This window comes from Bufo bufo, chromosome 5 (genome assembly GCF_905171765.1).
Source record: "Bufo bufo chromosome 5, aBufBuf1.1, whole genome shotgun sequence".
Classification (NCBI taxonomy): domain Eukaryota; kingdom Metazoa; phylum Chordata; class Amphibia; order Anura; family Bufonidae; genus Bufo; species Bufo bufo.
In genome coordinates, this window is record NC_053393.1 from 68,177,543 (window position 1) to 68,321,721 (window position 144,179).

At 44.4% G+C, this 144,179-nt stretch overlaps 2 protein-coding genes across 2 annotated transcripts; both read right to left on the reverse strand.

Annotated features, from left to right (window-relative positions):
- Window positions 1-13,744: 13,744 nt before the first annotated feature.
- CDH17 (cadherin 17) lies at window positions 13,745-117,200 on the reverse strand. Its single transcript, XM_040432017.1, has 18 exons — window positions 117,169-117,200; window positions 93,000-93,065; window positions 78,505-78,588; window positions 63,405-63,542; window positions 62,031-62,169; window positions 59,531-59,689; window positions 55,968-56,155; window positions 45,868-45,999; window positions 41,318-41,468; window positions 32,601-32,819; window positions 29,748-29,824; window positions 25,822-26,013; window positions 25,498-25,742; window positions 25,243-25,373; window positions 21,177-21,413; window positions 18,267-18,383; window positions 14,935-15,051; window positions 13,745-14,175 (listed from the first exon to the last, which is right to left on the reverse strand). The coding sequence occupies exons 2-18, from the start codon at window positions 93,042-93,044 to the stop codon at window positions 14,072-14,074; spliced, it is 2,475 nt and encodes an 824-aa protein (XP_040287951.1). The 5' UTR covers window positions 93,045-93,065; window positions 117,169-117,200; the 3' UTR covers window positions 13,745-14,071.
- Window positions 117,201-125,581: 8,381 nt separating this feature from the next.
- GEM (GTP binding protein overexpressed in skeletal muscle) lies at window positions 125,582-135,822 on the reverse strand. The gene is made up of 5 exons (XM_040432018.1): window positions 135,683-135,822; window positions 134,143-134,479; window positions 130,309-130,385; window positions 128,571-128,775; window positions 125,582-127,222 (listed from the first exon to the last, which is right to left on the reverse strand). Exons 2-5 carry the CDS (start codon window positions 134,468-134,470, stop codon window positions 126,945-126,947), a joined length of 888 nt encoding a protein of 295 aa, XP_040287952.1. The 5' UTR covers window positions 134,471-134,479; window positions 135,683-135,822; the 3' UTR covers window positions 125,582-126,944.
- Between the last annotated feature and the right edge of the window lie 8,357 nt (window positions 135,823-144,179).

Genomic DNA, 144,179 nt, shown 5'->3' on the forward strand with positions numbered 1-144,179 from the left:
CCCCAGGACCCGATCTGTGCCCCCAGGACCCGATCTGTGCCCCCAGGACCCCCCATTAGGTACATAGGGACAGCACAGGGAAAGTTTGGTTTAGGCAGGGGAAAAAAAGGGAAAGTTAGTTTCTGAACTTTTCTAAACTTTGATTGCATCACCCTAAGTTAGGGTGTCTGGGGTCCACAGCACAGCTGTGTGACCCTAGACCCCCCAGGGGTGCTGCCACTTGCCCCCCCCCACCTTTTTTGGGGTGCATTTTTTTTTTTGTGTACGCTGACTGTGGCCGGCACTTAGTGTCCGGCCACTGTTAGCGCATCGCACACCCCACCGCTGATCAACTTCGGACGGTTGATCAGCGGTTTTGAATTTTTTTCCCCACTTTTTTTGCCCTTTTTTTAGTTAGTTTATTTATTTTTTTTCTGTTAGTTTTAGGGTTAAGTCCGCGAACACCCGTGCCCCCACACACACGCACACAAAATGAAGAGTTACACACACGCACATATACACGCAGACACACACTCCCCTATGGCCCGCCGGACGTTCTCGGCCGAGGAGGCATACGCCCAGCTTGCCTCAGACTCCGAGAGTCCCAGTGAGGATGAGGATGACCCCACATTCCTGTTGTCATCCGCATCCTCCTCATCATCTAGCGATGATGATGAGCCCCCAAGGCTGCGGAGACGCCGCCAGGCAGAGCAAGGGGACCGCCATGTTAGGGACCCTGTGGCGCACACTAGTACGAGCAGCTCTGGGGCTCGTACTGGTTTCCCGGCCCACCAGTTAAATCCACCGGAGCCCCCTGCCGGTGAACTTGTCTGGTGTAGCCCAGAGCGATACGAGCCCGTGATTCCTGATTTTGTAGGCCAATCAGGAATCCAGATTTCCACAGTGGGCTACACTGAATATGACTTTTTTTGTCATTTTTTCAGTGACCCACTGGTAAATCTGATGGTGGAGCAGACGAATCTGTACGCCCAACAGTTCGTCGCTCAACACCCGGGCTCCTTTTTGGCCAGGCCCGGTGGCTGGACGCCGGTCAGTGCAGCCGAAATGAGGATATTTTGGGGCCTCGTGCTGCATATGGGCCTGGTCAAAAAACCCAGTGTCAGGCTGTACTGGAGTGGGGACGTCCTATACCAGGCCCCACTTTACAGTACAGCCATGACACGCTCCCGGTTTGAGGCCATCCGGAAATGTCTGCATTATTCCGATAATGCAGCATGTCCCCCCCGAGGTGATCCTGCCCATGACCGTCTGTATAAGATACGGCCGGTCATCGATCACTTTGGGGCCAAATTCATGGAGGCCTATGTACCTGGAAGGGAGGTCGCGGTTGATGAGTCTCTCATTGCGTTCAAGGGGAAACTCTATTTCCTGCCAGTATGTGCCCTCCAAGCGGGCGAGGTATGGCGTGAAGCTATACAAAATTTGTGAGAGTACCTCAGGGTACACTTACAAATTTTGTGTGTACGAGGGGCGAGATTCCCGGATTCAACCCCCAGAATGTCCCCCCACTCTGAGTGTTACCGGGAAACCTGTGTGGGACCTTATGTACCCACTGCTGGATAAGGGTTACCACCTTTACGTGGATAACTTTTATACCAGTATCCCCTTGTTCCAGTCCCTTGCCGCCAGATCCACGTCCGCTTGTGGGACCGTGCAGAAAAATCAACGCGGCCTCCCTGCCCACCCCCTCCAGGTACCTATCCCCAGGGGTGAGACCCGTGCCCTTACCACTGGAAACCTGTTGCTGGTCAGGTATAAGGACAAGAGGGATGTCCTTATGCTGTCCACAATTCATGGTAACGGCATCACCCCTGTCCCTGTGCGAGGTACCGCGGCAACGGTCCTCAAGCCCGATTGTATCGTCGCCTACAATCGGTATATGGGAGGAGTTGATCTCTCGGATCAAGTCCTCAAGCCATATAATGCCATGCGCAAAACCCGGGCATGGTACAAAAAAGTTGCGGTCTACTTGGTGCAGGTTGCCATGTACAACTCTTTTGTACTATCCCGAAGCGCTGGCAGCACAGGGACATTCCTCCAGTTCTATGAGGCAGTCCTCAAGGCCCTGATCTTTTCGGACCGGGAAAGAGCAGGCCGGAGTACCTCGGGAACTGTAGGCGCCCGGATCGTCCCTGGCCAACACTTTCCAGGTGTGGTCCCCCATACTGGAAAGAAGGGACGAACCCAAAAAAAGTGCAGAGTGTGTCGCAGGAGGGGGATACGGAAGGACACGACTACTCAGTGCGACACGTGCCCCGATCATCCGGGCCTCTGCATTGACGGTTGCTTCAGGGAGTATCACACTTCCATGGAGTACTAAATTTATATCCCAATTTAGCACTGACATCGGATAAAAAAAAATGGTTCTCAGACTTGAGACTCCCAAAAAAAAAAAAAAAATTTATTAAAAGTAGACATATTAGGTATCACCGCGTCGGTAATAATCTCCTCTATAAAACTACCCCATGACCTAACCCCCCAGATTAACACGGTCAAGGAAAAAAAAAAGGTGCAAAAAAGGTGCAAAAAAGGTTTCTTTTTTTGTCACCTTACATAATAAAAAGTTTAATAGCAAGCGATCAAAAAGTCATATAGCCCCCAAAATAGTGCCAATAAAACCGTCCGCTCATCTCGCAAAAAATGAGCCCCCACATGAGATAATTGGATAAAAAATTTTTTCAAAAAATGACCCTTAGACTTTAGAGATACCCAAAAAATAATTTGTATCAAAAAAGATAATATAGTCTAAAACCTAAATAATTGTAAAAAAAAAAGTAGACTTATTAGGTATTGCCGCGTCCGTAAGAATCTCCTCTATAAAAATATCCCATTACCTAACCCCCCAGATTAACACGGTTAAAAAAAAAAACGGTGCCAAAACCGCTATTTTTGGCACTTTTCCATTTCAATCCGTTTTTTACGGTAACAAAACAAGGGTTAACAACCAAACAAAACTTAATATTTATTACCCTAATACTGCAGTTTACAGAAACACCACATTTGTGGTCGTAAACTGCTGTATCAGTAAAAGGGAGGCCGCAAAAGGAAAGGACCGACATGGTTTCTGGAAGGCCGATTTTGATGGCCTTTTTTATTGACACCATGTCCCTTTTGAAGCCCCCCTGATGCACTCTAGAGTAAAAACTCCCCAAAACTGACCCCATCTAAGAAACTACACCCCTCAAGGTATTCAAAACTGATTATACAAACTTTATTAACCCTTTAGGTGTTCCTCAACAGTTAATGGCAAATGGAGATGAAATTTCAGAATTTCAATTTTTGGTAACCTTGCCTCACAAAAATGTAATATAGAGCAACCAAAAATCATATTTGCCCTAAAAATAGTCCCCAAAAAAATGCCACCTTATCCCGTAGTTTCCAAAATGGGGTCACTTTTAGGGAGTTTCTACTCCAGGGGTGCATCAGAGGGGTTGAAACAGGACACGGTGTAAATAAACCGGTCCATAAAAATCAGCCTTCCAAAAACCAAACGGCGCACCTTTCACTCTACGCCCCGCTGTGTGGCCGTACAGTAGTTTACGACCACATATGGGGTGTTTCTGTAAACGGCAGAGTCAGGGCAATAAAGATACAGTCTTGTTTGGCTGTTAACCCTTGCTTTGTTAGTGGAAAAAATGGGTTAAAATGGAAAATAAGGCAAAAAAATGACATTTTCAAATTTCATCCCCATTTGCCAATAACTCTTGTGCAACACCTAAAGGGTTAACGACGTATGTAAAATCAGTTTTGAATACCTTGAGGGGTGTAGTTACTTAGATGGGGTCACTTTTAGGGAGTTTCTACTCTAGGGGTGCATCAGGGGGCTTCAAATGGGACATGGTGTAAATAAACCAGTCCATAAAAATCAGCCCTCCAAAAAACCAAACGGCGCACCTTTCACTCTACGCCCCGCTGTGTGGCCGTACAGTAGTTTACGGCCACATATTGGGTGTTTCTGTAAACAGCAGAGTCAGGGCAATAAAGATACAGTCTTGTTTGGCTGTTAACCCTTGCTTTGTTAGTGGAAAAAATGGGTTAAAATGGAAAATTAGACAAAAAAATGAAATTCTCAATTTTCATCGCCATTTGCCAATAACTCTTGTGCAACACCTAAAGGGTTAACGACGTATGTAAAATCAGTTTTGAATACCTTGAGGGGTGTAGTTTCTTAGATGGGGTCACTTTTAGGGAGTTTCTCCTCTAGGGGTGCATCAGGGGGCTTCAAATGGGACATGGTGTAAATAAACCAGTCCATAAAAATCAGCCTTCCAAAAACCATACGGCGCACCTTTCACTCTACGCCCCGCTGTGTGGCCGTACAGTAGTTTACGGCCACATATTGGGTGTTTCTGTAAACGGCAGAGTCAGGGCAATAAAGATACAGTCTTGTTTGGCTGTTAACCCTTGCTTTGTTAGTGGAAAAAATGGGTTAAAATGAAAAATTAGACAAAAAAATGAAATTCTCAAATTTCCTCCCCATTTGCCAATAACTCTTGTGCAACACCTAAAGGGTTAACAACGTATGCAAAATCAGTTTTGAATACCTTGAGGGGTGTAGTTTCTTAGATGGGGTAATTTTTGGGTAGTTTCTATTATGTAAGCCTCGCAAAGTGACTTGAGACCTGAACTGGTCCCTAAAAATTGAGTTTTTGTAAATTTCTGAAAAATTTCAAGATTTGCTTCTAAACTTCTAAGCCTTATAACATCCCCAAAAAATAAAATATCATTCCCAAAACAATTCAAACATGAAGTAGACATATGGGGAATGTAAAGTCATCACAATTTTTGGGGGTATTACTATGTATTACAGAAGTAGAGAAACTGAAACTTTGAAATTTTCAAATTTTTCCAAATTTTTGTTAAATTAGGTATTTTTTGGTGCAAAAAATAATAATTTTTTGACTTCATTTTACCAGTGTCATGAAGTACAATATGTGACGAAAAAACAATCTCAGAACGGCCTGGATAAGTCAAAGCGTTTTAAAGTTATCAGCACTTAAAGGGACCAGAAGAAGACGCTGAGACTCTGCCATAGACCCTGGATCACCAGCTTTTGTCCAGTGTACCAGCCTTCTGAGAGAGAGAGAGGGAGAGCTGCTCAGGCCTTTCCTCAGCATCAAACCCTTATATTGACCAGGAGGAGACTGGAGAAGCCAACCCAGTGCCTTGCCTGCATTGTTTTGCACTTGGGTTCCACCAGTAAAGAAGCATACTGATTTACTGCAGACCCTAACTCTCTGGACTTAATTCTTATTTGAGTGCAGTAACACGCGGTGACACCTCAACGCTGTCCGGGGAACCCAGCATAGCGTTGGGGCCACCTCAAACCCGGACACTTCTGTACCGCCTCACGCATCCTCCTCAGTAAAGAGACTGCTGTTTAACAACATTGGCCTAGCTTTTTCCTCGCTCCACTATTGCTCAGCACTACTGTATCACTGCACTGTCAGCACCTCGAGGGAGCCTTGCCTTCTGGTTCTTCACCTCACAACATCAAGGACATCCCAACTAACATCAGGCAAGTACCCTAAACATCAAGAAGTAACCCGAATGGAAAAAGGGTTGCACCCTTCATTTACTGCTGCACAGTCCCAGGGAGCGCCAGAGTGACAACAGCCACTGTGAGCTGCTACTATGCCTATCATGCCACAACTACCTCTCCCACCCTACTTAACAGCACTCCTCCTGTGGGTCACTGCATGGGCATAGTAGAGAATTTTATTTAGGTAAAAAAAATTAAATTACATTAAAAAAACGCCTAAAATGGTGGACAGGGCCTCATTTTGTAAAATATTGGACTTGGATGTGGTCTTGTCTTCTTGTTGCTCAGTGCAATAACACTTTAGTGCTGAGAATTCAATATCGTGAGCTGTGTACAGTACACCTTCATGATAATATCATTGCACTTACAAAAAAAAAACAGGAACTTCTTAAGATTGAAATATTTCTTAAAGGAAATGGAAAATATTTCAGTAAAGTCCGGTTTAAACATCCCAAGGTTATCCAAAGGGCTGGATAATTTCCAAAACAATTCCGTCTTTTTTCCATCTGTAAGAGGGAAGTAAGTTTACTTTACAGAATGGGGATAGCTATATAATCATTATCCATTTCCTTCGTTCTCTATATAAATTACCTTCATATATTATCCTTCATTAAAGGGGTGTCATAAAACACTTTTATGGGAAACCCCTTTAAAGAATACTTTTTCCTACAGCAATATTTAAAGTATTTGACTTTTTTGTGGTAGACAAAGCGCCACTCTTGCTCATAGGCGGTGTCTAGTATTGTAGCTTAGACCCTTTCAAGTAAATGCAATACCAGACATAGACAATGGACAACAGTGGTGCTGTTTCTGGAAAAATAAGCTCTTAGAACTTTATGGGATTCATTATAGTATTATCAGTTGTATGAAAGTGCAACTGAAATAATAGGAGGGATGCAAATGAGCTCTTAACAAGCTTTGCCTCTAATGCCACCAGATGTAAGGCAGCTATCCTATAAGTCAATGTTCAGCTCTTAAAATAAGCCTTGAGACATGACTTGGATATTAAATAAGCCAGCACCTCATCTGCAGACAGCTGTTTCAGGGCCTCTCACCCAGTTAAGCCAGTACTCTCTGCTCTACACTGATGAGGGGAAATCACCCCGAAACAGCTGTCTGCAGATGAGGTGCTGGCTTATTTAATATCCAAGTCATGTCTCAAGGCTTATTTTAAGAGCTGAACATTGACTTATAGGAGAGCTGCCTTACATCTGGTGGCATTAAAGGCAAAGCTTGTTAAGAGCTCATTTGCATCCCTTCCTGTAACGGATCTCCTGGCACCCCGACCGGGTACCTCCGTTGATAGATGCTCCTAGTGCTTTCCGAGGACTCCAAGCACTCCACTTGACACCGTACGCACTGCAGACCCCACAAACCGCCGAAGCTTGGTTGAGGTCTCACCGTCTCCTACCCACCCTGGACCTACGACAAGGCTCCAGGCTCCAGTGGGTGAACCTCTCCTAAAACCAGAGAGCAGGAACAGCTCTTACAAGAGCTAGTAGTAAAGCCAGGGGAGTATAGCAAATCTTGAGCGTATAGCAATCCCCCAGTGTTGATCAGTTACCCAAACACCAGCCTCAACATGATGAAGGATAAAACAGGCATACTTTATTGAGGACTACCCGCCTGTATTTATGCAGGTCCCCATCTGGTGGACACGCCCCTAGGGGACCAGAAGGAAGACTGTGACACAGGACAGATATGCAGCAATTCAGGATACACAGACACAATACATCCCCACAATGCATCATGGTTTCCTCCTCTCTGCCCTGGAGACACCCGAGGAGTAATTCAATTATCTCTCAAGACAAAGGGAAATCGCCAATACACATGTGGGGACAACAGGACAGAAATCACCATTTAAACATGCAATGTCACAACCCTTACAGTAAACACGGACATTTAACACATCCCCAGATAGCTCAAGTCTGAGTGCATATTATTAGGTGAATGGCACTCAGACAACACAAATACAATAAAATTAGCTATCTGGGTACCCTCACATAACATAAAATACAATTCCAAAGACAGATTTAAGCTGTGCGGCCGGTCTGTCTTCTCCTTTAAAGTTAGTATGGGCCATAATCCTGAGGCAAGAGGCTGGTAGCCAGGCCCCTCCGAAACCCAGTGGCGAGGTTGGTTTCGCCACACTTCCCGCCGAATTCCAGAGGAGCATGTATGGCCTATAAGTCTCCTCAAACTGCTTTAGGTGCTCTCTCCCTAAGGAGAGGTAGTTCCCCCCTGACTCAAATAATAAACACTGTGCGGGTGCTATCTGCATTGTTTTGTGGACTCATTGACTTTAATGGGTCTGTAGACTGCATTTTACAGGCCAATACACAATAGGAAATGTTCTATAATTTGCGGAATGGACATATGGATGTGGAAAACACGCAGACAGTATCCATATTTTTCAGATCCATGGTTTGTGGACTGCAAAAGAGATACAGTCATGCATGAGGCCTTATAGTCAGTGCAGTCCATCAGGGGATGTTCATTTCCATCATTTAATGGAGACAGCACTTCCATTATTTTAATTGTTCTCCTTCTATAATGTCCTGGTATATATATATATATACACCCTGTACAGAATTATTAGGCAAATAAGTATTTTGACCACATCATCCTCTTTATGCATGTTGTCTTACTCCAAGCTGTATAGGCTCGAAAGCCTACTACCAATTAAGCATATTAGGTGATGTGCATCTCTGTAATGAGAAGGGGTGTGGTCTAATGACATCAACACCCTATATCAGGTGTGCATAATTATTAGGCAACATCCTTTCCTTTGGCAAAATGGGTCAAAAGAAGGACTTGACAGGCTCAGAAAAGTCCAAAATAGTGAGATATCTTGCAGAGGGATGCAGCACTCTTAAAATTGCAAAGCTTCTGAAGCGTGATCATCGAACAATCAAGCGTTTCATTCAAAATAGTCAACAGGGTCGCAAGAAGCGTGTGGAAAAACCAAGGCGCAAAATAACTGCCCATGAACTGAGAAAAGTCAAGCGTGCAGCTGCCAAGATGCCACTTGCCACCAGTTTGGCCATATTTCAGAGCTGCAACATCACTGGAGTGCCCAAAAGCACAAGGTGTGCAATACTCAGAGACATGGCCAAGGTAAGAAAGGCTGAAAGACGACCACCACTGAACAAGACACACAAGCTGAAACGTCAAGACTGGGCCAAGAAATATCTCAAGACTGATTTTTCTAAGGTTTTATGGACTGATGAAATGAGAATGAGTCTTGATGGGCCAGATGGATGGGCCCGTGGCTGGATTGGTAAAGGGCAGAGAGCTCCAGTCCGACTCAGACACCAGCAAGGTGGAGGTGGAGTACTGGTTTGGGCTGGTATCATCAAAGATGAGCTTGTGGGGCCTTTTCGGGTTGAGGATGGAGTCAAGCTCAACTCCCAGTCCTACTGCCAGTTTCTGGAAGACACCTTCTTCAAGCAGTGGTACAGGAAGAAGTCTGCATCCTTCAAGAAAAACATGATTTTCATGCAGGACAATGCTCCATCACACGCGTCCAAGTACTCCACAGCGTGGCTGGCAAGAAAGGGTATAAAAGAAGAAAATCTAATGACATGGCCTCCTTGTTCACCTGATCTGAACCCCATTGAGAACCTGTGGTCAATCATCAAATGTGAGATTTACAAGGAGGGAAAACAGTACACCTCTCTGAACAGTGTCTGGGAGGCTGTGGTTGCTGCTGCACGCAATGTTGATGGTGAACAGATCAAAACACTGACAGAATCCATGGATGGCAGGCTTTTGAGTGTCCTTGCAAAGAAAAGTGGCTATATTGGTCACTGATTTGTTTTTGTTTTGTTTTTGAATGTCAGAAATGTATATTTGTGAATGTTGAGACGTTATATTGGTTTCACTGGTAAAAATAAATAATTGAAATGGGTATATATTTGTTTTTTGTTAAGTTGCCTAATAATTATGCACAGTAATAGTCACCTGCACACACAGATATCCCCCTAAAATAGCTAAAACTAAAAACAAACTAAAAACTACTTCCAAAAATATTCAGCTTTGATATTAATGAGATGTTTGGGTTCATTGAGAACATGGTTGTTGTTCAATAATAAAATTAATCCTCAAAAATACAACTTGCCTAATAATTCTGCACTCCCTGTATATATATATATATATATATATATATATATATATATATATATATATTTGTAGATTCCAGTACATTGTACTTCTGAATACATAATACATGGGAAAAATACTACTGAGATTTTTAGCCATAGAAAATCTTTCATTTACTAGCATTGAGCTCTATAGCTCAGTGGTTAGTGCCTTTGCTTTCCAGTTAGAAGGTTGTTGGTTTGGGAGCTAGCAGAAATAATAAAAAAATAGAGACTGAATAAAAGTTAAAGGGGATTTCCCAGACTTTTTTTTTACTGATGACCTATCCTCTGGGGTTGTCTGAAGGTTTAATACTGATGACTGACCTGCTGCGCTTTAGTGACATCACATTCCTCGGTCACATGGCCTAAGCGCAACTCAGTTCCATTAAAGTGAATGGGGCTGAGCTGCAATACCAAGCACAGCCGCTATACAAAGGTTGGCACTGTGCTTGGTAAGCTGCAGAGAGCCATGACCTCTGAACAGTTTAATAGCAGGGGTGTTGGGTGTCTGACCCCCAACGATCAGATACTGATGACCTATCTTGAGGATAGGTCCTCAGTATTAAAAACTTGGACATCCTCTTTAATGCTTTATCAAAGTTAATGTTATTTCTAACCTATGATAATCAAAATTTACTTACCCATAAAAAATATACTTTTTTGTAGCAGTTTTTTTTAGCTGGATCCAGTAGGAAGGAGAAATTTAAGTCTTTCCTTTAGGTTTTTTAATTCTATTTTGGTTGTGGCAAAAAAAAGGCTGCCACAAAAACATAAATGTGAACCCACCTTCTAGTGCACTAGCCAAGTTACTAGAAATGCATCCATAATCTAAAACCTTCTACACTTATTTCTCTTGTCTTTTGTACAAGTATATAGAAAATAGGAACTGAATTTCAGAATGTGAGAAAGGTCACAAATGCAATCTTCATACTTTCCATGGGCCTCATAATTTTAGCAGTTTGGCAGCATGTTTCTTGGCAGGCGTCCTCCAAGCAATAATTTGTGCAGCTAAAGAAAACTATCAGAGGTGTTTGAAAAGATACAGTTTCACATCCAGCTAATGAGCTGTAGCTCTGGTGGGAACTTTTTTCCACAACACATAGATAATGTGGTTTACTCTTGTCGTGTCGGGCAATGTGTACGTGTGGGTGTGACTTTCCCGTAGTCATTATCTGGAAACTAGAAATCCACATGGGCAGCGCACTGCTACTGCTCTGAGCTAAGCAAAAAAAGAGGTAAGAGGGCACAAACTACAGCAAAAAAATAAATTAAAAATCTGGGAAGCTGGTAATAAAAATCTCAATATTCTTTTTTTTGCAACAGGCAATGTTATTCACACATTCGTGCCCGAAACAGGGTGCATGAAAGGTTCTTCCACTAACAACGGTCAGTGGAAAGACAAGAATATATGATTAAACACATTAATATCAATGGATATGTGTGCTGTCCATGACAAACTCAGACAGCACTCAGGATTCACTGATGTGTTAACTTTTGTAACTATAATACAGTGACAGAGAGACCAAATATGTATATCATTTTGTTTTGTGACATTTATTTAATAATAATAATCGTTTCTTTAAAAACAAATTGTGTTAATTGTTTTTTTAAAGCATACCTGATTTTTCAAAAAAGTTTGCCTAACGGCTGTGCTTCTATGTACAGACATAACTGTGAAGGAACAGTTATGTTTGGGCTTTCCTAATTTTTTCTTCAACCATATTATTCCCTGTTTCAGCTGCACAGCTAGGTACATTTCACTCAGAAGCAGAGGGTGTCTCCCTTCAGCTAGCATTGTACTGCTGTGACATCCTTTACCTTATTTCCCATTATGTTTCTTTTCAGTTCTGGAGCTCACAGAACAAATAAGGAGGGATAAATGACAATTCCAGACACATAGGAGGCTCCTGTCATATTCAGAAGTTGTGTAGAAGCAGTTGTATAATCAGCTTCAGGATCTGAGTTAGGTCTGACAGGCCCCCACTTCCCCTCTGCCATCTTCTGAGTCTCTGTCACCAGGGATGGATCTTGCCAGACAACAGACAGTGCACTGAAACTTAGGTGGAAGTGAGACCCCTAGTGGCCATGACTTTACAGCTTTTGTTTCAGGTGGATGTAGGCAGATTTAAATAAAGTGATTTAGAAATTTGCTAGTTACAATATTCTCTATGAAATGAAATGAAATTACGTGAAAGTACAGTGATTCTTTAAGTTAAAGTGTAGTTGTCTGTTTGGTTTATTTTTAATATAGTGTATGAAAAGGGATGTCAAACATTTTTGTTATATACTTTATTAGGGAAAGGTGTTTTTTTGTCCTAGAAAACAAGGTATTAACGTGTGCTGTCCACATCCATGTGTCCATTCCGTGGCGCCACAAAAAAGAACATGTCCTATTCTTGCCCTTATTTGTGGACAAGAATAGGCATTTCTATCATGGAGGAGGATGTTAATGTTCCGCAAAACGCGGAAAACACACGGCCGGTATGTTTTGTGGATCTGCAATTTGCAGTCCACAAAAACCGATATGGCTGTGTGATTGAGCTCTAAAGTTGTCATGTCATTTGTAGCATGCAAAATTCCCCCCCCCCATTTTTCTACACAACATATGGTAAATTAAATATAAAAATACAAATATCCTTATATAGCAATGTGAATGTAAAATGTAAAAAGTTGTGGCTCTAGGAAGGCAGTGAGGAAAAAACAAAAACCCCAAAACAAAAATTGTCCTGGTCCTTAAGGGGTTAAGACTCACCAAAAGATAGTTTTCCTATATATAATACTTCATATTTTCCTCCACCTAAACCTCTTCACATATGTTCCCAATGTCGTTACCATGTACCTGGACTAGTTCAGTTCACTCACCTGGCCAGTCTGTTGCATCAATCTTTCTTTTATTATCATAGATACATGGAACAAAAATCTACGAAACAGAAATCCCCACCCACAGAAACCAACCCCCCTACTGTGAAGATACAGCTGCGGTCAACTCTGTATACTCAAGCACCATGAAATACCCTGAAATGCATCGGTCAGCAAGCCCACGGAGAGTTTAACAGTGGCTTTTTAGTCTATAATATAGTTATGCTGAGTTCCTAAGATGGCAGATCCCATACATACTGAAGATATGCACACTGCAAGTACAGCAACCCATCAGCCCTTTCTGCGCACAGAAGACCCCCCTCGTATTCCCATGTGTAAAAGTCTCCCAACTACCGAACTTAAAGAATGCAACCAGGTATTAAGTAATGATTAGGAACATACAGCTGGCGCTTTCCCCACCCCTACCATAAGACCCTAGGTGTGGACCAACTTTTTCTTTTCACATATATTCCCCTCTTAAAGAGGACCTTTCACCGCTCCTGATCTGCCTGTTTTAATAGCTTCATGCATTTCCCATGTAATGACAATTCTGGAGCATCTATTCTTATGTCTGTATGTTGTGTCGTTCCTTTATTATTTCTACTAGAATTTATGGATAAATTGCTAGCAGTCTGCAGTAAGGGTACAGAGGGGAGGTAACCAGTTGGGGGTGTGTACCTGCACAGACTGACTCTTTCCAATGAGTGCTGCCATTTTCAGACTGTGCAGGTCCACACCTCCAACTTGTCACCTCCCCTCTGTACCCTTACTGCAAACTGCTAGCAATTCATTCATAACTTCTAGTAGAAATAATAAAGGAATGGCACAACATAGAGCCATAATAATAGATGCTCCAGAATTGTTTGTACGTGGGGAATGCATGAAGCTATTAAAACAGGCAGATCAGGAGCGGTGACAGGTCCGCTTTAAGTCTAATTATAACATTCATTTTATTAATGAAGTCTTGTTTAATGGGAGGGTTTAGTTGGATCCAGTGTCAAGCAATTAAGTTACATGCCTGGAAAGCGTTCTTTGAATACCTAGCGTGAGCTGCGCATACCCCACCTGAGTGTCCAAAATCCCCAAGATGCAAACTCTGGGATCCAGAGGGATAGATATTATGTAATAAAAAACCATCATCCGTGCCACATCTGGGACACCTCGTGTCACTCTTGACCACGATTTGATGTAAGAATACAGGAGTAGCTGTGACAATTGATCTTTCTATGTGAATCCATAAATTGTCCCTGCAATGGCACCTTATGCAGCTGCCTACTCTGCCTGCCTCTTTTTCTGGCCCTATTGTTCTTCCTCTCACATCTGAATGTACTCAACAATTAACAATTCAACACGGTGAAAAACTCAATATGTTCTAATTTTCCTCCAAAACAATATTCCATTTTATTGAAACACTTTAATCTCTAATAAGTAAAAACATCCACAGTAACAAGCTGTCTTGTAGCACACAGTTTAGGTTTTGGGAATTGAGGATGGAACTTTGGAATCTTCAAAAAATTCTAACATCTTCTCAGGTCCTCAGGTTTACAGTCTCTGCAGCATTGATCGCGTCGCCACCACTTGTCTTCTTCTTCTTCTGGTTGATTGATATGAAAACAACCGCAATTATTATACCTGAAAAAACATAACTAGTTGAATACTGTCCTGGATCTCTTGATCTACACAGTGCCACACCATAATTAATTAATTGTGCGCACCTCCGATGTTCCGTAAGCTATAGTCTGAGATTTACGCCAGCTAGGAGCTGGTATAGGATATCTGTGCAGGTCCTGTTCCTTTTTACCCCACTGCTTTTTACCAAAGTGGCAAGCATGGTGTAAAGGAGGAAAAGTGGCAAATGTTTTCGCCTGAGTTTGCAAAATATCAACCTCCTTTTTCCCATGAATGTCTAAAGTGAGATTATAAATACAAGTGTGATGGACATGGACGAGTGAGCTGGTGGCTGCTGCTGGAGACAGATACAGTGTTAAACACCTTTAAAGGGTTTATTCCGTTTTTTGTTTTTTTCATTTAACATACATGTTTTTTTTTATTAAATTGATATCCATAAGATAGCATAGGCCATCCAAATTAAATGTATGTGTTTCCAACTCCTGTCACCCCCATAAATCAACTGAAGGGGCGGCCATGCTGAACTGCTGAAGCCTCATTAATGTTTTGAGGTTTACAATGGTTCTGCTAAGGATAAGCCATTAATGTAAGGCCTCAAATACATGATTATACAGTATTTTGGATCCATGTGAAATGTCTATCTGCTGTGGGCCTATCCTATACTTCGATGTGCCTCTGAATTTACACACCCAAACATTCTTTCCATGAGAAAAACAATTTCGATATGCTCCAATGTATGACAAATTATGGAGGGAGACCAACCTATTACTGCCAGAGTTCCAAATAAAATTCCAAGAGCCATTCCAATAGATGTAAACCCAACATGGTCTAGTGCCTCCTCCTCACACTTGCCCTTAGAGTTACAAGTGCATATCCGAACTGCAAAATAAAACATGTTATCAATACAAGGTATTCATCTAAACAGATAGATAACCACCCCAATGCCTCATCTTGTATTAGACGCTTGATTCTAAACTGTATCCGAAGGAGCCAGTAAATTGCAGGTGGGTAGACATCTCTGACTTGGCAACCAATTCTTGTTTGTTGTGCCAGTTAGAGATGAGAGAATCGATTCTAAATTAATCAAATTCAATCCCAATTATTTTTTTTTTACTTTCAAGTTGCATCCAAAAGAGAGAGAGAACATAAAAAATAAAATAAAAAAATGTTTGAAAAAGTGTTAGACAAGAGAGACCTCAGAGTGTTATACACACATCTTCAGGCTAATTGGGGCACTTTCGATTCTGGTAGAATCGATTTGGAATCAAGTCGGTCCCCTGGTTCGGCTGAATCGAACCTGAATTGAATTTTAAGCGATTTGCTCACCTCTAGTTCTATATCCGAAATGAAAAATGAAACCCATTTACAATTAGCCTTGATATCAAAAATGTCCTTCTGTTTTGTGTTTAAAGTTCCTATGTACCGGTAGGTCAATGTGTCTCCATGATAACAGACTACTAACTGTATAATCTGATCCTGTAGTCATAATCTATCCCTTTTAGCCCTACTTCTTTCTAAGGTACATCTGGTAGGTTATCGAAAAGTAGTGGACCAATGACTGCAGAATGAGATTGTATGCAAAATGATTGGAGATTTTAAATCAAGACTATTTGCAAAATTTCTTTAGGTGCATTGGGACAAATAAAGATCTGACTACCCAAAATTTACCGGGCATCCACACAGTACAGTGGGGGCCCTTACATATCTAAGCCTGTCCCCACAAACAGGTTTATTTAGGATTCTAATGGTTTATATTTAGCAAGGTCTCTGCCCTTTCGTTCACAGTTAGCATTATCATATAAGGTCATGTTCACATGATGCGTAAAAATCCATTTCCTTGCATTGTACTGAACCTTGTCACAGATTTACATGAAATATTCACCTCAAATATGCAACAATAAACCACATGTGAACATACTGTTGCAACAGAGGATGGATGCTACATTTTTGTATCTACGTGTGTGGGTTTATGTTTTTCTTTTGGGTCCAGGCAGTATAGGGAACCCCGGAAAGAACAGTATGTAGGTCCCCTGCACTCAAATGGCCACCATCCCCTGACTCCCGTGTGATCCATGAAACGCATTAGCCCTTGCATGCAATATAACAGTAGGAAGCTGCTTTTAAGGTGACAGTGGGCCGCGTTACCCACTGTACCCATAGGCAACAGCACAGGTTAGGCAACTTTCACACCTGCGTTTTACTTTCCAGTATTGAGATACATCATAGAATCTCAAAACCGGAGGAAAACGCTCCAGTTTTGTCTACATTCATTGTCAATGGGGACAAAACTGAATGGAACAGAGTGCACCAGAATGTATTCAGTTTCGTTGTGTTCCCATGCCGCAGAATTTTTGTGTGCATGAAACACAATGTTAGGCTATTTTCACATTAGTGGCAGGGGAGTCCGGCAGGCTGTTCCAGCGGGTGAACAGCCTGTCAGATCCGTCCTGCCGCTAGTTCGCATGTGCCCCCGGACTGCCGCTCTGTCCCCATTGACTATAATGGGGGCTTGGTGGAGTTCCGGCGGCAGCACGGCAGCGCACGGCAAGAAGAAGCCGGACTAGAAGTACTGCATGTCGTAGTTTTAGTCCGGCTGCCTCTCGTTGTGCGCTGCCGTGCTGCCGCCAGAACTCTGCGCCGTCCCCATTATAGTCAATGGGGATGGAGAGGCAGTCCGGGAGCACACGTGAACTAGCGGCAGGACGGATCCGACAGGCTGTTCACCCGCCGGAACAGCCTGTCGGACTCACCTGCCGCTAATGTGAAAGTAGCCTAAGTCAATGGTGCAGGATCCGTTTTCTTTCGTGTCTTGGTCATTTTAGAGATAATACAACCAGATCTGTTCAGAATGGAAGCAACTGGTTGTATTATCATAACGGAAGCATTTTTGCTGATCCCTGCCGGATTCGGCAAAAATGCTTCTGTGAAAGTAGCCTTACACATATGGTATTTTTGAATAAGCTGGTGTCAATAGGTGACACTTACCTGGATGACATATTCTGTTACATACTATGGCACAGTGGAAAGGATACTTTAGGATGGGGTAGTTCTGAGTCAGGGAGCTTCTCTGTTCATCATTCTCTCTGATACGCTAACAAAGAGTGTCTTTCACTCTGAAAGACCATGTATTACAGAGGCAAGCTACTCATTATAATGGGAACTGTGTAATGCTTCATTTTTCCTGTGGTGGTGCTGCTGGGAAACACTTGTGGTGGTGCTGCTGGGAAATTGAACACTTCCAGCTTACGTTCCACCACAAAGTGCAACTGATTGCTGAGAGTCCCAGCAGCAGGAGACCTACTGATCAGCTTTCTGTTGTTGTACTCCCCCAACGGGAAAAGGGAAGGACCAACGTGTAAATTCAACAATAAGAACAGGACTCTACCTAGAATCGTTAATTACATAATATAGATATTTAGATCTTTGCCATCTGCTGCAAGAATGGTAGGAGTTTGCTGGAAGAGAGGTCACCCCAAAAATCTATTAATATAATACCATACAGAGGCTGATTGAGAACTTAAAAAGGCCCTGGAAAAAATAACTAAAAGTGGCCCCATGTTGTAGGTGGGTTCAAACTGACAGAAGACAGGCCAAAACAAGTAGGTGGGGACAACCGAAGTAGGCAGGGCCTGCAATACTGTAGTGCAGCACAAAATACCACCCCTGCAGAACCAAATACTACAGAACAGCACAAAATACTGCCTCCCTCATCACAGTATTCAACTGTATCACCATCATGAGGACAGTAATACAGTTGAATTCAGGAAAGCACCTGTGGCCGTTAAGCATCAGATCACTCCTGCGGCCATAAAGAGGGCTTGGATGGCCCACTGGGCATCAGCCCACTGGGAAATTTCCCTGTAGGGTCTATATCCAATCCGCCCCGATACCATAGCACCAATAGAAGCCCTGCCTATAATCACAACTCTACCGGTATGGTACTGGAGACCCCTAGCGCTTTCTCTGTCCTTAGCGCTCTACTCTCTATACGATATTTCATTGCTGACTGAGCTGACACAATAATATTATAAAAAATATTTTTTTTCTTAGACAAGTCATTAAATATAATTTACATTTTTTTACATTTATCATACCTGGTACAGAAACATTTGATTCCAATGGTGGACGTCCAGCATCTCTAATAATGACTGGAACATAGATAGTTGCCTTTGGAAAACCGTAATGCTGCATAGTCAGACGAGCAGAAGAAGCTGTGAGAAATGTATAAATGAACCTTTAGTCTCGTATATGTATTAGCCTGCAATATATTGCATATAGGGTTTTTCAGGTCTGGTCAGAGTCATACAATAATGAGTGGGACCCATAACTACCATATCTTCTTCGGAAGTTCTCCACATGTCAACTTTCCCTCTAAACCTACTATGTATGCCTACACACCACCAACCCATGATTTGCCTTCCTGTCTGTCTTGATGCTTCTGTCAATTTGGTTTCTTTACTTTGTTTTATAATATATATATATATATATATATACAGTACAGACCAAAAGTTTGGACACACCTTCTCATTCAAAGAGTTTTCTTTATTTTCATGACTATGAAAATTGTAGATTCACACTGAAGGCATCAAAACTATGAATTAACACATGTGGAATTATATACATATCAAACAAGTGTGAAACAACTGAAAATATGTCATATTCTAGGTTCTTCAAAGTAGCCACCTTTTGCTTTGAACACTGCTTTGCACACTCTTGGCATTCTCTTGATGAGCTTCAAGAGGTAGTCCCCTGAAATGGTTTTCACTTCACAGGTGTGCCCTGTCAGGTTTAATAAGTGGGATTTCTTGCCTTATAAATGGGGTTGGGACCATCAGTGGCGTTGAGGAGAAGTCAGGTGGATACACAGCTGATAGTCCTACTGAATAGACTGTTAGAATTTGTATTATGGCAAGAAAAAAGCAGCTAAGTAAAGAAAATTGAGTGGCCATCATTACTTTAAGAAATGAAGGTCAGTCAGTCGAAAAATTGGGAAAACTTTGAAAGTAAGGGCTATTTGACCATGAAGGAGAGTGATGGGGTGCTGCGCCAGATGACCTGGCCTCCACAGTCACCGGACCTGAACCCAATCGAGATGGTTTGGGGTGAGCTGGACTGCAGAGTGAAGGCAAAAGGGCCAACAAGTGCTAAGCATCTCTGGGAAATCCTTCAAGACTGTTGGAAGACCATTTCAGGGGACTACCTCTTGAAGCTCATCAAGAGAATGCCAAGAGTGTGCAAAGCAGTAATCAAAGCAAAAGGTGGCTACTTTGAAGAACCTAGAATATGACATATTTTCAGTTGTTTCACACTTGTTTGTTATGTATATAATTCCACTAGTTTTGATGCCTTCATAGTCATGAAAATAAAGAAAACTCTTTGAATGAGAAGGTGTGTCCAAACTTTTGGTCTGTACTGTATATTTATATTCAAGTTCTTGCCAAGCCAATGGGTTTTTTCGGCCCATTAGGAGCCATGGGGTGTGTGTATATATAATGGATATAAAAAAGTCTACACACCCCTGTTAAAATGTCAGGTTTCTGTGATGTAAAAATATGAGACATTTCAGAACTTTTGTGGGGTGATCTGAAGAGGGCTGTGCACAGGAGATGCCCTCGCAATCTGACAGATTTGGAGTGTTTTTTGCAAAGAAGAGTGGGCACATCTTGCCAAGTCTAAATGTGCCATGCTGATAGACTCTTACCCAAAAAGACTGAGTGCTGTAATAAAATCAAAAGGTGCTTCAACAAAGTAGTAGTTTAAGAGTTTGCACACATACAACCATATTTTTATTTTTTTTGTTTTCTTCCCTCTACCTAAAAGATTTCAGTTTGTTTTTCAATTGAGTGGTACAGTTTATAGGTCAAAGGTGGAAAAAGTTCTGAAATGATTTATTTTTGTCTCATATTTTTACATCACAGAAATCTGACATTTTAACAGGGGTGTGTAGACTTTTTATATCCACTGTATAGTTATATTATAAAGCCTCTGACCCAGAAAAGTCATTCCAGATCCTCAAAATAGCCAAAGAAAGAAAAATCAGGAGCTCCATAAGAGCAATGATCATCCATTAGGCATAAAAAGATCATTCAGCAAGGTTAGGCTACTTTCACACTTGCGTTTGGTGCGGATCCGTCATGGATCTGCACAAACGCATCCATTCAGATAATAAAACCGCATGCATCCGTTCGGAACAGATACGTTTGTATTATCTTTAACATAGTCAAAACGGATCCGTCTTGAACACCATTGAAAGTCAATGAGGGACGGATCAGTTTTCTATTGTGCCATATTGTGCCAGTAAAAACAGATTCATCCCCATTGACTTACATTGTGTGTCAGGACGGATCAGTTTGGCTCAGTTTTGTCAGACGGACACCAAAACGCTGCAAGCAGCATTTTGGTGTCCGCCTCCAAAGCGGGATGGAGACGGAACGGAGGCAAACTGATGGATTCTGAGCGGATCCTTATCCATTCAGAATGCATTAAAGGCAAAACTGATCTGTATTGGATCGCTTGTGAGAGCCCTGAACAAACAGAGACCAAAACGCCAGTGTGACAGTAGCCTAAGCCTAGCAACCAAAGAATCTAAAGTCAACTTTATCTAGAAGGGGATCTGCTCATAAGAGAATACTCACATAAAATAGAAGTGGGACCCACGCAATATACGTATAGGCAAGTCTAAAAAGTCATTTGGCAAAGCATTTCCAAAAATGTTACAACTACACACCAGCAGGTCAAATAGGCCCAAGCCATATGTGTATACAGTATACAGTAGTATTGTTCCTTAGGTTCAACAACAGACAACTGTATTTGGAGGTAACTTTGGAGACAAAAACTTGCTACTAGGGTGTAGATTTTATGGTTAATTTGTCCTGTGTGAATAACAACAACAACGTTTTCGATGGACCTGTTCTGTATAGATGGATGGTACACCCTCAGAATAATTCCTTCTAATGGGCCCAAGATCCCTCAGTCCAAAAGTAATCTGGTTTCTTGACACTTACCATTCACATACTGAATGATCCAATCCTTTGCTGTTGTTACATTACCACCCAGACGAAATTTCAGTGGCATTCTAGGCTGATCATCGTCTATACCACTGAATTCAAAGGACTCCGTTTTTGTCAATGGATAACAGAAAAAGATATCGTTATAATAGTCCTGGGCTAACCGGGGATAGTTGTCATTGACATCATCCAGAAACAATTGGAAATAAACAGATGAACTCATTGTAGGATTTTCTGTAAAAACATAAAAGTGGTGAACACATTTGCAAGGTGAAGATTTAGTTTATAGTACACTGCTCAAAAAAATAAAGGGAACACAAAAATAATACATCCTAGATCTGAATTAATTAAATATTCTTCTGAAATACTTTGTTCTTTATAGTTGAATGTGCTGACAACAGTTGAATGTGCTGACAACAAAATCACACAAAAATAAAAAAATGGAAATCAAATTTTTCAACCCATGGAGGTCTGGATTTGGAGTCACCCTCAAAATTAAAGTGGAAAAACACACTACAGGCTGATCCAACTTTGATGTAATGTCCTTAAAACAAGTCAAAATGAGGCTCAGTAGTGTGTGTGGCCTCCACGTGCCTGTATGACCTCCCTACAACGCCTGTGCATGCTCCTGATGAGGTGGCGGACGGTCTCCTGAGGGATCTCTTCCCAGACCTGGACTAAAGCATCTGCCAACTCCTGGACAGTCTGTGGTGCAACGTGACGTTGGTGGATAGAGCGAGACATGATGTCCCAGATGTGCTCAATTGGATTCAGGTCTGGGGAACGGGCGGGCCAGTCCATAGCATCAATGCCTTCGTCTTGCAGGAACTGCTGACAAACTCCAGCCACATGAGGTCTAGCATTGTCTTGCATTAGGAGGAACCCAGGGCCAACCGCACCAGCATATGGTCTCACAAGGGGTCTGAGGATCTCATCTCGGTAATTAATGGCAGTCAGGCTACCTCTGGCGAGCACATGGAGGGCTGTGCGGCCCTCCAAAGAAATGCTACCCCACAGCATTACTGACCCAATGCCAAACCGGTCATGCTGGAGGATGTTGCAGGCAGCAGAACGTTCTCCACGGCGTCTCAAGACTCTGTCACATCTGTCACATGTGCTCAGTGTGAACCTGCTTTCATCTGTGAAGAGCACAGGGCGCCAGTGGCGAATTTGCCAATATTGGTGTTCTCTGGAAAATGCCAAACGTCCTGCACGGTGTTAGGCTGTAAGCACAACCCCCACCTGTGGACGTCGGGCCCTCATATCACCCTCATGGAGTCTGTTTCTGACCGTTTGAGCAGACACATGCACATTTGTGGCCTGCTGGAGGTCATTTTGCAGGGCTCTGGCAGTGCTCCTCCTGTTCCTCCTTGCACAAAGGCGGAGGTAGCGGTCCTGCTGCTGGGTTGTTGCCCTCCTACGGCCTCCTCCACGTCTCCTGATGTACTGGCCTGTCTCCTGGTAGCGCCTCCATGCTCTGGACACTACGCTGACAGACACAGCAAACCTTCTTGCCACAGCTCGCATTGATGTGCCATCCTGGATAAGCTGCACTACCTGAGCCACTTGTGTGGGTTGTAGACTCCGTCTCATACTACCACTAGAGTGAAAGCACCGCCAGCATTCAAAAGTGACCAAAACATCAGCCAGGAAGCATAGGAACTGAGAAGTGATCTGTGGTCACCACCTGCAGAACCACTCCTTTATTGGGGGTGTCTTGCTAATTGCCTATAATTTCCACATGTTGTCTATCCCATTTGCACAACAGCATGTGAAATTGATTGTCACTCAGTGTTGCTTCCTAAGTGGACAGTTTGATTTCACAGAAGTGTGATTGACTTGGAGTTACATTGTGTTGTTTAAGTGTTCCCTTTATTTTTTTTGAGCAGTGTATGTAAAGAGATTTGTGGCATATCCACAGAATACACTATAAATGGCCAATAGCTGCACTGGCAGTACTGCATTCAGAAGCCCAGCTACTTCGGGTTTATGACATGGGTAGTCTCATTTATATTAACTTCCCTGTGGCCCTTCGGCTCAATATTGGTTGGGGGAGGGGCCCTCTCCCGGCACACAGACTTTTACTAAAACAACTAAGTTACAGGCCTTTATTTGGATGTGGACCCCAGACCCTCTGTATGGCAGAAGATTAACCATTACACTATAGACCTGCCCTATTGGAGGGACTGGAAAGTTATTTTCTTAATAGGCATGATATTAAATAAATAGTATATAACTGAAATGAAGGGAATTGAATTTGCGCCATTTTTATTCATCATGCTCTTTTATCATGAATAATAACTACCGTATATTGTACAGATTATAATAATCACAGGATACCAAATAATGTTGTGTGATATTTAATAGTTAGTATGTTACAAAAACAGATTTATTGTAATGATTTTTGCTTAGTTAATGTTTTATTAGTAACAATCATTTTGCAGAAAAATATTAATTTTACCATAAAAGAAAACCTGGAAAGTAAAAGTTATATTTTTTTCTGCCATAACTTTTACAAAAAAAATTATTTGACAGATCTTAGCTGGGAGTTGAACCCTAGCCCTTTTAGTATTGCAAGCAGCAACCTTCCCTACTACACTAACCAAATCTCTACTATAAGGCCCCATTCACACAACCGTATTTTTGATCCACATCCAATCCGCATTATTTTTGAATTGCACATGGCCCCATTCATTTCTATGGGTCAGCAAAAAAACTTGACAGCACACCGTTTGCTGTCCGCATCCGAATTTCTATTCCGCAGTCCTGCAAAAAAGATAGAACATGTCCTTTTCTTGTCCATTTTGCGGATAAGGCTAGGAGTTGTTCCAATGGGTCCGCAAAAAAAAACTAAAAACCATATAACACGACATAAGACGGATTAAATCCGTTTTTTTTTTTGCGGATCTGTGTTTTGCGGACCGCGAAATTCATACGGTCATGTGAATGCAAAGGCTGGATGGCTAAAAAGCTTCTTATAGTATTACTCTTTTCTTCACAATATTAAATAAATAGTAACACTGTAGCCTTTTAAGCACACAAAATCCTGCCTTTATAACAGAGCAGTCCTATAGAGTAGTGGTGAGTATTTTGCCTACTATACTAAAGGTCTGAGGTTCAGTTCACAGCATAATTATAGCAAGTCATTTTCTTAGTAAAGATTTTGGCAGAAAAATTGAACTTTTATTTTCCCGCTTTTATTTTCTGGTAAAAGATAATTTTTTCTGAAAAGTTGATGTTACTAAAAAAATTATTGAGCAAAAACCATTATCATAAATGTGTTTTTGTAACAATTATTAAATATCTATCACAAAACAGTGAACGCATTACGGTGCAATTTTATTTCTCTTCATTTAACCCTTAAGAAAAGTTTATAGAAATTTAAAATCTTACTTATGTGTTTGGTAAAATGGCCTGATGGAAAGAAAAGTTATGGATGTTATGGCTATGAATGTGAGAAGGCCTGGGGGATGGGGGAGCATATAATTTGCCTGTATGGGGCCTGGAAATTCTTGATAACAGCCTTGTCCTTACCTATTGGCTTAGTCAGCTCTTTCAATAATTCCCAAAAACGTAATTGAAGAAGGCACAGCCATCTCTCCATGGAGAATGCGACTGGCATGAAGAGGTGAAGAACGGTTTAGAAACCTACAAATCTATTAGACATTCTTGGCATACACGGCAATGCATCCATTAATGCATAAGATAGGTTACCCCATGAAAATTGTTTTTCACCTAACCACAGGATAGGTCTGAAATATCGGATCATGGGGATTCTAACTGCTGGGACCCTGCGATCTTGAGTCCCCTCTCTGAGTGGACCAGTAGTGCACATGTTGGTCTGCTTCTCCATTCACTTCTATCGGGCTGACATAGACAGTGCTTCTTCAGTCCCATAGAAGTGAATAGAAGAAGCTTGTGGCACATATGATTAGTTGAGGACTTAGTCAGGGGCATTCCTCTCCAAAAACCTCATGAGCTGCTGGAATTACATATATACAGTAACTAGAATTTTGTTAATATTCTATTTACGAGGATATTGAGGATGTATGTGGGTACTTACTTGACTCTGCAGCAACTACTTCCACTTCGTAAAATGTTTTCCGTTCACGGTCCAGATTGGCTTTGCTGAAGATTTCCCCAGTGTCTTCATTAATTTTGAGCCAATTAAACACATCTCCTCTCAATGAAAACCTGAGGAGAAATATTGAAGAAATGGTCAAATCTAGTGAGAGTTTACTGAATGTCTATAGGATATCTAAAAATACTAAAACGTAATATTGTAATACAAGTCTAGTGTGACTAGCAAGCTACTTACTGTATTGTATCACCTTCTGGATCTGAGGCATTTATTTTTATCAACTTGGTTCCAATAGGAACATCTTCAGGGACCTGTGCATGGTATATCGTATTCCCAAAGATTGGCCTCTCATCCACATCAGTGACTATAATCTTTAAATATGTGGTGGAACTGTCATTATAACTGATTCCTGTAACCAGGGGCTCGGGATTTCTCGCCTCTATCTTTAGTTTATGCTCCTTGTAGGTTTCATAGTCCAGTGGCTGCAGGACAGAGAAGGAAGGTAAGGTCAGCTTGACATGAGCAAATCCAGCAAGAGGTCATCAGAAATCCGTCACTTACAGCGGCCACTCTGACGTATCCACGATTATTTTCCAGATTGGTTTCAATTATGAACCTTTTATCTGGATCTCCTTCGACTATATTGTAAAGAATAAAAGAACTCCCTGTACGAGGGTCGTCATTGTCTGTGGCCTCTATTTCTTTCACCAGTGTTCTCAAAGGAGCATCTTCCCGCAAGGTTACATTCCCATACTGGAAATATAAGAAGAGGTTTAAATGTTATAAAGCTCCTGGGTCTTGATTTCAAATTTATACAAGATACCATAGCTAGCTAAAAAGATACTAGATAGACAGAAAGACCGATGGACGGGCAGACAGATATTAAATAGACAGATAGAACAATAGATAGATAGATATCCAGATGACGATGCACAAAAGCAAAGAGGAGCACATCCGCGCCTGGAGGAACAACATAAGAACATCACAAAAGCTGACTGTATACCAGAGCCCGCAGAGGGAGTACAAACATATCTGGAGAAACTCCCCAACCCCAGAGACAGACAGATCCTTAGCCGGTACAGACTGAGCGCCCACAGCCTGCTCATCGAATCCGGGCGGCACCGACAGAGGACCCAGCCCAGGGGGAGCAGACTGTGCTAGCAGTGAGACCGGGGGGCCGTGGAGGATGAGGCTAGATAGACAGATGATAGATTTGAGATGGACATGAGTTAGATACCTAGATAGATGGATAGATAATAGATTTGAGATAGATAGATAGATAGATAGATAGATAGATAGATTTGAGATGGATATGAGTCCTCAAATATAACATTACTGATAGACAGTTGTGTGAGCGTACATGTGCCAGTCTCATATAACTGGTGTTTTAACCCATGCTTATATCAGCACGTATGGATTTTTTGGGGATGTGAATTAAAGGTCTTTTTCTGGACTTATCCCCTAATAAGAATAAGCCATATTGAGTGTTATTATCAGTGTATTACCAGGTCATACAACCTCTAATAGCGCAGTAGGCTACAGCAATAATTTGCTGTATATTTGTACAGTGAAGTTAGTCATAAGCCTTGGTGCTGTTTTCCAGTAACCCTTTAAGTCTGGCTTCACACTTTTTTTTGTGTGGCAGTGTCTTTAAAAAATAATAATAATAATAATAATAATAATGAAACCAGAAGCTGATTATGATGGACTAGTCCATAGATCATATTTATTTCTATAGTCTTCATCAGTTTCACACTTGGTTTTCACTAAACTGGGCCCTTGAAAGGGCAACGTATTTGCTGGCCCATGTGCAGTGTCCTGAACTACACTGCTTAATATTGTGATTGTGTTTCATGAAAATGTGCTTGTGCCTGAGTTCCCATAAAGTTGCACAGGGAGGGGGAGGTTCTAACAAACCTCCCAGGGATGACTCTGCCCTGCTCTCTGAGAGAAGAGAAGAAGGAGGAGAGTGTGATGTCTGAGGAAAAGCTGCACCTCAGCAGCCATTTTGGAGAGTTATCTAAACTCCAGAGTTAGTTCCATGTACCAGCCCATAGAAGAGAAAGATTACAGAAGATCCAGGCAACCCAGAGAGGGAGTGAGAATATTGGCAAAGGAAGGTAATTGTCATTTATCAGGCTCTAGTCTCCTTTGCATTAGGTGGATAAATTCTAAGCTACCAGCTGCCCACCATAACCAAAGACAGAAAGGCCATCTGTCAGGAGATAGTATTCCTAGAGAGGATACATAAGTATATGACTATATAGTACAGCAGAGATAGTCCATCCCTCCAGCCTGGAGAAACAAGGGATTGATTGTTATAGAGAAAAACTACCCCTTATGCAACTTTTGGGAACTAAACTGAGCCACTGTAGAAGCTGCCTTACTGTAAATGACTTTTGCGCACATTGATGACGTTTGGATCAGCTTCAGTAAAGTACTGGGAATTTGTTAAGAGGACCGGTCTCCTTATTGTGCAAACTTATCTATCATTAACTATTTGCACTTTACGGTGCTGGTGTTACTAACGCCAGGGACCCTGCCTCCACGGCACCTTAAACCTATTCCACCAAGGGCACCTCAACCAGCATCTGACAGGAATCTCTGGACAACAGAGTGTGCCATGAAGGAACTGGTGCTGTCCTTCCCATCACTGCACGCCGGCCCAGGGAGGCTCCTCTAACCGTAAGTAAATTAACTACTACCCTCATCGGCCCACCGTACCTCACGTGTTGCCCCTGCAGACCCGGTCGCGGCATTATATGATTTTATGCAGCGACCATACCACAGGGGGCAATGTGAGTGTAGTGTATGTTGAGACGATGGGTGTAGTAGTTAATTACTCACTGTTCTGTAGCTCCCTGGGCTGGCGTGCAGTGAAGGGAAAGACGGCACAAAATCCCTCGTGGCACTCTCTATTTGTCCAGGGGTCCCCAGCCAGATGGAATTTGAGGTGCCCTTGATGGTGTAGATGCTTTGGGTGCCTTGGTGGCAGTGTCCCTGGTGTTCGTGACTCCAGCACCGTAAAGGTGCGTTGAGAGGTGGTGTAGGAAGGACAACAATAGAACTTTTACTTGATAAGGTTTTCTTTGAAATAGGTGATATCCATACAGATAATTCCTTGGTACAAAAAGTTAGACAATCTGCAACTTCATACAACAGGCACGGTGTGACAGTGATAGATGGCAGGTACCAGCTCAAACTACAAGAGGATGACACTTTCCTTCAACTTATTTTACTTGCTTCAGGAATTCAGCCTTTCGGGTACTTGGATCTTACTCTACTCTTGAACTTAGCAATTGGCAACCAACTCTCCCTAGCGGCAGCCATCAGTCTTCTGCTCCATTATTTGACCTGGTTGCTTCCTTACTCTTAATCCACTTAGTCTCTGACTCCAGGACAGTGGCACTACACAAAGGTGATCCAGTAATCCTTGAGCTTAGTTCCCTTTTTTTTCTTTACCCCTCTGGGGAGTTCCCAGGGGCACACAGCTTAAGTTACATCCTACCCTCCTTACTCCCAACTAGCCCTCAACTCTCTTCCTATCACTGAGCTGCCCTATATAAATGATGGGACAGCACCAGCTAGTGACGGATGTTGGTAATGCAGTTACCAGCCTGTTGCAAGGAATCAGCAGCCTAATACATTGCAATTGATAATGGAAATTAATGACATAAACACAAATTTGAAGTGTCCCCTTTTCACACATAGTGGGACACTGCACTTGGCACATGTGAAGGCACCTCTATACTTTAATTATTTACTGATGGTCCATAAGACCAATGAACGCCTTTTTTGTTTCATGTGCCAATTCCTACTTTTAAAACATAACATTTATTAGATCCAAAATATAAAATATCTACCACCTAAAGAAAGATGTTTAAACATATCAGCTTGTGTCACATAGTTGCTTTGCATCTGTGTCTCTTCTGAATACTGACTCACAATGTAGTTTTACTAGCTAAGAGATATAGGGAGCTGGTTATTTACTGGCTCACTACCATTCTGTTCCTATGCTATAATGGTGTTCATACACACTAGATTCCTAAATCCTTCCCTATGTGCACTTGCTGTGTTAAAATCGCTCAAACGCTACCCCGCAACATGTTTCACCAGCTAAACTGGAGTCCTCAGGGGAATTGGGCCCAATTGAAGGAAATGGGGCCCAAGTCAGGGAACAGCAAAGAAGAAGCCCATGGGCTTAAAGTCTCTTTTGTTCTGCATGAGATTGGTAGAAGGATCGTGGATGGTATGGTGACATGTACCAGCATCACGAGGAAGTCCCGTTTTGTAAATACTAATGGGACCTGTTCTCATGTATGTCTGCTTGTGGATCCATCATCAGTTCTTCAATGAGCCTAAATCAATGCCACAGCAAATCTAGCATAGTGATATAACATAAGTGTGAGGCCGGCTTCAGTGTGAGTTACAATAAGACCAGATACGGAAGAAAAACACAAGATCGGAGGATGGCTAAAGATACTCACATCAAAACTCTCAAATATTGGAATGTGGTCATTCATATCAATGACATTTACCACCACTGAACACACTGTACTATAAGCTGTAAAGACATAAGACAGATTAATGCAATTTATCAAGTGAATGGAAAAGTAACTGGAGGACATTTATCAAAACTGGTGCAAATGGAAACTGACTTAGTTGTCTGTAGCACTCAATCAGATTCCACCTTTCTTTTTCAGTGCTCTTTTGGAAAATGAAAGGATCAATCTGATTGGTTCCTAGAGGCAACTAATCTAGTTTTCCTTTAAAACTGTCTCAATAAATTTCCCCCGCTGAATCTACAAGTAATGCTCTCCTGTGTCAATTGTTTAGGTTGGTAAATCGGGCACCCAAAACCCCGCCCGGAAATTATCACTTATGAGCGGGGTTATCGTTAACCCCCCATTTTTGCCCCGAGACAGCCCGAATTTACCAGGACTGTCTCTGAAAATCAGGGACACTCAGTGCAAATTCAGGACAGTTGGCAACTATACAGTCTGACAATATTTAAGGGGCTTGTCTGGGACATAAATATTGATGGCGTCTTCTCAATCCGAACACAGCTGACTGGTGGGGTGTCAACAGTTTGGCCCCTATTGATCTGATATTAACGGCCCAGCCAAAGTGTAGGCTATCAAACAGAGATGAGCAAAGTTTGGAAAAATTCGATTCAGCAACTTTGCCGAAGTAAGCCAAGAAATTTGATTTGTTACGAATTAATTTGTCACAAGTCGCTATAAATCAGGTATACCTAGGCCACTCTGCCTTAGGGTATGGCCACACACACAGAGTGGCCAGAGTGGCCACGCTGCGGGCGGGTTGCGGTGAAGAGGAGACTGCACTGTATAGTCCTTCATTGTTACTGACCGTGCAGGGGCTGTTGCTGGTATGGGGTTTGCCTGGTTAGGTAGGGGGACAATATGCATATTATTGCTGTTCTTGCCTGCAATCTCCTGCAGGTCATTTGACAGTAAACACAGAATATTAATCAACTCTAGCACTCTCATGCCCTACAGGTGGGAACCCTTCTTCTACCATCTGCTTTTCCTCCTTTTCCACATCATCTAATATCGATGAGAATATGTCACCAGGAACATTCAGCTCCTCCTCTCTCTGCATCTTGCTGACTTTTCTAGGACATGGAGACTTTGAAGAATGATTTTGAAGCCAGCAAAAGATGAGGATGGTCACCATTAGGACCTGGCCCCCCCAAGGGGTGCAGACTGGATGGTATTGGTTGGCACGCTGGCACCTGAATAATAAAGGTTTCCATCTTATTGGTATGGAATTACATTTACGGCTGATGTAGGAATAAGTAATAAGTAAATGTAGGAACTATAGTAGAAAACCTCTTAAAAATTTGAAACCGAACTCGGCTTCGGTTCCGACTAGTACCTTGAACTATAGCTGAGTTCGGTTTCAAGTTTTAAAGTGGTTTTCCAAAGTTATTCAACGAAGTCACGCGTGACTTCGTGAATAACTTACATCGGCTCATCGGAGCCCATACATTCTAATACTGTACGGAGGCAAATCTCCGTACAGTATTATTCTGAAGTTTTGAACAAAGCAACGTCGGATTAAGCATCCCTGGGCTCTCCCTCTCCAATATTCTTCTATTAATAATTTTCAGCAGTCCCTAGCGCCTGAGCGTTTGCCACGTCTCTCCCTATGCTCAGCTCACAGGACAATGGCAGAGACCACGTGGGATGAGGGTTTTATAGGGCTGTGACATCACAGGGGATGGCTATCTGTGGATTGGCTGGCTGCACAGCATTATGGGTGATCTCGCATTCCTGGGCTTCTTACTTTCACTTTGTAACACATGCAGCCACCATTTTAGGAAAAACTGATTTGTCACGACGAAGAGCGAGGAAATTCGTTGTGAATCGAAGTTTTCCTAAACTTCAGACCGAATTCCGCTTCAATGCTTTGCTTAACAGTACCATCGAGATTAAAGGAGTTGTGCCAGGTATGAAGGTTAACGCTTATCCAAAGCATGGCTGATAACTGACTGATCCTTGTGGGTCTGACCATTGAGACCCCCAACAGGGGTCCCATGTTTCTATCCTGATGGAGTGGCAGGCCGAGCATGTGTCCTAAAGCTCGATTTGTTCTCCTGCTATCTCTGGCAGTTACATAGAGGAAGAAGCTCTCAAATACATTGCTCACGGGATCTTCTATCTGATTAGTATTTTAAATAAGACAAAATTAAAGGGGTTGTCCAGCATTTTGATATTGATGGCCTTTCCTGATCAACCCCTTTAATTATGTTATTGGTATAACTGCGAAGATTTGGGATATTTACACTTCTGACAAAAACTTCACCAAAAAGCAGATTTATTATGTGTTTTAGACTCTTTTTGCCCCGTCTTGACAGGTTATAACTAGGGATGAGCGAATCGACTTCGAATGAAACATCCGAAGTCGATTCGCATAAAACTTTGTTAGAACACTGTATGGAGCGAGCGCTCCGTACAGTATTAGAATGTATTGGCTCCTATGAGCCGAAGTTATTACTTCACGAAGTCTCGTGGGACTTCGGTTAATAACTTCAGAAATTAATTTCTACTGTTAAAAACCTTTTACCGAACTCGGTTTTTGGTTTCAGACTCGCGAGACTTTGCGAAATAATAACTGCAGCTACTTCTATTACTGTACGGAGCGCTCGCTGCAATGTGATTGGTTGCTATGGGAAACAAGGTACAAGTTTTTATTTTTGATATTTTTGATAAATATGGCTCATTATTTTCTTTTCTGATTGAAACCACATTACGTTCCCTCCAGAGACAAATCACGAAATTCAAAAGATTTTGGATTTTTTGGGATTATATACTTACAAGGTTTCCCTTCATCTGACACCTGCACATTCAGATTGTACCTTCTGAAGCTATTTAGGCCGACATTGATCAGTTGAATACTACCATCATACAAGCCGATATTAAAAAGGATTCCAGTGGGTGTTTCAGGCCATTGATCACGAAGTGAATATCTTAGCACTGAATTGGATAAATCATGCTGGTCCATATCAGTGGCTTTAAGTACACCTATAACGCTTCCTGCAGGACAAAAGAAAATATCTGTGACAAACATCATCCACCACACTACTGCGTCCTTATGTCTAAGGCCCCTTTCACACGAGCAAGTTTTCCACGCGGGTGCAATGCGTGACGTGAACGCATAGCTCCCGCACTGAATCCTGACCCATTCATTTCAATTGGGCTGTGTACATGAGCGTTGTTTTTCACTCATCAGTTCTGCGTTGTGTGAAAATCGCAGCATGTTCTATATTCTGCGTTTTTCACGTAGCCCTGGCCCCATAGAAGTGAATGGGGCGATGCGTTTTTCACTGATGGTTGCCAAGAGATGTTGTTTGTAAACCTTCAGTTTTTTATCACGCGCGTGAAAAACGCATCAAAACACATTGCACCCGCGCGGAAAAAACTGAACGCAATCACAGACAAAACTGACTGAACTTGCTTGCAAAATAGTGCGAGTTTCACTGAAAGCACCCTGAACGCATCCGGACCTAATCCGTCACGCTTGTGTGAAAGAGGCCTAAATGTCTCTAGATGCAACTCAAATGGACTTGTGTCTGATATGACTTTATTCTATGGATTCCAATACCAAAGACTGAAACAGGGAATTTCTCTTAATACATATCTACCAAAATCCTGATTTGCCCAGGAATAACCATTTTGAGGTACATTTGTCCATCCAGGCCGAACTGGATGGACAAATGTCTTTTTTCGGCCTTATGTACTATGTTACTATGTTACACAAGGAGGACCATTTTGCAGGCAAATTCCTCAAAAATTGGACAGTTGGTAAGTACATTAATATCAATACAATTTATTTTTCAGTTGTCCCGTGGGAAAACTTAAAGGAATACTCCGGTTAAAACTGGTAGATTGTCTAATGCATGGCACAGAATCTGAAGGGTGGAGCATGACTCATGTGTCAAAGAACACCAAAGAGATTAGTCATGCTCCACTTATTCTGGCCCGGCAATAGCTATAACACAGTGCTTGGAATCTTCCTTTAACCACTTACCGTCACACTAACGCCGAAAGGCGTCATCTCTGCGGCGCTCCCAGGTCACACTAACGCCGATTGGCGTCATCTCGCGATGGCCGAGATTTCCTGTGAACGCGCGCACACAGGCGCGCGCGCTCACAGGAACGGAAGGTAAGAGAGTGGATCTCCAGCCTGCCAGCGGCGATCGTTCGCTGGCAGGCTGGAGATGTTATTTTTTTAACCCCTAACAGGTATATTAGACGCTGTTTTGATAACAGCGTCTAATATATCTGCTACCTGGTCCTCTGGTGGTCCCCTTTGTTTGGATCGACCACCAGAGGACACAGGTAGCTCAGTAATATGTTGCACCAAGCACCACTACACTACACCCCCCCCTGTCACTTATTAACCCCTTATTCACCCTTGATCACCCCTGATCACCCCATATAGACTCCCTGATCACCCCCCTGTCATTGATTACCCCCCTGTCATTGATCACCCCCCTGTAAAGCTCTATTCAGATGTCCGCATGATTTTTACGGATCCACTGATAGATGGATCGGATCCGCAAAACGCATACGGACGTCTGAATGGAGCCTTACAGGGGCGTGATCAATGACTGTGGTGATCACCCCATATAGACTCCCTGATCACCCCCCTGTCATTGATTACCCCCCTGTAAAGCTCCATTCAGATGTCCGCATGATTTGTACAGATCCACTGATAGATGGATCGGATCCGCAAAACGCATACGGACGTCTGAATGGAGCCTTACAGGGGCGTGATCAATGACTGTGGTGATCACCCCATATAGACTCCCTGATCACCCCCCTGTCATTGATCACACCCCTGTAAAGCTCCATTCAGACGTCCGCATGATTTTTACGGATCCACTGATAGATGGATCGGATCCGCAAAACGCATACGGACGTCTGAATGGAGCCTTACAGGGGCGTGATCAATGACTGTGGTGATCACCCCATATAGACTCCCTGATCACCCCCCTGTCATTGATCACCCCCCTGTCATTGATCACCCCCCTGTAAAGCTCCATTCAGATGTCCGCATGATTTTTACGGATCCACTGATAGATGGATCGGATCCTCAAAACGCATACGGACGTCTGAATGGAGCCTTACAGGGGCGTGATCAATGACTGTGGTGATCACCCCATATAGACTCCCTGATCACCCCCCTGTCATTGATCACCCCCCTGTCATTGATCACCCCCCTGTCAGGCTGCATTCAGATGTCCGTATGATTTTTACGGATCCGCGGATACATGGATCGGATCCGCAAAACACATACGGACATAGGAATGGAGCCTTATAGGGGGGTGATCAATGACAGGGGGGTGATCACCCCATATAGACTCCCTGATCACCCCCCTGTCATTGATCACCCCTCTGTAAGGCTCCATTCAGACATTTTTTTGGCCCAAGTTAGCGGAAATTATTTTTTTTTATCTTACAAAGTCTCATATTCCACTAACTTGTGTCAAAAAATTAAATCTCACATGAACTCACCATACCCCTCACGGAATCCAAATGCGTAAAATTTTTTAGACATTTATATTCCAGACTTCTTCTCACGCTTTAGGGCCCCTAGAATGCCAGGGCAGTATAAATACCCCACATGTGACCCCATTTCGGAAAGAAGACACCCCCAGGTATTCCGTGAGGGGCATATTGAGTCCATGAAAGATTGAAATTTTGAACTCGCCATGCCCCTCATTGAATACCTTGGGGTGTCTTCTTTCCAAAATGGGGTCACATGTGGGGTATTTATACTGCCCTGGAATTTTAGGGGCCCTAAAGCGTGAGAAGAAGTCTGGGATCCAAATGTCTAAAAATGCATAAAAGGAATGTGGGCCCCTTTGCGCATCTAGGCTGCAAAAAAGTGTCACACATCTGGTATCGCCGTACTCAGGAGAAGTTGGGCAATGTGTTTTGGGGTGTCATTTTACATATACCCATGCTGGGTGAGAGAAATATCTTGGCAAAAGACAACTTTTCCCATTTTTTTATACAAAGTTGGCATTTGACCAAGATATCTATCTCACCCAGCATGGGTATATGTAAAATGACACCCCAAAACACATTCCCCAACTTCTCCTGAGTACGGCGATACCACATGTGTGGCACTTTTTTGCAGCCTAGGTGGGCAAAGGGGCCCACATTCCAAAGAGCACCTTTCGGATTTCACAGGTCATTTACCTACTTACCACACATTAGGGCCCCTGGAAAATGCCAGGGCAGTATAACTACCCCACAAGTGACCCCATTTTGGAAAGAAGACACCCCAAGGTATTCCGTGAGGGGCATGGCGAGTTCCTAGAATTTTATATTTTTTGTCACAAGTTAGCGGAAAATGATGATTTTTTTTTTTTTCCCTTACAAAGTCTCATATTCCACTAACTTGTGACAAAAAATAAAAACTTCCATGAACTCACTATGCCCATCACGAAATACCTGGGGGTGTCTTCTTTCCAAAATGGGGTCACTTGTGGGGTAGTTATACTGCCCTGGAATTCTAGGGGCCCAAATGTGTGGTAAGAAGTTTGAAATCAAAATGTGTAAAAAATGACCGGTGAAATCCGAAAGGTGCTCTTTGGAATGTGGGCCCCTTTGCCCACCTAGGCTGCAAAAAAGTGTCACACATGTAGTATCTCCGTACTCAGGAGAAGTTGGGGAATGTGTTTTGGGGTGTAATTTTACATATACCCATGCTGGGTGAGAGAAATATCTTGGCAAAAGACAACTTTTCCCATTTTTTTATACAAAGTTGGCATTTGACCAAGATATTTATCTCACCCAGCATGGGTATATGTAAAATGACACCCCAAAACACATTCCCCAACTTCTCCTGAGTATGGTGATACCACATGTGTGGCACTTTTTTGCAGCCTAGGTGGGCAAAGGGGCCCACATTCCAAAGAGCACCTTTCGGATTTCACCGGTCATTTTTTACACATTTTGATTTCAAACTACTTACCACACATTTGGGCCCCTAGAATGCCAGGGCAGTATAACTACCCCACAAGTGACCCCATTTTGGAAAGAAGACACCCCAAGGTATTCGCAGATGGGCATAGTGAGTTCATAGAAGTTTATATTTTTTGTCACAAGTTAGTGGAATATGAGACTTTGTAAGAAAAAAAAATCAAAAAAAAAAATCATCATTTTCCACTAACTTGTGACAAAAAATAAAAAGTTCTATGAACTCACTATGCCCATCAGCGAATACCTTAGGGTGTCTACTTTCCGAAATGGGGTCATTTGTGGGTGTTTGTACTGTCTGGGCATTGTAGAACCTCAGGAAACATGACAGGTGCTCAGAAAGTCAGAGCTGCTTCAAAAAGCGGAAATTCACATTTTTGTACCATAGTTTGTAAACGCTATAACTTTTACCCAAACCATTTTTTTTTTTACCCAAACATTTTCTTTTTTATCAAAGACATGTAGAACAATAAATTTAGAGCAAAATTTATATATGGATGTCGTTTTTTTTTTGCAAAATTTTACAACTGAAAGTGAAAAATGTCATTTTTTTGCAAAAAAATCGTTAAATTTCGATTAATAACAAAAAAAGTAAAAATGTCAGCAGCAATGAAATACCACCAAATGAAAGCTCTATTAGTGAGAAGAAAAGGAGGTAAAATTCATTTGGGTGGTAAGTTGCATGACCGAGCAATAAACCACTAAAGTTGTGGGGTGCCGATTTGTAAAAAAGGGCCTGGTCTTTAGGGGGGTATAAACCTGTGGTCCTTAAGTGGTTAAAGGGGTTGTCCCACGAAAAATGATTATACATTTTTCAAACCAGCAAATGGATCTAAATATTTTTGTAGCTCCATGTAATTAACCTTTTCTACCCCGGGCCAGTTTTTGCTCTTCTGCCCAGGCGATTTTTTGCAAATCTGACATGTGTCACTTTATGTGGTAATAGCTTTGGAACACTTTTATATATCCAAGCCATTCTGAGATTGTTTTCTCATGACACATTGAACTTCATGATAGACATAAATTTGAGTCAATATATTTCACCTTTATTTATGAAAAAATCCCAAATTTACCAAAAATTTTGAAAAATTCGCAATTTTCAAAATTTTTATTTCTCTGCTTTTAAAAAAGAAAGTGATACCTCATAAAATATTTATTACTTTCCCCATATGTCTACTTTATGTTGGCCTTATTTTGTAAATGTCATTTTATTTTATTAGGACATTAGAAGGCTCAGAATTTTAGAAGCAATTCTTAAAATTTTTAAGAAAATTTCCAAAACCCACTTTTTAAGGACCAGTTCAGGTCTGAAGTCACTTTGTGGGGCTTACATAGTGTAAACCCCCCATAAATGACCCCATTGTAGAAACTACACCCCTCAAGTTACTCAAGATTTTACAAACTTTGTTAACCATTTAAGGTGTTCCACAAGAATTAAAGGGGTTGTTTCATCATAGACAATGAGGGCATATCGCTAGGATAGGCCCCCATTGTCTTATAGGTGCAGGTCCCACCGCTGGGACCCGCACCTATATAGAGAGAGGAGCCCCGCAAGGTGGTGGCTGGAGGACTCCAGTCTGGCCACCACCAAGCCGGCTCCCCATAGAAGTGAATGGGAGCATACCGCGCATGCACGGCTCCCACTCCCATTCACTTCTATGGGGTCGACGAAAATAGCCGAGCCAGCGCTCGGCTATTTTTGCCAGCCCCATAGAAAATGAATAAAGGGCGGCTGCGCATGCGCAGTGCGCCCTCCTTCACTTGCGGGGCTCCGTTCTCCACTAGGACCCACACCTATAAGACAATGGTGGCATATCCTAGTGATATGCCCCCATTGTCCATGATGAGACACCCCCTTTAAAGGAAAATGGAGATTAAATTTCTAAATTTGACTTTTTTGGCAGATTTTCCATTTTAATCTAATTTTTTCTTTAACACATCGAGGGTTAACAGCTAAACAAAACTAAATATTTATTACCCTGATTCTGCGGTTTTCAGAAACACCCCACATGTAGTCGTAAACTGATGTAAGGGCACGCGGCAGGGCGCAGAAGAAAAGGAGCGTCATATGGTTTTTGGAAGGCAGACTTTGCTGGACTGGTTTTTAGATGGATTTGAAGCAACCCTGATGCACCCTTACAGTAGAAACTCCCAAAAAGTGACACAATTTTGGAAACTAGGGGATAAGGTGCCAGTTTGATTGGTACTATTTTGGGGTAGATATGATTTTTAATTGCTCTATATTATGTATTTTGTGAGGCATGGTAACCAAAAAATGGCTGTTTTGGCACCGTTTTTATTTTTTACAACATTTATCTGATGGACACGGTGATATCAAATATGTCTACTTTCTTTGTTTGTTTGTTTCAGTTTTACATAATAAAGCATTTTTGAAAAACAAATTACGGTATGTTTTTGTGTCTCCATTTTCTGAACGCCTTATTTTTCTGACGATCGTCTTGTGCAGGGGCTCGTTTTTTGAAGGAAGAGTTGACATTTCATTGGTACCATTTTTGGGTACATATCATTTTTTGGTCATTCATTATTACACTTTATGAGACAAGGTGACCAAAAAATTGGTTGTTTTGGCACAGTTTTTATTTATTTATTTTTACAGCGTTAGGTCATGTGATATTTTTATAGAGCAGATTGTTACGGATTTGGTAATTCCGAATATGTATACCTTTTCTTATTCATTTAGGTTTTACACAATAATAGCATTTTTTTAAGCCAAAAAAGTTATGTTTTAGTGTCTCCATAGTCTGAGAGCCATAGCTTTTTAATTTTTTGACCGATTGTCTTAGATAGGCTCTCATTTTTTGCAGGATGAGGTGACGGTTTGATTGGTACTATTTTGGGGGACATATGCCTTTTTGATTGTTTGGTGTTGCACTTTATGTGATGTTAGGTGACAAAAAAATTGCTTTTTTTTTTTTTTTTTTTACGGTGTTCACCTGAGGTCATGGTCTATTTTTATAGAGCAGGTTGTTATGGACGTAGAAATATTTCACTTTAACACAATAGCAGCAGTTTGGAAGGAAAAAAAAGAGCAGATTGTTACGGATTTGGCAATTCCAAATATGTATACCTTTTCTTATTCATTTAGGTTTTACACAATAATAGCATTTTTTAAACCAAAAAAATTATGTTTTAGTGTCTCCATTGTCTGAGAGTCATAGTTTTTTTAATTTTTGGACTGATTGTCTTAGGTAGGGTCTCATTTTTTCCAGGATGAGGTGACGGTTTGATTGGTACTACTTTGGGGGGCATACGCCTTTTTGATCGCTTGGTGTTGCAATTTTTGTGATGTAAGGCGACAAAAATGGCTTTTTTGACACATTTTTTTTTTTTTTTTTATGGTGTTTATCAGACGGGGTGTTTTTTTTTCGGTGTTCAGCTGAGGGGTTAGGTCGTATGATATTTTTATAGAGCTGGTTGTTACGGATACGGTGATACCTAATATGTATACTTTTTATTTTATTTAGTTCACTTTAACACAATAATAGCATATTTGAAATAAAAAAATGATGTTTTAGTGTTTCCATGTTCTGAGATCTATATTTTTTGAAAGCTATTTTCTTATGTAGGGGCTCATTTTTTGTGGGATGAGGTGACGGTTTTATTGGTACCATTTTGTGGGACATACGCCTTTTTGATCGCTTGGTGTTGCATTTTTTGTGATGTAAGGCGACAAAAATGGCTTTTTTGACACATTTTTTTTTTTTTTTTTATGGTGTTTATCAGACGGGGTGGATCATGTGATATATTTATAGAGCCAGTCGTTATGGATACAGCGATACCTAATCTGTGTGTTTTCTCCATTTTTTTCAATTTTTTATTATAAAATCAGGGGAAAGGGGCGTTTTTTCTTTTTTTTACTTTAAACTTTATTTTTTTATTAAAAACACTTTTGTTTGCTTTTTTTTAAAACTTTATTTCTGTCCCACTCTGGGACTTCAACTTTTGGGGGTCTGATCCCCTCTGCAATACATTACAATACAGCTGCATTGTAATGCATGAGACATGAGGGCTTGATTCTGGTTTTCTCCCTATCTCCTTTCCTGACCAATGTAATGTGCTGATTTTGCCACAGATTATTACATGAATTTACCTAAACATGTGCCTAAGTCTTTCATGGAAGCATTTATGATTGCCACTTATGGACTTTGTCTGGCTGGCATTGTCATGAAGGCATCTGTGGACAGGCAACTGGGGAGGCAGCACAGTATAGTAGATATGTCTGATGTCGGGCAGACTGGTTACTGGAGGAAATATTCAGCCAGAAGTTTAGTTGAGCCCCAATGCAAAGTCTGTAACAAGGTCCTCACCTTCCATGTGCTTTTTGTAATACTGATGTCCTCTTAAGTGGCAGAGAGGGTCCTTTGGACCAAGGTATCAAGGCTCAGTTGAGACTGCTATGTCTGCAGCACCTATTGCTATGCTCCAGTATTGCTCCAGCCACCAACAAAAAAACTCAAGTCTAAAATTCACATGTGAAACGATTTATTGAAGATAATACATATAAACATATTGCATCTTACCAATAGCTTCATTTACTTGGATTTCAAAAATGGTCTCTGCTGCTGGACACACTGGAGGGTTATCATTGATGTCATCAACATTGACTTCAATTGTCAGGGGCCTCGCCACAGGAACACCATTAAAATTTTTTGCAAATGCATAGAAGATATACTGAAAAATAGTGTGTAAATTGTATGTGAGGTCTACGAGATCCATGAATGACAATAAGTTCTCTTCCACTTTACAAAAAGTAACATAAAAGGGTAAATTGAGGGCTGACCTAAAAGTTGGTTGAGGCCCCTGTGCAAGAAATGTATGTGTGTGCATATGGTCTTCTCCACTGAAACCTATGCAGCATGCTTAAAAGGCTGGTTCACTTTTGGATGCCCTTCACCAGACCCTCCTACGCGACCGGACCTGCGTAGGGAAACATACTTACCAGCTCCCCACCACTGGATTCCTGCTAGGTTCCCACTCATCAACATCTGGTTTGACAGGGGTCACATGGGCCACTGCAGCAAATGACTGGCTGCAGCAGCTGTGGCGAAACCAACCACGCCACTGGGTTTTGGAGGGGCCGGGTTGCCAGCCTCTTGCCCCAGGATTATGGCCCATACTAACTTTAAAGGAGAAGACAGACTGGCCGCACAGCTTAAATCTGTGGAACTGTTTTGGGCAGGAAAGCCATGCTTGCGGTCGGCCAAATGTGACTTCCATGGAATTCAGGAACCCCTGCTCGGATCTGGGTGATTTTTGGATATGTTGTTCACCCAGATCAGAGCTATCCATGGATTTATACGTTATGGGGATATGTGGGGTTTTGAGGTGTGTGACAGAACCATCTGTCTTTGGAATTGTATTGTATGCTATGTGAGGGTACCCAGATAGCTAATTTTATTGTATTCGTGTAGTCTGAGTGCCATTCACCTAATAATATGCACTCAGACTTGAGCTATCTGGGGATATGTTAAATGTCTGTGTTTACTGTAAGGGTTGTGACATTGTATGTTTAAATGGTGATTTCTGTCCTGTTGTCCCCACATGTGTATTGTTTATTTCCCTTTGTCCTGAGAGATGATTGAATTACTCCTCGGGTGTCTCCAGGGCAGAGAGGAGGAAACCATGATGCGTTGTGGGGATGTATTGTGTCTGTGTTTCCTGAATTGCTGCATATCTGTCCTGTGTCACAGTCTTCCATCTGGTCCCCTAGGGGAGTGTCCACCAGATGGGGACCTGCATAAATACAGGCGGGTAGCCCTCAATAAAGAGTTCCTGTTTTATCCTTCATCATGTTGAGGCTGGTGTTTGGGTAACTGATCGACACTGGGGGATTGCTATACGCTGAAGATTTGCTATACTCCCCTGGCTATAACTACTAGCTCTTGTAAGAGCTGTTCCTGCTCTCTGGACGTAGGAGAGGTTCACCCACTGGAGCCTGGAGCCTTGTCATAGGTCCAGGGTGGGTTGGAGACGGTGAGGCCTCAAACAAGCTTCGACGGTTTGTGGGGTCTGCAGCGCTTACGGTGTCAAGTGGAGTGCTTGGAGTCCTCGGGAAGCACTAGGAGCAGCTATCAACGGAGGTACCCGGTCGGGGTGCTAGGAGATCCGTTACATTGGTGGCAAGCAGTGGGATGGCGTCCTAGTGAGAGGAGAAGCAGCTCGGAGACACCGTTCGTGGAGTTACAAAATTGAGGGCAACGCTACTATCCGTACAGCGCCCCTGGCTACAGCAATATGGATGCCGTTGTTTCCTGCACAGCATTCCATGAGGAAGATCACCCGGATTACAGGGATGCAGAGCGGAAAGGCGTATGGCACCAGGCCCTGGAGGACGTGCAGCGTCGGAGGGGTGAGAGTCTTCCCAGTGAGGAGCAGAGATTACGAATGCGATTGGCGCTGCGACTACCTCTACTGGGAGAGGAACCCTTGACGGAGTGGGTGTCAGAGCTTGAGACACTGGTATGGCAGGAAACCTGGCTGGATGACGCTTACCAAGCACTATGGTGGGACACAGTACGACAGTCTCCATGGATGGAGGAGTACGCCAAGCCCGAGGGTGAGGATTATAATGGCCCTGGTTTATTTGGGGAGTCTTTTGAAGACATTGACTTTGGGAGCACAGAAGGGTCTAGATTTTGGGACATTACTGACTACAGGGGAGACTTGCACAATTGGCCTACAACTAGTGGGGTGAGGGCAGATCTGACCTTTCTGGTCCAAAGGGAGTGGGAGCTGGAGGAAGATTATCAACAGTTGTCTCGCTCCATTCAAGCCCAGCGCAATATACAAGACAGTTGGATACCAGGCCCAGACCTGCAGCCCTACCCCTGGCAAGTCGCAGCTGAGGTATCCCTTACTTCCTCACCAACTGTGGAGGTAGGGGACTTCATAGAATGGTACTGGGAGGAACCCCAGTTGGCAGATGGAGATGGGACCGTGGTCACTCCACCGGCCCAACAGGGTGGCTGGGCAGGCGGCCCAGATCCCCAACTGCCACTGGGAGTACAGGGAGAGGAGATTGTCGGTCCCTCATCTCTGCAACAACCAGAATCACTGGTAGTGGAGACAGTCGGTCTCACTACCCAGCGGCAGTATACTCTACAGGGAGAGGAGACAGTCGATCTCTCTTCCCAGCGGCAGGTAGGATCCCAGGGGGAGGAGATGGTCGGTCCCTCACCCCTGCAACAACCAGCATCACTAGTAGTGGAGACAGTCGGCCTTACTACCCAGCGGCAGTATACTCTACAGGGAGAGGAGACAGTTGGTCTCTCTCCCCAGCAGCAGATGGGGTATCCAGAGGAGGGGGTAAGTGATTCCCCCTCTCCACAGCTCTCTCCCAGCCCAATACTGGGGGTAGCGGGTAAGGCTTTAAACCCCACTGACCCCTCTCCAGCAGAAGAGCTGGCATCAGTGCAGAGCGCTACTGGCCTCGGCCCTAACCATTCATTTACTACCCAGCAGGAGTTGGCACCATGCACCCCAGCTGAAGCGCTGGCATCAGGGCAGAGCGCCACTGGCCTCTGCCCTCCTCTATCCTCTTCTCCAGAGCCGGACTTCCCACAGGCTACCCCAGCGGAAGATCTGGCATCTGGGCAGAGCGCAGTCGGCCTCTACCCACCAAGTACCTACAGCTCCAAGCTAGAGAACAACAAGGAAGCAAGGAGTAGCAGATGCCCCCTCAACAGCTGGGGACATATAGGACAGACCCAGGCCCCAAAATTCAACAGGTCCAGTATTTGGTTGTGGGTGGACTGCCAGACTAACTCAGGTACCGACCGGCGTGAGGTCAGGTACCTGGTTAGTCTTCCCTGGGAGGGGGAGATGTGTGGCGAAACCAACCTCGCCACTGGGTTTTGGAGGGGCCAGGTTGCCAGCCTCTTGCCCCAGGATTATGGCCCATACTAACTTTAAAAGAGAAGACAGACTGGCCGCACAGCTTAAATCTGTGGAACTGTTTTGGGAAGGAAAGCCATGCTTGCGGTCGGCCAAATGTGACTTCCATGGAATTCAGGAACCCCTGCTCGGATCTGGGTGATTTTTGGATATGTTGTTCACCCAGATCAGAGCTATCCATGGATGTATACATTATGGGGATATGTGGGGTTTTGAGGTGTGTGACAGAACCATCTGTCTTTGGAATTGTATTGTATGTTATGTGAGGGTACCCAGATAGCTAATTTTATTGTATTCGTGTAGTCTGAGTGCCATTCACCTAATAATATGCACTCAGACTTGAGCTATCTGGGGATATGTTAAATGTCTGTGTTTACTGTAAGGGTTGTGACATTGTATGTTTAAATTGTGATATCTGTCCTGTTGTCCCCACATGTGTATTGGCTATTTCCCTTTGTCCTGAGAGATAATTGAATTACTCCTCTGGTGTCTCCAGGGCAGAGAGGAGGAAACCATGATGCGTTGTGGGGATGTATTGTGTCTGTGTTTCCTGAATTGCTGCATATCTGTCCTGTGCCACAGTCTTCCATCTGGTCCCCTAGGGGAATGTCCACCAGATGGGGACCTGCATAAATACGGGCGGGTAGCCCTCAATAAAGAGTTCCTGTTTTATCCTTCATCATGTTGAGGCTGGTGTTTGGGTAACGGATCGACACTGGGGGATTGCTATACGCTGAAGATTTGCTATACTTCCCTGGCTATAACTACTAGCTCTTGTAAGAGCTGTTCCTGCTCTCTGGACGTAGGAGAGGTTCACCCACTGGAGCCTGGAGCCTTGTCGTAGGTCCAGGGTGGGTAGGAGACGGTGAGGCCTCAAACAAGCTTCGACAGTTAGTGGGGTCTGCAGCGCTTACGGTGTCAAGTGGAGTGCTTGGAGTCCTCGGGAAGCACTAGGAGCAGCTATCAACGGAGGTACCCGGTCGGGGTGCTAGGAGATCCGTTACAGCAGCAAAGTGTAATACTGACGTATGGTCTGACCATGTGGGGTGTCTGTCTGAAAGGTCCCCGAAGGTGAACCACCTCTTTAATAATAGAAAGCTTGGACAAATCCTTGAAAACACACAGTAAGGTATCACTTATTACATTTACTACAATATTGTGACGCCTCGTCGATTACCTGGTCCTGTTCCTCTCTGTCCAATGGTTCTGTCACATTAATATTTCCGTTTTGGTCAATAGCAAATGGAAACCTCGGATATTTTTCTCTTTGATGCAGTTCATAAATCACACTGTTATCGTTCCATGTGACCTGAAGTACAAAGAAGACAATAACATAGTATAATTGAAAAACCATGCAGAGATCCGTGTTCTCCTCTTCACAACATTATACTCTTTAAAGGGGTTATCCAGAATTAGAAACAAAAGGATCTCCTAACGTCACACCATCCTAATAAACAATTGCCCTAGAAAACCTTGACCTCCTGGATGAAATTGCAGCGATTAGGGGTGCTTACAACCTCAGTTCACATTTCTGAAACCCTGATTATATATTTCAAGAGATCCTATGATAAGCTAGTCCTTGAGGAACCCTTCTGACAAAAACAAAGTGCTAAAAGTGGACAAACCCTTTAATAAAATTGAATCATACATACATTTTCCAAAGTAGAAACCCATTATAATTTCCACCGTTCATATTCTTCCCCTCCCCTCCATATTTAGCAAATACAGTATGCTGGAAACTGATAGAGTGGAGAGCACAATGGAAGAGTAGATGCTCTAGTCTCCAACAATGGAGGGGTTAAATGCTGTTCTTTTCACACAGCATTAATAGAATCAGTGTTCGGCCGCCTTGGCTCTTGAAACACACAACGTCTGGTTATATTTTCCATTGCGTGGATTATTTTACAAACTCCACTTTGAAATACCATAACATTACTCTCCCTGGCCACGTTCCCCTTGTATGTAACACGTGGTCTGCCTTCCTTTTCGGTACCCTCACTGCATTATTTAATGAACTGTGCAATAGGAGTTTTCATTTTATCGTACTTTTGGAGGAATGATTTTATGATATGTGATGAGAAGTTGCCTCATGGGGCATTAACTTGTCTAAAGAACTAATGACACGATCGGAGCACATGCCTCATACTTAGGGCTCATGCACACGAACGTATTTTCTTTCCGTGTCCATTCAATTTTTTTGCAGACCGTATACGGAACAATTCATTTTAATGGGTCCGCAAAAAAAAACGGAAGGTACTTCGTGTGCATTTCGTTTCCATATGTCCGTATTTCTGTTCCGCAAAAAAATAGAACATGTCCTATTATTGGCAACTTGAAGGGAGGAATAGGAATAAGGTTGCGGCACTCACCGAAATGTATCAAAGGTGTCTTTTATTGTGGCTTCCTCAGCAGGTAGCAGAAAGGATCCGGGGCAGACACACTGTGTCCGCACTGTGTCCGCCCCGGATCCTTTCTGCTACCTGCTGAGGAAGCCACAATAAAAGACACCTTTGATACATTTCGGTGAGTGCCGCAACCTTATTCCTATTCCTCCCTTCAAGTTGCCATTTGTTTACTATAAGTTACTTTCTTGCTGAGCACCACATTGAGAAGTGTTTCCCACTGCATGTGGCCCGGTTCAAACACGGCGTGATCAGTGTATGCAGTGCCGCCTGATTACAATCTACGTCTTCCTGCATTCAACATGTCCTATTATTGTCCACATTAACTGACAAGCATAGTACTGTTCTATTAGGGGCCAGCTGTTCCGTTCCGCAAAATACGGATGGGTTGTGTGCATGAGGCCTTAGGCTCTGTATGCAATATCGGAATCCACTGGCTAGACTTTTAAAGGGGTTGTGGCACCATTATCCAATTTATACATGGAAACCTGGTTGCTTTTGTCATTTACTTTAGTAATGGCCAACCATCTAATGTGTACAAGACCTCCCGCTTTTCCCCTGACAGCTGTAGTTGGGTAGAGATAAGGATCGGGCATGTTGGATTTCAGCTGCCCTCACCTTTTTTTTTTTTGGGGGGGGGGGGGGGTCAGTCTTGCAGCACCTTTCTCCCCTATCCCATTCAATACACATGTGGACCTGTCCTTGTAATATGACTTTATACCTTGTCTATAGATCTGCTTTAATCCATCAATACACAAGGGGAAGGTGGGATCAAAGGATCAACAGCGCCACTCCTCGCCCCTCTTTTACCATCTATAGTACGTGTGCAGCTACAAATAAGCAGATGTCATGTCACAGAGGGGCAGTAGAGTATAATAGTGTTCAAACCCCTTTGGAATAAAACAGTGTTATAAATGGCCGTTTCCATGAATGGAAAAGTCTAAATGACGCTGAAAGAGGCTAGGTGCATTAAAAGTCTGGAAATCTGCAGGGGGCTAAGCTCAAAAGATAGGCAAATGTGGAGGCGGACTGTCCATAGACCCTACAGGGAAATTTCCAGGTGGGCCGATGCCCAGGAGGCCACCCAAGCCCTCTTGATGGCTGCAGGCCAGGCACATACTGATCAATGGCCAAAGGTGCTCTCCTGAACTCAACTGTACTGATAGTGATACAGTCGAATACTTTGATTGGGGTGGCAGTATTTTGTGCTGCACTGTGGTATTTGGTTCTGCTGGGGCGGTATTCTGTACTGCACTACGGTATTAAGGGACCCACCTACTTCTGTTGACCCTGCCTACTTGTTTTGTCCAGTCTTCTATCAATTTGGACCTACAACATGGGCCAACTTTTGGTTTATTTTTCCAGAGGCACTTTAAGTTTCCAATCCGCTGCTGGGCAAATTTGATCCGTGATGTATCTCTATGACATGACAGACCACTAACTAGGCCAATTTAGATAAATAGCCAAGGTAAATTAAAATAATTTGCTAACTAGTCTGATGTAAGTAAATCTGCGGAGAGGAAAAAATATAGGATTCCCCGGGGCGCTGTTCTTCAAAAGTATAAAATGCAGTCTTTTAGTGATAAAAGTGTAAGGATAAAACACTTCCAAAACTCTTTTTGAAGGGGGTCCCCCTTCGTCCTCAGACACAGGGAACTAACTAACCGGGGGACATTACCCTGGTAACCTAAACAGCCTGCTAAGGTTAATCCTATACATGGCTATTAGGTTTACACAGTGCACAGAAACATAAGTGTTAACAATAAATAACAGTTAACTCGGTAACATTAAATTACCCTTTTGGGAATAATAAACCCTTTGCAGTAGTCCTCTGGGTACTGCAGATGTAAAAAAAATATATACATATAGTACATGACAATCTCTTTATAAGAAATCTAGAACTAGTCATGTACCTCACATTATCCAGAGATTCCCTATTCATTGCTCCAATTGCTCTGCTAGGTTTTCTTTAGGCTGGCAGCTCGGGGGTGGGGGAGGATGTCCTTTCTCAGGAGGAGTGTCTTTTCTGCTGTAGCTCAGGGGATGTGACTTTTCTTAGCAGGCATGTCCTTCCTGCTGCAGCTCACTCCCTGTAACTGTCACAGCTTCTAGCAGTTGGTGGCAGTTGAAGGATGGAACTGAGCATGTGCAACTAGAGATTGCCTTGACTCGATTCGCCGAACATGCGAACATATGGCGATGTCCGCCGGTGCCATATTCTTTTGCATTGTGCCGAACTTTGACCCATGACACATCCATCAGGTGGGACAGGACAGTCAATTGAGACGTTTCAGCACATAGACACACCCCCACCTTATAACAGAAGCCGATCTGGCAGCCATTTTACATTCTGTGTTTTGCCAGTGCAGGGAGAGGTTGCTTTGTGGAGCAGGGACAGGCTGTTAGAGACACCAAACGCTAGCTAATAGGGCCACAAAAGTCCTTTTAAGGACTGGTAAAGGTGTGCTATCGATATGTGTGATATACAGAGGGGTGTGATATACTAATAATATACTTTCTAGCATTGTATTGTGCAGCAGTTGTGTGCGTTTCTGCTGCGATACCGCAGCTATATAGAGGGACAAGCGCTATTGGAACAACTATTTGCAACGGGTGTGATATACCTGTTGCCCTAAAAAAAATAATTCAGGGTGTGATATACCTGCTTCCACAAAATACTGATTGACAGCTGCGATATAGCTGTTGCCCCAAATAAACAGAGTGGTGTGATATAACTGTTGTGGCAAAAAAAAAAATTAAGGGGTGTGATATACCTGCTTCCACAAAATACTGATCAAGGGGTTTGATATACCTGCTTCCACAAAATACTGATTGAGGGCTGCGATATACCTTCCACAAAATACTGATTAAGGGGTTTGATATACCTGTTTCCACCAAATATTGATTGAGGCCTGCGATATACATGCTTCCACAAAATACTGATTAAGAGGTTTAATATATATGCTTCCACAAAATACTGATTGAGGGGTGCGATATACCTGCTTCCACAAAATACTGATTAAGGGGTTCGATATACCTGTTTCCACCAACTATTGATTGAGGCCTGCAATATACCTGCTTCCACAAAATACTGATTAAGGGGTTTGATATACCTGCTTCCACCAAATATTGATTTAGGCCTGCAATATACCTCCTTCCACAAAATACAGATTAAGGGGATTGATATACCTGCTTCCACCAAATATTGATTGAGGCCTGCGGGATACCTGCTTCCACAAAATACTGATTAAGGGCTTTGATATACCTGTTTCCACCAAATATTGATTGCGGGCTGCGATATACCTGGTTCCACAAAATACAGATTAAGGGGTTCGATATACCTGTTTCGACCAAATATTGATTGAGGCCTGCAATATACCTGCTTCCACAAAATACTGATTGAGGGGTGCGATATACCTGCTTCCACAAAATACTGATTAAGGGGTTCGATATATCTGTTCCCCCCAAATATTGATTGAGGCCTGCAACATACCTGCTTCCACAAATACTGCTCTTCTCTAGGGACTTAGGCACAGGGTAATTTTGAAAATGACAGGTAGAGGAAAAGACAGGCCATTCTACAGGAGTGGTAGGGGTCGGGCAGGTGCACCAGGCCAGGGCCTAGGTGGGAAGTTGGAGAAGACGCGTGTGATTACTTCAAAGGACGCACCAGAGTTGGTTGAGTGTCTCATTCAGCCTTCCACTTCTGCACCCTCCCTATCCTCTGTATCTGCATCCTCCTCACTCTCTGCTGTGTGCACCCCCAAAGACACCACCACTACCACCATAGCCCCTCCACTCGAAGTCAGATGAATTGTTTTCCCATTCCATTCCCAGACCTTACCGATGCGCAGCCATTCTTGACATCGGATGAGGAAGAGGAGGTAGCAACGGTTGCCACCCAGCGGTCTGACGACAGTACCCAGATCAGCCCAAGGAGGGAGGTCACCGCTGTTGCTGCCTACTCTGAGATCTCAAATGTCAGTGGTGGTGAAGTTGACGATGATGACGTGTCCATGGATGTCACGTGGGTGCTCACAAGAGAGGAAAAGGAGGGGAGTTCAGAGAGAGCGATGGAGCAGCAGAGAAGGAGGAGAAGCAGGCAGAACTCGCATGGCAGAGGAGGCAAAAAGCATACTGCAAATGTATCTGGAGCGAGCCATGCACCATGCATGGTCACATCTGGCGCTCCCAGGACGCCAGCACATGGCTCCGCAGTGTGGGCTTTTTTTAACGTGTCAGCTTCTGACAATAGTCTTGCCATCTGCAGCCTGTGCTGTCAACGCATAAGTCGCGGTAAGCCCAACACTCACCTAGGGACGACCGCCTTAAGAAGGCACCTGGCTTCCCATCACCGAGCCCAGTGGGGGCAATGCTGTCAGAACCCACAAAGCCACACCCCCGGCGCTCCACGTCCTGCCTCTTCTCCTTCTCCTTCTTCTCTCTCCTCCCATTTGTCCTCCACTCCATCTTCCACCATGCCGTCGTTGCGTTCATCTGGCACAAGGCAGGCTTCTGTGGTCCAAATGTTCGAGCGTAAAAAGTTGATGATGCCGGATAACCCTCTTGCCCAACGGCTGACCGCTGGCTTGTCAGAACTGCTAGCCCGACAACTACTGCCATATAAACTGGTGGACTCAGAGGCATTTAGAAAATTTGTGGCCATTGGCATACCGCAATGGAAGGTCCCCGGAAGGAAATATTTCTCCCAGAAGGGCATCCCAGAGCTATATGGCCAGGTTCAGCGGCAAGTGAATATATCTCTGGCACACAGTGTCGGTGCCAAGATACATCTGACCACAGACACATTATCTAGCAAACACGGGCAGGGAAGGTACATAGCCTTTACTGCCCACTGGGTGAACCTTCTGACGGCAGTCAAGCATGTATCCCAAGGCTCCCGTCTGGATTTGGTGTTACCGCCACGGATTGCATGCAGGCCTGCCTCTTCTTCTCCTCTTCCTACTCCATCCTCCGTCTCCTCCTTGGCTGACTCCTCCTTTTCCACTGCTATCGCCTCTTCCGCTGCGCCCCCCAAGCCCCCCAGAACCTATTCAACGTGCCAGGTGAGACGTTGCCATGCTGTGCTGCGGCTGTTGTGCCTGAAAGCCAAGAGCCACACCTGTCCTGCACTGCTTTCAGCTCTGCAGTCAAAGGCCAATCAGTGGCTAACCCTGCTAAATTTGACAGTTGGTAAAGTGGTGTGCGACAATGGTGCCAATCTGCTGAGCGCGCTGAAACAGGGCAAAATGACACACGTGCCATGCATCCCCCGGGGTCCAGGATGTCTTGCGGCAGGTCAGGAAAATCTCTGGCAATTTTAGAAGATCTTACATGGCCATGGCCTCACCTTGCTGAAGTTCAGCGGCGACACCACCTGCCCGTCAGACGTTTGATTTGTGACAGCCTGACGCGTTGGAACTCCACCTTGTATGTGCTTGATAGGCTGCTCCAGCAGCAACGTGCCGTTAAGGACTACCTGTATGAACTCTGCAGCAGGACAGGTTCTGGGGAGCTTGGTTTCTTTTCACTGTGCCAGTGGCTGCTAATGCGCGGCACATGCAGACTTCTGCGGCCATTTAAAGAGATCAACAAATTGGTCAGTCACAGCCAGGGCGCCATCAGTGACATCATACCTTACGCCTTCTTTCTGGAGCGTGCATTGTGTCGTGTCATTGATCAAGCCGTTGAGGAGCAGGAGCTGGAAGATGAGGAAGTCGCAATTCTGAATGAAATCCCAAGGGGGCTACTCCAAGTCAGCAGGAGTCTGAAGAGGAGTCAGAGGAGGATGGTGGCTGGGGGGAGAAGGAGGAGCAAGGAGAGCAGGCTTTGAGGGGGACTTTAAACTTTTCCGGGATCCCTGGTGTTGTCCGTGGCCAGGGCGCTCCACCGCTTCCAATTTAGTGCAAATAGGGGCCTTCATGCTCCAGTGTTTAAAGAGGGACCCCTGTATAAAAAGCATGAAGGGCAAGGACCAGTACTGGGTGGCAATGTACTTAGACCCCCGGTACAAACACAAAATGATGGACATGTTACCAGCATCACAGAGAGTTGGCAGAATGCAGCATTACCAGGCCCTGCTGCGAGAGATGCTGCATTCTGCTGTTGCGGGCGCAGGCAGGGGAATTTCCACCCACAGCCAAACAGGAGCGGGTACCAATCCTACCGCTCCTGCAAGAAGAGGGCGGTTTGAAGATGTGTTGGTCACTTCGGAAATGAGATCATTCTTGCAAACAACCCATCGACAGCCGCCCTCCGGATCTAGCCTCAGGGAACGCCTAGACCGACAGGTGTCCGAATACATCGGGTTAACGGCCAATGTGGATGCTCTGAGAAGCGAGCAACCCCTGGACTACTGGCTTGCCCCTCGTCGAGTGTCCTGTCAGAAAGGACGTTCAACGCAGCAGGGGGGATCGTGACCAATAAGCGCACTCGCCTAGCTCACGACAGTGTGGACTACCTCACATTTCTAAAAATGAATGAGGCATGGATCTCTGAGGAATTCAACACCTGTGACGACCATGTTTAATTGAATTTCTTCATGCCAGCCCATACATATCCGCCACTACCCAGAACAAAGAATGGTCCTTGTCTTATGTATATACAGCGGCATAAAAGGCCTATTCTGTCAGGTGAATTCCTAATTTTTGGGGCCTCTACTCCAGTGGCCTACAGTAAAATTTTTATCCAGTGACCACCTAATGTACCTCCAGCCACATCATCACAAGTTATTTTATGTCAGATGAATGCCTAAATTTTGGGGCCTGTAGTCCCGTGAACACAAAAACTCACCGAAAAAAGTGGCCTAAACGGGTGGAAATGCTCCAAACCCAGACACTGTAGCATATCTATAACCGGGGGAGCAATTCCTCCGCATACGGTCCGCAGATAACGCCAATCCCCAGCAAAAAATGCGTACAATGGAGGATGCCGTGAGACACCGTGACGTGGTGCATGAGGGGCTCCGATATGTTCATTACTGGAAGATATTGGCAAAGTTCTCAGCTTTTAACATTGGCTTGAGGAATTATCTAGTATTGTCAGTTGCGTATCATTTTGGTGCATTTTTTGCAGTGATTTATGTATGTATATATTTTTTTTATCTGCACAATGTATCATTTTGTGTAAGATGTCCTTGTGATGCATGCGGTCCGCACCGGCATCCTCCATTGTACGCATTTTTTGCTGGGGATTGCCGTTATCTGTGGACCGTATGCAGAGGAATTGCTCCCCTGGTTATATACACGCTACAGTGTCTGGGTTTGGAGCATTTCCACCCGTTAAGGCCACTTTTTTCAGTGAGTTTTTGTCTTTATGTGTATGGAATGTGCCACTTCATTGTGGTGGTAACGTTCTTTGCACCTGGCAGCTTCTGTGTCACATGGTCTGTTGTGGGTGCGGCTTCTGTGTCACATGGTCTGTTGTGGGTGCGGCTCACAGCTTTATCCTACCTGACAGTGCATTGGTGATACCACTATGGAGGCATGTGAGAGCCTGGCTGTGAGTTGGTTCAGACCCTGTTCACACACCACGGGCAGTTCAGTGGTAGGACCCCATGCGTGCTGAGACACCGTGACGTGGTGCATGAGGGGCTCCGATACGTTCCTGACTGGAAGATATTGGCAAAGTTCTCAGCTTTTAACATCGGCCTGAGGAATTAGCTAGTATTGTCAGTTCCGTATCATTTTGGTGCATTTTTTTCAGTGATTTGTGCCTGTACTCAGAGCTGGGACAAGGTCCACCACCAACAGAGGCTGAGCTGCCCAAGTGCGCCCCCCCCCCCCCCCTGCCATTTAGATATGTATGTTTGTTATTAATCATCATCCAGATCCCCCTCCCCTAAACAGTGCCATCCACAGATCCCCCTTCTGACGCTCACAGGAGTACATTTATAAACTAATCAGTAACTTTAACTTTAATCATTGCTAATCTCTTAACTTGGATATCTTACTCTGTCTTAGTTCCGGTAACAGCAGTAAGTGCGGGCGGGCGGCGCTCACTCACTGACGTCACGCGCCTGTGCCGCCTAGTGGGAGGACTCTACTCCTGTGGCCTAAAATAAGACTTTTCTAGGCTCCAGCAGGGCACATTTTTGAGAGTTTCCTTTTAAGACACATAAAAATGGCCCCTGATTAAAATACATATTTTTTGTTGGAATTTTTGCCAGTGATCCCCCTCTGGTATGTCACTGTCCATGTTGTGGGACAATTTGTGCACTTCTAGTAAGTATTTGGTGGCTGCATATATGACCTGAAGGTTTTTCAGGTTCGTCTGCCATTAAAGTCAATGGGGCCCGCCATAAACGTGCAGTTTGCGAACATTTTATCGCCGTCCAGGCCGATGTTCGTCCATCACTATGTGCGACCACCTCAGTAGAGAGTGACCATCTCACAACATAGAAAGTATATCTCACAGTTGAAGCATTTTTGTAACAGAATGTGTATGGCCAGCAAAGAGCACCTGTCAGCAGGACCAACCCTATTTAACTAAGAATAGTCTGGAAAAGTTGATCCTGATGATTATGGAATTGTGAAAGTCAGTTTTGGCACCCCCCCGACAAAAAAACAAAAGTTTTTTTAAAAAAATGCAAATGAGGGCTACAGTGCTCCAACACTGGAAACCAGAGGAGCTGAGGTGCACAGAGGGGTTAGGCCCAGTCCCTGCGTCCACTGAATTCCTCATTTGCATAAAGAATCAACCACCACAACCGATTTTAACAAGACAGGTATCATTGCAATCAGCAGGATCAACTCTACCAGGCTGTATACCTGGTTTAAGTTGATCCTGCTGAAATGTGCTCTTTAAGAGGGGTGTATTGAGGAGCATAGCTTGAAATATAATGATCCATTATTCCCACTACTTTTCACATCAGTACCTTGGTGATGTTGTATGGATGAGGACTTGTAGAGTTTTCCACAATCGTAACTGGTTTTGGTGGTTTCCAGAGATTTTCTTTTATAGAAATAGACACCTTTGCAAAGTGGTTGAAGGGTCTCTCTGCAAGGTCAGATACCTCCACGAGAAGTTCATAAGGCTTATCCCCAAACTTCATATATATAGTTCCTGCAATAAAAAATGAAAAATGATTACTTGCTGCAGATAGTCCATGACCGCACATATAAGACAATGGGGGCATATCCTAGCGATATTCCCCCATTGTCCATGATGAGACAACCCCTTTAATGAGCAGTCACTTTTTTGTGATTTAGCGCACGTGGTTCAAACACTTGTAACTTTTTTTTATTTTTTTGAACAACCAAAATAACTTTTGCAGCTTTTTATTACATAACACAGGGGTTTTTAATATATTTTTTTGTTTTATTAGGGGGAAACTGTACAGTTTTTTTTTTAAAGTCATTTTTATTCAAACTATAGTTCATTATTTAAATATGCAAATTATTCTAATTAGTTCCCTATATGTTTTGGATCGTTTTATTATACAATATATATAGTTTCACATAAGTGGGATGATAATTGTAATGGTTTTGGTTGGTGTGGGCGTTTTTTTCTTTTATGTATTTTACAATTTTTTCTTTTTTTAACTTCTTTTTTTTATATACTGTATTTCTGCTACAAAAAGACCTTTGGGGGGACACTGACTTTTTTATTTTGTATTTTCCTTTTTTTGTATTTTATTTATTTAGAATTTTTTGATCATCACTTTATTATACTGTATATATTTTTTTAAATATATTTTTGCATCATAATATGACAGTAAACAATTTTTCCTTTTTACAGTTTTCTTTTACTTGTATTTTATTTATTTATTTTACATCTTTTTGCTAACATTTTCTTTTCTTTTTTTTTTTAAATACATTTTTGCAGCACTGTATGTCCCCTAAGAGGTCTTTAAAAGACCTCTGGGGGACACTGACTTGTTTTTTGTTTTGTTTTTTGCACTATTTTTTTCCTTTTATTTGTATTTTTTTATTATGTTTTAATTTTTTCAAATCTTTTAACATATATATATTTGCCACATAATTTGTCCCGTTGGGGACACAGACTTTTTTTTTTGCACTATTTCCACTGTAACTGGAGCATCCAAAGGAGCCCCAGTTATAGGGAAAACCAACCTGCTGGGGGGGGGGGGGGGCTTTGTACAGGGCAGAGCTCTGCAGTCCTCTGCCCCTGACACCCGGCGATCACGTGAGCTAAACTGCACAGCGCACCGCTCACCTGTGTGAGGAGAAGGCAGAAGCGCTGACAGGGAACCGTCCTGCTCTTGCTACAGTGCAGGAGCTGTAATGCTCCATCGTGCAGGGCTATGGGCAGAAACACAGCTGAGCTGTGTCTCTGTCCAGGAGGATGGGGGCCGCAAACCTTGGCTCTGCGGGCCGCAGGTTGTGCATCCCTGGTTTAGTGGGACAGGGATGTAATATTACCATTTTACAAAGCGTTGGTGCGGTCACATCTGGAATATGAAGTTCAGTTCTGGGCACCAGTCCATAGTAAGAATGCCCTGGAGCTGGAAAACGTACAAGGGAGAGCGACTAAACTAAAAGGGGCATGGAGGGTCTTAGTTATGAGTAAGGATTAAAAGAATTACATTTATTTAGTCTTTAGAAGAGGCGCCCAAGGGTGGACATGATTAACCTATACAAATATATAAATGGTCCGAGCAAAAAAATATAGTGTAAAGCTGTTCCATGTAAAATCCTCTCAAAAGACAAGGGGGCACCGCCTCCGCCTGGAGAAGAAAAAGTTCAGTCTCCAGAGGTGTCAAGGCTTCTTCACTGTGAGAACTGTGAATCTGTGGAATAGTCACCTCTGGATGTGGTCACAGGAACAGTGGACAGTTTAAAAAAGGCTTAGATGAATTCTTAAAATTAAATAACATTAATACTTATAAAAATGTGTAGAAGTCTGGGTCTTAGTTCCCCTTTGCAAAATTCACATCCCCACTTGTTGAACTTGATGTATGTATGTCTTTTTTACATACATACACCATATTGACTATGTAACTATTTAACCACTGTGGAGAAACACAAGTACAAGTGCCCATGCCTTCCATAGGCACCCTGCAGCAGAGACTATTTAAGATAGCATTACCACCATGGGAGGTTGTTTCTGTTGTGCATGTGGACTGTTGAGCTGTGTCTGTTGTGCATGTGGACTGTTGAGCTGTGTCTGTTCCCATGTAGCTTGTGAACTTGGGGCATAAACGACTAAGAGCAGCCTGCAGTTAGAAGAGAGCTGCTGTGAAGACCCATACCAACGGCTGATCTTATGGAGATACTGCCAATATCTTTTTGTGACCCCACATAGGAGAGAGACCACCCCACCGGTTGCGGGTGCCAAGGTAGTTTTGGATTATCTGTGCGATCTTCAAGGACTTGCATAGAAGTGAGAAGAGTTCAGTTGGCTTTTGGCAAAGAAGACAAGAGTGTTCTATTTCTGCCCCATGCTGGGGCTGATCGGCCTGACTTTACGTCTTCTACTCTTAGAGGATCATCCCTTGCTACTTTTGTGAAAATGACTGACCATGATTTTTTTGTAAACACGTCATTTGAAATAATCAGGATTTACATAACAAAATATCCATCTGACACACATCAATACTATTATTATAGGAGCTGGTAACCAGATGCAGTTTATTATCCCTCGGTGACCTAAATCACTACTGTTTCTGTAAACATTCAATTTAGGAAATGTTTCCAAGAAAGAAATGAGGGGTAGAAACACCCGGCTGACTGAAGCACAAGATCACTGCTGCTGAGATATAACAGCACCTGGGCCCCAATGCCAAATCGGAATAGGAACCTGTATAACCATACTGATGTCTTCTTATGGGCCAGGAGAGCTTTTAAGCCCCTCAGGCACCAGAGCACATATGTGGCTGCTAACTTCTTCACCCCTAATACCTACACCCCAGGCTGCATATGTCTAAATATATCTATAGATATGTTAAGTTTTGTGCACATTCTAATTTCAATATAAATTTACCTTTCAGTGCCATGAGCATGGATGGTGAGAAACTCTAACTGCACCTCCAATTTACAATCGCCTACACAATTTATATGTAGACTCTGAAAGACTGACTCTGTTCCTGCATCTTATAATAGTGAAGCACAATGAAATAATTACAGTGGTGAAATAATTGGTTGGTGCAGATGACCATTTTTTGGAAAAGTGGCATTGGCAAGAGTCATAGAGTTTCACACAAAAAGGCCTTCCACAAGGTTTGTGGCTTTCCTACTGCCTTTTTCTATTGTATAAACATTGATAAATTCCCCCCCATTGTACCTTTTTTAGTTAGACAGAGATTGCTGTATTTTCATTGAGAAAAAATAATCAGATAAGCTGGATGAAGACCCACAGTCTTTCTCAATGAAATACCCTACTTCCTTTTGCGGTCGAAGCAATTGAGCCAGCTGTTGGGTGCGTTAGTATTAAGCTGCAAGAAGCCTTCATAGAATCAACGGATTGCTCTGCACATACCATTTATGGTGGTAGAAATTTCCCCTGTCTGGTTGTTGATCTGGAAAAATCTGACCTTGACTGGGTCTGGGAGCTGTTGCTTGATACTGTAGACAAGTTGGGCGTTGGGTGTTGCTGGGTCATCCTTATCAGTTGCAAAAACTTGGATAAATGGCATGCCTACATTGGTAAAAATACAAAGAAAATTAGCAAACATATTTTTGGTAGAACTGTAACTTGTCTTTAACATTCTTCAAATTGTTTTGTTAAAATAAATGTAGTAGAAATATAACTATGGGGATACATGGTAGTTATCCATCTATGTAATCCACATTTTCTTTCTTGAAAAAGAATTGACCCAAAAACTTTGGGGTTAAACTGGCCCATCAAGATTGTCACTACAGTCAAGACTGGAAGATAATAATTTTTTTTTTACTCTTCCCTATTGGCCACATGTTTTAGATATCTGTAAGCTAGACAGGGGTTATCTCCTCTTAGAACAAAAGGATTGGGCATGTTGAAATCCAACTTCCCAATCCTTCTTTGGTCTGACATCTAACATCAAGATGGGACACTCCCATACAACAGTCAACTGGTCGTAAATTCAATGAGGCATAGAAAAGGATATAGCTAGGGATAGATTTCTTGCATGGGCATAGTTCGAAAGGAGGTTGTCTCACTGACTTTAAAATCTTGCTCAGATGCATATTAACACTGGCCCATCTGAGCATTATAATACTTACTGTAGGCATCAGAATCAGAGTATGTAATGTGCATGCGTCGCCGAGCTGCGCATTATGGGACCAGTGGAAGAGGAGGATGTGCGTGCTCTTACAAAAATTTGTGCAGAAGGGTGACAAAAGTAGGAGAGGGAGAGGACATTCACAAGCAACTCAGAGGAAATGGCATACTAGCAGAGGGCCTGGGCACTTTGAGCACTGGCAACGCCCTCTGGGTACTTGGGGCCTTAATTAGCATATTGATTCAAACGTCTTCTTCTGAGGAATGGAAACGCTACAAAGGTCAGCTTTTCAAGCTGTATATGTGGACTGGAACCAATGACAATAGTTTACTATGTGAAAGACTCTCACAGCCAGCACTAGAGGGAGCTTGAGAGCTTACTGCATACTGTCTTATTATTGCATTCAATGTATACACAGTATACAGTAAGTGCCCACTGCTAATAGCAGCCTGCTAATTGTCCTATAAAAAATGTTTCTATGCAGGGAATTTGGAGCTCTGAATCAGATACATAAAGATATTAATCAGTACAAAATTCCGAAACTATTTAGATAAACCAATAAAATGATATTGAAGGCGGAGATATATTTTAAGGAAAAAAAAATAGGTCATAAAAACGTGCTAATTATTGATTTTGTAAAACTAATGAAATTATGTATGTAGTATAGAGAGAATGTTAAGAAAAGTATACAGTGCCTTGAAAAAGTACCCCCTTGAACTTTTTCAAATTTTTTCGTGTTACACCCACAAACGTAAATGTATTTTGTTGGGATTTTATTTGATAGACCAACACAAAGTAGCAAGTATGTGTGAAATGAAAAGAAAATGATATATGGTTTTTCAAAATTGTTAATAAATAAATATCTGAAAAGTGGCGAGAATTTGTATTCACCCCCTGTATTCTGATACCCCTAAATAAAATCACATAAGAAGTCACCTAATTAGTAAATAGAGTCCACCTGTGTGCAATTTATTCTCAGTATAACTATAGCTGTTCTGTGAAATCCTCAGAGGTTTGATAGAGAACATTAGTGATCAAACAGCATAATGAAAACCAAGGAACACACCAGACAGGTCAGGGATAAATCTCTGGAGAAATGTAAAGCAGGGTTAGGTTAAAAAAAAAAAATCCTACGCGCTGAACATCTCATGAGGGACTGTTCAGTCCATCATTCAAAAATCGAAGGAGTATGGCACAACTGCAAGCCTACCAAGATATGGCCGTCCATGTAAACTGACCACCCAGGCAAGGAGAGCACTAATTAGAGATGCAGTTAAGAGACCCATGGTCACTCTGGAGGAGCTGCAGAGATCCACAGCTCAGGTGGGAGAATCTGTCCACAGGACATTTTCTTTTCACTTCACACATACTTGGTACTTTGTGTTTGTCTATGACATAAAATCACAATAAAATACATTTAAGTTTGTGGGTGTAACGTGAAAAAATTTGGAAAAGTTCAAGGGTTATGAATACTTTTTTAAGGCACTGTATATTGGGTTTCCAACCAGTAAGGGTATAACCACACATGCTGCAGAAACACACCCACGATGCAGCCAAAAACTGCATGCCATGCAAGCCACGGATGTTGCTTATTGCTAATGGCTGCATGGTTTGGTGAGAAACGCACAAAATTTTGCTGCCATTAAAAATAAACATGCAATTGACTTTAGGGTGGCTGTGCACTTTTCAGATTCATCTTCAATCACCCCCCAAGTCTGATCCTACCCTAAAGAAAAAGAGGCATTACTCATACACGAATACTGCCCTTTCATGACTTACCTGGCCTAGATTGTTCTCTGACTTCGCCATTATATTCTGTCTGGTTGAATTCTGGTGGATTATCATTGATGTCCTGTACTATTATAGTAATATTATATGGACCTTCAATGAGAGATCCGTCATGGCCAGTAGTTTTCACCTACAAATAAGGAACATACATAATCACTTATTATTAATTTTTAATGAAAGTGCCATTCATTCCTTGACGCTGTACATATGATAATTGGGTGCACATACATGAATCTACACAAATGCACTAAGCATGAACAACATGAGTTACAAACTGGTACAGAAGAAGAGAGGACACTGCCCATGAGGGCTTAGATACAAATTTCATCCATAGGTTTCCAGAATTGTAGCCATCAACTGTACAAACTGCATTGAACCCATCAAGATATCTTCCAGACATTCGGAAGCAGTCATTTGTCCCCCAGCTCAGTGACCATCTACATGGCATAGGTCACAGAGTTAACTCAAGCATTCCACTGAGCCGTTAAGTGCACCAGAAGCAGGCCCAAGACACTCTGTGCACCCTAGCTCCCCCTGCTTCCTCTGTCAGCCCCTCCCTCTCCTTCTTGAATGGCAGGGCCAGGCAAGAAGACTATTCATGAACCTGGCCATCTCAATCAAAAAGGAGAGGGAGGGGCTGGCAGAGGGAGCAGGGGAGCACAGAGTTGCTTGGGCCCGCCCTTGGTGCACTTAACTGCTCATTCCCATATGAAGCAGCCATTGTGCCTAGTTTAACACTAAATTTCCTGGTGACAGGCTGCTTTTGAAGAGGTATTGCCATCCAATCAGGCTATTGCATATTGCTAGGATATGCTACAACATTGTGATCAGTTAGGGTCTAACCTTTTGTAAATCTGTCAAAAAAGAAGGAACAAAGGTCTCCTGCACAGCGCCACTCCAGATCTTATATGGAGCAGTAGGGTGGGTATGCACACCACTACTTCATTCAATGTCTGTGGGACCACCGGAGATATGCTGCTATCTCTGCTATTCCCATGGAGATGAATAGAGCTAAAGTGTGCATGCTTAACCTACTGCTCCATTCATACGGGTGCAAGGAACCCCCATTTTTGTTATCGGCAGGGATCCCAGTGGTCATACCCCCGATGATCTAACAGTTATCCCCTATCAACTGGATAGGGGATACCTTGTTCTAACCAGAATATCCCTTTAACTACTGTTGCGGCTCCTTTATTATGAGGATTGGTGGAGGTCTGGAAGTCAGACTCCACCCACAGAGAGTGTTGACATATCCAAACCATATGCCACCACTCTCTGTATCACATGACCCCTTTAAGGCTGTAGCCCCATGGAAACATGTATAATATTCAGAGTTAGGAAAGAAACTCTCCATATTCTCATTACCCATAATGTGTAAAGTTTTTTCTTCTCCCAGTTCAGAGAATTTGTTGTCTTTAGAATTCCATCAGGTTCAATGTTAATGAGGTCATCCTTCACACCTTCCTGTTCAAACCTTACAGACCTTGAGTCGCTTTTCGTAAACTAGAAGAAAACAGAAGTTTATTAGATATTCTTAATGGCAAATTCCATCATATAAGACATTTGTTGCCCCCCGCCCACCCACCTACACAAGTCATAGAAAAGAGTTGTAGTTAGGCAGAAACCCTTATAGTTGCTAAAACAGACTTCCAGGACAGTTTCCAAAAAGTACAAGATATGATGACCAATAATCTATCAAGCTTCGATGTCTTCCTAATAGAGGTTCTACAGTAAGTGACTGGAGGATGACTTTTCTAACGCTGGCACTGGGCATGGAGATGGGTTACCTAATTAACTGGCTTTTATGGTTCCTATCTGCTTGGCAAGTGGTCATACTGCTCCTTCTATGAACACATACAAAAGTCTCAAATGTGGCATTTTGCTTAAAAATGAGAGACTTTTTTAAAATTTTAGTGGGTATTGATTCACATGAAGGGCTCAAACTCCTGCGGCCCAACAGCAAATCTACTCCACCTCATAAATAGGGTAAGCGATTAGCTTTTTTGGTACACAGACTGCCAGGAGAAACTGGCACCACTTAATAAATTTGGGGCACCTTACTCCAGTATGCTTCTTACTAAGACTGGCAAATAAAATACCAGTCTTAAGGGGAAAGTGTGGTCAGAAAATGAACTATTGTTTAAATCACGTTTTTATGTTTAAATAATTTTTTATATAATTTTTAATTTTCCATGTCACTATCTATATTTAAACAAAACCCATAAAACCCGGCAGTTTTGGCACTGGACACTAATAGACGCCACTTCTTCTTCTGTACAGATCACTTTACTGCAGTTACCTGCTTATCTATACACAAAGGTGATATCATTACAGGCAGGATTAGAATGACAGACAATAGGTGATTGTCAGAGCTTATCTATTCTTTCCTTGTACAATGACCTCTGCACAGGTCACAGAACATGCCTAGAAAACTACCATAGAAGTCAGTGAGCTCCCCTCCTGACCATTGTGTCTATGGCCCATGGGGCTGCCGTAAAGTTATTTTCTTAATGCTTTCTAAATGCTGTTAAGAAAAGTTCAGGCAAGATGGCCGCCCCCATAATCATTCGCAGTTATCTCCTTATCTCCACAGCTCTATTAAACCGCATGAAGCAGCTTCACCCCATCCCGTGGGCAGCCATTCACCGCGGCAGGAGTTCCCTCCTTCTCTCGGTTCCCCTTGCACCAGCCAGGCCGCATGCACGAGCAGTATGGTGTCTCTCACATCGTCATCATCCCTTTCCGTTTCTCCTGCTCACACTCCTCCTCCTCCGCTCCATCATCACTCATCGATAACAGAATGTGTGCCCAAGAAACATCTCTACACGCTCAGCACTTCGACGGTGCGCAAGCTTAATTCCTACCAGGCCAAGTTTCTGGCGGTGCAGTTGCTGCCGTACCATTTACTTGAGTCTGCTGCCTTTAGGGAGTTAATTGTGATATAGAACTTTGTGGCACTCTGCCAGTATATGCTTGGAGTCGTATAATACGACGTATAATAATGAAATGAACTCCAGCGGTTATGATGCAAAAAAGGTGAGTCTTATTGAAGTGCGGCCTTTATATGCAGTGACGTTTCGGCCGAATATGGCCTTTATCACACTGCTGCCGCTTTTAGGAGGATGAGAAAGTATAGAAGATAGCTGCGCTCAATAGACAGGGGTAGTGTGCAGTTGCACGGGTCGGTAGATGCGCGGAGGGAGTTAATGGCGTGGGCTTAGCCTTGCTGGAAGATTCCTAGCCGGCATTATTTCTCCCAAAAAGCGATCCCTGCGTTGTACTCTCAAGTGGCGGACAACGTGGGCCGCTCCCTGCAATTCTCCTGTATGTGAAGGTTTACACCATGGTGGACATCGAGAGCAACTCTTATGGGCAGGGACAGTACATGTCTTTCACGGCCCACTAGGTCAATGTTTTTTCTGGCAGCGGTGAGGCAGCACCCCGGTAATGAGGCCAGGTCCTTTTGACCCCCCATGATTTTGTTGGCCTGGCTCCCACACCAGACAATTATCTGCCTCCTTCTCCTCCATGAACACATTCTCATCCCCAAAAGCAGCTGGGCACAGGGTCTCTCGCACTACCCCTGCTACCTATTGTAATACCCCAGAGTGGCATTACCACCTCCTTTTGTACCCCCCACTATCTGCATTGTGTGATCCTGTGTCATATCAGATATTTATTACCATTTCCTGCAATGTGTGTATGTATTTTCTTATGAAACAATGTTAAAGTATAATGTGCCTGGTTCACCAGCAGGTGGCAGCAAAATTGGCAATTATAATTTCCCTGGAGAGGAACCTTCTAACTCCCTTCCAGCCCTCTCTAGAGAGGGAGGAGTTAGTTAGTGAGTCAGTTCAGAGTAGCCCCTGCTGGACAGGCCTGGGCTTGCATTGCCTATATCCAAGCTAAAGTGAGCTTGAAGCCAGGAAGAGATTCCTAGGATTAAAGTGAGAGACAGACTACAGCTAAGTAAAGTTCCAACAGAAGAGGAAAAGTTCCTATTTAAGCCAGCCAACATAGTAGAGCTGAGAGAACTACCGCTTAGCAGAGCTGAGATTGTTGCAGAAGTATTTGCCTGCCAAGGTTAAGATTCAGTTAATACCTGCTGATGACCAAGATAAAGTCTGGAAACCGTTTGGATTACTGTTTATGCCAAGTAAAGCTGTGTTCAACGTTACTAAAAGTCCGGACTCACTTATTCCTTCATCATCCAAGTTATTCACCCCTTTGCACTTGCTTCAGACTACACCACGTCTGGGATCCAAGGATATCCAGGTAGGAGCACCGTGACACGTGCATACAACATCTACAGAGACATTGTAGGCCACTCTACACCACTCTGGAAATCCTGCATCTGGGTACCAACACTACCATCTACGAAGGGGACTCCATGTGCTCGTTGCTTAACTGCATCTGGCGTCATGTTTACTTGCTCTATAAGAGGGACATATTTCGTAGAAACCTCCTAAGGGGCAAGGGATACCCCAGACGCTGGCAATAGGCCGCTGCACTATCACAGGTGTCAGGTCAAGTGTTGCTTCGCCATGTTGGAGCTGATCAGCCTGGGAGAGAGCAGCCACACCGGCTAGCAGTTGCCCAAGTACATCAAGCAGCAAACATCTCGATGGCTGTCATCCTGCCGACTCCAAATGGGCAATGTGGTCAGCGACAATGGGCGCAACATTGTGGCCGGCATGAACCTGGGCGAATTAAAACATGCTCCCTGCCTGGCGCACATCATCAACCTAGTGGTGCAGTGCTTTCTAAATTAGTACACTGGCTTGCGCAAGGTGCTGACAAAGCCAGGGGATTGTACAAGCACTTTGACCACTCTTATGTGGCGAAGAATACTTTCCGGTACCTGCAGCAACAGAATGGCCTGCTGCAACACACTTAATCCGTGACTTGCCATCTCGCTGGAATTCGACATTGCACATGCTCGAGTGTCTCTAAGGGCTCTTTCACACTTGCGTTCTTGTCTTCCGGCATAGAGTTCCGTCGTCGGGGCTCTATGCCGGAACAATCCTGATCAGGATTATCCTAATGCATTCTGAATGGAGAGAAATCCGTTCAGGATGCATCAGGATGTCTTCAGTTCCGGAACGGAACGTTTTTTGGCCGGAGAAAATACCGCAGCATGCTGCGCTTTTTGCTCCGGCCAAAAATCCGGAACACTTGCCGCAAGGCCGGATCCGGAATTAATGCCCATTGAAAGGCATTGATCCGGATCCGGCCTTAAGCTAAACGTCGGTTCGGCGCATTGCCGCATCCGACATTTAGCTTTTTCAGAGTGGTTACCATGGCTGCCGGGACGCTAAAGTCCTGGCAGCCATGGTAAAGTGTAGTGGGGAGCGGGGAGCAGTGTACTTACCGTCCGTGCGGCTCCCCGGGCACTCCAGAGTGACGTCAGGGCGCCCCAAGCTCATGGATCACGTGATCACATGGATCACGTCATCCATGCGCATGGGGCGCTCTGACGTCATTCTGGAGCGCCCCGGGAGCCGCACGGACTGTAAGTATACTGCTCCCTCGCTCCCCACTACTACTATGGCAACCAGGACTTTAATAGCGTCCTGGGTGCCATAGTAACACTGAACGCATTTGGAAGACGGTTCCGTCTTCAAATGCTTTCAGTACACTTGCGTTTTTCCGGATCCGGAGTGTAATTCCGGCAAGTGGAGTACACGCCGGATCCGGACAACGCAAGTGTGAAAGAGGCCTAAGAGCAGCAGAAAGCCATGAACAATTTTTTTTTCGTGCCCCACACAGCCTCAGCAGCAGGGAGCATGTGTTACTTCTAGGTCAAGCAGTTGCAGCTCACCTGAGATGCCTGTTGGGTGCTGAAGGCCTTCGAAGAGGCCACAAAGTTTCTCAGCAGAGACAACTGCGGCATGAACAAAGTCATCCCTCTCATATTAATCTTAGAACAGACATTGACGATCATACAGCAGGGGACCACGGCAGAAGATGAGCAGGTGACGGATCTTGCTGTCTGCCCTAAAGCTGTTGGGGACACACAAAGGTAATCTGCCATGGAAGAGGAGGATCACGAAGATGAGGATGAGGAAGATGACTAGCGAAGTCCGATGTGGAGAAGCAAGAGGACAATATTGAGGATGGCACCAAATAGTCTCAGTGGGGGGCGCAGCCGGAAATAAGTGGCTCCTTGGGCACGCTGGCCTGAATGATTTTGTTACTACCAAAAAACACTGTCTACGCAGCATGCTACATCTTACAGTGAGCAGATACCTGTTGCCAGCATGTCTGAAAGGGAGGCCCTCCACCCGATAATGCAGTTATTCCATGTGTCGTGCCCGGCTGAGGCTCCTGCCTCAACATCTAGGTTAAGGCCTACCCAGTGGCATAGTGTGGGGGGGGGGGGGGCGTTGCAAAATTTTAGGGGGCGCACCGTCAATTAGGCAAAGTGAGGCGCGGCCTTGCTCACAAGTGGGGGGCGGCGGCAGGTCACAGGGAGATGAGCGCTTCCATTGTGGAAGCGCTCATCCCCATAGTCATCTGTATCGCCGTCCTCAGGACAGAGATACAGATGGATATGCTGCGAGGCAGGGGAGGGAGAGGCGTCTCCCTTACCCGTTCCTCTGATAGGCTGTAGGCCTGGTGCCTGCAGCCTATCATAGGCCGGTGCAGGCGGCGCGATGACGTCAGTCTGAGGATCATGTGATGGACCATGTGATGAGCGCAGTGACGTCACCAAAGGTCCTTTTCCTCCCAGGTCATCAAAGAAGAAGACAGAAGAGAAGCCGGGCTGCGCGAACAAGTGGAAAAGGTGAGTTAAATTATTATTTATTAATTTTTTAATCCCTATTTTATCAAGCATTCTGTATTAATAATTACTTTCCCTTATAACCTTTTGGGAGCACTATTACTGTGGGGGCACCTTGGCACATATCAGCTTACCACAATTATTTTTGGGGGGCGTTATATTTACACTATTAGTGTCAGGGGCACTATTTGCTGGGCGCAATCATTTTAGGGCACTGTGTGCCAATAATTATTAAAGGGCACTATTTGCATGGTACTGGTATTACCAGGGGGTTTATCTGTTTCTGCAGTATAATATTGGGGAGCACAGCGGCACGGTATTGGGGGTGGTAGGATGATTTGTCCAGAAGATGGGAGGATGATGGAAAAGTAGTAAACTAAGATGTTTTTTTTTGTCAGACTGTAGAGACGAGAAATGGCTGAAAAATGGTGGTCTGGTCTGAAGGTCAGAAAGGAGAAGATGAGGAAAGAGAACATCTACATCAAAAGAGACGTCACTGGATGTAAGAGGTATGGGGCGCTGTATTACCCTGTATGTTCTGTAGTGATGGGAGGGTGGATATAGAATTTGGCCCACACTGTAGCAGTGTAAGATGGAGAAACAGGCACTGATTCTTGAATGCTGTTTCTGAGACTGTCATTCCATTTTTCTGCCACAAGAGGCTGCTGTTTCCCCACACAGCGAAGTTACTGCCGGATCTAGATATGCAAAACAGATGATGACTCATGCTGATTACTCATGCTGCTGTGTGCCAGACAGAGCAGGAAATGGTGACATGAGGAGACATGCTTGTGCAGAGGCTGTATATGGGATCCAGGGCCATCCTCAGGTCTGTGGGACTTGGAGCGGTCAAAGTCACTGTCAGAAGTGACTGATGCCTGTCAGCAATGCAGATGTTGCCAAGGGAGAAAGGATCGGTTCCCGGAAGGTCAGTTGGACCGTGGAATGTGGTTACAGACCCTGAGAGGCCTCATTTGGGGGCAAGAGAAAGGAATGTGACATGTTGTTTTCATTGTATTTGATATATATACTCTCTGTAACTAGTGTTGTTGTTATTTCTGTTAATACTACTGTTATAGTTCAGTAAAGTTACTGTTTTTGCATCAGGAGCTGGTGTCCGTATCGCTTTCCTTATTCCATGACTTCGCTGTATCCTGGGGGTCCCTCCCTGGTTCACGGTCTTACAGCAGCCTGGCCCCAGACTTCAGGTCACACTGTGTGTGTTCTCTGAATTCTGGGGCCTCACACCCATCTACTACATTATCTGTACTCAGAGAGTTATCACTGTGTTATCTGTGGTGTTACATAGGACTGCAGGTGACCTCTACTACATTATCTGTATTCAGAGAGTTGTCACTGTGTTATCTGTGGTGTTACATAGGACTGCAGGTGACATCTACTACATTATCTGTAAAAATGGGCGTGGCCACAGGTGGCAGGGGGCGCAATACATTGCTTGCCCCGGTGCTGGCAATCCACGCTATGCCACTGGGCCTACCAAAACTATGGCCATTCTCTGTCACATACCCAGTTCCCTGACCCCATGGATTTCTGGCCAGGCAGACTCAAACAGTGGCCCAAACTGGCACTGCACTCTCTCTAGGTTTTTTTTTAGCTTTGCCTCCAGTGTAGAGTTGAGCGAACACCTGGATGTTCGGGTTCGAGAAGTTCGGCCGAACTTCCCGGAAATGTTCGGGTTCGGGATCCGAACCCGACCCGAACTTCGTCCCGAACCCGAACCCCATTGAAGTCAATGGGGACCCGAACTTTTCGGCACTAAAAAGGCTGTAAAACAGCCCAGGAAAGAGCTAGAGGGCTGCAAAAGGCAGCAACATGTAGGTAAATCCCCTGCAAACAAATGTGGATAGGGAAATTAATTAAAATAAAAAAAATAAAAATTAACCAATATCAATTGGACAGAGGTCCCATAGCAGAGAATCTGGCTTCATGTCAGCAGAGAATCTGGCTTCATGTCATAGCAGAGAATCAGGCTTCACGTCACCCACCACTGGAACAGGCCACTGTCACATATTTAGGCCCAGGCACCCAGGCAGAGGAGAGAGGTCCCGTAACAGAGAATCTGGCTTCATGTCAGCAGAGAATCAGTCTTCATGTCATAGCAGAGAATCAGGCTTCACGTCACCCACCACTGGAACAGGCCACTGTCACATATTTAGGCCCAGGCACCCAGGCAGAGGAGAGAGGTCCCGTAACAGAGAATCTGGCTTCATGTCAGCAGAGAATCAGTCTTCATGTCATAGCAGAGAATCAGGCTTCACGTCACCCACCACTGGAACAGGCCACTGTCACATATTTAGGCCCAGGCACCCAGGCAGAGGAGAGAGGTCCCGTAACAGAGAATCTGGCTTCATGTCAGCAAAGAATCAGTCTTCATGTCATAGCAGAGAATCAGGCTTCACGTCACCCACCACTGGAACAGGCCACTGTCACACATTTAGGCCCCGGCACCCAGACAGAGGAGAGGTTCATTCAACTTTGGGTTGCCCCGCAATATAATTGTAAAATGAAAATAAAAATAGGATTGAATGAGGAAGTGCCCTGGAGTACAATAATATATTGTTAAGGGGAGGTAGTTAATGTCTAATCTGCACAAGGGATGGACAGGTCCTGTGGGATCCATGCCTGGTTCATTTTTATGAACGTCAGCTTGTCCACATTGGCTGTAGACAGGCGGCTGCGTTTGTCTGTAATGACGCCCCCTGCCGTGCTGAATACACGCTCAGACAAAACGCTGGCCGCAGGGCAGGCCAGCACCTCCAAGGCATAAAAGGCTAGCTCTGGCCACGTGGACAATTTGGAGACCCAGAAGTTGAATGGGGCCGAACCATCAGTCAGTACGTGGAGGGGTGTGCACAGGTACTGTTCCACCATGTTATTGAAATGTTGCCTCCTGCTAACACGTTCCATATCAGGTGGTGGTGCAGTTAGCTGTGGCGTGTTGACAAAACTTTTCCACATCTCTGCCATGCTAACCCTGCCCTCAGAGGAGCTGGCCGTGACACAGCTGCGTTGGCGACCTCTTGCTCCTCCTCTGCCTTCGCCTTGGGCTTCCACTGGTTCCCCTGTGACATTTGGGAATGCTCTCAGTAGCGCGTCTACCAACGTGCGGCTTGTACTCGCGCATCTTCCTATCACGCTCCAGTGTAGGAAGTAAGGTGGGCACATTGTCTTTGTACCGGGGATCCAGCAGGGTGGCAACCCAGTAGTCCACACACGTTACAATGTGGGCAACTCTGCTGTCGTTGCGCAGGCACTGCAGCATGTAGTCGCTCATGTGTGCCAGGCTGCCCAGAGGTAAGGACAAGCTGTCCTCTGTGGGAGGCGTATCGTCATCGTCCTGCGTTTCCCCCCAGCCACGCACCAGTGATGGGCCCGAGCTGCGTTGGGTGCCAGCCCGCTGTGAACCTGCTTCATCCTCAGTAGTGGGCCCTGTCTGGCCACATTTGTACCTGGCCTCTGCTGTTGCAAAAAACCTCCCTCTGAGTCACTTCGAAGAGACTGGCCTGAAAGTGCTAAAAATGACCCCTCTTCCTCCTCTTCCTCCTGGGCCACCTCCTCTTCCATCATCGCCCTAAGTGTTTTCTCAAGGAGACATAGAAGTGGTATTGTAACGCTGATAACGGCGTCATCGCCACTGGCCATGTTGGTGGAGTACTCAAAACAGCGCAACAGGGCACACAGGTCTCGCATGGAGGCCCAGTCATTGGTGGTGAAGTGGGGCTGATCCGCAGTGCGACTGACCCGTGCGTGCTGCAGCTGAAACTCCACTATGGCCTGCTGCTGCTCGCACAGTCTGTCCAGCATGTGCAAGGTGGAGTTCCACCTGGTGGGCACGTCACATATGAGGCGGTGAGCGGGAAGGCCGAAGTTACGCTGTAGCGCAGACAGGCGAGCAGCGGCAGGGTGTGAACGCCGGAAGCGCGAACAGACGGCCCGCACTTTATGCAGCAGCTCTGACATGTCGGGGTAGTTGCGAATGAGCTTCTGCACCACCGAATTCAGCACATGCGCCAGGCAAGGGATGTGCGTCAAACCGGCTAGTCCCAGAGCTGCAACGAGATTTCGCCCATTATCGCACACCACCAGGCCAGGCTTGAGGCTCACCGGCAGCAACCACTCGTCGGTCTGTTGTTCTATACCCCGCCACAACTCCTGTGCGGTGTGGGGCCTGTCCCCCAAACATATGAGTTTCAGAATGGCCTGCTGACGTTTACCCCGGGCTGTGCTGAAGTTGGTGGTGAAGGTGTGTGGCTGACTGGATGAGCAGGTGGAAGAAGAGGAGGAGGAAGCTGAGGAGGAGGAGGAGGAGACAGGAGGCAAAGAATGTTGCCCTGCGATCCTTGGCGGCGGAAGGACGTGCGCCAAACAGCTCTCCGCCTGAGGCCCAGCCGTCCCTGGCCGTGCTTACTGGTCCACGTATCTGTGGTTAGGTGGACCTTGCCACAGATGGCGTTGCGCAGTGCACACTTGATTTTATCGGATACTTGGTTGTGCAGGGAAGGCACGGCTCTCTTGGAGAAGTAGTGCCGGCTGGGAACAACATACTGTGGGACAGCAAGCGACATGAGCTGTTTGAAGCTGTGTGTGTCCACCAGCCTAAATGACAGCATTTCATAGGCCAGTAGTTTAGAAATGCTGGCATTCAGGGCCAGGGATCGAGGGTGGCTAGGTGGGAATTTACGCTTTCTCTCAAATGTTTGTGAGATGGAGAGCTGAATGCTGCCGTGTGACATGGTTAAGATGCTTGGTGACGCAGGTGGTGGTGTTGGTGGTACATCCCATGTTTGCTGGGCGGCAAGTGCCAACGTCCCTCCAGAGGCGGAGGAAGAGGCCGAGGCGGCGGCAGCAGCAGAAGAGGCCGAGGCGGCAGCAGCAGAAGAGGTAGCAGGGGGAGCCTGAATGAGTTCCTTGTTTTTAAGGTGTTTACTCCACTGCAGTTCATGCTTTGCATGCAGGTGCCTGGTCATGCAGGTTGTGCTAAGGTTCAGAACGTTAATGCCTCGCTTCCGGCTCTGATGGCACAGCGTGCAAACCACTCGGGTCTTGTCGTCAGCACATTGTTTGAAGAAGTGCCATGCCAGGGAACTCCTTGAAGCTGCCTTTGGGGTGCTCGGTCCCAGATGGCGTCGGTCAGTAGCAGGCGTAGTCTCTTGGCGGCGGGTGTTCTGATTTTGCCCACTGCTCCCTCTTTTGCTACGCTGTTGGCTAGGTCTCACCACTGCCTCTTCCTCTGTACTGTGAAAGTCAGTGGCACGACCTTCATTCCATGTGGGGTCTAGGACCTTATCGTCCCCTGCATCGTCTTCCACCCAGTCTTGATCCCTGACCTCCTGTTCAGTCTGCACACTGCAGAAAGACGCAGCAGTTGGCACCTGTGTTTCGTCATCATCAGAGACGTGCTGAGGTGGTATTCCCATGTCCTCATCATCAGGAAACATAAGTGGTTGTGCGTTAGTGCATCTCTTCCACCCCGGGGGAAGGGCTAGGTGGATGCCCTTGGGAAACCCTGGCAGCAGAGTCTTCAAACAGCATAAGAGACTGCTGCATACCTTGAGGCTCAGACAGTTTCCCTGATATGCATGGGGGTGATGTGACAGACTGATGGGCTTGGTTTTCATGCGCCATCTGTGCGCTTTCTGCAGAAGACTGGGTGGGAGATAATGTGAACGTGCTGGATGCACTGTCGGCCACCCAATTGACTAATGCCTGTACCTGCTCAGGCCTTACCATCCTTAGAACGGCATTGGGCCCCACCAAATATGGCTGTAAATTCTGGCGGCTACTGGGACCTGAGGTAGTTGGTACACTAGGACGTGTGGCTGTGGCAGAACGGCCACGTCCTCTCCCAGCACCAGAGGGTCCACTAACACCACCACGACCATGTCCACATCCGCGTCCCTTACTAGATGTTTTCCTCATTGTTACCGTTCACCACAATAAGAAAACTATTATTCGGGCCAATGTATTGAATTAAATTTTTTTTACAGACACCTAACACTATCTGGCTATCTATTTAGGTACCGTATTACACTAATACAGGCACACCAGTAATGACAGATTTAGCTGAATATAAATGTGAGGCCTTTTTAGGCGCTGTGTGACAGGTATACGTTTAATCACAGAATTAGACTTGGATCTGCACTGTAGCGTGTGTGTTAAGTTTTTCAGAATGACCCTATCAGCACCTTGAATCTAATATACCCTTTTAGGGATAGATTTAAAGTAGGTCTGATACAGCAGAAACTACTAATTTTGAGAATTGCAAATTTGGGAATTGTTTTTCAACTCAGAACAAAAACTGTGCTTTTACGGTCACTAAAAATAACTTGACCAGCTAAAACAGTACTGATTTGGAGGAATATAAATGTCAGGCCTATTTTTTAGGCGCTGGGTGACAGGCTCAACTTGCCCCTGATGTAGTATATGGCCAAAAAATCACCACACTATTGATGGTTAAATGCACTTGATGAAAGCTTGACCCTGATGTAGGATATAGCAAAAAATAACCACACTATTGATGGTTAAATGTACTTGGTGGCAGCTTGTGCTGGCGCACCACAAGCCACAAAATGGCCGCCGATCACCCCAGAAAAAAGTGACTGAAAAACGCTCTGGGCAGCCTAAAAACACTGAGCAATTGAATAGAAGCAGTTCAATGATCCACAGCTGTAGATCGATCACTGAATGAAGTCTTTTGGAGGAGTTAATCTGCCTAATCTCGCCCTAACGTCGCAGCTGCAACCTCTCCCTACGCTTGTATCAGCAGAGTGACGTGCAGCGCTACGTGACCCAAGCTTATATAGAGGCTGGGTCACATGCTGCACTGGCCAATCACAGCCATGCCAATAGTAGGCATGGCTGTGATGGCCTCTTGGGGCAAGTAGTATGACGCTTGTTGATTGGCTGCTTTGCAGCCTTTCAAAAAGCGCCAAGAAAGCACCGAACCCAGACTTTTACGAAAATGTTCGGGTTCGGGTCCGTGTCACGGACACCCCAAAATTCGGTACGAACCCGAACTATACAGTTCGGGTTCGCTCATCCCTGCTCTAGTGTCATCTCAGAGATGGATTCTAGTGCCATGGGGGGTGTGGTGACACCTAAAAAAAACAAGTTGTCCTCCACCAGCGTTCAAAACATCACTTTTGTCAAAATGAACCAAGCCTGGTTTCAGGAGGATTTACACACTTCTCCGGTTGATTCTGATGAATAGACCTCGCCTTGCTGGCGGTGCCCCATCTTGCCACTCTTGCTGTCTGCCTACCATCGTGTTCTGTACGGCCACTAATGTCACTTGCCAACCATCATGTTCCCCACAGACACTTTTTTTTAACCCATAACACCATGTGTGTATCTGCCCCCGATAAGGGACAATTTTTGAAAGCTTTGGAATATGAAAAACCATGAGACATGTGCCATCTTTGTAAACACGCTGTATGATAAGACCGTCGAATGTGTGTTTACCCACAGCTATGTAGTCATAGTCACTCAGACATTATTTACTATTGCTGTCATTGTGTTCCAGAGCTTGGGGAGGGGAAGGAAAAATTAAAATAAACAAAAAGAGATAACAGGTTTATATACCAACTTTCAGGGCAATTAAAGCAACTTCAATTTGGCCCAAATCGATTTGGGTTTGAACCGAGCTTTAATTTTTTTTTTGCTGAATCAGACCCGAAACGAATCTCGACTGTTTAGCTCATCTTTAGGATAGTAATTTGTAGCCATATGGGTGGGGGGTGCCAACAGAAGGTACCACACAGGGCACCATCTGCTATAAAGTCAGTCTGCTCTGGTAACCAGCCCTCAGGCCCTAAGTTGTTTTCAATTTTCCTCTACCTTGGTTCACACCTACTACTGCAAAAAAAATAATATGGACCTCCTTTTCCATTTGTCTTTGCAATCTACGTAATGTGTGTGATCTTGTGCCAGGTTACTGACAGGAGCTTGCACTTTATTTTCTCCCGTAGGGCTGGATTTTATTACGGATTCTATAGAATTGGAAGTGCCATATTAACAGTGATGTCACATTAACTAATAAATTATTATATAAACTGATAAAAGTGATTTTTAGAAGGCTTTCCGCAAACATCCTTTGAGCACAGAGTGGGATGGGTCACAGAAGAGCAAATATATGGATGTGTTTTATATATCCTATTTCCCAAGACCTTTCCCTCCACATTTTTCTCTTAGTACCAAGCCTGCCACACCCAACATTTATGAGGCCAATAAATTAACCCGCCATACACATGTTACAACTGCCACTTTCATAAAGTGATCTAGCACAGCTTACAAAATATATCGATATGGGTCATGGTCACATTGATTTTGCTTCTTGACCTGCTCTTGATGAAGGGAATTTACAATTCACCACTACTACGCAAAATAGCATAGTTTCGGATTTTGGGGAAGAGAGCCCCCAGTGTTGAAATGTCTATTTCTGATTGAATTGATGTGAATAAAGGAGAAAAAGGAATGGTGAGAGATTTATACTATTTGGAAATTACAGGTATGATGTTGTCACCGAGACAGAGGCTGCTGAATGAAGCTTGTTGGTTTTATTGCATAGAGGCATTGAAGCGCACTGGTTACCGTTCTCACAGTAGACTCAAAGGCACAGAACTTGAACATGTTATACACAAAACAAGGATGGCAGCTATTCATCCATGGTCTGGGACTGGGGCTGGCTGTTCCACATGGTGCTCTGAACCCTCCATACTTCACAGCAGCTGCTATATTTTAATGGTTCTCCTGCACCAAAACATCTGAGGTGACCCTTCTACAGGGCCAGGCAAGTTGACTATGTAGGAAAGGGAAAGGCAAGAGAAGCAAGGGTGCACAAAGTGTCTGGGACCAACCCTTGGTGCACTTAAAGGGGTTCTGCACTTTGTTTAAACTGATGATTTATCCTCTTCGTTAACAATACAGCCTCCGTCCTACCGTAAAGGGTATGGTCTCCGCGGAGGTCTTTGCGAACTTGCGGCAAATATCGCGAGACTTGCTCCGTCTTGCGTCTATGACGTGACACTCCATTTATTCGCACAAATTACAGTGTCGAAATCAGAAGTTGAACTTGGCTTCGTTAATGAGGCGGGAAGCTGAGTTCAGCTTTGGATTTTGACACTGTAATTTATGCAAATAAACGAAGTGTCAAGTCATAGACGCGAGCCGCAAGTTCTCAAAGACCTCCATGGAGCCCATACATTTTACAGTAGGACGGAGGCTGCATTGTTAACAAAGTTTTCAAAGGAATTCTCTCAACACTAGTCACGATGTAAAGCGGATCAGGTTTCCGCCGCCACCAGTGATTGGCTGAAGGTGATGTCAAACTGGATGTTTACAGTGAGGAAGCCCAGCGCAGCAACACAGGCCTGGAGGAGGAGGAGCGGGGAGCACGGAAGTGACCTTCCCTTTACAGGTACAGCCAGGTGGGGCCCATTCTGCACAACCCCTTTAATGTTTTTTAGTGGTTTTCTTCCATATCACATTCATTCTAGTTCTAGTGTATTTGTTGTAATTCCTAGAAATGTTAATTTATTGTTTATATTTTCATGAAAAATAAATAAATAAATTTGGTGAGTAACAAATCAATTTTGACAAACTCCCCTATGTACTTACCACTCAAAATACATACAAAATATCATACAAATGCCGCATAAATACCTCATATATTGTTAATGGACCGCTGCTTTCTGGAACATCAAAAGTCTTGCTCGTGAGAGGGCCGCTCAGGCCTGCTGCAAATGTCTGCAAAAATGTACAAAAGAAATGATCTTACTATATGATTGTTACCACATGTTCACGGTATAGGGCAATGTAATTACCTGAGTTGTTAACTTTACATATATATATATATAGTCATTTATTATCCAGAAATATGTCTATATTAGTCATAATCTAGTGCAGATTGTGGCGCAAAGTTTATTTGCGCCGCAATCTGTGACTTTTCCCCCACTCACGCCAGGTCTAAAAAAGCGGGCGAGGGGCCGGCAGGCCCGTCTCATTCATCATTTTGTACGCCTGTTTTAGGCGTAGAATATGGTCTAAATGTGAAGCAAGGAAGCTGTCTTACATTTAAAACTGGTGATGGATGCGCCGAAGTTATGGAGAGGCCGGCGCCTCTTCATAATTCCAGCGGATCCACCGCCAGCTATAGGGGTTTTATAAGGCCGGCGCTGATGTTATTGGGCTCATGATCTAAATTTCAGATTAACCTATTACTATGTCTTTCAAAAACCTGAGTACATCAAACAAATATAATGTAGGACGTTAAAACTCAAAACAACAATGTTTTATTAGGCTACTTTCACACTTGCGGCAGAGTGATCCGGCAAGCAGTTCCGTCGCCGGAAATGCCTGCCAGATCCGGCAAAACGTATGCCAACTGAGGTATTTGAAAGACTGATCAGGATCCTGATCCGTTTAAGGGCTCTTTCACACCTGCGTTCTTGTCTTCCGGCATAGAGTTCCGTCGTCGGGGCTCTATGCCGGAAGAATCCTGATCAGGATTATCCTAATGCATTCTGAATGGAGAGAGTGACGTCAGGGCGCCCCAAGCGCATGGATCATGTGATCGCATGGATCACGTCATCCATGCGCATGGGGCGCTCTGACGTCATTCTGGAGCGCCCGGGGAGCCGCACGGACTGTAAGTATACCGCTCCCCGCTACTACTACGGCAACCAGGACTTTAATAGCGTCCTGGGTGCCATAGTAACACTGAAAGCATTTGGAAGACGGTTCCGTCTTCAAATGCTTTCAGTACACTTGCGTTTTTCCGGATCCGGAGTGTAATTCCGGCAAGTGGAGTACACGCCGGATCCGGACAACGCAAGTGTGAAAGAGGCCTAACAAATGCATTGAAATGCCGGATCCGTCTTTCCAGTGTCACCCAGAAAAACGGATCCGGCATTTATTTTTTTCCCATTTTTTTCGTTCTGCGCAAGGCATTCAGGCAAGTGTTCCATTTTTTTGGCCGGAGATAAAACCGTAGCATGCTGCGGTTTTATCTCCGTCCTGATCCGTCCTGATCAGTCAAAAAGACTGAACTGAAGACATCCTGATACATCCTGAACGGATTGCTCTCCATTCAGAATGCATGGGGATAAAACTGATCAGTTCTTTTCCGGATTTGAGCCCCTAGGACGGAACTCAGCGCCGGAAAAGAATAACGCTAGTGTGAAAGTACCCCTAGTCATCTATATTAAAAATACAGAGAAGGGTGTGTGAACAAAAACGTGTGTGTAATGGGCTGACTATGAGGTCAAATAAACAAAATGTGTAGTTCACTGTGACGGCATAGGTATAGTACTTGTTTTGCACTCTATTATTTGTCTACCAGTAAGATGGACACAGTTCTCTAATTTAAATTGTCCCAAATTCCAGAGGTTGAACCACAAGTAGTGTACGAGTCACATTGGGCACTGCGTGGCGTATGGTATGTGCTGCGCCACTGTATTGTAAATGGCCAATGGAATCAAACCTCTGAACAAAAAACTAAGTATCCAATGCCGGGCTCAGTGACAGCAACAATGTTGCAGCTGGATACAAAATAGTCACCCAGAAGATGGCCGTGCACTTGTTAATTGGTGCCTGTAGTGAGCGGCTGATATGGCTCATAAGCAGCCAAACATCAGCAAAAACTGGCAAAAGTGTGTACCATCAAAGGCTCGAGGCCTTTCTGTGCACTCTATTAGCGCACTTCCTCAGGAGAAATTACTTCATTTAGAACCAGAAACTAAAGCCTGCCTAAGCCTGCCTAAGCCACACTAAACATCTGGCCGCTCCCTTGTAAATGTACACTGAGAACCACACTAAAAATGGTGCAAATACATAATAAATGTGGTGCAAATGCCTCATTAATGTGGTAAAAAATGCCTACTCCACTGAAAAAACTGGCAAAATCACCCAACTTTTCTGGTGCAGCATTCTTGTTACATTACTCCTTAAAGGGATTATCCAACCCCTATAATGACCCCCCCCCCCCCCCCCCCGTGCCCAGGCCCCCATATGCAATATACTTACCTGCCCCCCGGCATCCGCGTCCCTCCGGATCCCTGCATGGCCGCCGCTGCATCTTCCTCTCATTTGGATCAAAATATCCGGCGACGGGGGGCGCAGTCAATAGCAGGCGGAGATCCGGACGAGCCTCAGTAACATCGCTAGGGAGGCTCATCTGCTATTGGCTGCTCCCCACGTTGCCGGATGTTTTTTGATCCAAATAAGAGGGAGATGCAGCGGTGGCCGCCCGTGCAGGGATCCGGAGAGATGCAGGTGCCTGGGAGCGCGGTAAGTATAATGTATATGTGGGGCATTATAGGGGTTGGATAACCCCTTTAAGTTTACACCATCTATAGGATTAGCAAATCTGGGCCCCAATATCTACTCAATTTAAAGGTTTCTTTTCTTCTGGGGTCTGAACTTGAAGTGACTGTCACTGTATAGCAGCATTATTCAATCGCTGCATTGCAGTATTAACCCATTACTATACGCTGACATTGTAAAGTGAGGGGTTGCTTTTTTTGGATGTTTGCCCTGTTAGCAAAATTCCCTAGAAGCTGCCAGAGTAGAGTCATTTTGATTGGCGCAGATTTCTGCCAGTCCTAAGAACAAGGAAGTTGGATTTAAGTAGCATTGGGCGGATTTTTCAGAACTTGGACAAAACCTTTAAGAGTACGGCCACACGGTCAGGTTTTGGAAGCCAAAATGTAAAAAAGGAAAAGTCGTATCCGTCCTTTATACTTTCTCTCCTTTTATGATCCACTCCTGATTTTGGCTTCCAAAACTGCATCAGAAAACCTGACATTGCGGCCGAGCACTAAAGGTATAGAATCAAATATCGGTTGAGAGGCAATCCAGGAATGTCTTTTTTTTTTAAATGGACATTGATATTCAGCTCCAATAAAAGAAAAAGTGCTGCACACATGATACTGATGATACTCCATATATAGGCAGTTGTATTTCTTCAGTTCTTCACCGACCAGACATGAAACTGTGTTTGGGGCAGACATGCGTGACTTAGGGCTCATGCACATGGCCGTAGTTTTGGTCTGCACCAGATCCGCCTTTTTGAGGATCGGCTGCTGACCCATTTATCTCAATGGGACCACAAAAGATGCGAACAGAACACCTGTGTGCTATCCGCATCCGCATGTTTGTTCCCCGGCCCCGCAAAACATTTGAACATGTCCTATTCTCATCTGTTAGGACATTTCTGCAGGAGTAAAAAAAAAAAAGAACACGTTGGACCGCAAAACCCTTACGGTCATGAGCATAAGCTCCTAGGCACAGGGCTCCAGTGAATAGTAGACCCACTGCCAGAGGTCGCACTACATTTTTTCCAGAAGAGTAAAAATACTCCTCCGAACATTTTTGAGGACTACGAAATTTTCAGTAATTCAGATACATAATATGTCGGCCTACACCGACTCACATCTGCGTTTTTTAGCCTCTGTTGCAAATTCTGTCTAAAGACCAGACAAAAAATCCTTGTAGGCAGCACTTTTTTGGTCTGGTAAAAAGACAGGCTCGTCAATGGAAACTGGACGGACTCCATCATAGTCGGTGGGGTCTGTTCAGCTTCATCCCTGTCAGTTAGGCCGGGTTCACATGACATTTTTGCCATATATTAATTGTAAACACAAAAAACGTATATACATTAACAGATGTCTCAGACAGACGCCATAATGTGGCATCTGTCACCATAGAATTCCATTGTAAAAAAAAAAAAAAAGATACATTAGCCTACATGCTTTTTTGCTGGACTTTGCAGGATGGAAAAACGTGGTACACTACACTTTCCCATCCTGCAGAATCCTCCCAAAAATGTCTTTCTTTTTGTTTGTTTTTTACTATAGAACTCCATGGTGATGGATGTCACAGTATGGCGTCTGTTGTGTATGTTGATCGTATGACAAAAAGCCAGCCTTACGTGCCCGATCCAGCACTTCCGTTACTTTCATTGTTCTATTCCATTAGATGAGCAGAACAACAGAAATAAATAGTGGTGATGTGAACGGGGCCTCAGAGGTGAATATGCAGGGACCATTACTGGACTAAATATCATCAAGCTATTATAGCAAAGTTATAAAGTCCAGTCTAATATGGCGGATCTTCCCTGTACTTTGCCACTTGGCTATAATAGCCTGTCTGCATTCACTACATACTGCACCACATACATGTGTGATGTATACATGTGTGTGATGTATGTAATGCAGCGTGTTAAGTATACATGTGCGTGATGTACAGTACAGACCAAAAGTTTGGACACACCTTCTCATTCAAAGAGTTTTCTTTATTTTCATGACTATGAAAATTGTAGATTCACACTGAAGGCATCAAAACTATGAATTAACACATGTGGAATTATATACATAACAAACAAGTGTGAAACAACTGAAAATATGTCATATTCTAGGTTCTTCAAAGTAGCCACCTTTTGCTTTGATTACTGCTTTGCACACTCTTGGCATTCTTTTATTGAGCTTCAAGAAGTAGTCCCCTGAAATGGTTTTCACTTCACAGGTGTGCCCTGTCAGGTTTAATAAGTGGGATTTCTTGCCTTATAAATGGGGTTGGGACCATCAGTTGCGTTGAGGAGAAGTCAGGTGGATACACAGCTGATAGTCCTACTGAATAGACTGTTAGAATTTGTATTATGGCAAGAAAAAAGCAGCTAAGTAAAGAAAAACGAGTGGCCATCATTAGTTTAAGAAATGAAGGTCGGTCAGTCAGTCAGCTGAAAAATTGGGAAAACTTTGAAAGTAAGGGCTATTTGACCATGAAGGAGAGTGATGGGGTGCTGCGCCAGATGACCTGGCCTCCACAGTCACCGGACCTGAACCCAATCGAGATGGTTTGGGGTAAGCTGGACCGCAGAGTGAAGGCAAAAGGGCCAACAAGTGCTAAGCATCTCTGGGAACTCCTTCAAGACTGTTGGAAGACCATTTCAGGTGACTACCTCTTGAAGCTCATCAAGAGAATGCCAAGAGTGTGCAAAGCAGTAATCAAAGCAAAAGGTGGCTACTTTGAAGAACCTAGAATATGACATATTTTCAGTTGTTTCACACTTGTTTGTTATGTATATAATTCCACATGTGTTAATTCATAGTTTTGATGCCTTCATAGTCATGAAAATAAAGAAAACTCTTTGAATGAGAAGGTGTGTCCAAACTTTTGGTCTGTACTGTATGTAGGGCAGCATGTGATGTATACATGTGTGATGTATGTAATGCAACGTGTTAAGTATACATGTGCGTAATGTATGTAGTGCAGCGTGTGATGTATACATGTGTGTGATGTATGTAGTGCAGAGTGTGATGTACACATGTGTGTGATGTATGTAGTGCAGAGTGTGATGTATGTAGTGCAGCGTGTGATGTATACATGTGTTATGTATGTAGTGCAGCGGTTGATGATCACACACTGCACTACATACATCACACACATCGTTACCTTATACGCTGCTGTCACCTTGTTCTGCATCCATCTTCATGTCCGGGCCAAGTCTTTAGCTCACACGGCCACCAGGGTCCTTGTGCAGCGCCCCCAGCACTCCATATTCAAAACATCCCCCGGGAGCCGGCCCCTCCTCCTTCCAGCGCCCGCCAGCTTCCCCTGATGTAGGACCTGTATCGCTCCTGCGCCCACCCAAACTAACCAATAGCAAAGCTCCTTGCTGTCTGGAGCTTTGCTATTGGTTACTGCAGGCACAGGCAGCATCGCTGCGCTGTCTGTGCTGTTCACAGTGCGCCATACGCTGATGAAAAGCTGGGAGAAGTCTAAGGTGTATTGGTACGCCTTAGACTTTTTCCAGGGAGTAAAATGGCCTGAACAGGCGTCTATGATGCTTGTACAGGCGTTATTACGACCTCTGCCCACTGGAATGTTTAAAGAACATATGTTGGTAGGATCAACCCTATTAAATCGAGCATACCTCCTGGTGGGGTTGATCCTGCTGATTAAAATAATACCTGTCTTGTGAAAATCGACTGCGGCATTCCCAAGAAAAAAAACTATTATTCCTTAGGCCAATAAGGGCTTCAGTGCACTGAGGGGTGTGGCCAGCACTGGAAAACTAAGGAGCTAAGGTGGACTGAAGGGCTAGGCCCCACCCCTGGGTGCACTGAAGGGCTAGGCCCCACCCCTGGGTGCACTGAAGGGCTAGGCCCCACCCCTGGGTGCACTGAAGCCCTTATTTGCATTTTCTCAGGAACGCCTCAACTGATTTTCACCAGACAGGTATCATTTTAATCAGCAGGATCAACCCTATCAGGCAGTATGATCCTACTAATAGGTGCTCTTAAAAGCAGTTTCCTACTGTCTATTTGATTGAGCAGAAGGGACTGAGCTAGCTCATTTTTTGTTTATTAGGTCACATGTTCAGTATTTTGTCAATATTTGTAAGCTAAACCCAGGAGTGGAAAAAGTAGAATAGAAAGAGTTCTGGCTCTTCTGTGTGTTGGACTCACTCTTGGTTTTGGCTTGCAAACACTGACGAGATACTGACCAGGTGATGGTTTGTTGGAGAGTCCTAGGAGATGGTCTATGAGGAGCTATGAGCCTCACACGTTGCTTTTGCCCTGGGGCCCTCTGCCGTCAGTGTCAACCCCAGCTTTGTGCCGTTTCCACCATCTAGAAAACCTCTTCACCATAGTAACATAACAGAGAATTATTCTTGAGAAAACATTTTCCTTGTTTCGACTGCAACATGACCGCCACTGGGGTTTATTACCCATGATGTGGATGTGTTTATTGCACTGCCAGCAATGGCGAAGATCAATTGTGGCCTCCTCATCCTTTAAGTATGTTGTAGATTAGAAAGGTTCAAAGTCCAAGACTGGTATCAAGGCAACACGTCTTCCCCCTCTCTCATAGTAGTGCCAGGCTGTAAAAGTTTTAATGCTCTGTTTGCCTGTTACTCACCATGAATTTTTACAGATTACACGTTTTTTGCAGCTGTAAATCCATATTCCAGTTTCAACAACAAGTATTTATACAAAACTGTCAGGGGCGTAATTATGATTCATAGGGCCCCATAGCAAAATAAGATCAGGCCCCCACCACCTAGTGTAAGAAAATAAAATAAAAACAGCAAAAGTAGCAATAATTGAAGGGATGTATAATAGCACCATAGATCAGAAAATCCACAATATAGCAAAAAGTTACTATATAGGGCCTCCCCAATCTCTCGGCTATGGCGACAGTTATACCCGTGATGGGTCACAACTCCAACATCTTTGGTGGAGATTCCATTAGGATTGTCCGTTATAGATTCCGGCAAAAAAGTGCATTGCATGCCGTGATACTTTGTTCAACAAAATGACGGAAACCAAACATCCTAGTCAATGGGGCCTGTCTGGTGTCATTGGTGTCCAGCATATACATGCTCGTTCAATTTCTATTAAAGCTTTATTGCGCCTTAAAGTCAATGTATCATCAGAAAACGACGTATTGTTTAAATCACATTTTTATGTTTAACTCATTTTTAAAGAATTTTTGATGACGTTACTTTGAATTTTTCCATGTCAATATCTATATTTAAACAAAAAAAAAAAAATCCTGCAGTTTTCACACTGGACACTAGGTCTAATAAAAGGCACCACTTTTTGCTGTGTACAGTACAGATCACTTTACTGCAGTCATCTGCTTATCTGTCATTCTAATCCTGCCTGTAATTATATCACCTCTGTGTATAGATAAGACGGGATCCACCATTCACAATAGGTGATATCACAGCTTATCCGCTCCCTCCTGACCTCTGCACAGGTCACAGAGCATGCCTAGAACACTCTTACATAGAAGTCAGTGAGTTCCCCTCCAAATCATTTTGCCTATGGCCCCAACTGGTCTAAATGCTGTTAAGAACAGTTCAGACAAGATGTCGGCCCCATAATAATGTACAGGAAATAGAATAAATACAATCAGAAAATAAAAACCGATTAGAAACAAGGATATGTGTTGCTTTCCACTTTTAAATGGCAGATAACATTTTTGGTGACACATTTCCTTTAACCTTCCAACAGTCATATCAAAATTGGAAAAACCCTCAAAAAATTTCACTTTTTTATTGCAGATTTTTAATTTGTGTCTGAATTAAATATACCTGGAGCAGAACTCCAGCTGTACGAGACTTGAATTTTGCAGGACGAGGGGAAGAAGATAAAAAAAATACCCTACATCTATTTCAGTTCTGCCCCTAATCCATGCAGCCCTGTGCCGGAGGCCCAAGGCAGACCTCTGGGCCGTCATGCAAACAGGACACCGGCAAAAGGGACCCACAGAGAACTTTATTACAAGTGTAATAAAAGCACATGACAGTGGGCAGGTTAGGCAATAGTGGTAGCACTACCACAGAACCAAGTGCACCGGCAGACCAGAGGCAAAACCCAGAGTGCGGAAAGCCAGGGAGCCCCATTCTTCACAGAGCCCCTGGTGGTGGGGATGAACTGGGCAGAGGGCGCACCTCCAGGAAGGTCCAGGTACACTTGGCCCCTACCTGCAGAGAACCAGGCTGGTGAAACCACCAGCCGAAAGACAACAAAACTAGAACCCAAGCAAACACAGGACATGGAACAGACAACAAGACAAACGGGAACCAGCACAGAAGCAGATGCCTGAACCCCAAGCGGAATGGAAACATGGCAGTCCCAGGCAGAGCTCCACACAGACTTGGGATCCTCCCTCTGGAGAACCCAGGGGCCCTCTCACGAAGGCAGGATAAACACAGGAACAGAAGCAGAAAGGAACTAGATACAGGCAGACAAGGATCAGAAGCAGTAGGCACTGCCAGGCAGGACATAGGACAGACTACAATCAGAAGCAGTTTAGCACTGTCAGGCTATCAGATACAGTAGAGCACTGCTAGGCTATCAGATGCAGTAGAGGCAGAGCACTGCTAGGCTATCAGACATAGACATCTTACAGGACAGGTGCAGATCAGACAAGGGCATAACATCAAACACCATCACAGAACAGGTACCAATAACATCAGACAAAGCAGCAACAATGCATTACCAGGTTACACCACAAACAAGGGCAGATAGGAAAAAACCCTGGGTCAGCAGCAAGGGGCTACACCCAGTAAGGCACTGGACAGAGATAGACTGACCCCAAGCCCCACAGCTCACAGGTAGATATAGCTGCATAATGAGGGCACCTGATAAGCCACACCCAGGAACGGACCAGGGTAAGTTAACCCCATCAGAACCAAACAGGGAGGGGAGTCTGCATGAACAGGGAAGTGAACACACAGGCTGCAGTACTGGACGTTGCCCCTGGCAACCAGCATACACGGAGTCCACCGCAGCCACTACGCCAGAGCACAAACAACCCCTGACACAACAGAAATGCATCCATACTAAGGTCATGTTCACACACAAGGCCGCAGCCAGCACGGATCGCAGAACCAGAATTCATGGGGATACCCACAGCCAGTACCTAAAGCGCACGCAGCCAGTCTGCACTGCAGCAGAGACATCAGCCACAGAGATGCAAACACAGGAATCTACAAATACAGGCCACAGTTCACACACTACACCGCAGTCAGCATGCAGTCCCAAGCAACCAGCATACACAGGTGTCAGCCTGCAGCCAGTACGCAAGGTAGCCTGTAGCCGGCCTGCACGGCAACAGTGATAAGAACTGCACAGAGAAGCAGACACAGGGAGAACACACATTCACGGGCATAGTTCATACAAGACACCACAGCCAGCATGCAGCCCCAAGCAACCAGCATACACAGATTTTTCAGCCTGCAGCCAGTACGCAAGAGAGCATGCAGCCAGCCTACACAGCCAAAACTGTTACAGTAAACCTCACCATGACACAAAGCCTACTTTGCCCTGGTTTATCATATTTCATTGTTTTGTAAAGCTAAGGCCTCATGCACACGGACGTTTTTTTTTTATGCGGTCCGTAAAACGGATATCCGTTGTTCCGTGATCCGTGACCGTTTTTTCGTCCGTGGGTCTTCCTTGATTTTTGGAGAATCCACTGACATGAAAAAAAAGTCGTTTTGGTGTCCGCCTGGCCGTGCGGAGCCAAACGGATCCGTCCTGACTTACAATGCAAGTCAATGGGGACGGATCCGTTTGACGTTTACACAATATAGTGCAATTGCAAACGGATCCCTCCCCCATTGACTTTCAATGTAAAGTCAGGAATCCCTATTATACCATCGGATCGGAGTTTTCGCCAATCCGATGGTATATTTTAACTTGAAGCGTCCCCATCACCATGGGAACGCCTCTATGTTAGAATATACCATCGGATTTGAGTTACATCGTGAAACTCAGATCCGACAGTATATTCTAACACAGAGGCGTTCCCATAGTGATGGGGACGCTTCAAGTTAGAATATACTGAGAACTGTGTAATAACTGCCCCCTGCTGCCTGGCAGCACCCGATCTCTTACAAGGGGCTGTGATCCGCACAATTAACCCCTGACAGGCAGGAGGGGGCAGACCCCCTCCCTCCACAGTTTTAAATTCATCGGTGGCCAGTGCGGCCCTCCCTCCCCTGTATTTAACTCATTGGTGGCCAGTGTGGCCCCCCTCCCTCCCCAGTATTATATTCATTGGTGACCAGTACGGCCTCCCCTCTCCCCCCCTAATTAAAATCACCTTCCCCCATCATTGGTGGCCAGTGCGGCCTCCCCTCCCCCCCCCCTAATTAAAATCACCCCCCCCCCCATCATTGGTGGCCAGTGCGGCCTCCCCTCTCCCCCCCCCCTAATTAAAATCACCTTCCCCACCATTGGTGGCAGCGGAGAGTTCCGATCGGAGTCCCAGTTTAATCGCTGGGGCTCTGATCGGTTACCATGGCAGCCAAGACGCTACTGCAGTCCTGGCTGCCATGGTTACTTAGCAATAGAAGCATTATACTTACCTGCGATGTCTGTGACCGGCCGGGCGCTCCTTCTACTGGTAAGTGAAAGGTCTGTGCGGCGCATTGCTTATAGCACAGACCTGTCACTTACCAGTAGGAGGAGCGCCCGGCCGGTGATGAGGGGTGATTTTAATTAGGGGGGGGGAGAGGGGAGGCCGCACTGGCCACCAATGATGGGGAAGGTGATTTTAATTAGGGGGGGAAGAGGGGAGGCCGCACTGGCCACCAATGATGGGGGAAGGTGATTTTAATTAGGGGGGGGAGGGGAGGCCGCACTGGCCACCAATGATGGGTGAAGGTGATTTTAATTAGGGGGGGGAGAGGGGAGGCTGCACTGGCCACCAATGATGGGGGAAGGTGATTTTAATTAAGGGGGGGAGAGGGGAGGCCGCACTGGCCACCAATGATGGGTGAAGGTGATTTTAATTAGGGGGGAGGGAGAGGGGAGGCCGCACTGGCCACCAATGAATATAATACTGGGGAGGGAGGGAGGGGGGCCGAACTGGCCACCAATGAGTTAAATACAGGGGAGGGAGGGGGGGCCGCACTGGCCACCAATGAGTTAAATACAGGGGAGGGAGGGGGGCCGCACTGGCCACCAATGAGTTAAATACAGGGGAGGGAGGCAGGGAGGGGGGGGGACCGCACTGGCCACCAATGAATTTAAAACTGGCAGCACCTGATCTGCCTGGCAGCACCTGATCTCTTACAGGGGGCTATGATACGCACAAATAACCTCTCAGGTGCGGGACCTGAGGGGTTAATTGTGCGGATCACAGCCCCCTGTAAGAGATCGGGTGCTGCCAAGCAGCAGGGGGCAGTCATGTACACAGTTCTTAGTATATTCTAACTTGAAGCGTCCCCATCACTATGGGAACGCCTCTGTGTTAGAATATACTGTCGGATCTGAGTTTTCACGAAGTGTAAACTCAGATCTAAAAAGCTTTTATGCAGACGTCACAGCGGATCCGTCTGTGTGAAAGTAGCCTATGGACACGGATGACGGACGCGGATGACAATCTTGTGTGCATCCTTGTTTTATCACGGACCCATTGACTTGAATGGGTCCGTGAACCGTTGTCCGTCCAAAAAATATTTTTTTGACGGACAGGAAACACGGATCACGGATGCGGCTGCCAAACGGTGCATTTTCAGATTTTTCCACGGACCCATTGAAAGTCAATGGGTCCGCGAAAAAAAAACGGAAAACGGAACCACGGACGCGGATGCACACAACGGTCGTGTGCATGAGGCCTAACTGAAAGCATTGCTGTATGGTGACTTTCTGAATCCAGTGATATTTGTGCTGCCTTTCCTGCCTAAGTGAACAAGGTTCAAGATGATCAGTAGAAAGTTAAAAGGGTTCTGCGCTTTCAACAATCCTTTTATAGATGAGTCCCTTAACAAATAGCAGATCACAATATGCCACCCTGCTGTGACCTCAGCAGTCAGGGAAACCTGGCAGTAGGTGCTTAGATTCCCTACAGCGCCACCACAGGGGAACCTAATCATTACATAATGCCCATTCAAATAAATGCATTATGTGTGTGTGAGAGACACTCTTTGTGATTGCAACTTCTGCAATTTCTGAGGAACCTCCTGTATTAAAAAAACAAGCAAAAAAAACCTTAACAATTTTCTAATCTAGACATTTAAAGGGGTATACCCATTTGAACATTTATTGTATATCCAGAGGATATGCCATAAATGTCCAATAGGTGCAAGTCCCACCTCTAGGACCTGCACCTACCTCAAGAACACAGCCCGTCTCACACCGCTGTGAATGGAGATGTGGGTGTACACGCTTGTGCTCTCTCCATCCACTTCTATGGGAGTTCTGAAAATAGTTGAGTAAGTGTGCTGGGAGGTGGGACCCGCCCTTATCAGACATTTATGGCATGCCATTGAGGCCATAAATGTCCAAAAGGAAATAACCCTTTATGGTCAAAATATGCATTAGATAGAAATCTAACTATTGGTCTGTAGTGCTGTTCAATCTAACTTCTAACATTACATCAGCAAACATAGTTAGAAGGGTTTTTTAACCAACTGATTGGCCGTCAATCAGTTAATTATTTGGTAAAATCCAACAAGACATTAAAATTTCACATAAAAGTCCATATCGGCCGATTCTTATCTAATATTTGACCATTAAAGTAGACAATGTTGATTAAATGAAAAGAAGCGAGCAATAGAGAACAGCCTTCAGGCTATGGGAGAGGTAAGAGATGACTCACCTATCAGCCACACCTTATTAAGTGCACTACAAATCTATATGGTCTCCTTCCCTCTGGCCTATAGTTCATTGCATGATCATGCAATATGATCATACATTATACATGTACATGAAAAGTTAAACAAAAAAAAAATATCTAGATGCTAGCGATATTGTAAAAGAAATTAAATGTTTCATGTTCTGACCAATATCAACTCCAAAAGAGAAAAAATAGAACGTCCTTCTGTCTAAAATGGTCTATATTGAGCTGGGATAGGAGTCACACCCAGGTTCTGGTGCCTAAGCTCTGTTACAGATATTCCATTGTGGATCCGGGGCTTCAAGTTACTCCTCTGAGTACAATTGTCGCCAGAATAAGTTATAATTGATGAGAATTTTGCTTCCAAATTATAGCTCAAATTACGATGAAACCTCTCCGAAAGACTGCCACTACGAGAAGACCTCCCCTGAACTAGACTAGATTAGATTTTCTGTGAGAAGTTTTAAGCTCCATTCTATTCAATGTTTATTAACCACCTTTTTGGTGTGGACTTCCCTCTAGAAGAAGTCACATCCAAATATGTGATTTCTGGACCAGTAGACATGAGGAGTGTTGTACATTTGTAAAGGGATTAAACTTGGTGGGCTGTGGACACTTTTTTACAACTAAAGAAAAGATCAGAAAACACAACGTGGTGTTCTTCTACTCTGGCATTGTTCTATTTTATAACTATAGCTTCAGGTACCCTTGGTGGTAACAAAGGGCTTGAACACAATATTTCAAAAACAATTCAAAAACTACAGTTCTGTTGCTATACTAGGGTATAATAAGGATTTAAGGAGGGGAGACATTATTCGTTGTAAATAGCATAAGTATAGGATTTGAGGAAGTCATCTCAGGCAGTACGATAGTCAAGTCCATTCTTGAATCATAAAAGAAACCAATGGGTCAAAGTCTGTTCTGCTCAACAAGAGGCGAGGAATAAAAATACCTGCTATTCAACACTCTACCAAATAAATACATAGAAGAAAGTAAGAAAAAAAGAGATAAATTACCTGAATACAGCATAACAGAATAAGAAAATCTTTGAGCTTCATCATCTTAGGTCCTAAGTGGAAGTCCTAAAGAAAGAGGCATAGGTTAAGGGTAATCCACAGACGTGTGCCTTTGGACGTTGACTCAACAAATGATACCCATCTATTGGTGAATCACAAACGATAGGTTCAAAAGTTGAGCCCAGAGAGAGGTTGGGTGAGGAGCTATGTCTTCACAAAGACAGCTATAAGGAAATGACAGTAAACGAGTTCTATGAACCGATGGTATTCCAGCCCAGTTTGTTAGTTATCCATTAATCTAGACGTTGGGTGTGATCTGTATAGCTCCTGACCTAGCAGCTCTACATGGCTGTCTGTTCTATTTACTGAATTAGAATATTCTAATCATTTCAAGAAATTTTCCGGAAAAAAAACACTTTTTTTTATTTATAAAATATGACATGGATAGAGATTATTGAAGTTATTGTGTTTTTTAGTGTTGAGCGCAAATATTCGAATCGCGAATATTAATCGCGGATATCGGCACTTCGAGAATTCGCTAATATTTAGAACATAGTGATATATATTTGCGTTTTCGAATATTCTAGATTTTTTTTCATCTGAACCCATGATCCCTCCCTGCTTCTTGCTTGTGGGCCAATGAGAAGGCTGCAATGTCTTTGTCTGAGCTTAGCAACATCCCTAGCAACCAATAGGAAAGTTGCCTACACCTTACTATATAAGAACCTCCCCAGCAGCCATTTTCTGTAGTTTTATGGAGTTGTGATAGAGACAGCAGTGTCATTGCTGTGCTCTGTGCTTTCCACACTACATTAGATAGTTAGTTAGATAGCTTATATATACACTGCTCAAAAAAAATAAAGGGAACACTTAAACAACACAATGTAACTCCAAGTCAATCACACTTCTGTGAAATCAAACTGTCCACTTAGGAAGCAACACTGAGTGACAATCAATTTCACATGCTGTTGTGCAAATGGGATAGACAACAGGTGGAAATTATAGGCAATTAGCAAGACACCCCCAATAAAGGAGTGGTTCTGCAGGTGGTGACCACAGACCACTTCTCAGTTCCTATGCTTCCTGGCTGATGTTTTGGTCACTTTTGAATGCTGGCGGTCCTTTCACTCTAGTGGTAGCATGAGACGGAGTCTACAACCCACACAAGTGGCTCAGGTAGTGTAGCTTATCCAGGATGGCACATCAATGCGAGCTATGGCAAGAAGGTTTGCTGTGTCTGTCAGCGTAGTGTCCAGAGCATGGAGGCGCTACCAGGAGACAGGCCAGTACATCAGGAGACGTGGAGGAGGCCGTAGGAGGGCAACAACCCAGCAGCAGGACCGCTACCTCTGCCTTTGTGCAAGGAGGAACAGGAGGAGCACTGCCAGAGCCCTGCAAAATGACCTCCAGCAGGCTACAAATGTGCATGTGTCTGCTCAAACGGTCAGAAACAGACTCCATGAGGGTGATATGAGGGCCCGACGTCCACAGGTGGGGGTTGTGCTTACAGCCCAACACCGTGCAGGACGTTTGGCATTTGCCAGAGAACACCAAGATTGCCAAATTCGCCACTGGCGCCCTGTGCTCTTCACAGATGAAAGCAGGGTCACACTGAGCACATGTGACAGACCTGACAGAGTCTGGAGATGCCGTGGAGAACGTTCTGCTGCCTGCAACATCCTCCAGCATGACCGGTTTGGCATTGGGTCAGTAATGGTGTGGGGTGGCATTTCTTTGGAGGGCCGCACAGCCCTCCATGTGCTCGCCAGAGGTAGCCTGACTGCCATTAGGTACCGAGATGAGATCCTCAGACTCCTTGTGAGACCATATGCTGGTGCGGTTGGCCCTGGGTTCCTCCTAATGCAAGACAATGCTAGACCTCATGTGGCTGGAGTGTGTCAGCAGTTCCTGCAAGACGAAGGCATTGATGCTATGGACTGGCCCGCCCATTCCCCAGACCTGAATCCAATTGAGCACATCTGGGACATCATGTCTCGCTCTATCCACCAACCTCACGTTGTACCACAGACTGTCCAGGAGTTGGCAGATGCTTTAGTCCAGGTCTGGGAGGAGATCCCTCAGGAGACCGTCCGCCACCTCATCAGGAGCATGCACAGGCGTTGTAGGGAGGTCATATAGGCACGTGGAGGCCACACACACTACTGAGCCTCATTTTGACTTGTTTTAAGGACATTACATCAAAGTTGGATCAGCCTGTAGTGTGTTTTTCCACTTTAATTTTGAGTGTGACTCCAAATCCAGACCTCCATGGGTTAAAAAATTTGATTTCCATTTTTTTATTTTTGTGTGATTTTGTTGTCAGCACATTCAACTATGTAAAGAACAAAGTATTTCAGAAGAATATTTAATTAATTCAGATCTAGGATGTGTTATTTTTGTGTTCCCTTTATTTTTTTGAGCAGTGTATAATACATATAGTTAGTGTAGGTTATATCCTGATATAGTGTAGCTGTTGCAGTGCAGAGTGTTAGGTAGTGTGATAGGAATTACTGTTTCTCTGCTGTCCATACATACATGCTACAGACATAGTGCTGTGATGTCACAACAATACTTAGTGCACCAATCAGTAATATCTAGTCAGACCTGCTAAAATGTGAAGTTTTACGTATTGCGCCAAAATATTCGCATCATTAGTGCTGATTTCGCATTTGCAAATATATTGGAGCACTCTTTCTGCATATAAAGCCATTTTTAATGTTCTGCCGTGCCAACCATTTTCTTCAGTCTCAGGAAACTTCTAGCAGCTTGGAATATGCAGCAAAAGTGACCCACGCCTGTATTGCGCGCGCATTACGTGAATATTACATTGCCGATTTTTCGCAATCAAGAAAATAATCGCGAATTCGCGAATATGTGACAAATGGTCTACAAAATATTTGCGAAATATCTCGAATTCGAATATTGCCCCTGCCGCTCCTCACTAGTGTTCTTCCCTCCTACAGTTTCAGTGTCTTGTGATATTTTTTGACCTTTGGATCATCCACTACTTTGGCATGACTGCACATTATAGAAGATAATAAAAGAATAATAATAATAATAATAATAATAATAATAATAATAATAATAATAATATATTAGCATTGAATGAACATATAATGATATCTTATATAGGTTCTGTTCAATGTAAAAAGAGTCAGATTTGATGGCTAGAATACGAGCGTTATTTTAGCCATTAAACCAACAGAAACCACCACAGAACATGCCGTACAATGGATCCAGCATAGCTTTCTCTTTTCCGTTATTAAGCTTGACCTAATCTTCCCTAAGATGAAGAGTGACAATCGTATCTACTCCGATGCCTCTACCCTGTGCTGTTCACTGCACTGGTTGTATAGTGTGGAACAGCTTGATCTAATCTTCCCTAAAATGAAGAGTGTGCTCATTTCGTCTTTCATGGGACTATGGGTGGGACAAGAGGTGGGACATGCCTCCACCCTGTGCCATTCACTGCACTGGTCTTACAATGTGAGATTCACTTTAAACCTTTCACCTACAAAGCTCTCCACAGTGCTGCACCCTCCTACATCTCCTCACTCATCTCTGTCTATCGCCCTACCCATGCTCTCTGCTCTGCCAAGGATCTACGACTAACTTCCTCCATAATCCGAACTTCTCACTCCTGTCTCCAAGACTTTTCTCGAGTTGCAACCGTTCTCTGGAATGCCCTACCCCAGACTAGCCTTAATTCCCAAATCTCACAGTTTTAAGGGCTCCCTAAAAACACATTTGTTTAGGGTGGCCTATCACATCCCCTAATCTAACTCTTCTCCATTCACCTCCCTTCAAGATTATTCCTCAGAACCTGAGCCTTTATCCAACAGTGTACACCACAATCCATGGACTCAAAAGTACTACTGGATACTGACCCCTCTTTTGTTACGATGGCAGGAACATTGTATAGCATGAGCACTTTTTATCTTGTCATTTTTTACCTACTCCTCTCCCTCCTGCAGGTAGCACGGAAGGCATGCTCTAAAGGAACACAAGGACCAGAGCCGGATTGGCCTGCCGGGATACCGGGAAATTTCCCGCTAGGCCGGCAGTCCTGAGTGCCACAAGGCCGCGGCCCTGGTGAAGAGTGGGGGCGGCCGGCGGCAGGGCACAGCAGCAGGAGATGAGCGCTTCCATTGTGGAAGCGCTCATCTCCATAGTCATCTGTATCGCCGTCCTCAGGACAGCGATACAGATGTCTATGCTGTGGCAGGGACGGGAGAGGTGTGTCCTCACCTGTTCTTCTGATAGGCTGCCGGCCTAGTGCTGGCCGGTGCAGGCGGCGCAATGACGTCATCGTGCTGCCTGAGCCGTATAGCGAGGGACACAGGCCGAAAGAGGCCTGCATCGCATCGCTGGAGGTAAGTATAAGTGTTTTTTTTTTATATATAGGTACAATACTGGCACATGATAAGGGGGGACTACTGGGCTGGCACATGATAAGGGGAGACTACTGGGCTGGCACATGATAAGGGGGCTACTGGCACATAAGGGGGACTACTGGCACATGATGGGGGGGCTACTGGCACATGATAAGGGGGGCTACTGGCACATAAGGGGGCTATTGGCACATAAGGGGGGCTACTGGCACATAAGGGGGATTACTGGCACATGATAAGGGGGACTACTGGCACATGATAAGGGGGACTACTGGCACATGATAAGGGGGGCTACTGGCACATGATAAAGGGGGCTACTGGCACATGATATGGGGGCTACTGGCACATGATATGGGGGCTACTGGCACATGATAAGGGGGCTACTGGCACATGATAAGGGGGCTACTGGCACATGATAAGGGGGCTACTGGCACATGATAAGGGGCGGCTACTGGCGCATAAGGGGCGGCTACTGGCGCATAACGGCCGGCTACTGGCACATAAGGGGCGGCTACTGGCACATGATAAGGGGCGGCTACTGGCACATAAGGGGGACTACTGGCACATGAGGGGGACTACTGGCACATAAGAAGGGCTACTGGCACATAAAGGGGGGCTACTGGCACATAAGGGGCGGCTACTGGCACATGATAAGGGGCGGCTACTGGCACATAAGGGGGGCTACTGGCACATAAGGAGGGTTACTGGCACATAATAAGGGGGGTTAATGACACATAATTAAGGGGGGCTACTGGCACATGATAGGGGGCACTCTGGCTACTGGCACATGATATTGGGGGGCTCTGGCTACTGGCACATGATGGTGGGGGGCTCTTATTACTGGCACATGATTGGGGGCATCTATGGGGGCACATCTTACTGGCACATGATTGGGGGCATCTATTGGGGCACTTATTACTGACAGATTATTGGGTGGCACTATAGGGGCATCTATCTACTGAGGCTAAAAAGAAGGGGTATTTTATATGGGGGCTCTGTATAGGGGCAATTTATACTGGGACACATTATGGTGGGTACTATGGGGAAGGGGGGAGAGGAACACTATGGGGTCATCTACGGGGGCACTGAGAAGGGGTATTTTATATGGGGGCTCTGTATAGGGGCATTTTATACTGGGACACATTATGGTGGGTACTATGGGGAAGGGGGGAGAGGAGCACTATGAGGTCATCTACGGGGGCACTGAAAAGGGGTATTTTTTATTGGCACATTATGGGAACATTAGCTCAACTTGGGGCATTACAAAAGGGTATGTTTTGCACATTATAAGGAGAATTATTACTACTGGGGGGGGGGGCATTATGGTGGGCTTTATTACTCCCCCATGGTATGACCCCCTAGTAGCAGCACCAGCCTCTCCCTGCTCTGCTATCCCTCTACTCCATCTCCAAATCCTTATTATGAAATATTTCTCATTAGGATAAAGCACAACATCAGCTCCACCGAGCCCCCGGCCAAAGTGTTGAAGTGGTGTCCGAGATCCCCAAGGGCCAAGCCAAGTAACTGTAAGTTTTTATGTGAAATATGTTTATGTTTGTTGTTGATCTTTATTATCGATTTTACATTGCAGATTTTAATTTTTTTTCCAGCATATGGGTGAGATTTTATAAATATTTTTATTATTTGGTCGAAAGGCTCATTGGGGGGAGGGGGGGGAGGGGGGATTGTAACAGGATTGCCCTAGAATATCTAAAATAGCTGGTCAAGTAAAATGTTGCATGCAACAATCATTAAATAGGTGGCCAGCAAAAAAGGGGCGGGTCAAAGGGCGTAGTAAAACACTGTCTGAGCATGCTGAGAGTTGTAATTTTGCAACAGTTGGAGGCATCCTGGTTGGGAAAACACTGTGATAATATGAACAATGGGGGTTCTACAAAAGAGCTATCGTGGGGCAAAGTTCATATTCGTGTTTACACACGTGTTTTAAAATGAATGCTTTCTCCTATTATAAACAAGTAAATAATGATGCAATGCTGTGGGGCTGGTATGCAACTTTTTCCGGGGCTGGTTTTTATCCCCAGTCCGGCCCTGACATGGACAGGTAACATTATCATTGTCCTGTTTGAACTAACACACCCAGAGGTCTACAGGAAGGGCCAGATTTACCTCTATGAATTCTTCCCAGGCCAGTGTGACATATTTCATAACAAACTGAACAGTCATTAAACTGTTTTAAGAGGACAGGATGTTGTATAATGCAGGAGAAGGGTCTTCGGTGTCCCAAGTGCAGGTCACATACCAGCTAGATTTAGAGAACAGAGTCTTCTTGGACAGTTTCCATCATACTATTACACTCTTCAATGATATGGGGCAATTCAGAGAGGTATATACAAGAGTATGAAGTTTGTGAGGAGATAGAAGGGGTGTAGTAGAGTTTAGGGGGTATGGAGAATAAATAAAAAGGCAATAAAAAGGGCTGGGTGTGTTATTCTGAGCTTCTGAGGAGGTGTAGTGCTGTGTTTAACCCTTAGAAACACAATATACTCATAGAATTATAGAGCAGATTTACCAACCCTGTCTAATATTTATACAGTAAAAATAGCAATCCGGCCAGCACTCGATCCTCAGTACACGCTGCAGAGGGAAGGAGCGGACTCCACGTATGCAGTAATATTTATACAATGTGACCTCAAACTTCACAGTGGCTCACGCTCTATCACACATTTGGTACATCTCAAAATGTAACTAACTTTTTCAACAACTTTAATAAAAACTATTCTAAATGGCCTTTAATAAATTTTTGGAAAAGGCTTTTTTTAATATATTTTACTGACAAAATAGTTCAGGTGTCTAAAGTGCTTTGGAATCTGTACACCAGTGCACCTCTGACGGTGTACAGACGTATAGATTCCAAAGTACTGCAGGCATAGGGGCTTCAGCAAGCAATGTACAAGCAGGAGCACATATAGTTGCAAGAAAAAGTATGTGAACCCTTTGCAATGATATGGATTTCTGCATAAATTGGTCATAAAATGTTATCTGATCTTCATCTAAGTCACAACAGTGCAGGTGGAAAAAGTATGTGAACCCTTGGATTTAATAACTGGTTAAACCGCCTTTCGCAGCAATAACTTCAACCAAACGTGCACAACGTCAGGAGTAATTCTTGTCCATTCCTCTTTACAGAACTGTTTCAGTCCAGCAATATTTTTGGGATGTCTGGTGTGAATCGCTTTCTTGAGGTCATGCCACAGCATCTCAATTGGGTTGAGGTCAGGACTCTGACTGGGCCACTCCAGAAGGCGTATTTTCTTCTGTTTAAGCCATTTTGTTGTTGACTTACTTCTTTTTTTTAACTCCGTGTAATTTTTTTATCGGCATGTACATGTTTACATAATACAATATATTGCAATTTTGTTTTCCTGCTACACACTCAAACATTTTTTTTCTTTTATTTGACATGTTTGGAGATCATACTTTACACTGGAGTTGTTGACTTACTTCTATGCTTTGGGTCGTTGTCCTGTTGCAACACCCATCTTCTGTTGAGCTTCAGCTTGTGGACAGATGGCCTTAAGTTCTCCTGCAAATGTCTTGATAAACTTGGGAATTCATTTTTCCTTCGATGATAGCAATCCGTCCAGGCCCTGACGCAGCAAAGCAGCCCCAAACCATGATGCCCCCACCACCATACTTCACAGTTGGGATGAGGTTTTGATGTTGGTGTGCTGTGCCTCTTTTTCTCCACACATAGTGTTGTGTGTTTCTTCCAAACAACTCAACTTTGGTTTCATCTGTCCACAGAATATTTTGCCAGTACTGCTGTGGAACATCCAGGTGCTCTTGTGCAAATTGTAAACGTGCAGCAATGTTTTGTTTGGACAGCAGTGGCTTCCTCTGTGGTATCCTCCCATGAAATCCATTCTTGTTTAGTTTTTTAGGTATCCGTAGATTTGCTAACAGGGATGTTAGCATATGCCAGAGACTTTTGTAAGTCTTTAGCTGACACTCTAGGATTCTTCTTCACCTCATTGAGCAGTCTGCGCTGTGCTCTTGCAGTCATCTTTACAGGATGGCCACTCCTAGGGAGAGTAGCAGCAGTGCTGAACTTTCTCCATTTATAGACAATTTGTCTTACCGTGGACTGATGAACAGCAAGGCTTTTGGAGATACTTTTATAACCCTTTCCAGCTTTATGCAAGTCAACAATTCTTAATCGTAGGTCTTCTGAGAGCTCTTTTGTGCGAGGCATCATTCACATCAGGCAATGCTTCTTGTGAAAAGCAAACCCAGAACTGGTGTGTGTTTTTTATAGGGCAAGGCAGCTATAACCAACACCTCCAATCTCATCTCATTGATTGGACTCCAGTTGGCTGACACCTCACTCCAATTAGCTCTTGGAGATGTCATTAGTCTAGGGGATCACATACTTTTTCCACCTGCACTGTAAATGTTTACATGGTGTGTTCAATAAAAACATGGTAACATTTAATTCTTTGTGTGTTATTAGTTTAAGCAGACTGTGATTGTCTATTGTTGTGACTTAGATGAAGATCAGATCACATTTTCTGACCAATTTGTGCAGAAATCCATATCATTCCAAAGGGTTCACATACTTTTTCTTGAAACTGTATTACTTCTCCTGCCTTTGCCCACCCCCCTCAGCTGGAACCTGGCACAGCACATTGGTGAAGGGTCTCCCGCACAGATGTGCTATGTCAGGCTTGAGCTAAGGGGAGTGGGCACAAGTAGGTGCTCTGCACAGCACATCGCTGCTCCTGCCCCACTATTAATCTATCAAGTATTTCACAAGGTATTAATTCTCCAGAAGGCTGTGTATTAGGGGAACTCAGTATTCTCCCCTCTTAGTCTCCCTCCAGTTATACCATGCTATCTTTCCAAATGACCACAGATGTGCAAATTATTTCTCTATATTACTGAATTTCCCAGTCTGTGGGGTGCAGTCCTAAATGGCCAGTTTGCCTCAGTAGTGTGGCAGGTGCCAGGAGCAATAAACCCTAACCACATCCGGTAAGGTCTAAAGCCATATATGAGCATTACCTTTACTGTCTCAGTCCAAACACGGCATGTTCCTCAACCTTCTGTATTGTCACGAACCAGCGGGTGTGAGCCCACTTTGCCACGTGACCGACTAAGTGTCTAAGTGAACCCCTTGTTCTTCACAGTACCCCGGATGGTGGGGATAGACTTTCCCGAGGTGAACACTAGGTCTCTACCTATTGAGGAGGATTGGCACATGAGGCAGCTGGACCAGGGGGTACCAGTGCAAGGTACCAGAGGTACAGTTGTAGTCAGTCATAACCAGGAGCGACAGTGCAGGACTGAAGGATGAGGCAGAGGCTTAGTCAAACAAGTAATAGGTCAGGGCAGGTGGCACAGGTACGGGTCAGGCAATCCGTGTCAGCAACAGGAGAGTCAAGGCAAGCAGACAGGGATCAAACAGGTAGCGGAGTCCAGAAACACAAGTAAGGGTCAGGTATACAGGAACACAAGCATAGACAACTGCGACCTTGCAAGACACAAGAACCTTTGACACTCAGGCACCTGGGAAGGGGGCTGTACCACTTATATAGGTGCAGGAGGGCTAGGATTGTTCAGCACGGCCACATGTGCCTAACCCATAAATCACAGGAAGTGGCGCATGTCGGCCCTTAAGGAAGTGCTACAGGAAACAGGCTGGAAAGCATGCTGTGCCCAGGGCTGGAAGGAAACCGTGGAGCAGATTCCAGGAAGAACAATGCCTGCGAGGACAGAGCCCTGGACTGCGGCAGTGAATGGGGAGCACACCATCCCCACCGTGAAACATAGTGGTGGCAGCATCATGCTGCGGGGATGCTTTTCTTCAGCAGAGACAGGGAAGCTGGCCAGAGTTCATGGGAAGATAGGTGAAGGCTGCAAAATAGTTAAGACTGGGACGGAGGTTCACCTTCCAGGAGGACAACAACCCTAAACATACAGCCAGAGCTACAATGGAATGGTTTTGATCAAAGTATATTCATGTGTTAGAATGGCCCAGTCACAGTCCAGACCTAAATCCTATTGAAAATCTGTGGAAAGACTTGAAAATTGCTGTTCACAGACGCTCTCCATCAATTCTGACTGAGCTTGAGCTATTTTGCAAAGAAAAATGGGCAAACATTTCAGCTTCTAGACGTGCAAATCTGATAGAGACATTCCCCAAAAGTTTTGCATCTATAATTGCACACTACAAGGTATTGCCTCAGGAGGGCTGTATACAAATGCACACCACACTTTCCAGATTTTAATTTATTATAATCTATCGTAATTCAGTCTCAAAATTGAGTGTACAGTCTGTAAGTAAATGAAACATAAAGTGTTTGTTGAAAGAGATAGTGACACCCGCGCTAAGGTCAGTGTCCTCCTCCCTCTCCCGGTCGGGGTGCGCTGCTGGGTATCTCCGAGGAGTCCGCTGCTCTGACTCACTAGCAATGTACAAAACAAGGAAGAAACTTCCGATCAGAAAGACCGGAGTGAGATGCCCGCGCTGGTGAGAGAACTAACTGAGAAATGTAACCCTCAATAGAGCATGTAATATGCTTTAACTTCAAATAGAGTGGAGTCTCTTTTACCTGTCCGCCAATGGGGGGAGTGGTGTTAGTGTCTTCGCGCCTTCAGTATCCAGCTTGAGTGGCTTTTGAAAGTTCTTGGTCAACCTTCCAGCACGGCGTCGCTCCGTCTGCTGCCGGCCGGAGCGACGCCGTGCTGGAAGGTTGAGCAAGAACTTTTAAAAGCCACTCAGCTGGATACTGAAGGCGCAAAGGAACTGTAGTGGCCGAGGAAGGCCACCACACAGTGACGGAGCTGTGGTGTTCTGACTTTGCACACAGTTTGCTTCTGGAACCTGCGGCTGCTGCTAACAGCTGATACCTAGGGGGTTGGGCTCCATCAATCTCGTGTTGATGAATAATCCTATGGATAGGTCATCAATAAGATGGTCCCGAAAAAAACAAAAAACATTAAAAGGTATATCTCTGGAGGTACTATTTAATAGCAGTATTTTTCAGCTGCCTCTCAGTTTAAGAGAAAATGTCACTTGCCCTCATTGTACACAAAATATCATGAAGGTAGAAGAGGACAATGCAATCATTGTCACATATTACAGGGATCAATGATGAGGCTTGCTAATGGTTTACTAAAGGGTTAGGAAAGAGGGACCATTAGTCATTAAAGAGGCTCTGTCACCTGTTTCACGTATACCATGCTTGGTATAAAGTGAGGTAGGGCTCCCAACGCTGATCACAAACATACCTTTAATTCCCTTATTTCAGGTCCAATCACACTGTAAAATAAATTTTTAAAAAATATGCTAATGAGCTAACGGAGCACTCGGAGGCGTGCTTATTGCCTCTGAGCACCGTATCTCCAACGCTCTCCTGCCTGTTAGTGCCGCCCTGTATGTAATAAACCCCCCCCCCCCCATTCATTTAATTGACAGCACTAGACTCACTGGTCTAGCACTGAGATCCTGCAGCACGTAACAGGAACGCCAGGGGTCCCTTTAAGGTCTTATAAGGGTTTAAAGTTTTGTCATGACGCCAGTTCCACTGTAGGCAAACTAGCTCTGCCATTGTTTCCACCATCTGCTGGTAGACCAGGTACTTAGCACTTGAACAGTTACTTTACAGGGAAAAGGATATGCATATTATACAGGACCGGGAAATTAATGCACATGATGACACTACATCCACCATAGAAGATAGTAGACGGGCGAAAGAAGGTGGTAATGCCACTCTGGGGCGTTACATTCCCCAGCACTTAAAAACCAAGCCGCCCTCCGCTTGTGCTTAGGGTATATATAAATATGCTCGTAGGGTACCAACAAATAATACAAAGTGCTGCATGAGAATACGGACATACAAACATATAAGACAGCTACCACTCAATAAATGTACTACACATTAGGTACTCACTTTACTCTTACTTAAAGAGGACCTTTCACCATAATAAAACCTCTAAACTAACTATACAGACGTGTAGAGCGGCGCCCAGGGATCCCCCTGCACTTACTATTATCCCTGGGCGCCGCTCCGTTCTCCCGGTATAGCCTCCGGTATCTTCATAGTTAGGCTCCACCCAGGGGAACCTGACGCCGTCTCTTTCTCGTATGCTGTAGCGCTGGCCAATCGCAGCGCTCAGCTCATAACAGTAAGTGCAGGGAGATCCCTGGGCGCCGCTCTACGCGTCTGTATAGTTAGTTTAGAGGTTTTATTATGGTGAAAGGTCCTCTTTAAAGTTCTACTGCACAAAGTGCTCAATACTCCTCAACTTGGCCATAGTCACATATGGAGCGTGGGGGGTGTCATGTACTGTAATCCTTCCACATTCTTTGATACGCCCGCAAACAGAAGGGTGGCTTCATCCTGTAATCCCTTCCAAGCACCAAGGTCTATAAATAGCTTTTTTCACGGTCACCTTGATGATCACCCAGGTAGCTAACTACACATTTTGGCCTTAGGACTCAAATAACCTTGGCTCAGCACAAGGCTGTTAAACATATACACATTAGTAGGATGAGGCTAAACACTCCAATCTCTCCATACATAATAGCAGCGGGTTACCCTTCACAATGTTAGACCTGCTTGTAACCTTTACCACTTGGTTTCTCTGGTGTAGCAATAGGCTATGTCACTCAGGAACCATTAGTATTCTGCATCCTCAGAGGCAGTTCATAATGAGCAACGGCGATGTTAGATCTGCTTGTGACGTACCAGCCGTCCTCAGGGGCAGTCCATAATAATTAAGCAATACAGTAACTGCAAAATTACATCAGAGTCCGTACATAAGTGCATAATAAGATCACATCGCGGCACCTGGAAAAGAATACACATAATGGGCAATATACTTGAACTTTGCTAAACCTGCAAAAGGTTAGTGCAAATCACAATGCATACATAAAGGCACATTTTTAAAACAATCACGTAGTGCAAAAAAGTTTAAAAAAAATCACATTAGAGTCCATTTTCTTCTGTATTTGGCAGATATAACCATATATAGATATATCTATTCCAAAGACATACTGATAGGGACCTTAGGTGGTGGTGTGTCTCCTGATCGCTGGTTGGTATCCCCACAGTTGTGTCCATGTATGTGTATGTTATTAGGCTGCTCAAGAGTAATATTGTGTTGGGGACTTGTTGTTAGCACTCCCAGTCGGGGGTGCAGGCACTTGTCTCTACTACACAGTTAGGCATTGTGCCCTCTGAAATGGAGTGTTATTGATGGATGCTGGGTGGGTGTAGGATTCGGGCAGTGTTTGTTACTTAACCATGATGGTTTTAATTTGATGTTATTGCTAGAGTTGAGCGGACACCTGGATGTTCGGGTTCGGCCGAACTTGAAAAAAAAGTTCGGGTTCGGGACCCGAACTTGACCCCAAACCCGAACCCCATTGAAGTCAATGGGGACCCGAACTTTTGGGCACTAAAATGGCTCTAAAATAGTCCTGGAAAGGGCTAGAGGGCTGTAAAAGGCATCAAAATGTGCTTAAGAGCATGGCAACTGTTCTGCAAACAAATGTGGATAGGGAAATGACTTAACCCCTTAAGGATTCAGCCCTATTTCACCTTAAGGACCAGGCCATTTTTTTGCAAATCTGACCAGTGTCACTTTAAGTGCTGATAACTTTAAAACACTTTGACTTATCCAGGCCATTCTGAGATTGTTTTTTCGTCACATATTGTACTTCATGACACTAGTAAAATGAAGTCAAATAAATTCATTTTTATTTATAAAAAAATACCAATTTTACAAAATTGCAAATTTCTAAGTTTCAATTTCTCTACTTCTATAATACATAGTAATACCTTCAAATAGTTATTACTTTACATTCACCATATGTCTACTTCATGTTTGGATCATTTTGGGAATGATTTGATCATTTTCCAGTTTCCGGACCAGTTCAGGTCTGAACTCACTTTGCGAGGCTTACATAATAGAAACCACCCAAAAATGACCCCATTCTATAAACTACACCCCTCAAGGTATTCAAAACTGATTTTACAAACTTTGTTAACCCTTTAGGTGTTCCACAAGAATTAATGGAAAATAGAGATACAATTTAAAAATGTAACTTTTTTGGCAGATTTTCCATTTTAATAATTTTTTTCCGGTTACAAAGCAAGGGTTAACAGCCAAACCAAACTCAATATTTATGGCCCTGATTCTGTAGTTTACAGAAACACCCCATATGTGGTCGTAAACAGCTGTACGGGCACACGGCAGGGCGCAGAAGGAAAGGAATGCCATACGGTTTTTGGAAGGCAGGTTTTGCTGGACGTTTTTTTTGACACCATGTCCCATTTGAAGCCCCCCTGATGCACCCCTAGAGTAGAAACTCCAAAAAAGTGGCCCCATTTTAGAAACTACGGGATAGGGTGGCAGTATTGTTGGTACTAGTTTAGGGTACATATGATTTTTGGTTGCTTTATATTACACTTTTTATGAGGCAAGATAACAAGAAATAGCTGTTTTGGCACCGTTTTTATTTTTTGTTATTTACAACATTCATCTGACAGGTTAGATAATGTGATATTTTTATAGACCAGTTTGTCACGGATGCGGCGATACCTAAAATGTATACTTTTTTTTTATTTATGTAAGTTTTACACAATGATTTCATTTTTGAAGCAAAAAAAATCTGGTTTTAGTGTTTACATAGTCTGAGACCCATAATTTTTTTCAGTTTTTGGGCGATTACCTTGGGTAGGGTATGATTTTTGCGGGATGAGATGACGGTTTTATTGGCACTATTTTGGGGTGCGTGTGACTTTTTGATCGCTTGCTATTACACTTTTTGTGATGTAAGGTGACAAAAAATGGTTTATTTAGCACAGTTTTTATTTTACATTTTTTACGGGGTTAAAATAACATAAAATACAGAAAAATTTTAAATAACAATCTGGATCTAGGAGTAGGAGGTTGAGGAGGCGGTGGATGGGTGGATGTGGCGGTGTAGGTTGACGTGGCGGTGTAGGTGGAAGCGGCGGTGAAGGAGGAATAGATAGCCAACAATGATTTGTGTTATTTTTTATTTTTAAATTGGGGTATCCCCCAAAATATTGGGACATATAACAAAATAAAACAAAGAATAAGTGCACTTGAGTAGAAGAATGGATGGTTGAGGTATAAATGTCTATTCTGCACAAGGTACGGACAAGTCCTGTGGGATCCATGCCTGGTTCATTTTAATAAACGTAAGCTTGTCCACATTGGCTGCAGCCTGTGATAATGCTCTCTGCCGTGCTAAACACACGTTCACACTATACACTGGCTGCAGGGCAGGTTAGCACCTCCAAGGCTGACAAAGCTTTTCCACATTTGGGCCATGCTAACCCTGCCTTCTCAGGTGCTGGCGGTGCCCCAGCTGTGTTGGCGACCTCTTCCTCCTCCTCTGCCTTCGCCTTGTGCTTCCACTGTGCCCCCGCTGTCAGGTGGGAATGCCATCATCAGCGTGCGCTTGTAGTCGCGCATCTTCCGATCAGTAACTTTAGTTCCCTGTCAGCAATGCAGAGCAGGGGTTAATTCACGGCAAAAGGTGGTTCATGTCACCCAGCAATAGAACAGAGGATTTTGAGAGATTTAGGCTCTGTCACCCAGGCACAGCAGGGGTTTGTATACGCCAAAAATGGTAAAATGTCACCCGACAATTGAAAATAAGAATTTTTCCAATTTAGGGCACTAAAATTGCCACTTTATTAAAATTAAAATGGCTCTAAAATAGTCCTTGAAAAGGCTAGAGGGATGTAAAAGGCAGTACAATGTGCTTAAGAGCATGGCAACTGCTCTGCAAACAAATGTGGATAGGGAAATAACTTAAAATGAAATAAAATAACTATAAATTACAAATTATTAACCTGCATCTCAGAGAAGGAGGTGGATATGGAGTCGGAGGCTGAGGAGGCGGTGAATGTGGTGTTGTGGATGGAGGTAGCAATGGAGGAGGAGGAGGCAGCCAACAATGTTTTTTTTATTTTTTATTGGGGTAGGTAGCCCCCAAAATATTGTGACAAATAAAAAAAAAGAAAACAAAGAATCATTGCACTTGACTTGAGTACAAGAATGTATGTTTGATGGTGGTATAAATGTCTATTCTGCACAAGGTACAGACAAGTCTTGTGGGATCCAAGTCTGGTTCATTTTAATGAACGTGAGCTTGTCCACGTTGGCTGTGGACAGGCGGCTACGTCTGTCTGTAATGACGCCTCCTGCCGTGCTAAATACACGTTTAGAGAGTACACTGGCTGCAGGGCAGGCCAGCACCTCCAAGGCATACAGGGCAAGCTCTGGCCATGTGGACAATTTGGAGACCCAGAAGTTGAATGGGGCAGAACCATCAGTCAGTACGTGTAGGCGTGTGCACAGGTACTGTTCCACCATGTTGTTCAAATGCTGCCTCCTGCTAACACGCTCCATATCAGCAGTTGGGGCCGGTTGCGACGAGGTGACAAAGCTTTTCCACATGTCGGCCATGCTAACCCTGCCTTCTGAGGTGCTGGCGCTGACACAGCTGCGTTGACGACCTCTTCCTCCTCCCCTGCCTTTGCCTTGTGCTTCCACTTGTCCCCCGGCGTCAGTCGGGAATGCTCTCAGGAGCGCGTCTACCAGCATGCGCCTGTAGTCGTGCATCTTCCGATCACGCTCCAGTGAGGGAATTAAGGATGGGACATTGTCTTTGTAACGGGGATCCAGCAGGGTGGCCACCCAGTAATCAGCACACGTTAAAATGTGGGCAACTCTGCAGTCGTTGCGCAGGCACTGCAGCATGTAGTCGCTCATGTGTGCCAGGCTGCCCAGAGGTAAGGACAAGCTGTCCTCTGTGGGAGGCGTATCGTCTGCGTCCTCCGTATCCCCCCAGCCACGCACCAGTGATGGGCCCGAGCTGCGTTGGATGCCACCCCGCTGTGAACATGCTTCATCCCCATCCTCGTCCTCCAGTAGTGGGCCCTGGCTGGCCAAATTTGTACCTGGCCTCTGCTGTTGCAAAAATCCTCTTTCTGAGCCACTTCTAAAAGACTGGCCTGAAAGTGTTAGAGATGATCCCTCTTCCTCCTCCTCGTCCTGGGCCACATCCTCTTCCATCATCGCCCTAAGTGTTTTCTCAAGGAGACATAGAAGTGGTATTGTAACGCTGATAACGGTGTCATCGCCAGTGGCCATGTTGGTGGAGTACTCGAAACAGTGCAACAGGGCACACAGGTCTCGCATAGAGGCCCAGTCATTGGTGGTGAAGTGGTGCTGTTCCACAGTGCGACTGACCCGTGCGTGCTGCAGCTGAAACTCCACTATGATAGAAGTAAAGAAGTCGACAGGCACTCTATATCTGGTTTTTATAGGGTATTTATTATTGATTGTTTTTTTTTTAAAGTTTTATTTGTAAAAATATTTATTTGTATAATAAAATAAAATAAGAATGTTTTAAAAGACTATTAGTTGATTGTTTTCAGTGATGGGGTGTTGTGCTGGGATAGTCACCCGGATGGTGTAAAGGGGGGTGAGGGGATAGTGAGGTAGAGATGTGTCTAGTCGATGTTTAAATCGATGGGAGTGGGTATTCGATGTATAGTCGATGGGAAAAAATTAGATGGGAAAAATTATATAATAATCGATGGGAAAAAATTGAGTGAGAGAATATATATAGTCAAAAAAGTATAAATCGATAGAGAAAAATAGATATAATCGATAGAATAAATGGATGTATTCGATGAGCATTAATGTTCAATGAGAAATCACACAGGATATAGTGATGAAGGATAATCGATAGTAAATAATATAAGTCATTAAAAGTCTTGAAGGTATACAAAATATGAAAAAAATTAAAAAAATGTAAAAATATAAAAATAGTCCAAGTATATCCAAGAAATACAACGATGATAGTCCAAGATAAAAGATGGATGAAGATAAAAATTGTATTATAAGGCTGTATAAATAAAAGTAGTATATATAAATCTGTATATATAAAGCTAAAAATGCTTTTAAGTTAGTCCAATGTTGTTGGACGGTATTTTCAGGTACCGGATTTGCACGCAAATACAGGTGATATCGTCTGCCGTCAAGGGGTATTTTGTACAATATTCACTTTGTGATATTTCTTGCTGGTGGCGTCCCACACAGCAATTGTTGTACTCACCCCGCGGTCCGAGTTGTTCCTGTATTGGTGAAGCAGTAGCCGGCGTGATCCTCCTGGCGGTTTGCTCGTCCACGTTGTGTGTTACGCGCTCTTTCCTGCCGGGTTGGCGTCTCACGTAATCTAGCACGTGGTTAGTTGCCGTTCAGCTTGTATCCTTTTCTCTGTGCTCTTTTTTCGTAAAGAAATTCCTATAAGGTTTTCGTATAGATTGTCGCATAGAGTTTTGTGTATTGTTGTGATGATCCGAAGTCCTTTTAGCAAAAGCGTGGGTATTGGTGGGTAGTCGTAAGGATGATACCAAGTTGCCATACACGTTTCGAGGCCTTATTGGATTCATTCAGACTGCCCTCTTTTATACCCACTTGTTTGTTCTCCCACCAAAAACCCGGCCTGGATGTTGCTAATTGGAATAAAACATGTTACTGTGTCTTGTCAATTTAGGTATGTTGTAAATAAAAAGAAATAAAAAGAAAAAGAAAAAAGTATTGGTTTGTTTTCTTGGGATTTTTCTTATCCTATTGTTTGTCTATATTGATACCCTTTGTTATTGATTTCTCTGGTGTCTTGTTGGTACATGGTTATATTGATTATGTTTCTTCATCTTTTGATTTTTGGAGTTGGTTGTGTTTATATTATCAGTGATTATGACATAAAAACGCAAGTGCGGTTTTGATGCGTTTTTTTTGTGTGGGTATGTGCGTTTTTTGCTTGTTTGTATCAATTTGGCTCCATGTTTGAACCTAGTGATTTTTATTTTAATTCTGAGGTATGGGGAATGAAAATATCGTTCAGACGCCCCCTGATAGGGATCAGCCTAGCGTGGTGGAAATAATACCGCGTCTGGGCCGAGGGTTAGATGTAGTCGTGGGTAAGTTCAGGTTGTAGACTGGTGCAGGGAACCGTTGTCCCTAAAAAGCCCTGATGGGGGAGGGGGCAGCGCTGTTTTTCACCTGCCTATCTACACAGAGTTCCTACCCCGCAAGGGGCGGCAAATAAGGCGGGTATCCCTAATGTTGCCCTATAGGATGGTTCCCAACGTGTCACGTTTCAGGTAATAAATCATCAGGGGAAGAGATCCAAAAAATGTGCAAATATAATCCTGCAAGGAAAAATGTATTCAACATGAGGATCTAGAAGAATGAAAGGGTTCACATATATTAGGGAGAAAAAGAAATAAGGACATACCTTAGATCAGTGGATCAATAGGATTGGAATAATGGGACATTGATGGTCCTGAGGAGAGGGGGACCCCACAAGTTCATCAAAGAGGGGCGCCTCTGGGGCAGCTGATCTGATATTGTCAGCTGCACACCGTTTGCCATGAGGACACTGTATTTAAGGGCTCTTTCACACCTGCGTTCTTGTCTTCCGGCATAGAGTTCCGTCGTCGGGGCTCTATGCCGGAAGAATCCTGATCAGGATTATCCTAATGCATTCTGAATGGAGAGAAATCCGTTCAGGATGCATCAGGATGTCTTCAGTTCCGGTACGGAACGTTTGTTGGCCGGAGAAAATACCGCAGCATGCTGCGCTTTTTGCTCCGGCCAAAAATCCGGAACACTTGCCGCAAGGCCGGATCCGGAATTAATGCCCATTGGAAGGCATTGATCCGGATCCGGCCTTAAGCTAAACGTCGTTTCGGCGCATTGCCGGAGCCGACATTTAGCTTTTTCAGAGTGGTTACCATGGCTGCCGGGACGCTAAAGTCCTGACAGCCATGGTAAGTGTAGTGGGGAGCGGGGGAGCAGTGTACTTACCGTCCGTGCGGCTCCCCGGGCGCTCCAGAGTGACGTCAGGGCGCCCCAAGCGCATGGATCACGTGATCGCATGGATCACGTCATCCATGCGCATGGGGCGCTCTGACGTCATTCTGGAGCGCCCCGGGAGCCGCACGGACTGTAAGTATACCGCTCCCCCGCTCCCCACTACTACTATGGCAACCAGGACCTTAATAGCGTCCTGGGTGCCATAGTAACACTGAAAGCATTTGGAAGACGGTTCCGTCTTCAAATGCTTTCAGTACACTTGCGTTTTTCCGGATCCGGCAGGCACCTCCGGCAACGGAAGTGCATGCCGGATCCCAACAACGCAAGTGTGAAAGAGGCCTAAGCAGCAAAGCGCGCGCCCTGTGTCTAACACCCGTCCCTGGGGGTGGAATAGTCATGTGACCGAACGTGGCAGATGAATTTTAATGATGGTAAATGTACAGTAATGCACCTAGGGTGCAGGAATCGTACGGCCGCATACACATGAGATGGAATAAAGCAGGGACAACAAAACAAGAAAAGGACTTCGATATTCTGGTTACAAATAAGCTAATCGTCAGTGCTCAATGTCAGGCAGCAGCTGAAAAAGCAAGTAAGATTTTATGGTGTATAAAAAGAGAGTTAAAAAACCTGTGATCCTAATGTAATATTATGCCTTTATAAATCCTTTGTAAGGCCAAATCTTGAATATGGGATTCAGTTTTGGGCTCCATATACTATAAAGCAGTGGTGCCCAACCATTTTTCATCTGAGGGCCGGAACCAGGTAGCTTTGCCAGAAAGAAATGCAAACGCTGTGAGGGGGCACGTGTGAGCATTACTACTGTGAGGGGGCACATATCTGGCATAACTACTGTGAGGGGGCATAACTACTGTGAGGGGGCACATATCAGGGATAACTACTGTGAGGAGGGAACATATCAGGGCATAACTACTGTGAAGAAGGCACATATCAGGGCATAACTACTGTGAGGGGGCACGAGTGAGCATTACTACTGTGAAGAGGGCACATATCTCGCATAACTACTGTGAGGGGGCACATATTTGGGCATAACTACTGTGAGGGGGCACATATCAGGCCATAACTACTGTGAGGGGACACATATCAGGGCATAACTACTGTGAGGAGGGCACATATCTGGGCATAACTACTGTGAAGAGGGCACATATCTGGGCATAACTACTGTGAGGGGGCATGTGCGAGCATTACATCTGTGAAGAGGGCACATATCTTGGCATTATTACTGTGAGGGGTCACATATCTGAGCATAACTACTGTGAGGGGGCATGTGTGAGCATTAAGTCTGTGAAGAGGGCACATATCTTGGCATTATTACTGTGAGGGGGCATGTGATGTATACATGTGTGTAATGTATGTAGTGCAGTATGTGATGATCACACACTGCACTACATACATTACACACATGTATACAGTACAGACCAAAAGTTTGGACACACCTTCTCATTCAAAGAGTTTTCTTTATTTTCATGACTATGAAGGCATCAAAACTATGAATTAGCACATGTGGAATTATATACATAACAAACAAGTGTGAAACAACTGAAAATATGTCATATTCTAGGTTCTTCAAAGTAGCCACCTTTTCCTTTGATTACTGCTTTGCACACTCTTGGCATTCTCTTGATGAGCTTCAAGAGGTAGTCCCCTGAAATGGTCTTCCAACCGTCTTGAAGGAGTTCCCAGAGATGCTTAGCACTTGTTGACCCTTTTGCCTTCACTCTGCGGTCCAGCTCACCCCAAACCATCTCGATTGGGTTCAGGTCCGGTGACTGTGGAGGCCAGGTCATCTGGCGCAGCACCCCATCACTCTCCTTCATGGTCAAATAGCCCTTACTTTCAAAGTTTTCCCAATTTTTCGGCTGACTGACTGACCTTCATTTCTTAAAGTAATGATGGCCACTCGTTGTTCTTTACTTAGCTGCTTTTTTCTTGCCATAATACAAATTCTAACAGTCTATTCAGTAGGACTATCAGCTGTGTATCCACCTCAACGCAACTGATGGTCCCAACCCCATTTATAAGGCAAGAAATCCCACTTATTAAACCTGACAGGGCACACCTGTGAAGTGAAAACCATTTCAGGGGACTACCTCTTCAAGCTCATCAAGAGAATGCCAAGAGTGTGCAAAGCAGTAATCAAAGCAAAAGGTGGCTACTTTGAAGAACCTAGAATATGACATATTTTCTGTTGTTTCACACTTGTTTGTTATGTATATAATTCCACATGTGTTAATTCATAGTTTTGATTCCTTCAGTGTGAATCTACAATTTTCGTAGTCATGAAAATAAAGAAAACTCTTTGAATGAGAAGGTGTGTCCAAACTTTTGGTCTGTACTGTACATCACATACTGCGCTGTCACCTTCTTCTGCAGGTCTACCTTGATGTCTGGTCTTTAGGCTTCAGTCAGATCCTTTACCGCCATGCTTGCGCCGTGTGCCCGACACCACCAGGAGCCGGCCCCTCCTCCTTATATCTCCCGTCGGCTTCTCCTACAGCAGGGCGCTCTAACGCTCCAGTGCCCGCCCAATCTTACCAATCAGGGGCATAGCTAGAATTTACTGGGCCCCATAACAAAAAAAATTATGGCCCCCCCTCCCGGATCTCCCACCCCCACATACCTATCAGACCTCCCACCCCTTCCAGAGCTCCTACCCAAAAAACCCTCCAGGACCTCCCACCCCAACATCTTCACACCCCTCCCTAGATCCCCCTCAGTGTCCTCCACAGATCCCCCCTCAGTGTCATCCACAGATCCCCCCTCAGTGTCATCCACAGATCCCCCCTCAGTGTCATCCACAGATATCCCCCCCTCAGTGTCATCCACAGATATCCCCCACCCCCTCAGTGTCATCCACAGATATCCCCCACCCCCTCAGTGTCATCCACAGATCCCCCCCTCAGTGTCATCCACAGATACCCCCCCCCCCCCCTCAGTGTCATCCACAGATCTCCTCCCCACCCAGCCCCGCTTCCTAGCTAATTTATTCACTGCACTTGCCTCTGTGAAATTGAAGAGAAGCGCCGTAATCTCACACAGGCGCACTGGCAGAGGCCAGGAAGACGGTGCATGCACACTTCGATGCCTCTGCCAGTGCGTCTGTGCGAGATTATGGCGCTTCTCTTCAATTTCACAGAGGCAAGTGCAGTGAATAAATTAGCTAGAAGGTGGCGCTGGGCGGGGAAATTGCAGGCACAGGCAGCATCGCTTTGCTGCCTGTGCCGTTCGCAGCGCATCCTGCGCTAGTGGGCTGATAAAGTCTTGTTACTGCGCGGGCCGCATGACACGGCTTCGCGGGCCGTAGGTTGGGCATCACTACTTTAAAGGATATAGGAGATCTGGAAAGGGTTCGGAGATAAACGGTGAGATTATTAAATTAGGAGGTCTCTCTTATAATGGGCTTGTTCAGTTTGGAAAAAAGATACCTTAGAGGTGATCTGATTGAAATGTATAAATACGGGGGTGGTCAGTACAAACAACTGGAAACTATGGAATGCCCTACGCCAAGAGGTAGTAATGGCAGATACTATGTCAACATTTAAAAAAGGGCTAGATGCTTCTCTAATAGCAAACGGCATTGAGGGTTATAATTAATCTAACCATTAACGTCATATAATTGATCCGAGAAAGGTTGACCTTGGTGAAGCTGAGTCTTTTTTTCAACCGCTATGTGACTATGATGAATATATTCTGCAGCTGACAACTCACAGTACAAAAGTTTTAGATGCAGTAAAAAAAATATTGCTCCAATTAAATAAATATGATCTCAGACCTTCTTCATGCCCTACTCAGCCTGTCCCTATATGCTCGCCATCCAGAGGAGCGGGCCTGCCATTATGTAGTATCTAAAAGACATCACCTACCTGAGATCATCAGAAATATCTAAGATGATGAGTTCCTTCCAGTGTTGTGAAGCACACAGTTCCTCATTCACATTCGCCTGACCCTTTGGCCTCAGTTGAGCAATTCAGTAAGACAGCATTTTTGAATATTTTTGTGGCCTTAAACTGACAAAACAGAATAGAAAACTGTGGTTTGACCGTCCATCATATGATGTGAATTTTATCATTACCAAGGATCAGAAACCTATTAGTCGCCCATTTTTTTGCTTTTTAATGCTTACGTTTTCATTTAGAAAATTTCAAAACTTGTAAAAAAGTAAGAAGAGATTAAAAGTCGTAGTGAAGTATGAGTGTGTTTTGTGTGTCTGCATGTTCTGCACACAGAACTGCTGTCCATGAAAAGTATATAAAGGTTAGAAAGTTATACTGCACTAGGGGACATGGGATCCTGGGGCCCACACTGTACCTCCATGTGCCTACAGTTTTATACAGCGCCACACACAGGTTTATTTTTGCATGTTCTATCGCAGCACACAAGGAGACTATGGGAGTAATTTACTAAAGACTGGTGTTTCACATACCGGTCTTAGTAAAAATGCCTCTGGAGGAATATCTGACCAGTGTATTAGCAGGAGCATTTGTCACATCTTCTGCTGTCCATGTGCATACCCCAGACCTCGGGGTACGACAACATTGTATATAGTTATTGTGTTATATTGTTATATATTGTTATTAGTGTTGAGCGAATCGAAGCATCCGAAGTGGAATTTGATCAGAATTTTAGGAAAAATTCGATTCACAAGGAATCTGAATTTCCTCACGCTTCATGGTAACTAATCTTTTTTTTTTCCTAAAATGGCGGCTACACATGTTACAAAGTGAAAGTAAGAAGCCCAGGAACACTAGATCACCCATAATGCTGTGCCGCCAGTCAATTCACAGATAACCATCCCTTGTCTCCGCCATTGTCCTGTGAGCTGAGCATAGGGAAAGACGTGACAAGCACTCATGTGCTAGGGACAGTGTTTCTACAAACAGTTAAAAAAAGAATATTAGAGAGGGAGAAAGCAGGGAGATCGTAGGGAGAGTTTTTTGAGACTTAAAGGAGAGCATAGGGAGACTGCAGGGGCAGTGCAGGCTGGGCCATTCATACTTAATCTGTTCTGTTATACATAGACTTACTGTGCAGTCTAATATATTGCCGCTTTTATCTTGTTCACCTGCTGCACCATTTATACTTAATCTGTTACATTACTGATTCAGTTACTGTACACTATGGCCAAGGTACAGTTGCCTGGGCTCTCCAAAGGAACCGCCAGTGGCAAAAATGTAGCTGCAGCCGGTACAAGTAGCAGGAGAAGGATCAGTGGTAGCAGCAGCAACAGGCTAGAGCAGCCACTGGCGTAACTACCGGGGAAGCAGGGGAAGCAGCTGCTTCGGGGCCCAGCGTCCCGGCGAGGGCCCCTTCACAGCAGCTGACCAGGCCCCCTCGCTAATGTGATCTAATCTTACTGTCTCCTAAAGTCTTCTGATTCGAACCCACAACCTCCAAAGTCTGAGTGTATCAGAGGCAAAGCATTTACCCTCACAACCATAAAGGCTGCATTACAACTGATTGAAAAAAAATGAGACTTCTACTGTTATAGCTGGCTAAGTGTACATCTATACACATGACAGCTGCCCCAACACACCCAGCACTGTTATATCTCTATATGACAGCTGTCCCAGCACACTCAGCTCTGCTATATCTCTATAAATGAGCAGCTGTCATGTGTATAGATGTACACTTAGCCAGCTATAACAGTTGAAGTCTCATTTTTTTTCAATCAGCAGCAAGGCATCTCTTATGGTCTAGAGGTTAGGTGCTTTGCCTCTGATACAGAAGGTTGTGGGTTTGAATCCGAGCAGAAACCTTTTCTGAAATACAAGCACTGACTCCATATATGGACATACAGGGCGGGACACAGGAAGAGGCTGCATCGCATCGCTGACATGGAGGTAAGTAGAAGTGTTTATTTATATTTTTTTTAATACCCGACTGTTACTGCCATGGGGGGAGCGGGGGGCACTTGATACTGGCACATGGGGGGGGGGAGAGGCACCTGATACTGGCACATGGGGGGGGGGGAGAGGGGTTGGCACCTGATACTGGCACCTGGGGGGGAGGGGGGGTTGGCACCTGATACTGGCACATGGGGGGGGGGGGGAGGCACCTGATACTGGTACATGGGGGAGGCACCTGATACTGGCACATGGGGGGGGGGGAGGGGTTGGCACCTGATACTGGTGGTTGGGGGGGGAGAGGGGTTGGCACCTGATACTGGCACCTGGGGGGGAGGGGGGGTTGGCACCTGATACTGGCACATGGGGGGGGAGAGGCACCTGATACTGGCACATGGGGGAGGCACCTGATACTGGCACCTGGGGGGGGGAGAGAGGCACCTGATACTGGCACATGGGGGGGGGGGAGAGGGGTGGGCACCTGATACTGGCACCTGTGGGGGGGGGTGGCACCTGATACTGGCACATGGGGGGGAGAGGCACCTGATACTGGCACATGGGGGGAGGCACCTGATACTGGCACATGGGGGGGGAGAGGGGTTGGCACCTGATACTGGCACATGGGGGGAGGCACCTGATACTGGCACATGGGGGGAGGCACCTGATACTGGCACCTGGGGGGGAGGGGGGGTTGGCACCTGATACTGGCACATGGGGAGGGGAGAGAGGCACCTGATACTGGCACATGGGGGGGAGAGGGGTTGGCACCTGATACTGGCACCTGGGGGGGAAGGGGGGGGGGGGTTGGCACCTGATACTGGCACATGAGGGGGGGGAGAGAGGCACTTGATACTGGCACTTTTTTTGTGGGGGGGGAGATGGCACTATGATACTGGGACATGTGGGGGGGGGGAGGAGAGAGGCACTTGATACTGGCACATGATGGGGGGGCATTATGGGGGAGACTAGGCCGGCAGCCTATCAGAGGCCGGACACTGAGGTGCATCTACTGGGGCACTATATATGGGGCATTTTATACTGGTACATTATGGGGGGCACTAGCAGGAAGGGGGGAGAGGAGCACTATGGGGCATTTACTGGGGGCACTATATAGGGGTATTTTATACTGGCACATTATGGGGGAACTATGGGGACATTAGCTGAACTGGGGGCATTACAAGGGGGTATTTTTGCACTGTCACATTATAAGGAGAATTATTACTACTGGGGGGGGCATTATGGTGGGCTTTATTACTCCCCCATGGTATGACCCCCTAGTAGCAGCACCAGCCTCACCATGCTCTGCGACCCCACTGCCCCTTCTCCAAATCCTTATTATGAAATCTTTCTCATTAGGATAAAGCACAACATCAGCTCCGCCGAGCCCCCGGCCAAAGTGTGTAAGTGGCGTCCGAGATCCCCAAGGGTCAAGTAACTGTAAGTTTTCATGTGAAATATGTTTATGTTATACACATACAGCATACACTGTGCCACACAATATACAGTATACCGCTACACTGTGCCCCACAATATACAGTATACCGCTACACTGTGCCAAAGGAGTGGGGTTTACACAGGAGGAGGGAGGTGCGAAGCGCGCTGGGGGGGGGGGGCCTTACAAATATTTGCTGTGGGGCCCAGTCACTTCTAGTTACGCCCCTGCATCCAGCCGTTGTGATTTGACCAACAATCCAGCTGTACTGAAATGGTTGACTTGCTCTTCAACACCATCAACATCACACTTAGTTGACATGGCCCAGGAACTGCCTCTTTGCCCTCACCTGTCCTGAACCTGCCTCTTGCTTTTGCTGCTTCTTCTGCTAGCCAAGTAAGTTATCCCGCCGGCTCTGCTCCGCTTTTCAGTGAGGATGAGCTTTGAGGACGAGTTACAGGCCAGCACAGACTTGGAGTAGAGGTCCGCTGCAGACTCCTTTAGGCCTGCAACTACTGATGATAACAATCGGGTGGGAGCACATGTTGCGAGAGGTCAGGGACGTGCGCAAGAGACAGGTGAGGGTGACATTAGTAAGGAAGAAACCAATGTAGATGACAATGTAGTCAATCGCATGTGGGAAATGGTTGAAGAGGGAGCACCATCGCCCGTCCTCACAAAGGTCTGACCATGGACTCTCTACACTCACGCTCCACTGCCATGACTGGGGAGGGGGGGGTAGGAGCAGCTATGATGAGCAGTTTTCTTCAACTGTCTACTGAAGAAACCACCTAGCAGCAGGACATGCAGCAGAACCTCAACCAGCAGGTGGTGGCATACTTGGACTACACACTGTCACCGATGATCCAAGATCCCCTGGACTACTGGGCATGCAAATTTGAATTGTGGCCGCATCTAGGCAACTTTGCCATGCCTGGCCAGTAGTGTGGCATCAGAGCGAGTGTTTAGTGCTGTGGGGGGCATAGTTACCCCTAAGAGAACTCGCCTTTCCTCCCAAAATGTTGAGAGACTAACCTTCATAAAGATGAATCAGGCCTGGATCAATCAGGATTTCTAGACACCAGTGCCTGATGCAACAGAATAGATCATTCTACCACTAATGATCATAATGTAGTGTGCTGCCACACAAGAATATTCAGCAAAATGTGTTGTTACTTCTGGCCACTTGCTGTTGCCACCTGCCTGATGCCACCCGCCTGCTGCCTCTACTGCCATTCCTTTAAAGGAGCTTCTTGACCTACTGATATGTACATGTTCATTTTTAAAAAAAAGATATGCATACCACTGGGCCTTGCTATTTCACTGCTGCTGTTGGGTTCTGCTACTACTGTGATCTGTCACCATCATGTGCTGTATGCCACTGCTGTTGCCCCCCATCCCCACTTTGTCATGGGGCCACTATGGTCCCTATTACTGCCACTGCTGTTGCCCTTCTCCCCATACTGTCATGGGGCCACTATTGTCCCTGTTTGACCAAAGACTGACAGTCTGAAAGAGACAATTAAAGTCTTGCACACAGGACTTTTTTTTTTTCTTGTTAAAAAGACTGATTTTAGACATAAATAGCCAAAACGGATGTAAATTGATCATAAGGCCTCTTTCAGACAGTCAGTATTTGGTCAGTGTTTTGCACCAGTATTTGGTCAGAATTTGTAAGCCGAAAAGCAGGAATGGGTCTAAAACACAGATGAGATGCAAATAAGTCCATTACATTGTATCTCTGTTTTGCACCCACTCCCGTTTTTGGCTTACAAATACTGATCGTCTCAAACAGGCTTTATGGATGCTCAAAGTACAGGATACATTTTTTTATTTTTATTTTTCTGTTCTTCTGAAGGATCAGAAAAACCGAAAAATAAACAGTGATGTTAACACAACATTACTGTCACTGCTGCTCCCCCTCCCCACTCTGTCATGGGACCACTACTGCTGCTGCCACCGTCCCCACACTGTCATGGGGCTACTACTGTCACTGCTGCCACCTTCCTCACTCTGTCAAGGGGCCACTGCTGCTGCTGCCACCATCCCCACTCTGCCATGGGGCCAGTTTTGTCAGGGTTACTGCCACTGTTGCTGCTGCCACTGTCCCCACTCTGTCATTCAGCCACTACTTGAATCTTGGGGCATTGCATGGTTAAGTCCACAGCGATAAATTAGACCTGATGCTAAGATTGACCTATAATACTGACACACAGTGATTCAATAGCTAACAGAAGGGATTAAAAAGCATGTGTTTGAACTGCCACAACATGCTTTAAAAGAACATTTTGTTTTCTGCACTACTTTCTTTATTTCGTTCCACTTAGGGCACTTTCACACTTGCGTTATTGTCTTCCGGCATAGAGTTCGTCGTCGGGGCTCTATGCCGGAAGAATCCTGATCGGATTATCCTAATGCATTCTGAATGGAGAGAAATCCGTTCAGGATGCATCAGGATGTCTTCAGTTCCGGAACGGAACGTTTGTTGGCCGGAGAAAATACCGCAGCATGCTGCGCTTTTTGCTCCGGCCAAAAATCCGGAACACTTGCCGCAAGGCCGGATCCGGAATTAATGCCCATTGGAAGGCATTGATCCGGATCCGGCCTTAAGCCAAACGTCGTTTCGGCGCATTGCCGGAGCCGACATTTAGCTTTTTCAGAGTGGTTACCATGGCTGCCGGGACGCTAAAGTCCTGACAGCCATGTTAAAGTGTAGCGGGGAGCAGCATACTTACCGTCCGTGCGGCTCCCCGGGCGCTCCAGAGTGACGTCAGGGCGCCCCAAGCGCATGGATCACGTGATCGCATGGATCACGTCATCCATGCGCATGGGGCGCTCTGACATCATTCTGGAGAGCCCTGGGAGCCGCACGGACTGTAAGTATACCGCTCCTACTATGGCAACCAGGACTTTAATAGCGTCCTGGGTGCCATAGTAACACTGAAAGCATTTGGAAGACGGTTCCGTCTTCCAAATGCTTTCAGTACACTTGCGTTTTTCCGGATCCGGCGGGCACCTCCGGCAACGGAAGTGCATGCTGGATCCCAACAACGCAAGTGTGAAAGAGGCCTAAGGAGCCATTTGGACACAGCTCCTACAGGTGTACGTTGTTTTTTTTGTTTTTGTTTTTTTTTCTTTACTGAAGGGTGCTGTATGCTTTTCTTTTTGTTTAAAAGAAAGCATTAGCCATGAATCTTGGTGCATACTGTTACTGCCACTGCTGCTGACAACCTGAATCTTGGTGCACTGCACAGTTAAGTCCACGGCGATAAATTAGACCTGATGCTTTTATTGACTTGTAATATTGACTGGCAGTAATTCTACAGCTAACAGAAGGTATTAGCTATGAATCTTGGAGCCCTGCACAGTCATGTAAACAGTGATAAATTGCAACTACCTGTAATACTGACAGCACAGTACCTACAATATGGATTAAGTATGAATGTGTGTGCATTAGAACGTAATGCACACAGCGATACATTCCCCCTGCAGTTTAAGTTCCAAGCCTTCACACTGAGATTGGGCCACCAAGTGGGATGAATATGATTAGACACAGGGGCCGGGGTATACCAGATTTATACCGAATTATAATGAATTAATTCCAAACTAATCTAATTTATTGAAGAAGTTCGGCGAATCATTCAAATTTTTCAAAACTTCGCTCATCTCTAATTGTTATGTATTTTATATGTTTATGACCATTACTACCAGTGAGATATGGATGTTGACAAGAACAGGGCTAACCACCATGTTACTTCCCTTTGGTAGGAGTGGGCTGGACCTCTGAAGAGAAAGAGGAGAGAGGAAGCCCACTGCTGAGCTCCTGCTCCTGAGAAGGATTCTCCAGTGAGAACAATCAACAACATGTCTAGTAAATCCTTGAGAAGGCAGACAGCAGAGTGAACAGCTACAAACAGCATTTAGAGACACTGCTGTAAGGTGAGGGACTATGGCTAAGACACTCATCGCCCAAACTACTACACGGCCAGTACAATACAAGTGCTAAAATACAGCCATGCAACCTGCCTCCACAATCCTTACTGGTGCAAGAAAATTGCACTTGACATCACCTGATATTGAATGTATTTGAATTTCTAGGTTGCACTTAGCAAAAGAGACTTTTATACCTTTAATTCTGGCCTCATTCTTCAGTGCTACATTTCCACTGCACCGATCCCCAGGGAGTAATGGCCTGAGGGAATACACCATGACACATTACTTCATCAGAGCCACTACCACTCCCATCCTCTGCACCGGCCTCTTTGGGGCTCGCTGCACATGCAACAGAACAGAAATCTACTCCAGCCCAGGGCATGTACATGTTGGTAAATGAGCTTCCCCCTGCCCACGGCCTGTATACTTTTTGGAAAAGTGGCAAGGATGTTGAATAAAATGTAAAAGTCATAAATACAACTTTTGTCACAAAGCAGCACTTAAGACAAAATGTGCAACTTTTGTACCCCAAGAAAATGCTGTAGACACAATAATATTAGTAATAAAACATGATAATAATAATAAATCAATAGTTAGTAAGGCTGCTGATGAATCCTAACACCAAGTAGGAAATATTGCAGTACGTATATCACACAGTGCTGTCCTAGCGGATATGTCCACTTGCTAATATTACTAAGTCTTGTAATGTACTTAGGTGGCTCAATATATGTAATAGCTGTCGTACCTCCAACTTTGCAAACATCCTTGCTAAAAAAATAAAAATAAAAATACTGTTTTGTGTCCACAGCTCCTATGCAGACTAATGTGCCTTCATGGTTACTGCCAAACAAACCCTTTGTAGTCTGATTCTGCAGTCATACTCATTACTATTACTCCCTTCTGTCTAACCTCTACTTCTTGCTAACCTTCCATGATGCAGCACTTTCTTGTTACTAAACCACTCTGCAGGATCATCTGAACCCCACTGGTAGGTGGATGCCGTAAACAGCAAGCAGCCTAGCTTTTATCATAAAGTAAGACCAGAAAACTCTTAAACATGATGGAATTATAATTTTTTTTTGTTCATTTTCTACCATAATGTACAATATAAAAAATCTTTTTCTAAAAAATTAACAAAATATTTTTAAGAAAAAAAACAACAACAAAATAAATACAAATTTGCCTAACAACCGAAAGTGAAGAGTTATAAAGGAGGCTGAGAATACATTTCATGGAATTTAATAGTTTTTATTTCATCTGACTGCTGAGGAGGAGGCTACTTGACGCCATTGCTACAATTAAACTAGGGATGAAAGAGGCACCACGGGCGACATCCTTAGAGTATTGACTAATCACATAGCAACTGCACAGATTAAAACGGCATCTATGAAACTGTAAAAAATGTTCAAAATTTACAATAAAAATATAGCCGGTTGCTAGGTTACTGAACCTTCCTCCATGGAGTTACCTGTGGAGTTATTTCATAGTCTAAATATATTCCAATGTGATCCGTCAAAAAAAAAAAAAAAAAAAGCATAATCTCTTCTTTGGTAGGCAGCCATGTCATGGTTTTAATGTAAGGCACTTTGGAGAAAAAAAAAAACATAATGCTGAATGATCTATGAAAATTTTAAGATTTTACAAGAAGTTTCTTATCCAAGAAAATCCCATAAAGTCATATCACCGGACTGTCCAAGGCTGTTTTGGACAGTTTCAGAGTCCTGTCTGATCATATTGCATATCTGACCCTTTACAAAGTTCAGTCCTGGTCAGCTAATCATGGGCAATGGGGCAATGGGGCAATTTTTTAGCAAAAATAAAAAAAATTGCAAAAATTGCAGTATTTTTGGGCATCTAGCTTACAATATACTTATTTAAAACCTCCCATACTCCTTTTTTTCAACTCACAAAATAATCATGTTTTGGCTACAAATGTATTTAGTATCATGTACACGCCCGTTATACTATGCCGTCTTATGCTGCTAACATAAAAACTCTATCAAATGCAGTCAAGAAATGTTGTAAGTTACACAAGTGGCTCCCAACCTGTGGCTCTCCAGTAACTGTGAAGCTACAGCTTGTAGTTGTCAGAGCATGGTGGGAGTTGTAATTCCACAACCACTCGAGACTCACAGGTTGGAAACCGCCACCTCATACAGAGCAAAAAAAAAAGGCAATATAAAGCTAAAAATGAACAGGTAGTGTAGAAAAGTATAAATCAGGCACATGGGGCCTTATTGCATATAAATATTAAGAATAAAAAAAATCATGTCGATCTCATAAACAGTTCAAAAAGATCACCATGGCTGAGGAAAACACAATTAAATTGTGGCAATATTCAATCTAATATAGATTGCTTAGAGTTCCCAAAATAGCCAAGTGACGTCCATCAAGAGAACATAGTCTGCAGGTGGTGGAGAGCCTGCAAGGTTTATAGTACAGAAAGGTCATGGCAAGATTTGGACTTTAGCTTGAAAGCCATGCTTTTGTTTTTCTTGGCCACGATCTTCCCCCAGAATCTTCTGGCTTTCTTCGGGATACTTTCCCTCCTTTTCTGAAATGCCAGTCTCTTTTCATTCTTCTCCTTACTGTCCCTCCTTAGACGCACCTGCCTTACAATTCCTTCAAACAATTCTTTCACATTGTGCTGGACAGCGGCCGACGTCTCGATGAACTTGCAGTCAAAGACCACAGCGCAGGCCCTTCCCTCTAGAATAAGAGAACATATGATGTTAGGGTTGGTGTAAAACTACATTACAATGTGAAGTTATTTTCATAGAAATGCATGTACTCTTACTAAATTCTTTTAAAAGGCTGGTCAACTTTGGACAATGTATTTTTGTTAGAAGGTTCTCCAAAAAAGAAGTTCATAACAGGTCTCTAGATGATGGGACCTCAGCATTGTAAGCAGGCAGCAAGTGCTCAATGTCCCCACAGTGCCTCCACAGGGCAAATGCAGCACTACACATTGCCAATTAAAATGAATTAGGTGTCTGGGAAAAGTATGAACAAAATAGGTCCTCCAGTAGAATAGATGTCTTTGAAGCAGCTGCTCTAATTGCTGAGGATCCCAAAAGAGGTTTTTCCTCTCCCAAATGGGTCACCTGGTTTTCAGATATTGATGACCTCTCCTGAGGATAGGTCATCAATATCAGAAATCGAGGCAACCCCTTTAACTCAGGAAGCCATTATATCGTTTTTAACTACTTTAATACAAGTGGGCTCATACTTTTTGCCAGTGCTTGGAGATACATGTCCTCTAGCTATGGTTCCTATAGTGTGCCCCATGGCAGTACCTCCTGCTCTGTGCTTTGGCAGTTGAGTCTTGTTATACAGATGTATTTTTTTATGGATTCACACCTCTTCCAATATTTTGGAATTGGGTACATTGCACAAAAGATCCTTTTCATAAAAAAAAATGTATGAACAAAAAAGGAGACAGAAAATTGGGTCAAAATAGGGTCTGTCCCTCCAAACTTTAAAATTTAGCACTTATGGATCTCTATCTCCCCCTAGATCAGTGAAATGTGTCCTTATACTATCTGTCTGGAATATCGGGTGCTTTTTTAATTCAACATTAAAGGGAGGTAGTCACCTGTTCCCTGACCTACCACCCAGGTGGTTCTTCACCAATCCTGGATTTAGACATTAAAGGTTATTCCCATCTGGACATTAATGGGTCAGAAATGTCCATTAAGAGTGGTTCCTAGAGGTGGGACCAGCACCTATCTCAAGAATGAGGTCCCCTCTCTCAGTCATAGTGAATGGAGAGGTGTGGGCTCTCTCTATGCACTTCAGTGGAACTTCTGAAAATAGCCAAGTGAGGGCACTCTGCTATTTTTGGAAGTCCCATAGAAGTAAATGGAGAGAGATGGTCATGTTTGGTTCCCATCAATGAGATAGTTGCTGGTCCCAGAGATAGGTATGCCTGATAAATGTCTGGATGGTAATAACACTTTAACCCCTTCATGGCTTATCCCACGGAGCATTCACCTTATACCAAATGGATCACTCTACCCAAGCAATTACCGTAATACTTATTCCCATGCTACTGTACCTGATATGGAGACTTCTCTGCATCGAACCAGGTCACTCTTGTTGCCTACGAGTATGATGGGAATGTCTTCTGTCTGTCGTGCCCGGCGCAGCTGTATACGCAGCTCTGAGGCTTTTTCAAAGCTGGCTCTGTCTGTGATGGAATATACGATTAAGTAGGCATCTCCCACTTGCATGCAGTGATCCTGGATCATGTTGTCCTGACTCTGAAAACAAGGCAAAGCAAGTAGATGGTTAAGTGCTTGTACACAGAAAGGGGGTGCAGCAGGGTTCCATTCTTCTGGAGAAGACATATACAAGGAATTGCTACTGGTGGCCAGTGAGGACATGCTTATATTTTCCTAAGGGCCTTGAAAGAATAAGAATCTGAATAGTCTACGGCCAACTACTCCACTGGTCTTCGGCAAAAGTTTTGATAAATTTCCTTGCATTATGGGTCTGCACCAAATACCATAGATAAATTGTATGATAATTGGTTCTGCCCCCTTTAGTAAAAATGTCTATATTCTGAATATATCATAAGTAAAAATTAAAAGGGGTGTCTGTTGAAGACTTCCCTTTTTGGAAGTGAAGCCATCGGGGGAAGCATTGCATGTCAGCCGTTCCAGTCCATAGGTGTCCATCTCAGGTACAGATGGAATAGGTTCTCGAGTGCAGCCTTACACTCTGGCTTCTAGAAGGATGCCCCAATGACGTTCCCCCTATGACGCCCATAGGCTCTGATAGAACATATATAAAGGGGGTCGTCTTCATGAGTTAAAGGGGTTGTCCCACAAAAAAACATTACACAGATTTTAAACCAGCACCTGGATCTGAATACTTTTGTAATTGCTTGTAATTAAAAATTTATTATAGCCACTGAGTTATTCACTGAAATCTATTTCTATAGCGCCACCTGCTGTTTGCTGTTTTTCCAATTTCTCTGTCTGGCTCACTGAGATGGAAGCACATGCTCAATTCACTCCTTTCAAGTGCTACCAGCTGCAGCGGACAGGACACGACCCCTAAGCTGACAGCTTAAAATAAATGTAGCAGAACAATTGGGGAGATCTCTGGATCCATGTGAGGTACAGGGCTGGTTCTAGCTTTGTTAGAAAGAGGTTGTCATGTTCTAGATTATTTATACCATTTATGTATAAGTTTTATGCCTCCGTTTGACGTATACGTTAGAGAAAAAAAAGAGCCCGGCAAAAAAAAAGGATACTTTTTATACAATGGTTAAAAAACGTATACTTTTTTCTTTTCTTCTTTTTTTACAATGGAACTCTATGGTGAACAGATGCCACTGTATGGCAACAATCTGAGGCAAAAAAGTAGCAGCACTTACGAATCTATATCAAAAAGTCTCTATGGTGGTGGTGCCCGCAGTGTTGGATACCATTCTGCAGCATCCCCAAATCATCCAGAATAAATCAAAAATAAAACTGCAGCACTCGCCGCTCTTCAATTCATGCTGGTTTATTCACCAAAAATTGCAACATTTCGACCTCTCGGTCTTTCTCAAGCAACTTGAGAAAGACAGAGAGGTTGAAACGTCGCAATTTTTGGTGAATAAACCAGCATGAATTGAAGAGCGGCGAGTGCTGCAGTTTTATTTTTGATTTATTTTGGATCAATCTGAGGCATCCGTTTACCATATACGTTTTTTGTAAACGTTAAACGGGTGGGAAAAACGTGATGTGATCCCAGCCTAAGTAAAAACAAAAAGTCGATGAATAAAATATTTGAAAACGTGATACCTTATTCTCCCACATGTCGAGCAAGATCAGTGTGGCACTTTCTCCGTCCACCATCAGCGTTCTTTCGTATGTATTCTCTTCAACACAAAAGAACAAGAAAAGAAATATAAATGTGACTGTAAACGTACATCACACGATTTTCTTATGCTATGTTACTCCATGCTTGTCATATTTCTGTAGGCATAACTTGAAACTCCTGGGCCCTAATGCAAAATCTGTGGCAGGGCCCCCACCGACCATGTGCCAATCATAATACTGGTGTCTTCCTATGTGGCACTAGAGCCTTTGGACCCCCTCAGGCACCAGGGCCAAGGGGCGACTTCCCTATACGGTGCGAGCCTCCAATTTAGAGTCACATCCATCATTTTATTGATAAATTGCAGTGCAGCCTGTACTCTGTGAATGGCGCTCTCCCACGACTGTCACTGTATCCACCACCCCTGTGACAACACCATCTGCAGAATACAGGCTGCAGTAATTGGCGCCTGTATGTAGCTGATTATGTCTCCAGGGAATGTGATTTCCATGGCTCTCATATCAGAGTTTTCCAAGTGTTTTTTATGTATGTATGCTAGTTGTAGTCGCGGAGATTTCAGTTTAGGTGCATGGACTACCAGAGGATGGACCTCATTTATGACAAGGCCTGCGCCTCATCATAAATGATGTTCATCCACCAGCAGAGCAAGGGATATCAAAGACTGCGGGTGTTTGATAAATTACCCCCATCGTCCCTCTTCTTCGAGAGGACCACCCCCTTCAGAAGACAATTTTTTGGGCTATTTTCAGAAGTCCCACTGAAGTGAATAGAGAGAGTCGACATCTCTCCATTCACTCTGACTGAGAGAGGGGACCTCACTCTTGAGAGTGCTGGTCTCACCTCTGGGACCCACTCCTACTGGACTTTTCAGCAATTTTGGGTGGCCTTCAAGCAGGGGTGCACTTGGAACTTAAAATAGACCTGGAAAAAACTGAAACGAATTCAAGAGGGCACCAGGTGTCTAGGAGAGAATTAGATCATTATGTACCTGGCTGGTAGCTGTAAGGAGGGCTTAGGAGGCCCCCAAGACATCAGTCCACCAGGAAATTTCCCTCTTGGGTCTATGGCCAGTCTGCCCCTGCCTTCAAGGTTATACATCCCATAGACTACCATGGGGTCCCTTAAAAGAGATGGTCAAGGCCCATGTTTGGCCCATCCCTTTAGCAATTGGGTGGAGAGAACCTGCGCAAGACTCCCGAGAATAGTCATAAGTATTAAAACAGGATATGTGAGGTCGGGCCAAAATTCTATGAATGGAGATGGGGGCCTTCTGGGTGGCACAACTTGGCCACATAGTGGGTGCCCACTTCTATATATCCTTCTGGGGATCATCTCAAAGAGGTATGTGAACCGTTTTACTACCATGGTACATAACCTGTTTGGTAGGACATGCTGGGAGTTGTAGTTACAGTTGGAGAGATACAGACTGCTTTAGGTAACTTTCCCTTTAACCTATTTGCTCTATATTAACCAGACCTTGACTTTCTCGCAGGCCACCCATTTTTTTGTTTTGTTTCCATAGCACAGACCCCCCCCCCCCCCCCCCCCCCCCCCACTGGAAAAGCTCCCACGAGTTTTACAACATACTTTTCCACATCTTCTGGAAATTAATCCAGCTCATGGACTAAAGCATCGCGATGAAGATTTGCAAAGTCTCCTACTGTAGAGGGTAATAGACTCCAGATTTGTTTGGTAATGGAAAATATTTGCTCACAGAACGCAACGTACTGTTAACCTCGTCAATGCCAAATTAAAGCTATACGTTACAGATCGCAGTGTATAATTTATTACACGGGCAGTCAAGATTCTCTGCAGTTTTCTATATTTAAAACCTTCCTATATGACTAAGGGCTCATTCAGACGGCCGTATGCTGTCCGCAAAAATGCGGATCCGTTTTTTTGCAGATTAGATGCTGTCCCATTCACTTCTATGGGGCCCTTTTCTTCTATTGCACGGCATAGCAAAAAAATGAAACATGTCCTATACTTGTTCGTGAAAATCAGGACATGGCCCTATTGAAGTCTATGGATCAGCAAAAAAACGGAATGCAATCCGTTTTTTTGCGGACATGCTGAACTGTCCGCAAAAAAACGGATCCGCATTTTTGCAGACAGCATACGGCCGTCTGAATGAGCGCTAAGAGAAACGCAAGGATAAAACTGCCTTTATTGCCCATAGCAGCCAATCATGGCACAGCTTTCATTTCTTCCAGCGCTCTTGAAAAGTGAAAGCTGTGCTGTGGTTGGTTGCTGTGACTGTTTTTCTTAGAGAGTTTCCTATATCTTCCCAAGTTGTGTTATGCCTAGTGCAGGGCCCACGGAGCATGGAGCATGCCCGCTAGCGCCACCTGTGGCCCTGCCCTAGGCATAACTCAATGTTTACGTTTTCCCTGGCATGTCCCTTTAATGTGCATGGACGACCTCTAGGCCAGGATGGAAAATAATTGTCTTTGCAGACATAAATTGTTATGTGTGTGCAAGTGGAATTACTTTTTGTAAACATTTTTCCCAGAACATAAGTGAGATAAATCTGTTTCCACCCTGGAGAGGAGGAGAAGGAGGAAGGCCATGGAGACGTTACTATGAGGAATGATCTGTTTTCACACACGTTGGAAATGGTGAGGTGATAGAGGGGTCCGAGAGGGAAGAGTAACTGTGGAGGACCTAATGCACTCATGCAATACCTAAAGCAGGGATGTCAAACTTGTGGTCCTCCAGACAATGCAAAACTAGAACTTGCCATTATGCCTGGACAGCCTACAGGTATCAGGGAGTGTTAGGAGTTGTAGTTTTGCAAAAGCTGGAGGGCCACAAGTTTGACATCCATGACACAGAGCATTGATTTCAATGGGAATTGTGTAATACTTCAGTTCCCCTCCAGAGGCGCTGCAGAGGAGCTGAACACTTGCTGCCATGTTTCACACAGTCACTGTGGTCCACATCAGCAGGACACCATTCAATCGTTTCATCACTCCTCCAAAGTGTTGATGGAGTGCGGTTACACTTCCTATTTTTCTTGTACCATTCCATCGTTTCCTAGAGATAAGCGGCATTGATACCTCCTTCTCTCCAGCTGACAGTGACTTCCTGTACTGGTGATCATGCTTGCTATACATGTCACAGGCCATCTTTAGTTCTTTTGTCCAGATACAGACAGGAACTATCAGAGAGGCCAGATTTCATCCTGTCCACTTCCCCCTGGAGATAAGCGCCGCTAGATATCTAGCAGCAGCTTCTTTTCTTCACACTATTGAAATACACTGATGACCAATCCAAGTGCATGTTATGGAGGAGTCAGGTATGTTTATGGCCAGCCTATGACCCCAGCTCATAAGCTCTTGTAACAAGGTGTAAAAGTTGTCAGACTTTGAGGCAATGTCTGAGGGCCCAAAAGGTGAAGAACTCCACCAACCTCCCTGGAGATCAGATAGCTCATCAACTAAGTGGCTCACATGGGATGTCCATAGTTTCCAAAAGTCCCAAATTGCATGGACTGTCCCTAATTTTCAGAGACAGTTCCTGCAAATTCTGGTATCCCAGGTCAATAAATGAGTGGGCTTGTGTAAGCCTCTCCTAGATGTGGGCGGTCCATGTGTGTTTGGTATGTCCGAGATGAAGCTTAGATGTCCCGAATTGCCAACTACAATGTTGGCAAGTATGGATATCACAATGCCAAGTGCAGTGACATCACTAGCCCTAGCCACCCCTACTTGGTGATGTCACTCTACCATACAATATAATAGTCAATGTAGTACTTTATAATAATAATAATAATAAGCTGTGTAAGTAAAACCTACCTCCCAGTAGGTCACTGTCCAGGGTATCTGGCACACCTGCGAATATGCTGGCCAATGTAGACTTGCCGACACCATGCTCCCCGATGAGCACCACGCGGTAATAAGTATTGCCAGATTCGGAGGAGATGACGGAGTCTGAGGAGTCCGAGGACCAGCTGCGTCTGTAGTACTCCTCCGGTCTCATGGAGTGGTTTATGGTGTAGTTTCGATTAAGGTGGACATTGGGATTTTTTTGGACATGAATGTTCTTTCCGTCGGCCGGGATGCTCCAACGTTGCTGATTCTGCACTGCCGTGCTGCTGCGCCGCATTGTCACATTGAGGGTCATCGTATTTCCCTTTTAAAAAAACAGATAGGAAAATAACATTTTGTTTTGTGCTCATCGTATAAGCATTTATGGCAAATCTTTTCATTTTTCCATTTATTTATGTCTGGAATTAACAATAAGCCTAAAACAAGAATTTTACAGTACGGCCTCCAGATAATGCGGATCTTTTGCCCCAAAGGCTACTACTAGCTGCTCCTTGACTCCATAGCTTGTAATTACACAAAGTGTCCACTAGAAGACCATGGAAAAAAGTTCATCAAGTAATGCCTGTTAATACAACAAATCACAGCAGCCAAGCAGGTTAGCCCCGATTGTCTAAACATGCCCCGCAGCAGCATCTGTGATGTGTACCTCTTGGATTTGGAGAGCATCGTCTCATTCTACTACCATGTTTAGTAAGATCACCGGCCCAGTGCCTAGTAATGAATGACAGCTACTTAATACCAATCACTCCGTACTTGATATCCAGTAAATGCATAAAAAACTAATATTCTAAAATGAACTAAAAATTTATTTCAGGATTCACAATTTTCAAAATATTCTGCAGATGCAGCAGAGCTGGTTTTGTTATTTGGGACTGCATTGTTGGCAAATCTTCAGAATAGTAGTTTTACATGCAGCCCTCTGCTCAAGTACATTGTGATAGCTGTGCAAAATGACAAAGTCGGCTCTGCTACACTTGTATTCTTAGTATGTGGTAGTAATTTACAATTCAGAGGCGAGCAAGTATCCAGAAGTTTATAATTACAAGCTATCTATCTCATATCTGTCATCTATCTATCTGTCTATCTCATATCTATCTATAATATATCGCTATCTGTCTGTCTATCTGAGTTTGTCATTTGGCACAGGTCGCCATGTTATCACAATGCGGTATACTGTATGTTAACACCAGTTATCACATCAAATCAAGCAGCTAAATGCCATGTTCAGCTGTTCAGCTCTGCTACATCAGGACCGATTCAACCAAATTGCTAAACCACCAAAAGTATTATGCTGCATAAAGAAAATAACTTTACGCCAAATCCATTCTTTTTGATCTTTTCATGCACCTAATAATTAAAAAATGAATACATTCTTCTCTAAGGAATTGCATTTCATTGGCGATCATTGTGTAGCAGTATCTATAGAGGGATTACGTGGTAATAATCCAATCTCAGCACATCACTAGCTCCTGGGTTTCCTCGTTGCATTGCAATATAGAAAACTTACCAATAAAAGTTTTGTCTGCAGCAAAGTCTGTGGAAAGTCAGATGAGCTTTCTGCAGATGGACTCGGGGTGAAGCAGATGGATTAAGTCCTCTCTGTTACGGTGCTCTGTCTTTCTCTTAAGTCTTTCTCAGCTCTTCTGGTTTATATTAAGCACCACTGTACAGAGACGGGTCTTTTCCGTGATGTCAGCCGCGTCTGAATCTGCAAGGACCAGCCCACCACAGAGGGAAAGTAGCAGTGGAGTGGAGACATGCCGAGTGGGCTGTCAGGATAACACAAGGACTTAATCCCAATCATTCCTGTTTACCCGTTTCAGATCATGTACTTTTTTTTTTTTTAAGGTTTCCAGTAAACTAATCCTGCACGATTATTCCAAATTGTAATGGCGAGATTGGAAATGTCCCTGTCGTTAGCATCGTGTGACGGAACACAATGCAAAACTTTCAGATCATGAGAGATCACATATTACAAAATCCCGTGTAAAGTCATTTCCCGTAGTGTCCAATAGGTCCTTTCGGATGCACTAGGATAGTTCTGGGACCTTGCTGGGGATCCAAGCCTGTGTGGGCTCCTCCATAGTCTCAGATCAGACTATAGAACCTTCAGAGGTTCACATTGATGACCTGTCATCATAACTTCCCTAATTTATGTCCCTTCCTTCATATAGGATGTTCACTGGTCCAGGACTGGACGAATGAGTAGAGCAGGGGTGGATTGGGAACTTAAAGTGGACCTGGAAAAAAAAAAACTAAAAGTGGTCCCATGTTGTAGGCAAGTCCGAATTGACAGAAGGAAGGACAACACAAGTCACATTAAGGCCTCATGCACACGACCGTTACGTTTTTTTTGCGGTCCGCAAACCGCAGATCCGCAAAAAAAATGAAAGCCGCCCGTGTGCCTTCCGCAATTTGCGGAACAGAACGGGCGGCCCATTGTAGAAATGCCTATTCTTGTCTGCCAAACGGACAAGAATAGGATATGCTATATTTATTTTGCGGGGCCACGGAACAGAGCAACAAATGCAGTCAGCACACGGAGTGCTGTCCGCATCTTTTGCGGCCCCATTGAAGTGAATGGGTCTGAACCCGAGCTGCAAAAAATGCGGCTCGGATGCGGACCACAACAACGGTCGTGTGCATGAGGCCTTAGGCAGGGACAACAGAAGTGGACCGGGCCAGCAATACTGTAGTCCTGCACAAAATACCGCCCCCAGAAAAACCAAATACCACAGTGCAGCATAAAATACTGCCCTATAACCGTACTGAGGACCAGGGACGTTAGAATGTGCAGATAGTACTGTACTACTAACCCCTCTATCCACCCCTACATACAGGGTAATACAGCGCCACATACCTCTTACATCCAGTGACGTCTCCTTTGATGTAGATGTTCTCTTTCCTCATCTTCTCCTTTCAGACCTTCAGACCAGACCACCAGTTTTCAGCCACTTCTCTTCTCTGCAGTTTGACAAACAAAATCTTAGTTTACTACTTTTCCATCATCCTCCCATCTTCTGGACAAATCCTCCTACCACCCCCAATACTGTGTCGCTGTGCTCCCCAATACTATACTGCAGAAACAGATAAACCCCCTGATAATACCAGTACCATGCAGATAGTGCCCTTCAATAATTATTGGCACACAAAATAACTGCGCCCAGCAAATAGTACCCCTGACACTAATAGTGAAAAACATAACGTCCCCCAAAAATAATTGTGGTAAGCTGATACTGTGCCACGGTGCCCCCACAGTAATAGCGCTCCCAAAAGTCCCACCAATAGGAATAATTCTCTGCTAGAGCACACATGGTAGTAATCGTGCTCCTACAGTGCCCCCAACATGTCCCCACTGTGCCCCAGAAGTAATAATGCTCCCATAGTGCCCATACTAGTAATCATGTTCCCTATAGACCCCCAGTAGTAATAAAGCCCATCGTAATGCCCCCAGTAGTAATAATTCTCCTTATAATGTGCCAGTGCAAAAAATACCCCCTTTTAATGCCCCCAGTTGAGCTAATGTCCCCATAGTTCCCCCATAATGTGCAAGTATAAAATGCCCCTATATAGTGCCCCCAGTAAATGCCCCCATAGTGCTCCTCTCCCCCTTCTTCATAGTGCCCCCCATAATGTACCAGTATAAAATGCCCCATATATAGTTCCCCAGTAGATGTCCTCAGTGTCCCCCATAATTTTCAAGTATAAAATACCCCTTCTTAGTGCCCCCCATAGATGAGCCCATAGTACTCCTCTCTCCCCTTCCCCATAGTATCCACCATAATGCTCCCCAGTATTAAATGCCCCTATACAGAGCCCCCCATATAAAATACCCCTTCTTTGTGGCCTCAGTAGAAGCCCCCATAGTTCCCCCAATAATGTGCCAGTAAGAAGTGCCCCCATAGATGCCCCCCAATCATGTGCCAATAACAAGTACCCCCATAGATGCCCCCCAATCATGTGCCAGTAACAAGTACCCCCATAGATGCCCCCCAATCATGTGCCAGTAACAAGTACCCCCATAGATGCCCCCAAATCATGTGCCGGTAACAAGTGCCCCCATAGATGCTCCCAAATCATGTGCCACACCTATAAGATATAGTTTATAAAGCTAAAGTGCCATGCACAATGCTGTACTATAAGCCTCATCAATTAATTGTGCACGACAAACATGGTAGTATGAAAATAAGTAACTCCTTTATTAATACATATAATAACATAGACATAGGCGATAAAATACACAGGACAAAAATAGGGACCCAATATTCAATGGAGATATTGATAAGACTGCTATCCTCCCACAAGCATGTTCAAGCAAGTATATATACCACCCCAGCTTCACAGTGATAGGGTATAACAAACATCAGCAGCATGCTATATAAAGTGCCAAGTGCATATCCAACATGTGGAGGCAAGAGGATAAAAGCAGGTTGTGGCATACTAACCAGAGAAGGTCCCAGACATCCCGACGCATGTTTCGCATTAGCTTCCTCATATCCCCTTGACCTTCAGAAAGTCACCTGTGGCCGATGGCCAGGTGCATACCATACAGACCAAAAGTTTGGACACACCTTCTCATTCAAGAGTTTTCTTTATTTTCATGACTATGAAGGCATCAAAACTATGAATTAACACATGTGGAATTATATACATAACAAACAAGTGTGAAACAACTGAAAATATGTCATATTCTAGGTTCTTCAAAGTAGCCACCTTTTGCTTTGATTACTGCTTTGCACACTCTTGGCATTCTCTTGATGAGCTTCAAGATGTAGTCACCTGAAATGGTCTTCCAACAGTCTTGAAGGAGTTCCCAGAGATGCTTAGCACTTGTTGGCCCTTTTGCCTTCACTCTGCGGTCCAGCTCACCCCAAACCATCTCGATTGGGTTCAGGTCCGGTGACTGTGGAGGCCAGGTCATCTGGCGCAGCACCCCATCACTCTCCTTCATGGTCAAATAGCCCTTACTTTCAAAGTTTTCCCAATTTTTCGGCTGACTGACTGACCTTCATTTCTTAAAGTAATGATGGCCACTCATTTTTCTTTACTTAGCTGCTTTTTTCTTGCCATAATACAAATTCTAACAGTCTATTCAGTAGGACTATCAGCTGTGTATCCACCTGACATCTCCTCAACGCCACTGATGGTCCCAACCCTATTTATAAGGCAAGAAATCCCACTTATTAAACCTGACAGGGCACACCTGTGAAGTGAAAACCATTTCAGGGGTCTACCTCTTGAAGCTTATCAAGAGAATTCCAAGAGTGTGCAAATCAGTAATCAAAGCAAAAGGTGGCTACTTTGAAGAACCTAGAATATGACATATTTTCAGTTGTTTCACACTTGTTTGTTATGTATATAATTCCACATGTGTTAATTTATAATTTTGATGCCTTCAGTGTGAATCTACAATTTTCATAGTCATGAAAATAAAGAAAACTCTTTGAATGAGAAGGTGTGTCCAAACTTTTGGTCTGTACTGTAAGTACCTGATTAATTACTACTGAGAGCATGAGATCATTATGTATCTGGCCAGTGGTCATGAGGCAGCTCGGGCCACCCCCTGGGCAACGGCCCACTAGGGAATTCACCTGTAGGGTTTATAGCCAGTCCGCCCCTAGAGTAGAGGGTAATCTGAGGCGCAGCTTGCAAGCTAGACTGTGGGTAGGCATCAAATTGCCCTACAACAAAGTACCAGTGACTGAACATTGCTATCCTAGTCATCCGTCTAGAGGTATGTAGTGGTAAATACATTCCAAGTAAACTGGTCCCATCCCTCCCTTCCCCGATCAATTTTCGAATCTCCTGGCTTAGGTGGTCTTGCCCTGTATCATATAAAAGCCTCTGCAGCCTCCAACCCTTAACTGTTCCTCGATACCGTTGACTGTGCCAGTGCTACACAGAGTGCGCCCTATTCTCTGGACCTAGTGCCTAGTGTTAAATATGGGCTTGAGGGTAGGGGGTACAGCAGCTGCTGTGGGGGTCAAGCAGCCAAGCACCCACTGTTAAAGTAGTAACAAATGTAAAGTCGCAGTGAGAGAGAATAAATGCAAGGGAAAAGTTCAGAAACATTGTTCAATAGGATTAAACTTGCAACTACCAGAAGATAATGTAACCTGCTTTACTGAATATTTGTCAGACTTTTGATGAATTACACCTTTTTCTAAAGGGTAGAGGAGAACCACTCATGATATAACATGGAGGAGCACTTATACTCTTACATGTTATGACCTAAATTACACATTTTCCCATGGAGCATTGCCTGAAAATAAGATCATAGATCCGATATGTCTCCTCAATAAGTACCAGTATCCCCCTAAGCAGCATCTGAGGAGTATCCTCCAGCCAACTAGTAACTGCTGTACACTGACATGGGGACAAGAACCTGTCAGGCACTTGCCTAGCCATAAGCCAGTCCATGGCTATTTTAGTAGGGTTGCTATGTCAACCAGCCAAGCCCCAGCTGGTCAACCTATCTGTGAGTCTGGACACCAATCAGTGTCCAATCCCTTAACTAGGCAGGTGATATGTCCGGCAATGTCTGTTTTTGCCTCTGATTTTGTTTTCGGTTCCTATTAGTATTGTATGCTCAGAACAGTACTGCATTTCTGTGTACTGACTTTGGCTTGTCTCTGGATTAACCTCTTATCTATTGATTTGGTTTCTATTGTCTCTGGTGCACTAAATCTGACTTGTCTCTGGATTAACATCTTGTCCACTGATCTGGCTTCTATTGTCTTTCTTGGTGCAATGAATGACTTGTCTCTGGACTAACTCCTTGTCTACTGATCTGGCTGTTATTGTCTCTCCTGGCACACTAAGTTTTGCTTGCTTCTGGTTTAACGTCTTGTCTACCAATGTGTCTCTCACTAACTTTCCTGGCGTAGACCCTGACTTGTACTCTTGCCACTCCTTGGCATTTCATATTTCTGATACCTGTGAGCTTGCACCAGTTTTCTGCTGCCTTTCTCCACAGACATACACTAGGTCCCTAGCAGTCAAGTCCAACCAGCCTCACTGTGGGCACTGGTGAACACTTAGGGGTAGCCTTAGATCTAATACTTGGAGTGGTGAAGGAAGATAGGTAGCAGAATTAGAGTTTGCTAGTGGTGGTCCTGGATGGTGACCCTGTATTCTTCCTCACCTCTGTCTTTTTACAGAACCCCAATAAAAGGAATGTTTACAGATGGGTCAATCTTCATTTAGAGAAGTATCTGCTTTGACTGACATGAACTCACTTGCAAACTCAATATCTGTGCACACTTTAGTTCTTTACTGAACAAAAGAAAATCTTTTGGGATTTTATTACTATAGCCTTTAATAGTGAAGTCTGAGTCATTTTCGTTAACCTGAGAACTGAACTTTTAAAGCTGCTGCTGCACTGAAAACAGCGTGTTCCATAACAATTATATGCTAGAAAGCAGAAAATACTTATCAAAGGGGGAAGATAAGGTATGCTGTGTACCGCAGATAAATGCATTAATACAGTCCAGCACTCTATAAAATGTGTCTACATTACATAACTACTAAACATTCTGGAAATACCTAGGGAATCAGAATGCTAAAAGAAATGCAAGACCGCACCAGTCAAGCTTGGACTGGCCCACAGGGAAAAAAGTGAATCCCCTGGTGGGCCCCTGAGCAAGGTGGGCCCCTAGTCCCCTACCCCCTGCTCAAGTGGCACATGGCACTGTAGACTGACTTATAGAAAGGCTGTCTGAGATGCTATACAGTACATTGCCTGTGTCCATATAAATAACTGGGTAGTGTGGGCAGGTAGTATACAGATGTAGCTTTACAGTGTGCTCCCAGAATGAATTTTACTGGTGGGCCCTAAGTAACCCAGTCCGACACTGGCACCAGCTATGACATTATCACCCAGAACATTATTGGTAGCACATGGTTAAAAAACAAAAGCCCTTATAAATGTTAGAGCCAGCTAGCGCACATCACATTCAGAAATTCTCAGATGACAATCACAGAGGAGATCATTTTTGAAAATTAGGAACCACAATAGTATGAAATAGTATGAATGTACAAAACTGAAAAACAGCATAAATCAGGAGGTTGCATGGCGTTCAAAGTGATGGAGGTAAATGCCCCATGGTGATGTCCACAGGAGGACTGAAGCTGGGGTGTGACCCTTTACTACATCATGTGTCATGTAATGTGATGTCATATGTAATAGTAAATACAGAGTCTAGTGCACTGGGGCTTCCTACATTTACATTTCAATTAAAAAGGGTTGTCTGGCTTAGAAATTACTTTAGTTTTTCTAGAGGTATCTGTGACCAGTTTTATATGGTCGTATCTGACAGCAGCATATACTAGGGAAAGAGAGCCCGATTGAAATGTTGGCTCACTCATTTTTTTGGCCCAGTTATTTTCTTAAAATCCCTATGGATGAGCAGCTCCAGCTCGAGCCAAGTCCATGTCCTCGGGAGTCCGCATGAGTTGTTCCCCTATTGCCGCGGATGATTTACAGCTTTTTTCGTATACTGTGGTTAGGAAGAAAGCTGTCAATCAGCAGCTGGGGGATGGGGTGGAGGAAGCAGCTCATGAATACAAGGTCTCCTGATCTTCTGCAGTACATCCAGCACTGGTCTCGCACTGAAGATTATTAATAGGGATTTTAAGAAAAAAGTAAGTGACCCAATGTTCTAATCAGGACCTCTGTCACTACTATATGCTGCTCTCCAATACGGTAGTATAAAAATAGTGACAGAGTCGCTCTAAATGGTCATGTTGAATTACTACAAGGTCCCTACTCTATAAGCTAGAAGCACCTGGAGGAACATCTGGAGACATCTAGAGATAAGGATGAATACATGCTGAAGGCCAGAACTAGAGGCCATAACACCTTTTCACAGTTGATAAGGAGGCTGCAAACAGAGAGATGACACTACTATATGCAGAGCCAAGTCAGATTGGTGTCCACTCTGTTATAGAGGCCTGAAGCTAGTCTGACCTGGATGTTGTTTAGGTAATGGGTGTCTGTACTGTATTTCCCGTTGTAGCTTCTATGATGGAAGCAATTTTGGTTTTCGGAACCTCTCTGGAGTAATGGTCTCACAGGAGAACTAGATAGGTCCCTTGAAGAAGTAGCTCACATATGTGCTTCCTTCTGGAACTCCCCCTCCTGGAAGGAAGTAGGACCAGCCTACTCCCACCAAGAGGGCAGGATCAAGGTGGTTAACCCTGTCACTGCCAACCTTACCTCTTTTGCAGAAAATAATATAATACATGACATAACTAACAATTACAGATACCCCAGGTCTGAGGTACTGCAGTTGGATTCAGCCACATGACATGTTGAATGCAGAACATGAATTCACTAGTAGCATTTCTGAGACTTTGTACAAATGATGCACATTTGCCAACACCAGTTTTTGTTGTCTGTGTGTCATAAGAAGACGCAAAAGTCTTAAAGGAACACTCCAAGCAATTATCTGTTATCTGTGCTGTGTCCAATTCAGACCCTGACAGAGACATTCAAAGACTAACAAGGATCCCTGTTTCATGCTCCGCCCCTCAGGCCCCGCACTAGAAATAATAGTGAATCACTTTTTCACAGAGAATTCCTTTAAGCCATTTGTATGTGCACCATTTCTTACATAATTTCCCGATAACGTCCCTTTAGATGCTGGGGTGCACCACCAATGAGGCCAGCTGAGGCCTCAGGCAGCACCAGGTAAGGGCAAGTGGGGGGGGGGGGCAACAGAGGGGCCATGGGGAATGAGCACTTTCATTGTCGCAAAGTTCAGTTTTCGCCTCAGGCAGCAGAAAGGCTAGGTGCACCCCTGTTTAGATGGCTGTCCCACTGCAAACTGATCCATTTGCAATCTACATAATATACTTATTAAATCCCATCAGCATAGGCATTGTGGAAATGAAACTTTACCTTAAAAAATGTAATCTTGTTAATCAAGCTTTTTATTTCAGGAAAGAAAATAGAAGAGGAATTCATGGACTGGCAAAATGCATAATTCACAAGTCATCCATAA

Bases quoted from the DNA above. Each gene is read 5' to 3' on its own strand.
- CDH17 (XM_040432017.1), bottom strand. From the start codon at position 93,044: ATGATGAAGCTCAAAGATTTTCTTATTCTGTTATGCTGTATTCAG. The intron at 25,374-25,497 runs GTAAGTAGCTTG...ATTTCTCCTCAG, and splicing joins CCAGAAGGTGATACAATACA to GTTTTCATTGAGAGGAGATG. The intron at 21,414-25,242 runs GTAAGTACCCAC...ATGTTTTTACAG, and splicing joins AGTAGTTGCTGCAGAGTCAA to AAAATCCTACAATGAGTTCA.
- GEM (XM_040432018.1), bottom strand. From the start codon at position 134,470: ATGACCCTCAATGTGACAATGCGGCGCAGCAGCACGGCAGTGCAGAAT. The intron at 130,386-134,142 runs GTAGGTTTTACT...TTTGTGTTGAAG, and splicing joins GGACAGTGACCTACTGGGAG to AGAATACATACGAAAGAACG. The intron at 128,776-130,308 runs GTATCACGTTTT...CCTTGTTTTCAG, and splicing joins TCGACATGTGGGAGAATAAG to AGTCAGGACAACATGATCCA.